The following is a 144,179-nucleotide window of genomic DNA, read 5'->3' as shown; positions in this document are numbered from 1 at the left end:
ATTCGATCCACTCAATCAAGTCCTACCTAAGGATGAATCTATTAGAGAGATCATGAGTTTAGAAGAGTGACCTTGGGAGGACTCGCACCATCATGTTTCGATATCTGATTTGACATGATGCCTCTTCAAATCTTGTCACCTGACGCACATGAAATCGTTTCCTCACCATATACAACTATCCACACTTTGGACTGAGAAGGAAACAGGGAAAATATTTCAAAAACATTGCTCGTCAATATTTTTGTCATGACAGGCTTCGTGGAAAACATACAGATTAGATCCAATTGCAATCTTGAGGAAATTGTGAGCTTCACCTGCCCTTTTAAGGACTTCAGCGATGTTTTCCCTTGGTCTTATGAGGAAATGCATGGCATAGACCCTTCTATTGTCAAGCATGAGATCAAAGAAGATCAAACACTCTTTTTAGGGTATTTTTGTTGCTCGTTAATCCGAAAAAGCCTCGAGTCTCCTTCTTCGGGCTCATTAAACTACCATGAAGAAGCTCGAGCATTCTTTTTATGGTATTTTTCTTGCTCGTTAATCCGAAAAATCCTCAAGTTTCCTTCTTCAGGCTTGTTAAACTACCATGAAGAAGATGAAGTGTTCTTTTTATGGTAGTTTTCTTACTCGTTAATTAGAAAAACCTCGAGTCTCCTTCTTTGGGCTCGTTAAACTACTACAACGAAGATATAAGCACTTTCTTTTATGGGATGTTTTCTTGCTCGTTAATTCGAAAATCCCCAAGTTTGTCATTGTTGGGCTTGTAAAACATATACAATGATGGTCTGAGCAACTCTTTTTCGCTCTTTTTCTAGCTCATTAAACTGAAAGAGACCGTTGGAGCATTCTTTTTAGGCACTTTTTTCTTGCTCATTAAACTGAAAAAATCCTGGGTTTTGTCTTTAAACTCATTAAACATTTATAAAGATGACCCGAGAATTCTTTTAGGTACTTTTCTCACTCGTTAAATTGAAAAGTCCCGAGTTTTTTTCACCGGGCTTGTTAAAAATCTATGGCAGCAACAAGAGCACTTTCATTTTTGGGACCACTTCTCACTCTTAAATTGAAAAAACCTCAAGTTTTTCCCCTCCTTCAGGCTCGTTAAATCTACGAAGGAGGTATGAGCAGTTCTTTTACCTCTTTTTCCTCGCTCACTAAACTAAAAAAATATACCTTGAGTTTTCTTCATTTGACTCATTAAAATTTGATGAAGGTATTGAGTTTGTCATTGCATAACTAATTAAAAATTCATGATGAAAAATGAGTTTAGTCCGTCTCCTCATACTCGTAACAAAGTGAGGTTGACATCCATTGAACATAGGTTTCTCTTTATCCGAATTCAATGGATTAACTCACGGAAAAGTAACCGATCCAGGTATACTATTAACCTTTTTTTGCACCCGGTTAACAACTATGACAAAGGGACCACCATGGAGTCATTCTTTACGATCTTTTCAGACTCTCTAAATATGAAAAGACCACTGAGTTGTCTAGTCTAGACTCTTTAAATTACACAAACAAGATATAGAGTCACTCTTTTTACGATACTTTTCAGACTAGATATCTTTTTTGGGATATCTTTACGATACTTTTCAGACTCTTAAAAACATGAAAAAATCAACAAGTTTCCCTGTCTAGACTCATTAAACTAATCAGATAGGGCAAGAGTCACTCTTTTGGCAGTCCTTTTCAGACTCTTTAAAAATATGAAAAGGTCTATGAGTTTACCCGTCTGGACTCATTAAACTAATCAGACGGGGAAAGTGGATAATACATTTGTATTCTGTATTAGAAAGTGTGGTTTGGCAGTAGTCGTTCCCTTGAACATGGCACTCCCTTAGATAAACCTTCCTTGTGATGGCCTCTCAATATGAATCCTACCATCCTATGAGTTTTAGCCTATATACCTCGATGTTCTTGCATCTTTGTATCCTAACACTCTTTGGTGTTCACGAGTCTAGTGTTGCATGGTTAAAACCGTTGTCATGCCTTCTATTGTTCAAGGGTTAACCTTTTGTTTCCTCTATCAACCCATCACTTTCATCATGCCCTCTGTTGTTTAGACCCAATTCTCAAAGATTCCTCAAAAAACAAAATCATTCTTGTCTCATTTCATGTCGATTGATGTAGGACACATTATTGCCTACCTTTCGACAGGTATCTTCCTATCGACTTCAACACTTTATCTAGGAAGACAACCCAGAAACACATTTAGTGCCTTGGTACTTGCAGACATTAATGGCAGGTTGCCTTGTGTTTGATCAAGGGTTCTCATTATTGGCTCCTGGTTAAGTGATTCTATGAGTGTTCGACAACAAAAACATCTTTCACATTCGTCATATTGTACTGTGCATCTTGGAGACCATCACCATTATTGGTGGCCTTCCTCACGTCTATTAATGGTCTCCATTATTGACTGGTAATCAGATGATTTTGTGCATGTTCGACATCAATGCATATATTCACATGTATCGATCTATGCTGTTCAGTGAAGTGGAAATCAAGACCTTGGAATGAGGCTTGCATCACTCAGCCTTGTTTCCCCTCCCAAGTTGCATATATTGTTTTTTGGAGACAACTTATCAGGATGATTCTATTATGACGTTGGATCCGCATTGTGCTTATCGGCGGCCATCATCATCATATCTCATTGGAGAAAATCACTCTGACATAGCTACTGAGCATGGGAATGCCCGATTCAGGACATGATTTTAGTAGTTATATATATATGTGTTGCATCAGGTTTCCCATACCACCCGAAGCTCTAATCCTCTCTCTCTTTTTGAAGGAAAATTACAGTTAAAGTAAAGTATTTCGACCATCGTCATAGCCTTTGATCTCATAATTTAGGTGGCATCTGTTATACAACAAATTGACCTCCTCATCAACTTAGAGGGGAAAGACATGATGGCTGAAGCAAAGACCACAATCACGGGCCTTGATTCCACACTAACACTAGCTGTGCACTAACAACCTGCTTTATAAAGCTTTTCTACAAGCCTAAGGGTGCATTAGTGACCCTACTAACTCAAGTTGCTAGTATGGGAACAATGCTAGTGAAACTTGGTGAAGTTTTAAGGGTCAAAGGAATGAATTGACTCATAAATATTTAAATACTTGTTCCTCAAATTACTCAAGAAAAGCAAGGAAACATCCAAAATTGACATATTTGTAGGATTTCTAATCCAAAAGAAGGAGGCAAATGGGAAAGAGCTAAAAAGCATGGCAACTTCATTGCTTTTTCCCTAGGGAACTCAAGGAGGAACTTGGCAACCCTAACTCAATTGCTACATAAGAAAATTTAGGGCTATGATGATAAGGGTCAGAGCATTTGAAAGGATAGCATACTTGACTGTTGAGCATTGTCTCAAATCATAAGAAGTTGGAAAGAAGGGAGAGAGAGAGAGAAGCTGGAGGGATAAGGGAAGGCTGATACAACAGATGGTTCTAATCACTCTTCCAACATTAATATAGAACTATAGTTGTATTGTCTACTCCATGGTGTTGGTACTATCATTCATCCAGTTGTTTGTCCAAAACCTTTTAGCATGATTAGCTTAGTTATGTGTAACTAGATGTTCTTTTATGTATTCATGTATTAGCTATCAGAGTTGTATGCTGTGATTATGATTGTCTCTTCTATGTGTGGGACTTGATCTAGAGCCGGCTCAGGGGATTTCCACCTAGCTGCATTGCACTCTCCAACAAATCTACACGGAGGCTTGAGGTAATCTACTTCTCCTACTTTGATAGTTAGTTAATGTTTATGAACATGCATGTAACTTTGTGACGGTTGCAGATAATCTTATAGTCTGCCGAAGGTCCCGGGAAGACCTTCAAGGGTATCTTCATTCTTCATACACTGTGCATTTTATCCTATAGCACCCAACACTTTGCAATTGATCTCTAAGATGAGATATCCTCATAATGTAGGATTGCACAAACTCTCCTTTGTTCAACTTTATGTGTTTGAGTTGATATTTCAAGGAGATGATTTCATTCAAATTGTTTACTTCATACACGATAGCTAGATAGTCATACATGTCCTTAGAATTCCTCAAATTTCCAACATATGCAAGAAAATTGTCTTGTAAGCCATCATCTATAATTTTTTTTCTTTTAACTCACCTTTCTTGTGCTTGTCCTTGACATCAGAGGAATAATTCTCTGGTGGCTCAAGTACTTTTACTTGAATTTAATCCAAAACATAATTGTTTTTAGCTATGATCTCCAACCTAACTTTCCATGCATCAAAGTTAGCTGAGTCACCCAACTTCTCATTTTGCTTCAAGAAGGAAGACATCTTAACCTAAATAGATTGGCTCCTTCAACTTTTACAAAGATGATTTCTTCAATGCTTGTTTCCTTTTTCGCTTGTCCTTCACCTTAGCTCTGATACCATGTTAAATTTTCAGATTGTTCTATGTTGAATCAATTACTTTAACCCAATTTAACACTTTAATTAGCAATCTTTCAAATAAAAAATAATATTTTCAATCATCAACAATAATTGAAGACGGAACAATAAATTCCTTAACAAAGGAGACATTCAACACATTAGAAAGAGACAGTAGGTTTGTCCAAAGACCAGGGAAAAACCATTTGAAATTCTTCTTCTATTATATTTTCATAAAATGTTCAACAGAGATTACAATGAGCCCAATACAATGTCATTATGAAAAATAACCCAATAACATTCAGAAATATGTTTCCATCATCAATATATGTCAAAGACAATTTTTCATGTTTTTGGTCAACTTCGATCAATCGTCAAATTTCAGTCAAAATTTCCAGCCACAGGGAGGAGGAGTTGTGTGAGAAGTTGAAGGCTTCCAATCACTCCATAGATCCTACAAGCCAATGATTGTAGTCAAACTTATCCTTTGATGATCGAGTTACTGTAACCCAAAACCCTAAAAATAGATGCAATCTTCGGACCCTATAATTTCAGACCTTTATGAACTTCTTTTGTCCACCCAGCCTCACACTTGTGTGAACAAATCAATGAAGAAGAGAATAAGAATATGCTTGGTGATTTCCAAATGAGCTTGAGGTCACTTGTATTTATATGCTTGCAAGGGTGACAAATTTTCCATTAGGTTCGACCTTTCCAAATGTGCATATGTGGGTTTTCCTTCATAAGTACACTTTCCCTTGTTTAAATTTGATGATATTTAGATAAATTTTGGTCCTCTCAAAAAGAGGAATTCAATAAAATCATCGTATCCATGAACTGATATTTCCAACTTTGATTTTTTCCCTAGTTTCCAATTTTAACATTTAGTTCTATAAAACATTAAGGATTTTCATATGATGAAGTATGTTAAATGAAGTAAGGACTTCGATCTTGGTACTCTACATAGATAGCAGAGTTCCAACCACTTTAGAATCCATGAAAAATTAGTGTTGTATCGAAGTTTGCAATGTATTGGTTTTATGGAAATATATAGGGAAGTGGCCATTAAGAGAGGTCATGGTTCTAGCAGTCAAAGCTCCACTAGGGTCTCATTTATAAGGATTGATCCCCTATCATTAAAAGAAAAATTTATGACGTTGTAAAAGGCACAAAGATAAATTTAAATGGAGAAACAAGCATGTGAAAAATTATAAATAGAAACAACCAATTAGGGGGTTGTGTAGTGATAAGAGCATATGACAAAGCATATATTCCATCAAGAAGTGGGAGTGAAGTGAGAATGCATGTGAAAATAGTATGAGAGTCTAGAGAGAATAAAGGTGAAGTGAATGTGCAAACTGTTGGAGAGGAAAAGAGATTAATAGAGATTTGGTTCTATAAGAAATGAAAATAAATCTCTGGGACAATGTGTTGGTAGATCTAAGTAAACATGTGTGTAGTTAAGAAGTGTAAGATAGGTCAGTAAGGAGCATGCAAAACATAATGTTTTATTGTGAAATGTGGGAGAATATTTCCAATGAACTAGAAAGAAAGCGTTAATTTTGAGAAATAAAAGAAGGAAAGGATTTCTAAATTAAAAAAGAATTAAATAAGGTGCCTCTAGAACTAGTCTTAAAATGTAATGAATCTAAGATATAGAAGGTAAAAGAAATTGGATTAACAAATCCAAACGGGATTGGTGTCTGCTACATGTTAGTGATTATAAGTCTAAGGGAGTTGATGCTGCCTACAAGTATCCTATTGGTTGGTGGATATAAACATTGTAACGATAGGTTGGTGGTTGCTTCAATCATATAAATAAAATATTTTTTGTGGTTTTCTCCTAAATGGGTTTTAATGTATATTTGTGTTCAATGTTCTATGTGAATGGTGTATTATTTTGTGATTGAATGTTTTAAGTGTAAAGTTTCATTATATTGATTCTCCGCCCCTCTCAACATAATTGTTAAATACAACAAGAGATGAAAGTTGATTTTAGACCAATCACCATATGAAATGTTATCTATAAATTTATATCCAAAATTATCATTAATCATCTTAAACCACTACTTCCCTAACTCATTTTTCCCTAGAAATATGGGGTTTTTGAAGGAAAGAAAATACCAGATAGTATTCTCCTTCCACATGAACAAATTCATTGTATGACTACCTTAAAATCCTTGGGGATGATCATCAAATTAGATTTTTCAAAAGCTTATGATCATGTAAGATGGAAATTCATATTTCATGTTTTGAAAGCATATGGTTTCAATGAGACTTGGATAATTTGGGTCATGGCACTAGTAGCAAAAGTATTTTCTCCATCTTAGTCAATGGTTTGCCTTCTTCTATCTTGCTTCCTTTCTTAGGCTTAAGACAAGGTAGACCCATATCACCTTATATTTTTCTCCCTCTAGCCAATGGTTTAGAAAGAGCTATCAAATTGGTAGTCTCACAAGGCCTTATAAAAGGCGTTCCTGAAGAAGGGGAAAAATCTCCCTTGACTCATCAATAATTTGTTGATGACACTCTTCTCATGGGACATCCTATAGTGAGAGAGGATTTTTTTTTTTAAGATTAATATTAACACTTTGAGCCCTTGTATTAATTTCTCTCCTTTCTTTCCAGATACCTCTGTTCCCATTTGGTTAAAAATCCTTTGAGACTTAACGTCTGGGAAGATCTCATGCTAAGTGTAGAGAATAAGATTTTGTGTTGGACCTTAAAATCACTCAATTTAGCTTGTAGGCTAAATATGCATAAAGAAGTGCTTCAAGCTATACCTATGTACTTGTTCTTAGCCTTAGCTACTCCTAAAGAAATCCCACAAAATATAAGAAACATATGATATCCTTACTATGGGGAGGTACTAATATGGAAAAGAAATGGGATTTTGTATCACGGGAAAAATTATATAATTTGAAAATGAAGGGGGGTTGTGATTGAGAGATCCTAAGATTATTAGCCAAGCCCTACGAGAAAAAGCTTGGTGTTGATGGCTCAAGAATATAGGATCTATATGTAGAAAAATAGCGGCTACAACAACCCTCCAAAATTTTCCCTATGTTTTGTTTTGGAGCCTCCCTCCTAAATTCATAGTAGCTCATCTTACACTAACGTAGCTACTTGTGTTTTCATTGAGCATTATCTTTTGCTTTATGGCATGTGTTTCTTACATTCTTTATTGTCTAACCCACATGTCAATCTCTTAACTTGGTTTCAACCCTCTTCCGAGATTGCCTTAGTGAACTGAACAATCCTTGAGGGCAATTAACCTTTCTCTCAAGAATCATGTATTCTAAGCCAGCACTGAGGCTTCAGCTCTAGAATTGTGCAGAGCCAATTGACAGCCAACCTTCAGTAGGGAAATTGCATAAAGAATGAGAGACAGTGTGGAGTCACTCAGCCAAAAAATTGTGTAGAAGTATTTTTGCTCAGAGGTTGCTCATTGCATAAGCTAGAGGGTTGCACATCCCTTCACAGAACTTCACAATCTCTTTAGGCAATGTATGGTATCTTTTCCTAGAAAAGGAAAAAGGATCCCTAGGAAGAAGGAATCTATTATTAGTTTTCCAAAGGTGGCACAATGCTATCTTTAGAAGTTTCCACCAGGTGTCGCTTTTGTCCTTGATCTCAGGCATGCACGTTATGAATTCTAGTTTTTCTCAATTTGATGTAATAGATGCCTATAGATCTCATTTGTATAGTTTATCATCAAGCTCTAGCATGCCTAAGGAGATCAAGGAACCTTTGGAGCATCGTTGTCACTTTTTCAGGTGAGTTTTGCTTCTATCATCTTTTGCCAACTTTTTTTGTCACTTTTTCCTGTTTAGCTTGCGAGAGTGTTGTTTTACTTGTTTTGTTGAGAAATTGATGTCATTTCAACTTGTTTTAACATGTAGAAGTGTTGTTTAAATTTTTTTTTAACCATACTTTTTCACTAATGGTTGTCATTGAGGTGACTCTCTCCTTCTATTTAATTGATCCCCGCACTTGTTTTACTTGCATGCATCATCACTCAATAATATCTGCACTCATCATCACACCATCCTTCAGATATGATTGATTTCACACTCCCTTTGGGAAGACCTGGGCTCCCCTTGCCGGGATCTCAAATTCACTTACATGCACTGTGCAATTTGGCAACTCAAGACATCTGCCTTGGCTTTTGGAATTGCATAGAGGTTCTTCTGGCCCAGCTCAAACTGTGCACTGCAAAGTTCTAGTAGCCAATATCCCAACTTAGTCACTGAGACTATGCAACGCGCAATCTCTCCCAAGATCTACTCCATATTGAACTGTACATTATGCAGTTCAGTCATCGAGCTTTCATACTGATTGCTAGGACTGTGCAGTGCATAGTTCCCATAGTCAGTCACTCACCTCCATTGGTCAAAATTGTGCAATCCCTCTTCTTATATGCCCTAATTGTTGCTTGATCATGCTATGAAGTTAGATTTGAAAGAGCTAATGTTTGCATGCCATGAGTGTCCTTTCTATCCCATAGATACCACACTCGTGAATCACTTCTCTCCAGCAGTAATTGTACCATGGAACCAGACATAGATGATTCCAGAAAGAACACTGGAAATAGTATTGAGGAAGAAGTTGAGGAAGTTCCATTTAACTTTCCAATATATGTAGATACTCAGTTTTCCATAGAAAAGGAGTCAACACTAACATTGTAGCAAGTCCAACAATAGTAGAGGAAGGCAAAAATCGAGTAAAATATCATGAAAAGAGGAATTTCCTTACAAAATAGAGGGAGGAAAAATTTGCACAGTAAAAGTGTATTCAATATTCATGTAGGCAACTTTGGAAACAGAAGGAAAAGGAAGTAGAGGACACCGACAATAGAGCGGAGGAAGAGAAACAACAAAGCTTGTAGGTAACATAATTGAAGTTGCACGAGTCAAAGAAGAAGTTGGAGGAACAAGAGCTAAGAAGAATAGAAAGAGAAGAAAAGTAGAAAAATGAGGAAGAAGAAAGGAAAGGAACAATGTCAGAGCAAACAATGCCCATATAGGTTGATGCATCAAAACAACCAATAGCTAAGGTAAACAATGAACAGATGCAAGATTGGGAAATAGCTCAACATATTGAGCAATTGAATTAGCAACGAACAAGGACTTGGGACAGGAGCCATAGGAACAAGATACCGACCTCGTGCTAAGAGAATCGGAGGCCACCTCTTAGTCTTTGCCACCTCCATTGTCAAAACCAGTCTTGAGAAAACAAGGAGATGTTTTCCTCCTTTGATGATGATCCAGTAATGGATGTGTACAATTTGTCATTTGACGAGTTGCAGAAGAAGAATGTACAAGCACAAAGGAAGAAATTTCCGAATGATCATGCATCACCTGCATTCATGAAGGAAAGGGTGATAGTGCTAGACAATAGGAAGCTTTCAACCACCCTTGCCGAAGCCACCTTTGCCTATGCTGAAGCAACAAGATCCAATGTCAAGTACTTGTTGGACAAGATTGAACAACTGCAAAAGAAATTACAGGAAGCCATGAAAGAGGCAGAATAACCTCAAGAGTAGAGCTTATTTTCCGCAATGGCAGAGATGAGGAAAGTGATAGTCATTGTAGTATCAATACTTGAGACCACCATGCGGAAACCCTATGATGAATTTGTCACCGTGCATAAATGAGTTGTCTATGTGCATGGATTGTAGTAGAGGAGAAATACATTTGTTTAAACTCTTAGGAACATATGTGTTTCCATCACCCATGTTCAAGAGTGGACAATGCAGTACAAAGGGGCCTTGCTCTACTTGCCTAAGATGCTGAAGCCACAGGTAGGTGTTGATATAGAACTATGAGTATCTCACCCCGTTCGTGAGCAACATACATGCTTCATATGCACGGTTGCACAAGAGTTTGGATTTCATGGTGAAAATGCACAGGATCCCATCAATCGGTTCCCTCACCAAAGCTAAACAAACAAATCAAGTCTAGCTAGAGATCAACACGTACATGGAGTAGCTAAGGCGAGAGGCCATGAAGGATGACTTGTAGTTGAACACACACAACATGCATAATTACATAGTGTTCCTGTCAAGGTCAACATCATGTTGCTCATGCTTCGTAATGAGTCGGATACAGGTTCCGAGACCATACACCCGGATGCCATGCAGGCAAGAGTCCGCTTTCAGGAAGACAAAATTAGGTAGTTTGGAGACACCATCATGCAATACCAAGCTTGGCATGTGACCGCAGAGAACCAAGAGGAGGTTGTAGAGTTGGTATTTCCCTAAACTTCAGAGTCATAGTGTTTTGTCTTGTTAGGTTGTCTCTAGCCTATTTTGTCTTACATGGGTACATGTGCAAAATGTATATTATTTGTAAATATGTTGTAAGTGGAATTCCAAGTGTCATTAGTGGAATGTGAATAGTCACTATGTAATGTAATGAGTTATTTGTGAAGGAAGTTGAAGAGTCAAGAAGGTAGTCGAAGAGTCATGAAGGGGAATGTCAAGGATCACCCCACCCTTTGTGATAAATATAACCTAATAACTCATAGAAAGGGATTTTGGGAGCCAAGGTTTTGGCTAGGCTTAGGCTTAGAGAAGGCTTGGGAGTATTGTGATGAACCTTGGCTTCTCTACAACATAGAGTGAGTATAATTCTTTGGAGGAGCAGGTGGTGTTGACTGTAATGTTCCACTATTGTGGCTACTGGTTGTCAATGGTGTATGTATGGATGGAACTTTCACTTAATAATAATATAACCGAGCCAACGTGTTTTCATGCATATGTTGTTATTGTAGTTCGACTATTCTAGTTACTTGAGAACTGTATGTTTTTTAACTTAAGAATTTTCTTATGAACTATTTTGTATGAAATTGCATGAATATTGTTGAAGGCGTGTTGTTGGATTAACCCGTCACTTTGGTTTGTGGACTATTCCGCTTCTAGCTTGTGATGTCATTCTGCTCGTGTGTTCCTTTTAGGCTACACACTATTACAACCTTCAAAGGGACACACTTTCTTTTCTCCTCCATGTGTTAGAACCCCATGCATCTCACTTAACTTGTTGCAAGGTCACACACTTTATTCCAAAAAAAGTCATCATACTTATCTTTGCGTGCTACCGCAGTCAAGGCACTACATTACCACCCACTATTGGGAATCCTACTCCAAATGGTTTGAGGTCTAGTTGGGACTTCTTACTGGGGAGATCCCCTTGAATGTTGGTGGGTCCAACACCGTCAACATTTCTGGAACTAGAAGGAGGGCCAAATGACAAGGTGAGCTCTCAATGTTTTTTTGGAATTTATGCACATCATTCATGACTTACATCACAATATTAACTCCGACATTCTTTTCTTACACTCATGATTTTGAAGTGTAAGAGGACGTCATTGATGACTTGCCACAAATTAAATATGACGGTGACGATGGAATAGCCTTGTTAAGACATGGAGTTTCCTTTCTAGGTTTTTGTGACAGGAATGAAGTCCCCTCGGTTGACATTTCTTATGGTTTGTTCGCTTACATGTTCAAAAGACACGTTAAACAATGGTGTCTCACATTGCCCGCAACCTCTATTCAATATTTTAATCACATGATTAGAGAGATAGGTTGTGCTTTCTTTCTTTTTGACTATAAAGGACTTAATTTCAAAATCTTAGAATTACACAAGGAACCTGATGAATCTATTGTGCAATTTTGGCAACGGTTCCATAATCTCGCTTTTCAATTCCTAGAAGATGAAGTTGATTGGGGTTTTTTCATGGAAAGGTTTAAGTATATTCTTCACATATCTAACAATCCACATGAATTAGAATCTTTCGAACCCCTCCCAACATACCTTGGTGTTAGAGTGTCCAAATATAAGATGGACAATTTCACTGTCACGAGTGACCCACCATCTTCTTCTCATCAAACAGCTCTAGCTCTAAAGGACAAGGTGGGAGAAGTTGTGAACCAACCTGTTGAATTGTCACCTCCTCCCACTCCACATGCTCTATATTTTTGCGTAGATTTGGACTAAAACCCTTATGGTTGTCACATGATCTAATTTTCTCAACCTTCATCCTCTGGTTCCTTTGATCCTATGGATTCTATTGTGTTGTGTCCATCGGTTCTGGATTCCACATAGGATGTTCATGAGGATCAAGTTGTCGATGGAGTTGGTGTTGAGAAGACAACTTACACTATCATTGTTTATGAGTATGTGTGGGAATATGAATAAGAATTCACGGTGAAGGATGACCTCCTTCTATCCACACCTCATCCACTCTATCCTGACATCTTTTGCGTTTTTGTTGTTTCTGATTTTTCTTATGAAAGTTTATCCCTCAATGTTTCTACTTCTAATCATCTACAGAACTTGTAGGATGTCAGTCCATTATTAGATTGCAAAGATGAAAAATCTTTCTTTATGAATCCACTTGACATCTCATCTTTGATTTCTGGAAATTTAGAGCACGAAAAATTATGTTTCTCATCAACGCCTCTATATGATTCATCAAATCATGAGGATGCTGATGTCCATATTGAATTTTCTAATTGTGTTTGTCGTGATCCTTTTTACTCATTCATTTGATCATGATTCTGATTCACTTATTTTTTTATCTTCTAAGCCACCGATCTTTGATGGTCTACATGCTGATGAAGTGGAAACCCCTCAAGTTGTCGAGGCACTTTAACCCAAGTTGATGGTTATGTCAGGTTCTTATAGCCTTGATGTTTGTTCCACTTTCGATCATAATTATGTTGAATTATCCAAGGCTCCTCATCGCTCTCTTTTTCACATTGAAAATAAATCTTATCTATAATTTTCACATCCTCCACCAGAATCGCATGATCCAATTGCTCATGCATTGGAGGAGTCATACATAGCAAGCTCCGTGTCGAAACGAAAATTTTCTTCTTTATGCATGTTTTCTTGTTTTTCAAGGCCGAAAGTGTGTACATGCTTGTCATATGTGCGTAGTGTGATACACCACTATGATACATCTGCAAAGTGAATTTCATGTGATTTTAATCTTTTCCTTTCTTTGGATGGATTCCAACTTCGAAAGTGTTGGTTTTAATTGCTTTATCTTTCTTGTTTGCTAGTTTGCTTGAATATATTTCTTGAGTTGGCCCATGTTCTGCTTAGCTTAGGAGTAGGAATAGTGTTTTATTTCCTATTTTTATTTTTATTTTTCTTTCCTGTTCTTATTTTTGCTTAGTTGTACTTTTTTCCTTTTCTTGTTTGTTTTTTTATGCACTCGAAGGACTTTCTTTCCCATGAAACTGTTATTGGCTTCTTGTGACAAGCAGGGTGAAATACAAGAGGACTTGTACAACTACCAACATTTGGTTATCTGTCTATTACCTCTCCTTATGAAGATATTTCATTTATTTTAGTCAATGATACCCTAATGGAAAATACGTTCCTTTCAGAGTGAGTCTTGGTGAAATCACAACACTTGCACTCTTAACTAGTATTGCCTACTCTAATCTATTTTTTTATTTTTATTTTTATTTTCAGTTAACCCTTGTCAACTGAGTCAAGTAGAGTAGGGTGAGCAGGAAAAACTTAGCAAGTATGTTAGAGGTATATATAAACATCCTTCTCTAAAGGGACAACCTCTTATGCTCTCAATAAGTTTGGATCCCTCTTCTACCTCATGAAATAAATAAGTTCCTATGCATAGTTTTTTGAAACATGAAAAAAAATAAAAAGTAAAGGTGAAAGAAGAGAAAGTCTTCCTATGTAGAGAGGTGAAGCAAGTAACTATGCCATACTATTGTCCAAGCTCGCTAGAAGCAGAGAAATGCTTGTGCTCCTAAGCCAACAAATGGTAAAAACCCTTTTTGACTCTTAACTAGCTACGCGCTCCGCGACCATAATTTGCAGAGACTTCACATATTTTTACATAAAAACCTAGTCTTTTGCCCCAAAACTTGGGATTTTCCTCCAAAATTGACCCAGGGGACCCCATCCCAACAATTGCACAGAAGTCTTTTTGCTCAGACGTTTCTTAGTGCACAAGCCGGAGGGTTGAACAACCCTTCCCAAAACTATGCAATATCTTCAGGCAATGCATGGAACCTTTTCCCGGAAAAGAAAAAAACATCCTTAGGAAGTAGGGACCTATTATTAGTTTTCCGAAGGTGGCACAATGTTATATTTAGAAGTTTCTACTAGGTGTCAATTTTGTCCTTGATCTAAAGCATGAGCATCATGAATTCTAATTTTGATCAATTCGATGTAATAGATGCCTCCAGAGGTCATTTTTATAATCGATCATCAAGTTGTAGCATGCTTGAGGAGATCAAGGAACCTTTGTAAAATTGTTGTCACTTTTTCAGGTGAGTTTTTATTTTATCGTCTTTTGCCTCCATTTCTGTCACTTTTGCTTGTTTAGCTTGTGAGAGTGTTGTTTCACTTGTTTTGTTGAGAAACTATTGGTTTTTTAACTTGTTTTAGCTTGTATAAGTGTTGTTTTTTTAGGTAAAATTGACTCGAGGTTAGAGTCAAGGTTGACCAGGTTAAACAGGGGTAGTTTTGGGGCACATGGTATTGTGTACCGATAGTTTTCTGCCCATGGTATTACATGTAATGGAGCCTATAAAACGCTGAGAGGACTTCATTGTAATGTAGGCTATGGAAGTGAGCATGAAGGCTCACTTGGTCGGGTTGGCCAGGGTTGTGTTCAAGGCTAATGAAATTTCATTAGGGTGGGTTTTTCCCCGGAGTTGGGGTTTTCCTAGAGCAAAGGTCTTGTGCATTAGGAGAAAGGAAACAATGAGGATAACTTTTTTTTCTTCATAAGTTGAAAGAAGAAAGGGTATGAAGTTATGTTCATTGTGAATGTGATCGATGAGTACACCATAGAGTAGCTTGATCTAGGAAGGAAGCTATAAGATAGGCATGGAAGAAAAATGAAGGTATCGAAGCATGGACTGAGAGCCTTGGATTTGAAGGCATGGATGTTGATAAGATCATACAGAATGGAGACCTTGGAAGCATTGCAGCAGCAAGGGAAATGAGTCGTGAAGTTAGGCAAGGGTTCTCTCTAACAAAACTAGGTGATGGAGAACTACAAGTTTGAGAAGCCAAAGTGGATATTGAAATCTCCAGTCACATGAAAGCGAATCTCAAGAGGAAGACCAAGCAGGTCTTGACTAGGATGGTAGATGTTCCTAGCAAAGGTGGAATCCTACTCAACGAAAATGCATTGGAGGTTATGAGAAAATTGGGTCGATGGTTGTGAATCTTCACAAGGTGGATGAAAAGTTTTAGCAGCCATATAGCAGCTGGTATCATAGATCAAACAACACTGAAAATATCTAGACATAGTGAGATCGTAGGTGGAATTGCAGGGGTATAAACTGGTCAAGAAGTAATGTAAGGGTGTTTAGGGTTGCGATGGTGGGTCCAGGTACGAATTGAGTGATTTCTTCGTCCACACAGTTAATGAAAAGAAAAAATCAAGGTTATCTTACTCCGGTGTTGATCACAAGGTCTACATTTTTCAGTGCATGTAGCGAGGGGGTCATTGAATTTTTGCAATATGTTGGAGCATCATGTCAATGTGAGAGAAAGTAATCTAGGATAGTAATAATATATTACAATGGAGAAAAATTTTATTGAATGTAAATGGGCGTAATGTTGTAAAACATAGTAAGGCATGCATACCCCTGGGTAATCACTAGTAAAGTTTGGGTTATACCTAGTTGATAGGGGGATTACACGTGAACAAATGCCCCAGGTATTAAAATTTGAGGGGGTTACGGGCCAGAGTGAGCAGGGTTGGGCTGACTTACCTGGCATGGTTAGCTAGATTTAGTTAAGGAACCATAGGTCAATTTTAAAGGGGGAATGTTAGGTAAAATTGACTCGGGGTTAGAGTCAAGTTTGACCGAGTTAAATAATGGTGGTTTTGGGGCACGTGGTATTGTGTACCCATGGTTTTCTTCCCATGGTATTACATGTAATGGAGCCTATAAAAGGCCGAGAGCACTTCATTGTAATGTAGGCCAGGGAAGTGAGCGATCAAGGCTCACTTGGCTGGGTTGGCGAGGGTTTTGGCAAAGGCTAATGAAATTTCATTAGGGTGGGTTTTTTCCTAGAGTTTGGATTTTCCCACAAAAAATATATTGTGCATTATGTGTATGTTTATTATTGTTTTTGTATTGATGTATTTCCTCTCAGTAAATTTAATATCTCTTGTAGTAAATATGTTTCTCTCTCCGGTAAAATTTCTTCCATTTCAAGTTTTTCATTGCCTTTCCTAAGTGTCACATTCATTACCTTATTTTTGCACTAAGGACCATCGTTTCGACAACTCTCTCCACATGCTTTGTTCTCCTTCTATTTGATTGATCACTACACTTGTTTTACTTTCATGCATCATTCATCCAATCAGATCTGCACTCAACATCACACCATTGTTCAGATTTGCTTGATTACACACTCGCCTTGGGTAGATCTGGGCTCCCCTTGCCTAGATCTCACATTCACTAGCATGCACTGTGCAATCTAGTAGCTTAAGGTCTCTGCCTTGGCTTCTAGAATCATGCAAAGGTTCTCCTAGCCTGGCTACAACTACGCACTATTCCAGGAGCCAGTCTACCATCTTGGTCACTGAAATTGTACAATGTGTCGTCTCTCCGAGGCTTTTCCCTAGATTGAACTACGCATTGTGCAGTTCCTGTCATCAAGCTTTCACATTGACTATTGGGACTGCGCAGTTCCCACAATTAGTCAGTCATTTATGTTCGTAAAAATTGTGCAATCCACCTCATTAGATGCCCTGATTGTTGCTTGATCATGCTGTGAAGTTAGATTTGTAAGAGCTAATGTTTTCTTCCATGAGTTTTTTTTCTATCCCACAGGTACCACACACATGAACCACTTCTCTCCAGTAGTAATTGTACCATGTAACCAAAGGGAGATGCTTCAAGAAAGAACACGATAAGAAATACTAAGGAAGTAGTTGAGCAAGTTCCATTTAACTTGCTAATATATGCAAAAACTTAGTTGTCCATAGAAAATGAGTAAACACTAACATGGTAACAAGTCCAACAGTAGTAGCAAAAGGAAGCAATCCAGTACAAGAGAATGGAAAGAAGAAGTTGCTGACATAATAGAGGGAGAACAAAGCTGTAGAGTAAAAGTGTATTCAATATTCATGCATGCAGCTTTCGAAGTGGAAGTAAAAGGAAGCAGAGGACACCGAAAATAAAGTGAAGGAAGATAAAAAGCGGAGCTTGCAGGTAGCAGAATTGAAGTTGCAAGAGATGGAGAAGAAGGTGAAGGAGGAACAAGAGCTGAGAACAAGAGAGAGAGAAGAAAAGAAGAAACAAGAGGAAGAAGAAAGGAAAGGCGTAATGTTAGAGAAAATTGATCACCCATATAGGTTGGGGAGTCAGAACAGTGAGCAACTAAGGCACAAAGTGAATAGATGCAAGATCGGGAAATGGCTCAATAGATTGAGCAGTTGACTGAGCAAAGAACATGGAGTTGGGATAGAAGCTACAATACCAAGATACCAATGTCATGCCGAGAGCATTTGAGGCCACCTCTCAGTGTCCACCAGCTCCAATGTCAGAACTAATCCCACTAGAGCAAGGAAACGGTGTCCTCCTTGATGATGATCTAGTCATGGATGTGTACAACCTATCATTTGATGAGTTACAAAATAAGATTGTACAGACACAAAGGAAGCACTTTTCGAATGATCATGCATCACCTGCATTCATGAAGGAAATGGTGACAGTTCCAGACACCAGGAAGCATCCAACTGCTCTTGTTGGAGCCACCTTGGCATATGCCAAAGAAACAAGCTCCAAAGTCAAGTACTTGTTGGCCAAGAATGAAAAACTAAAAAATAGCTTACAGGAAGCTAGGAAAGAGGTGGAATCATCTCAAGAGCAGAGATTAGTTTTCACAATGGCAAAAATGAGGAAATTGATAATCACTATAGTATCAAAAGTTGAGACCACCATGCACAAGCCCTATTATAATTTTGTCACCATGCATAAATTATTTGTTCATGTGCATGGCTTGTAGTAGTGGAGCAAGGAGTTTTTTCAAACTCTTAGAAACATACATGTTGTCATCACCCATTTGCAAGAGTGGAAAATATGATACAAAGGGGCCCAACTCTACTTGCCTAAGATAATGAAGCCACAGGTAGAGCTACATGAAGTAAAGGTTTGAATGTTGATCTAGAACCATGATTAGCTCACGTCGTTTGTTAGCAGCATGCGGGCTTCATATGCATGGTTGCAAAAGAGTTTGGATGTCATGGTGAAAACACACAGGATCCCTTCAATCAGTTCCCTCGCTGAAGCTAAGCATAAGAACCAAATTCGACTAGATATCAATAGGTACATGGAGCATCTAAGGTGAGAGACCACCAAGGATGACTTCGAGATGAACACACACAACATGCATAAGTACATTAGTGATCATATCAAGGTCAACATCATGCTGTTCATGCTTCAGAATGAGTCGAATACAGGTTCTAAGACCATACACCCGGATGCCATGGAGGCAAGAGTCTTCCTTCAGGAGCACAACATCATGCATTTTAGGGACACCTTCATGCAATACCAAGCTTGGCATGTAACCAAAAAGCACCAAATGGAGGTTGTTGAGTCGGTCTTCCCCAAACTTCAGAGTCATAGTGTTTTGTCTTGTTAGGTTGTCTCTAGCCTATTTTTTCTTACATGGTACATGCGGGAAATTTATATTATTTGCAAATATGTTGTAAGTGAAATTCCAATTGTCATGAGTGGCATGTGAACAATCACTATGTGATGTAATGAGTTATTTGTAAAGGAAGTTGAAGAATCATGAGGATAGTAGAAGAGTCACAAAGGGGAATGTCAATGGTCACCGCACCCTTCATTATAAATAGAACCTCATAACTAATAGAAAGGTATTTTGGGAGCCAATATTTTGGCTAAGCTTAGGCTTAGAGAAGGCTTGGGAGTATTGTGATGAACATGGGCTTCTCCGCAATGTAGAGTGAGTATACTTCTTTGGAGGAGCAGGCGGTGTTGACTGTGATGTTCGACTATTGGGGCTAGTGGTTGTCAGTGGTGTATGTATGGATGGAACCTTCACTTAATAGTAATATAATGGAGCAAATACATTTTCATGCATATGTTATTTTAGTTTCATTGTTCTGGTTACTTTAGCAATGTATGTTGTTTAACTTACACATTTTCCTATGAACTATTTTGTATGAAATTGTATGAATCTTGTTGAAGGTGTGTTGTTGGATTATCGCATCACTTTGGTTTGTGGACTATTCTACTTCCATATTGTGATGTCATTCCACTCGTGTGTTCCTTTTAGGTTGCATACTATTACAGGCTTCTAAGAGACACACTTCCTTTACTCCTCCGTGTGTTATAACTCCTATTCATCTCACTTGACTCACTACAAGGTCACACACTTGCTTTTGACCAAAGTCATTATACTTATCTCTGCATGCTACTACGGTCAAGGAACTACATTACCACCCACTACTAGGACTCCTACTCCAAACAATCTAAGGTCTAGTTGGGACTTCTTACTAGGAAGATCCCCTTCAATATTGGTGGGTCCAGCACTATCAACACTATGTAAGGAAACATATGTTCTAGGCACAATGAGGATCAGTTGACCATGTGGGGGGGTGACTTCTAATGGTGACATCTATGGAATTTATCTTGGGAAAACAAAACCATCATCTAGAAACAAAACTTTTGGGAAGTTAGGGATGGTAATATTTCCATCTTTTGAGGAAATTCTTGGTTGCATTGACCTAAATTGGAAAAATAAAGGGAACTACGTGAGGTCAAAAACTTTTTATTGGCATAGGGTAAAGAGATAGTCAAGGATTATTGGGAGTGACCTACATCACAACACTAATGGAGATAGTGGGAGTGTTGCACACTCTAGCCAACTAATATAAGTATGAAACACAAGTTCTCACAAAAGAAATAGAAAAAAGAATATCAAAATTTAATTAGGGAAGGATATTGTCTAGTGGTGACACTATCCGAAAGGATCTTTCACGTTAAAAGAAGCATACATGTTAAACTCACACATGGGGAAGCCAAGAGATAAGGTAAAACATTGAAATTTTGATTTTATATTCACATTGGTGTAAATTTATACATTTTACATGACCGTTGGATCATATTCCAATGTCTCTTAGACTCCAATGACTGTTCAACTTTCACACCATAACCCTTAGTACATTAGGTTTCCAACAATCCCCCCCTTAATATAAAGAGGCATATACGAGTCTATGAAGATATATCTAATAAAAAAATACAACAATGCGATGATGTTATAAGGTGGAATAATTCAAGGTATCAATCGGTGATGGTTTAAGGATGACCACCAACACTGGAACACTTAATGCAATTCTTGCAACTCTTCCAAATCTGGGAAGAAGTTGAAGACTTCTGGTAGAGGAAGTTCTCCCTATTGTTTTGAAAATGGATACCATTAGGGTCTTGACCTCGAATTCTTAGTGATATTCTTGGAACTCTTCCAAATATGGCAAGAAGCTTAAGTATTTTGCTAGAGGAAAAGTCCCTAATGATTTGAAGAGGGTGCCCATAAACTTGGAAAATGGAGGTCATCAACCTGTGAAAGAAGGGGAGAACCTCAACCTAAAAAGGGAGATCTTGACCTACAGTGGTTTAAGGAAGGCCACCAAACAAAGGTATGCTCTAGGGCTTCTATGTCTCTAGCTACAACTCTAAATATGGTTATGGTTATCTCTAGTTGTAGGCTTAGGCAACAGGTTTAGGTTGTTGCTTAGGCTCACTTGATCTATCTTGAAGCTTGAAGATGATAATTAATTCCCCCTCTGCTAGATACAAGGTGAGAAGAATAAACCTTAACTACAAGAATTTTCAGAACTTGAGAAGAAATTATGTGATATGTGTGAAATATATTCTTGGTTGTTGAAGCCAATTTCCAAGAAGCATTCCATCCAAGGTGAATCTTTGTTCTTATAGGAGGATTGTTTTTCAATTTTTTTTTTGAATAATGATTGTGTTGATGATGATTCTCACACAAATTAATATCAAAACAATGATCTTTCACATGTCCAACTCTGTCACAATATTTTCATTTGATAATTTGTTGTGAAAGAGGATAAGGAAAAAGATCTGAAAGAGGTGAAGATGATCCATTATGTAGAAAACCAACACTATGAAACTAAATGGGCTTGGAATATTCTGGAGTATGAATGTGTACCTCCTTGTGATATCCAAGACTGGTTCTGTTCATGTTGTTGAAAATGTCTTCCCAAGGTCTGATGATAGGCTTGGGAAGCACAGACTAAATGTCTTCATCTACATGAAAATTTTATTTTTAGATGGGCTCATTGATCTGATTAGTTTCTTGTAGTTGATTGGAGTTAAATTCAGACTCTAATAGGGCATTCCTCTAAACAAAAACAAGTTTAGAATGATTCTTACATTGTTGTAACTCATCTTGCTATAGTTGTGATTCAAGCTGCAAAAAATCAATTTTGTCTTGTGCATTTTGAATAGAGGTTTGAAGATCTATGAGAGTCTCTTTGCTAACTTAAACTATGCTTTTAGTGGTAGAGTCTAGACACAATTACAGCTTTCAATAACTATACTAAATTTTTAGTTTTATCCATTCAAAAACTTCAAAAACTTTTTTGCAACTTCACCTTATGTTTCGAGACAATACTAGTTAATCCACTCTTCTTTGACCACAATTATTCAAGAAAAAACAAAGCGTAGAAGTTAATGAAAACAAGTTTATTTACACCATCAAATGAGACATTAATATTTTAAGCAACGACTTTAGAATTATTAACATTCGGTAACTTACTATTATCAAGCATGCATGACTCTTGAGGTCTCGAGGATGCAGCTAAAGGAATGGAATGTGCTAAAATGACATTATCAATATCTTTTTATAATTACTTGGACTCGATGCTATAATTACCTCTTTCCCTCACATATTATTCAAAAATTAATCAACCATAGTAATTTTTAAGTTTATGGTATAATAATCATCAACCTTGACTTCAGATCTTTCAAACCTTACCCTTCGTGATTTTCAATATAGAGAGATACTTCTATTATATAAATTAATAGGAATATATATAAACAACACTTAAATGGGCTAAAAAATTACGACCTGTAGAAAACACGAGAAAAAAATGGCACTTCTCTCTTAAAGAATGACAAATTTAGGTTCTCAATGCATCGCATCACATTCAATACAACATAGCTCACATATATGATTCAAATGAATACCTTAATTAACGCACTATGATGAGCCAATGACACCACCTAGGTTAAAGAGATAATGAACCATATTGTACGGTCTTCAAAACTTATGATACTGTGTTACCTTACACTACTTCAACATAGAGAAGGAACATTATGAGGTATAACCAGTGCACATATTAGGAACAACCATTTTAAACAATGCAAAAATGCATTGTCAAACATGGAGAATGACCCATGTATCATATAATATGAAAAAATGTCTTAACATCTTTAAAAAGAGATTCAAATCAATTCCCAAAACTATGATAAATAAATTCAATACACATTCAATGTAGGTTCAGGTTCAACACAAATGCAGCTAAATTGTTCTGGATGGTGGGACAAATTCAGTGTAATGTTGAGAAGCACAAGTTGAACAAAGAATGGACGAGGATTACAATTCAATTGTAGCAAGGAAATTGTCTTATAGTTGTAAAATATGAGACCTATGAATTCAAAAGTAAGTCCCAATGAAGAAATGTAAATAAATTATGGGGTATTCTTTCCATACATTTGAATCCACCAGCTTAATTAAGTTTTATCATCCAAGATAAAAGGGATGCAATAATGAAGCAATGGTTAATGACATTCCCTCAAGGGAGGCTATTGAAAAAAATGGACAAGAGTCACCGCAAGTTGTACCAACCACATAAAATCCACCCCTATGTTAACTTCGCTAATGGAGGAATGCATGTGCCATGGGAATATGGTTGTGCATATGATTGCTGACAAAGGCGTAAGTATTCTACAATTTGATTGGTGGAACACTAAATCAAACCCTTATAATTTCAAACCCAGGAATAATGTTGTTGGTAGAATTCGAGAGACATGGTATTGATGAGCCTAGGTATTGCAGCAAGAATGATGCAACGCCCAGGGCTACCAGCTTTACTTATCAACCCAGGGGTCATACAAACTTGGAGGTGACTTTGCTATATACACAAGTAGGAGTGAAGGTACTGCCTGTTGTCACTGCTCATCTGGCAAGAGACCCCAGGGGTTTCAAGCCAGACTTCTATAGGGTTAGAAGAAGCTTGATTTTAATGGAAGGAGAGCAAGCCTAGTCTAAGGGAGAGCTAATATACTATAGAAATGAAGAAAACAACATGCAAACCTAAATCACCATAACCTAATTAATCATGAAAATAGCTAGACTAAGCAGAATTTCTAAACAACACTAATCTAATGTTAACTATCTAAGTTACAGAAGTAAAAGGGGCATAAAACTATCTTAAGGTGCAGGAAAAGTCAACTAGGCTAAGTCTAGGTTGAAGCAGAAGAAGTAGTTAGAGGTCAAAATTGTGAAAAGAGGACGTAATGGGTAACAACGCATGAGAACTTTTGGATCAGGCAGATGAAATGAAAATGAACGGACGAGATCGGATTACAGAAGGGTACATATGCAAATGGGCCGACATCGAGGACTGATAAGACAGACAACTAGGATTATATCGTGGAGGCAATCGGAAGATGAACGATGGAGATCAACCAAGCCAAGTGGCGATCAGGTGAAGCAACAGTCGTCGGATCAAAATATGGATCGATGGTGGAGAGTTCAAGGCATTACATTGATCGGGTGATGCGACAGTCATCAAATTTGGTAGCGCAAATCGACGGTGGAGGTTGGAGTGTGAAAAGAAACATGCGGAAAGGATGAGCAAGTTTGGAGGGTGGTAAGCTGTATCTTATGTGCCCTCAAAACCATAAATGGTGTTTTGAGAATTCACGTGACTAAGCTCCCAGGCCAACATGTTGCACGGGGAAACTGCCCATATCGCACACTCTCAGCCTGATAATGGTCAGAAGGAAATCCACGCGATATGGCGCGAGCGCCATAGGATCTAGAAAGATAGATCTATGACAGAGATGTGATTGAGCAAGTTGGTGAGCGGGTGCATGACAACCGTCGGCTCTGACAAGGCAGATTGACGGTGGGGATTTAAAGGGTGAAAAGTCAAATGTGAAGAGTGGATTTGAGTGGTGATTGGAAGATTTGGCTTGTGAAAGGCGTTTGATGGTTGAAAACCATTTGAACATGGATGATCAACTTCTGCTGAGATTTTCGTGCTATAGGGGAATGAAAGTAGGGGTGAGGTATTAGGCAAAGGGTGAAAGAACTGATGACCAAGAAATGTGTGAGTGACCATGAAATGAACCAAGTAACGATATGATGAACTATGTGACTACATTAAACAACAAACCCTTTGTGAAAATCAGAACCCTATGTTTTTGGGGTTGCTGCAGGGTTTCTTCCTCACACCATAGTCCCATAGGAGGGGGTGAGACCAAGACACCTGTGAGAAACCTTGTGGATCTTTTTATTTGATACCAAGCTAATTGAAAGCATAAATGAAGCAAACTAAATCACAACTAATATGTTCTGTACTACTATAATGAGACTGCAACTATTCAACCAAATCAACAGAAAACAGGAAGTTGCTTAAGTACATGAAGATGAAAGCCATAAATCTATGCTGAACCACTGTAATGAAAATGCATCTATTTAACCAAATGAACAATCAAACCATACGTCTATGCTAGTGCTGAAATGGAAATGAACTGCTTAAGCAAATGAGCAGAAAGCAGGATTCCATGCTAGAATATAATACAAGAAAGAGGATCTTTGGCTGGTAGGGTTGGGCCCTAGCCCAAGAGCTTCAGCCCTTTGAGTTAACTCAGTGTTAGCTCGAATCAAAACTCATCTTCATTATTAAAGAACTGCATTACATCAAAACTGTTACAAAGTACAAGTTTGAATCCTTGCTACTGACTGACTGACTATCTAGTTAACTGGTAACTAATTGACTGCCTAAAAAAACTGAGGTACTAAGCCTCTCTATTTATACATCTGAAGTATCAACAACTTCCCTCAAAATTAGGGAGGTACATCTTCCAACTTAATGGTAATCTGTCCTTTCACTTTCACTAGCTCGGCTGCCTTCTAGTAGGGAGGGTTCTTGTACTTCCACTTGCTTGGCTGTCCTTCAGTACTTCAGATTTGGTTGTTTGTACTTCCAGCTAATGGAGGGATCTTTGAATGGATGGGTAGTAAATGAGGAGGATTTACCTCCTATAATTCCTCTCCCTTTTCCCATTTGAGTTTTTACCAAGGTCTTTTACCATAGTTTCTTGCTTTTATCTTTTATCCCTGCATTTCCCTTGCTTTTATCCTTTATTCCTGCATTACAGGCACATTAGACCACAAAAAAATATCCAACTCTAACTCATCTCATAACCAAAATATAATAAAATGTATGCAATAGGTTGTGAGAATAGTTGGTTTGACTAAGCTAGGAGGTGAATTAAGGCCAACTAAGGCCCATATAGTTACTTAATGATGAGACTCATCACCACCCCCTACTGAAAGTGTTGCTCATCCTCTGAGAAACTTAGTGGCTCTGGTAGCCTCTCTGACATCTCATTCTTTTGCCATGGTCTTTTCTTCTTGTTTATAGATGCCTACTTTCCTTGCTCCTTCTCCCCGCTAATATTCTTTGATCTTCAAGCTATGTGGCAGTGTTTTATCTGTTTTAGCAGGCATGTATATTCATTTCTTTAGCAACCTAAACAGATCCTCATAATGTGTACTTGCTTTCCCTTGGACAACAAGATATCTAAGTGTTAGCTAAGGATTACTTGAAATTAGATGCTGATTAGGGCCATGGGGTTTGATTGTCCAGCTACTTCTCTACCCCTAAGGCCCCTTAGCTCTTTTGTTTCTTGCTTCTCTTTTATTTTTTCTTCAATGCCTTCTTTCTCTTCTATTTCAACATCATGTTTCTTTGTGTTCTCCTTCATCATGTTCCTTCGTATTAGTTTCTTTTGTATCCATCTTCTCCCCATCTAGCTTTGTATCTACTTTCTCATGTCTTGTCTCCTCCTTACTAAAAGAAGAACTAACATCATAGATGAAGGTTTTGATGTCATCCTCTGCTTGGTAAGTCATTGAAGATTGTCCATTTTATAGGGATCCTAAGATTTTGGAGGGCATAGCCTTTTTTAGAGGAGACTAGCCACCTTTTTACTCACAAATCAACTACCTCTTAACCTTTACATCTTTTGATCAAATGATACAGATGAGTGAGAAAGTAGGATACTTACTTGTGGCCTTAATGCCAAGCTACAAATGTCAAAGATTAGAGGTGTTGTTGATGGTCATTCTTCTTCCTCCTTTGCTATTTGCTAATGGTTTCCTGACTGCAGATCTAATGCTATTGCTTCTGTATGGTCATATTTCTCCATCTTCTATTTTCTGTTGTATAGAGGGAGTAGGAGTGTGTGTGAAGGTAGGGATGATGGTAATGGATGAGGTGATGTTGTGGAAAACATAATCTTCTCCTGGATTGAAGTAGTGAAATTAAAAAAAACAATGGAATTTATGGAGGATGCCTGGTAAGGAGTGGGGGAGATGATGTCAGGCGGAAAGAGTCGATTGTGCGGACACAACCAACCTCCCTAGGAGCCTAAGACTCTCTAGTGACAAACAAGACAAACAAGAGCAATCCTTCTCTAAACATGCATTTACCATACAAGAAATCAAGTGTTTAGATCCTACCTATAGTCCAACGCTGTTGTAGTAGTCCAGCCTCGCCGATCCGGATGAGCTCCTCCTTCACTTTGAAACCTGCATCCACTAACAATCAAACGATTAAATAGCACTTGATAATCTCATAAAATAAAACATATTTAACATATAGACCAAGGAGTACATGAAACAACTCATAAATAACAAGTTATTGAGAAGAATGGACTCATTTGCATTAATAGGAAAAAAAAGGAACAATTACAACCTGAGCCTTGGTGTTGTGCAAGTCCCTCCCAGGGTCCATCAAGAGTTCTCCTTTACTTTGACAAAGCTCACCCACTTCCAAATGAAACAAGAAAGGATGGGAATCTCTCCTCACAAGCTTCTAAATGGGAGTCCTAATTCCAGCAGCATCTACCCTTAGAAATGTTTAGCTTTCAACCTCTCCTCCTTCTGGCCCAATGCCTGTATTTATAGTGCTCAAGAGGAAGTTAATTAGGTCCACCATCAATGGGATAATCCCCTCTTTGGATGGGATAGCTCCTCTCTTGATGTGATAAGTTCCTCTTTCATAGGGGTACATGAACCATCTGGAGGCACTCAATACACGTCGAACAACCTTCTAGAATGCTCTAGAAATGACCACAATTAACTTTTTAAAGATGAAACTCGCGCCTTTTGACCTTTACAAGGGTATGCACCTGCCCCTTTACATACAGAGCGTACAAGTACGCAGCTTTTGTGAACATTAGGTGCGTACACGCAGGTAAGGCCGAGAGAATCTACGTACCCAGAGATAAACACATTTACAAAGACTTTCTCTCTTTTTGGAGTTTGACATGGAGAGCAGAGGCATAAGACTTGCCCAGGAGGATAGCATGACTGTTGATAGAGCCATACTGACTGTAAATAGCCATGGTGACATTTTTTAGTGTAACAGATTGCCCCCTAAAGTGCGAAGCCTGTAGTAGATTAGGGTTTTGTATTATCTAGGAAGGGTGAAGCGCTTTATCATTTCAAGGATTATCTCGTGAGAGCCTGGTCAGAACCTGCAATTTTCAACGCAAAATACATGTATAAGATTATATCATCGCCGAGGTAGGCATTCCCATACTCAGATCAAAACTTTAACTAACAGACTAACTACTCTGATATAGGAATGATCTTGCAGTACATCATAATCATAGACTTGCGTAGACACAGTATGGACGTAGCCATCTGTTTATAATTGGTCTACTATATAATGAATAAAAAACTCCTCGCAGCCTGGATGGTGGGAACTAGATCCAGGGTCTTCATTTCTACTTCCCGAATTGGTACGATTCTAGCCATGCGAATAAATGAGTTGATGTCGAACATGGTAGAAACCACTTGAGTACCAGTTGATGATGTAAACTGTTAACAAGTGTGAGAGAGACCACCAGTAATGTCAATGGTTCTCAAAGTACCCAGTACAATCCATGAGATGTGAATGAATGAGTTGATGTCGAACATTTCACGGAATCCTTCGATCGAAAGTCAATGATGTAAACTGTCGTCAAAGGCGAGAAACCTGCCATTGATGCATGCAGACTTCAAGGTACTGACGATTTCTACGTCATCTCTCTAGATAATGTGCTGATGTCGATAGAAAGCGACCCGTTGCAGGCAAGCCCACAACACGAAATCATAGTTCAAGTTGGAGAAAATGTTGCTGTAAGGACTGACTCAGGGATGGTCAAAATGGATGACAAGTATTTTGCAGATGAAAGTTTTGTTTGTAGACCTCTTGCACACATAACGACACAACAGATGGCTTGGTAACGAATGACTCAAAGCTAATCCCCGGAACCCGGCTGAAGACTTTCAATGTGGTTTGATCAACTGTGAGGCAAAGGATTTCCCAACCCAGGTGAATAATAAGTGTCGTGTTAAAGAGTGGTAATAAGGTTTCTTCTGAGACAAAGGATAACAAATAGGCTCATTCTTCTCTCTTTTCCCCCACCATTTCTGGCAAGTACCTCTTTATTTTTTACAAGCTTGAGGAGGATAACATATGCTTGATTATAAGCTCATCCTTCGGATGAGTCCAACCTAGTTTTGATTCGAACCCTAGGAAGGAGTGGTTCGTTCCTGTTTGTAATTGAACAGGCCCTTTACTGTGAAATTTTAATGAGCCCAGTATAGGAGAAACTCGGCATTTTTCAATTTTAGAGAGACTGAAAAACTTAAGAAGACTCCAGGTTGAACTTTTTCGTAAATTTGTGTCCCCCAAGCCCGAAAAAGTATAAAATAATACCTGGGAGAACCGCTTGATCTTGCGACCAAGGAGTACTTTCATGATTAGTGCCACTGACCTAAAAAGTAAAAAGCGATCAAGGACACGTCGTTTTATTTCCAGTATCGAGTTTGAAACGACAAAAACCCGGCAATCTTTTCTTGTTTTTACGGTCAGAAAAGGGCTATAAGGGGACCGTCTTCTAATTCCGTTTTAACGAGTGTAAAAGAAACGCTCGGCAATCTTTTCATATTTTTAGGAGTCAGAAAAGGGCTTAAAAGATGACTCTGATGTTTTGGTTCGTGAAAAATGACAATTTTCCCTCTAAATCCTTTTGTCCTGCACAAAAACAACACATTACTCATACCTGTTTAAGATAGGCAAAAATACATTGAAAAACATCTTTCCATGGTGAAAAATAAACAAACTTAGCATTCATTCATCCAAAAAACCTATAAAAAGACTTTTTACCATGTCATTTTTACCATTTTACTGTTGAGGTTGAGAAAAGGGCTTTTGGCAAGAAACTTCCCGTGGACATTGCGGAGAATCCGACTGTCAGAATCGAGCGCCGTCTCTTTCAGGTATTCCACAACATTCTCCTCTTCAATTTCATCCGTTTAGAATTTCATTCCAAGTTCTAGTTTGATTTTTTAGGGGGTTTTAGGTTTTAGGGTCCGCTTTTCGGGGTACGCAGGTGCCCCATGGGTGACCTGCGTACCCCGACCTTTTCCTATATAGGAAAATGGTCGGAGTACGCAGCCCACCTTCAGAACAGCTGCGTACCGCCGCTCTGTATTCTGAACGCGGGGTGCGTACCCCGCGAAAGGCGGATTTTCAAACCCCAAACCCCAAATTTAACCATTCAAATTTGTTCCATGAATTCTAATCATTGCTTTTTGGTGTGTAGGGCACTCACCATGCTAGATTGGAGAGAAAGAGAACACGAAGACGTTGATTTGGCCGCAATTGGTCATCAACCTTCTATTGATGCATTAAAAGCATGCGGTCTGTACAAATACTGGGCCATACATGGCATGTGTTGGGCCATGAATACGACCACTTTGTAACACTTATTTCATCCATTTTTACTCTTCTCTATTATATCATCTATTATAATTTATCATTTAAATCCATTTTATAAATAATTTATGCTCTCATGGATGAATATTATTTATTCTCCTTTATTTCTAATAAATTGATGATTATGCATTATTTTATCAATGATAGTTCTAATAAGTTGGTTATAACATTATTCACCATTTTTAGCCTCCAAAGTAACTTCCAGATTGAAGATTTGATTTTTAAATCTGCCAACTCAGAAATTCGCTGGTTTAAGGAGTGATAGTTTTGCGGTTGAGATTCTGAGCAAATGAAGACGAATTTGAGAAATCTGGAACATGGGTTTTGTCCAGAACGGGCCCAATTAACTTTGAAAAAGAACGGTTTGCCCAAATTCGGCTTGTACAGAGAGAAACGTGGGGTTCTTTGAGCACGACCAACTCAAAAATTCGCTGGTTTAAGGAGTGACAGTTTTGTGGTTGAGATTCTGAGCAAATGAAGACGAATTTGAGAAATCTGAAACATGGGTTTTGTCCAGAACGGGCCCAATTAACTTTAATGAAGAATGGTTTGCCCAAATTCGGCTTGTACAGAGAGAAACGTAGGGTTCTTTGAGCACGATTTTCTCAGATTTGCAGTTGTGGCCGTCCTCCAAATCTCAGCTGCAAAGCCAAATTCGCCTTGTTCTTGTTGATCAAATGGTTAGAAGCAAACCAATTTTGTAATAGGAATCATGTTGTACTTATTCTTATTGTAAATTCTCTCTGATCTCTCTCTATCTAAATGAAAACAGAGATCAGAGATGGGGATGATTTGGGAGAGACTTCAGGATGACTTTGGGGATTCGAATGATGGCGAATTGATGATTTGAATTAGAGATTCAGAAGCAAGGATTCATGATAGGATAGGAGGAAGGAAGGATTGTTTTATGTTGTAAGTCTCAAAGCTTCAATTATTGTAATGATTTCACTATTTAATGATTAATACATAATTTGGGCATTGTTGTTCACTCTTTCCTTCTGAAGTAACCCAGCAGCATCCGCTGGCGGCTAAGGGCCCAGCCTTTGGTGGAGTACGCTGCTGCTGTGTATCATATCTTTACAATTGCTGATGTGTGACGGTTTGTTTTCCCTTTCATTTCTTTAAATTGTTTTGTTCAACGATCTTTTGTTTATGAACATTTCGCGGAATTACTTTGTTATATTGAAATCATAATTGGATTGCGTGAGTGATAGAATTATTAATTATAACTTGAAATGTATTGCTGATAATTTTGATCTAATACTGCGCTGTCTAATTAAGAACCGTGGTCCATTTAATTGCTGCTCATTTATAATTGCCGTGGTTGTTCAATTAAGTTACTACTCAAATATAACTGCGATTGTAATTGCTTCAATAACTGCGATTAATGTTCATGCTGCTGGATTAAGGTTGTTGATTCAATTGCATTTATAGTTTGTTTCCAATTACTTAGTTTTGCTGTTCGGTTCCTTTAATTCCAGTTTGCTGTTCCATTTACGGCCGTTCCATTTTAGACTTGCTATTCCATTTCCTATTTGCTGTTCTATTTTACTTTCTGCCGTTCCATTTACTTGCATTTGCTGCTTTGGTGTGAGAGAAGGTCTAAGGCTGTAGTGAGCCTCAGCAAGTCGCTGCTTAGCTCCCAGACCTATGGTCCATGCTCTAATTTCCTTTCCATCAGTTTCTAGAGGGATGGGTTATCATTTCCGCACCCTTGACTGATAAGCTGTCTTGTGTGATTTTATTCTTTTGAAGTAATTTAGTCATAGTTTAGCACCCGTCTACTCTTGTGTTCTCTGAACGCTATACTACTAAACATTACTCTTGAGTAAATAGCCGCCTCAGACAGAGTACACTCTTGAAATAAAAAGTTGTCCCTGGGTTGATAATTAATGTGAAGGTAATTAGGAGTTCGAAAGGCACCTTTTTATCGCTCCACAGCATGAGGGGCCAGGTGCCATTCCTTGAGTGGCTGGTTGAAAGGTGGAACATTCAGGATCAATGCTTCTACATCGGAGAGAACCAGCTCGAGATAGAGTCCTCCGACATATATTTTCTCTCTGGCTTGCCTAATAGGGGCAAGCAACTGACTCTGTCCGGAACTAGGCCGGGTGGCCAATCCCTTGCTAGCCTCCGGCTAGAGTGGTGCAACAATCAAAACCAGGAGAAGGGGATAGAAATCAAATACATATCTCGACCTGAACTTATGGTAATAGCCTTTACTGTTACCAGACTTTGCGGCGCGGCCGCTTTGCACCATGCCACTGGGTCCCAAATGCGGATGGCTATAGATTGCTACCGAGGCACCATTTTCAACTGGTGTGATGCTGTGTTGGCCAATATGAAGGGCCAACTAACCAGGGTACAGAACGGACAACTGAAGACCTTTGGATATGGGCCTTTAGTTGTGAGCTTTGCCCTAGAGAGAGTTCCAATGCTGATCCCCCAGCATCTTACTGTTCTAGTTGGGGCTCCTCGGGAGCCTAAGTTGACGAGATGGGTTGCGGTAATGGCCTGGCATCCTGATGAGGGCGCGACAGTTGTTCGATTTCCTGATGGTTACTTTCACTGGTTGGAGAACCAGGTCTTTGCTATTCAGGATTTTCCCTACGCCGGAATGGATTTTCGGAATGATCCGGACATGGTTCTTCCACAGGGAGAACAGTGGGATGACAGAGGTACTTCATTTTTCACAAGTTTTTAAATTATCTATTTTTTGTTTTTTTGTTTTTTTATATATATCGTCTCAAAACTGACAGTGGCAAATTTCCAAAATGCAGATGTAGGTCCACGGCGTTCGGCCAATCTCTGAGCTTTTGAGAGAAGAGTACCAGCTGTACCAGCACCAGCCCCACAGGATGCGGCCGCAGAGACCTTAGCCGAGTTGGAACAGGATCTGGAGCGTCTGACGGTGGATATACCAGAGACCACCATAGATGACATTCCTATTCGACTTCAGCGCTATGTGGTCGCAGTCCCAGGACCTTTTAAGAGGTTCCTGTGTAGGGTAGTGCGGGCAGTGGTCTCGTATAGAGAGCACCATCAGTGATTGGCTACTCACTCTTGTAGACACATATGACATTTTTGGTTTTTGTACTTATCATTTTTGCCGATCATAAGGTGTTTTTCAACCTATGATCGAAGACGATGTATATTTTTGACACACTCCTATCTATATATATATATCATTATTACCGGCTTATCTTGTTTAACATATGTGATGAAATGTTTTTAAATTTACTTGCATGATTATCGCAAATGTCTGTCCAACATTCGAGAAGCAATTGCATCTGCTAATGTATTTAAAGACCTTGGAATATGCTGATATTCAATGTAATCAAATTCACGTTCTAAGAGACGCACTCTCAAAAGCAACCTTAATAACACAGGATTTCTAATGGCATATACTCTATTAAGTTGTAATACAACGAGTTTAGAATCTAACCTCACTATCAAACGTCGAATTCCAAATGAAATAGATTCAGACAATAATTCAACCACTGCACTGTATTCTGCAATGTTGTTCGTTGTTTGACCGAGGCTCACCCCATGCATAGAAACTAACTCGTCAGAGGGCGAATAGATAACCCAAGCTGCGGAAGAGATATTCCGTGTACTACGACAAGCACCATCGGCAAATCCAATGTACGTTCAGAGAGGCGTCGACATCTGCAATATCAAGAGTAAAACCAATATAAGCCAGAATAACGATGAAAAACACACTTTCTAAGCTAAGCACACTATCTAAACTAACAAACATACTAGCTAGAAAGAAAACCTAACCTAACTAAAAATTCTCCATACCCATCATTTAAGCATAATACCTCTTAAGGTAAAGTCCATTTCTGGGTTTACCCAAAGAGTCCCCATCAAAATCTACCAGCTCATAGGCCCCTTTTGTTAGCTTTCGCTTTACAATGTAGGGTCCATGCCACATAGGAACGAATTTTCTAGCACCTAGCTTATCGTTAGCTTGATCATATAATAGCACTAGGTCCCCCTCTGAAAAACTTCGAGGGGTCACATTTCTATCATACTGAGCTTTCATTCGCTTCGCGTGAGTCTCGATTGCCAATGCAGCGTCATGTCGAGTCTCATCTAATTGAGCTAAGTATAATAAACGTTTCTCCTCTTCGGAAGTAGCTGGGAGTAATTCGACAGCCATTTGAAGTGATGGGATTTCACATTCAATGGGTAACACAGATTCCAAGCCATAAACTAGCTGGAAAGGAGTGAACCCTGTTGAAGTTTTCACTGAAGTTCGGTATGCCCATAGCGCTGAAAATAACATGTTGTGCCAATTCGACCGATGAATACCAATGATTCGTCGGATCATGATAACCAGAACTTTGTTGATAGACTCAACCAAACCGTTGGCTTGCGGATAATAAGGAGTAGAGCTATCGTGGCGCAAACCAAGCTAGCTTGTAAGCTCAGTCATCATGATGTTTCGAAAATGGCTCCCATGGTCAGTGATGATCGCTTGCGGGACACCAAACCTAGTTATAATGTGATTGAATACGAAAACTGCAGCTGTTTTGCCGCTTGCATCGAATGTAGGCATCGCCTCGGCCCATTTAGTAAAATAATCAACCGCGAGGATGATATACGCATGTCCCCCGGCCGAGTGAGGGTTACAAGTAATAAAATCGATACCCCATTTGGCGAAAGGACCAACGACAATTATAGGATGGAGAGGAGCAGGTGGTGCGCGCATCTTGCGATCGAACACTTGACAGTTGTGGCATTTTCGGACCGCGATGATACAATCTTTAAACATGGACGGCCAGAAATAGCCAGCACGCAACACTTTCTGAGCTGTGGCATACCCAGACATATGACCGCCACACGCTCCAGAGTGACAATCATTCAAAACCCTCTCAGCCTCTTCGTGAGTTAAACAACGTCGAAAAACCAAGTCTGCCCCCCGGCGATAAAGTGTATCTCCAATAATTTTGTATTGCTGGGATTGAAACCGAATTTTTCGACGCTCCGACTTTGAAGCTTCAGGCCGAAAGGTTTGGGTTTGGAGATAGATGATTATATCCCCATACCACGGATCTAAAGTACTGATAAGAAACAAAGATTCGTCCGCAATGGACTCCTCTGCCACAGTTTCTGTGTCAGCACGCGGGAAATCACACATCAATTCCGCAAAAACTAAGGATTTCTTAGACTTGGACTTCTCGAACTCCAAGTCGAACTCTTGCAGGATAACGATCCATTTAGAGTACTTAGCCCCTAGCAGTTGTTTAGTCAAAATATAAATCATAGGGTTGCAATCCGAAATAACTGTAGTTTTACGGAGAAGAATGTAGTGACGAAAACGCTGGACAGCTTGAACGGCTGCCAGGGCCAATTTCTCCACATGCGAATATTTTAGCTCAGTGGGGTTTAACGTCCTACTAAGATAATATATCACATGTTCCGTTCCGACTTCATCTTCTTGGACTAACACCATTCCAATAGTGGAATGCGAAGCTGCGAGGTATAAGAAGTAGTCCTGGTTGTAGTTGGGAGGATGCAACAACGGTGCATGGGTCAACGCGTGCTTAAGTGCATCAAAAGATTGTTGGGCAATCTCATCCCAAAAGAATTGAGCGTGCTGTTTCAACAACCGTGTAAAACACTTAGTGACCTCGGCGTAGTTTGGAATGAATCAGCGTAAAAAGTTTGCTTTCCCTTGCAAACTTTGGAGTTGGCGCAAACTCGAAGGAGGAAGCAATTTGATGATAGCTTCGACTTTCGAGGGATCGATGCGAATGCCGGCTTTTGAAACAACAAATCCCAGCAATCGACCCGCTTCTATACAGAATACACACTTGTGCGGATTCAACCGAATACGATAATGCCTACACCTCATAAAGATTGCTCGTAAGTGGACAAGGTGATCAGCTCGATGTAAAGAATGAGCAGGCAAATCATCGAGGTATGGTTTCACAATGTGCTTGATGTCATGAAATGCATAAGACATCGCCCGTTGAAAAGTGGCTCCGGCATTCTTAAGCCCAAAAGGTAATTTGCAGTAAGCAAATGTCCCCCATGGACAAATGAATGCCGTTTTTGGTTGATCGGCAGGTAGAATATTGATTTGATTATACCCCGAAAAACCATCCATAAAGGAAAACATTTCACTTCCGGCACAATCATCAATTATTTGATCGACATAGGGCGTAGGATAGTTTTCTTTTGGACAAGCTCTATTTATATCCCTATAGTCGATACAGATTCTTATTGTTCCTTGCTTCTTGTTAACCGGAACAATATTCGATACCCAATCCGTTAACGGGATCGGATAAATGAAACCTACTTTCAACAGCTTTTTGACTTCTGCTTTAATTGCAGCTGCTTTTTGAGGGTGAATCTGACGCAACCGTTGCCGGACGGGTTTAGCGTCCGGGTAGGTCTTTATTTCATGAACAACAATGGCAGGATCGATTCCTGGCATTTCCTCGTAAGACCAGGCAAACACATCGCGGAATTCTTGGAATAGGGCCTTGTAAGTTTGAATTTCATCTTCTGTACATGAGGCACCTATATGAATTTTTCCTCAATTCCGGGCTTCACTGAAATGTCAATGGGAATAGTGCGAGAAATATTCCCTAAATTCAACTCTGAATCAGGATGTTTCGTTGAATTCTGAGCGTCTTTGACATATTCAGCGGTAAAAATAGATGAAAAATCGTTTTCAAAAGCATCACCCTCAGGTAAAAACGAAGATCTATGATGGAGATCTTCCCATGGTAGATCGTCTACACTTAGGATTTCGCGAAGTCGCTCGTCAGATGACACGACTTCAGGAAACGCTATCCGTTCTGAGGTTGACGTGAAAAGTGATTCCTCACTGACCACATTCATTTGGTCGATTTGGGTTGAACGCGAGTCGGTAAAAGACACGACGGCTTCATAAGCAATTTCATATGGACTCAAAGGCATAGCATCACCGAATGAGTCTATCTCAGATTCAGATGGGACAATCCAAGGATCGTCGTAAATAATGGTGTCTGATGTAATCATATGAATTGATGCAAATGAAGGGTCTGCGTTGATTGGAGGGAAAGGAAAAGTTCCCAGTAAACTGGAATCTTTAACTAAACCTACGCCAACGTCCCTATAAGGGATTGTCATCTTACCGACATGCTGGATACTCTCTGAAGAGGCTGGGTCGGATGAAAAGTATGTCAGCTGATCAATTGTCACGATCTTGCCGTTATGTGGAAACTTTATTACTCTGAAGACCGATGAAACAACCGCTGTCATAGCATATGACCAACTTCGACCCAAAAGAAGGTTGTAGTCTAGAGGGGCATCAACCACCTCCACATCCAGACTAACGGTTTTACCTTCTACCCCTATAGGCAATTCCTGTAGAATACCAAATGGACGGAACCCACGGCCATGAAAGGCCTTAAGGATGGTCGGGGATTGGTTCAGTGAAGGAGAACCAAGCGATCTCCAACACTGAATCGAAATAATACACGTGGAAGCTCCCTCATCAATTACAGTCCGATGAATAGGTCTGTTTTTTACTATCACTGGAATCTGGAAAGCCATTTGATGGGGTAGGCGCGGTGTACTATTTTCTAGATCGAAGATTATCAGATTCGGGTCCTGAACATCAACAGCTCCGATAGCCGACAAAAGTAATTTCCGTTGTGCTGGGCATGATTGCAGCACTTCTAAAGCCGACATTGCTGAGGGTGAAACAGCTAAGTCCTCAACAATGTTGTAATTCTGGGCCGCTCTCGCATGTGGATTGAAAGCAGACCTTCGAAGTACACCCTTGGCGGGCGGTTTGATTACTAAGTCCAGGTTAGGTTTTTCGATCTGTAGTGGATCGGAACCAGGAGCTGAGGTTGATGGATTAGAATGAGAAGATTCTTCTTCCTTACCATCAACAGGATTCTTACTACCATAATCTTGCGACTGAGTCGCAATCCTCACATGAGACATCATCAAAATGGGTTCTTCACTGGCAGTCAAGGAAGAACCTATCATCTTACTCTCCTGCTTTGGAAATGGATCTTTCAACACAGCAGGAGTGGGAGAACCTTTGACTATTTTCACAACCTCGGCCCGATGAGGGCAATCTCTTGTAAAATGATCCTCTTCACAAATAAGACAAGGATATCGAGGTTTGCGCTTTTCGTCATTGGTTTTCGACTTTTCTGTTTTCTCCTTCGGAGCCTTGTCTGCTTTAGCCTTCTTCTTTCCTTTCTTCTTTCCACCGTTTTTTTATTTGGCCGTAGATGACTCTACAGCGTGAATATCGGTGGAAAGTTTAGGAGAAGACTCTCCTGTCGGGGAATTAGGCAAGGTGATTATAGGAGTAGTAGAATTCTTGGAAGACTTCTTCTTGCTCTTTGTGTTCACCGTACCAATCATACCATCAGCGGCATGAGATCCCGAAGGAGCAGCAGCGATTTGATTCGATTTTGGAAGATCTGGGATCTTCTCGTGTAACGTACCCGACTGAGTATAAACTAAGTCAAGGTATTGCGCCTGAGCAATAACTTGCTCCTCAGTAACTACTCCGGCCTTAGCTACATCTTCAGTAATCTTCGGTAATAATGATTTAACAAACCATTCAGCTAAGATTTGATCCGGAATAAAAACTTTCACTAACCTTCTTCGACGTCTCCACTCATGAATGTGATCGGAAATATACGTGGACGTCGATTGTTTTAGTGAAGTTAATAACTCCGTGTCGTTATCGTATCTGACCGGCAACTGAAAGTGAGTTAAGAACGAGGTAGCTAACTGGCTAAAATTGTAAAAAGAGGCCCGTGGTAACTCAATGTACCACTTGGCTGTGAGACCAATGAGTGTACGTTGGAAAAGACGTAAGCGGATCGAATCATCCGAGATAGAATTTGAAGCACACCAAAGGTGGTAAGTCATCACATGATTCGACGGGTCCTCTCCAGACTTACCTTCAAACTTGGGTATATCACTAGGCAACTTATTTGGCATTGCCGGCCAAAACGGAAGATACTTGATTGGATCGTTCGTTAGGCGCGACAAGTCTGGTAAATCCAAAGTTGCGATAAACGACAATTGCTGGTTCGGATCCCTAAAACTCTGAGTCATGACACCAGCCCCAGGAGGAGGATATCCAGGATAACTTGGAATAGGTATTGCATTCGGGATATTGTATCCTCCTGGAAAACCAGGATTAACCGGACCGTACTGGGGTTGTTGAGGTTGTTGATAAGTGTACCCAGGATACGGTTGATACTGGTAAACCGGCTGCTGGACAGCTTGCCCATATTGGTACTGTCCCTGGTACGGTTGATGAACAAATTGTGGTTGAGTAGTGACAACCGTACTTATACCAGGCTGACCTACAGGCATCTGAACCATAGTTTGAATCGTAGATCCAGATAAGGGTAAAGATGTATGAGGAGTAGTTACAGAGACAGTAGAAACAGGAGCTGTCGATACTCCAGAAGTAAGTGCGGCAGATGTTGCGGTAGTTGCAGTAGCCGTTTGAGATGGAGTACTAGGTGCAATTGGCGGCTGAGTAACTACCGAAGTTACAGAAGTTTGAACATTTGACTGGATAGGTTGCGGTTGCTGGGGTGAACCAAAAACTACGGGTTGTCTGGTTTGAGGTAACAACTGTATACTTGGCTGCAACACCTGTTGACCTTGTGATGGATCCCACACTATCATTTCGGGGTACTGACCCGTAACAGGTTGAGGACACTGGGATCCATAACCGGATTGAGGATAGGATTGATAACTAAAAGGTACAGTTCCCATACCTTGAACATATGACTGACCTTGAGGTGGTTGATAACCTTGACTCGAGTATTGACCTTGAGGTTGATAACCTTGGGGTAAATACTGATACTGGGGTTGACCTTGACCTTGAGGTTGATACCCTTGAGGTAAATATTGATACTGAGGTTGACCCTAGGGTACATATTGACGCTGGGGTTGACCTTGAGGCATGTATTGTACCATAGGTACATACTGGCCTTAAGGTTGCCCCCCAGACACAATTTGTGTACCTTGAGGTTGCCCCCCAGGCGTTAATTGAGGCTGCCCCCCAGGCGGTAATTGGCCACCTTGAGGTTGAGAAACGGGAACTGACCCTGACATCGTGTAAATGTCCCCTACACCCAACGGTCTATTACCATTGTTTCCAGCTAATAACCCATGATCAATGGGTTGAGGAGATGCCCCCACAAAGGTACCAGAAAGTGACTGATACCTGGTGGGAACAGAAGGACCGCCGTGTAAGAAAGATTTAGAAGATTGAGTGAACACGGACGACTGACCAGACATATTTACAGGAGTATAAATACCTCCAGGTGGAAAAGGAGTACGAGGTGGAGAAAAATTTAACCCTGAGTTGTCTAAATAGTTAGTTAACGAAAGGTACCAAGTAGTACTTCTAGGAGGACTGTAAAAGATAGATTCACGCTCCCTTAGATCAATAGTAAGTTGATCTTCAAGGTTAGAGATGCCTATTTCTTCCTCTGGAGCAAGTTCTTCAATAGCAATCAAACCAGTAGGAAGATTTTTGGTGATAACTCGTTCTACTCTTGGTGAATCTGGAACACTAGAAGTTGGAGTAACAGGCTCAGATATTTTAGGTTCCTCACCTAAATCACTAGTAGATGAAAAACTACCAGCAAGCTCGGAAACCGTAACAGCGTCGGGATTATAACCTGTCTCTAGACTTTGGTAATCTGGATGGACTACCAAGGAAGACTTTCCTTCTTCAGGTGATCCTACTCTACTGCCACTAGGAGGAGTTACAAGGACCTTCAATCCTTCGTACTGACCCGGGACGTCTTTAGGAGGTCCACCCCGCGATCTACGGAGTTTCCTCAACAAATCAGTTCCGGTAACAATCTCAGGTGACTTGCCCCGAAGTCTACGGGACTGTCTCGGTAATTCCGCCACAGCTAAAAACTTTTAACTACTACACACGAAAACAAAGTAAAATCTCAAATCAAACCACCTAAAGTCGCTAAAGAACCAAACAAATTTGAATCACACGCCTAAAGAATCTAGGGCATCAAACCATGCACAAACAGTAGCCTTCCGGACCGAAAACACTAGTTGGAGATGAAACCCAACATCGCCGAATTCAGTACAGAAGTGGAGGGTGGAACAGTTACCCCGGCAACCTACTTAATGAATAGACCGGCACAAGTTCCTCCACTTTAACCGTCTCGAGTGAAGTGAACCCCCCGGAAAATCCAAGTGAGTCTAGCCGACGTCTGCTCTAGGTACAGTGGGATCTTCCCTCCACCGTCACCTTGGGTAGAATCCTAAGATTATGGCCACTAAGGTTACCAACAGCGGCAAATACACCTGGGGGAACAGTCTAAACTCCGACAGCACGCAAGGGCAGAGTATCAAGCTCAATCCCCTTACCGGCTCCTTGACAACAATCCAAGGTTTACCGATAAGTGACCCCTGGCTCCTCGACAATGGTTAATCCGAGGTTTACCGTTTGTAATACGTGCGTGTCTGGCGTCGTTCCCAACGAGGGAGGATTGATCCCCTCACTGGTTCGGACACGAGCTCGTGCTTCTCCTTTAAGAGGAGCTTTCCCAGAGTGTAAATGCAACAGTTGGATTTATTCTACCACAAGATAAGCTACTTGTTTGGTTTTTGCTGTCTTGGAGAGTTAATTACTCTCCTACTCCAAGACACTAGCCTGATCTATATTGGTGCTTCAGAGCCCTAGTAAAAGAAAAAGTTACTATGTTGATTTTACTTTAAGCGTTAATTTTTATGGTTTTCTTTAAAGACAAAAGGTAGCGGAAATGAAACCAATGGTGTGTAGACTCGACTCAAACCACTACAAAGATGCACTTAGGATGATTTACACTACTTTTCTTTTTCAATGAAATTCTTAGCTAAGAAAGTTTAGAGAATGCAAATTTATATAAAAGCAACTCTCTTGGCAACGAAAATCAAAGAAATAAAACTCTTTATCTTTCCAAGCATACAAACATGACCACTCATTACGTGCACGAAAAATTCTTTCTCTTTCAAAATACTCCAAAAGCTACTTGAAGCAAAACTTTTCAAAGGAGATGTTTTTGTATTTTTTTTTTTAATAAAGCATATAAATCTATTTTAACGAAAATCAATCTCTAAATCTATAAAATCTATGAAAAATTGACTCACAAGCAAATCAAAAAGAAATTTACTCTAAAGCAAACCTAACGAGGCAAAAGCCTACAAGGATGATTCTAGGTTGTTTTACTTGACCACAATCAAGCCAAGGACCAGCTAATGCAGAATCAAAAAACCAGTCAAAACAAAACTCAAATCCTTTTGTTCTTTTTGTAAAATGGAATTCAATACTCAATCAACAAGCACTTCGAAATTCGCCAAAGAGACAACTCAAAGGTAAGTTTCTCTCACAGGTAGACTTTTATGACAGGTCCAACTCCTAAGAAGGCTGACAAAACCAGAGAGATCTAAGGCTTGACAACTTCTACCGCCAAAGTCACTACAGGACCTACTCAAAAATCAAACCCTAGGGCTTAAACTTCTATGAAATCCACTAAAACACTCAATGCTATCGAAACAAGTTCAGGTGAAGATCTTTGACAGGAGACTAATGGATCTGGGCAGTAAAAACTAAGAAAAAGCAAAATCAAAGAGGAAAAATGTAAAAAATGGAAATTTCTTAATTTTTAGCAGGGTACGCAGGCAACCTGTTAAGCCAGGTGCGGGCCCGCTCTGTGCACACAGCAATAGTGCGTACAGGTACGCACTGTGCAATACTCAGAGGGTGCGTACTACTGGAAAAACCAAGAAAAACTAAATCTAATTTAACCCTAAGCTAGCCCACCCAAATACAAAGTCACACAGCCAAAAACCAGAAAATAAATGACTTTTCTCAGATCAAAGTTGCATACAAAGGAAAAAACTTTCACATCAATGGAATCCCCAGCGGAGTCGCCATTTTGTCAGGCGGAAAGAGTCTATTGTGCGGACACAACGAACCTCCCTAGGAGCCTAAGACTCTCTAGTGACAAACAAGACAAACAAGAGCAATCCTTCTCTAAACATGCATTTACCATACAAGAAATCAAGTGTTTAGATCCTACCTGTAGTCCAACGCTGTTGTAGTAGTCCAGCCTCGCCGATCCGGATGAGCTCCTCCTTCACTTCGAAACCTGCATCCACTAACAATCAAACGATTAAATAGCACTTGATAATCTCATAAAATAAAACATATTTAACATATAGACCAAGGAGTACATGAAACAACTCATAAATAACAAGTTATTGAGAAGAATGGACTCATTTGCATTAATAGGAAACAAAAGGAACAATTACAACCTGAGCCTTGGTGTTGTGCAAGTCCCTCCCAGGGTCCATCAAGAGTTCTCCTTTACTTTGACAAAGCTCACCCACTTCCAAATGAAACAAGAAAGGATGGGAATCTCTCCTCACAAGCTTCTAAATGGGAGTCCTAATTCCAGCAGCATCTACCCTTACAAATGTTTAGCTTTCAACCTCTCCTCCTTCTGGCCCAATGCCTGTATTTATAGTGCTCAAGAGGAAGTTAATTAGGTCCACCATCAATGGGATAATCCCCTCTTTGGATGGGATAGCTCCTCTCTTGATGGGATAAGTTCCTCTTTCATAGGGGTACATGAACCATCTGGAGGCGCTCAATACACGTCGAACAACCTTCTAGAATGCTCTAGAAATGACCACAAGTAACTTTTTAAAGATGAAACTCGTGCCTTTTGACCTTTACAGGGGTACGCACCTGCCCCTTTACATACAGAGCGTACAAGTACGCAGCTTTTGTGAACATTAGGTGCGTACACGCAGGAAAGGCTGAGAGAATCTGCGTACCCAGAGATAAACACATTTACAAAGACTTTCTCTCTTTTTGGAGTTTGACATGGAGGGCAGAGGCATAAGACTTGCCCTGGAGGATAGCATGACTGTTGATAGAGCCATACTGACTGTAAATAGCCATGGTGACATTTTTTAGTGTAACAGATGAACATATGTGAGGCAGGGCCCCCTTTGGATCTTCTCTTGGCTCCTTGTTTGTCTTTCTCATCCTCTTACAAACAAAAATTTTGTTTTATTATTATAATTTTTTGAAAAACACCTAGGCTGCCTCAAAGAGGTTTTCACCCTAGGTATCTGCCCTGGGTGCCTCAAGGAAGGTTTTCACCCAGGGATATTCTTTTTCTTTCCTTTTTCTCATCCTTGGGCCACCTCATGGAGGTTTTCAACCCAAATATGGGACTCAGGTTCCTCACGGAGGTTTCCACTTGAATCCTTATTCTATTTTTTCTTTCTTTTTTAGTGACCTGATGATGGAGGAGTTGAAACTTGCTCCACCATCATCACTGTCTTATTGATGTTGTCAATGAACTCTTGTTTAGATGAAGGCCTCTTGTATAATTTCAGTCTGTATCCATTAACTAGCAATGGAATGAATTCTTCATCTATAGTCCTGATTTGCACTGAACCATTGTCATGGAATCTTTCCACCACATATGGTCCAAGCCATCTTGTCCTTAGCTTTCCCTTGAAGTATTTGTACCTTGAATCATATAATAAGGCCCAGAATCCTTCTTGAAATAACTTCTCCTTAATGTGCTTATCATGCCAGATCTTCCTCTGAAGATGAACTATCTCTGTATGAAGGAGGGCCTACCTTCTAAATTCATCTAGGCCATTCAAATGGAAAAACCTTTCTTTTTGTGCATGACTGAGATCTAGATCTAGTTGGGCTACCATCCTCAATGTTTTATATTAAAATTCAATGGACAACAAAGCCATTTTCCCATAGACCATCCCATAGGGTGTAAACCCAGTGGTGGTCTTCAATGTTGTATTATAGGCCCAGGTGGCTTCAACTAGTCTCTGTTGCGTTGTGTTATATTCTTTCCACGACTAGCCCATGTAGTTAACTGGGGGGTTAGACGGGGGGTGGAGCCCCCCTTCATTGCGCCGATTGCATAGTGGGGGGGTCACATGGGGTTTGAGGGGTATAGGTAACCCCACTTTATGGGGTCCGAGATAGCGCCCGAGAAAAATTTGGTTTTGGAACCTATGTTAGGTTGGGTGGACCCACCTATGGTTTTGTGCATGATTTTCACACATGTTTTTAGACGCGACAATTTTCGGTCCATGGTATTGGATGCTTCAACATGTATAAATATGTATTATAACATTGAAAGGAATATAATGAAAAATCAAGCTGGTAGTCCCGGTTTTGGGATCCAAGGGAAAATCTCTGTGTATATGTGTTTTATGTGTTATGCTCTTGCATTTTATTTTATGTGTTTTAGAATTTATATATAGGTAATTTCTTAATGGGGTTAAAACCTACATTTGGTATCAAAGCTATTTTGGCTTCAAGGGGATGCTTTTGTTGCTTAGGGGTTTCGCTTGGGCCTGTGGTAGACCTTGTTAAGTGGGAGATATGCGAGTTCGATTCTGGTGGTGAAAGAAGATGGCGAGCAGTGGAAATATAGAGATCGAGAAATTTAATGGTCAGAGTTTTGAGTTGTGGAAACTCAAGATGGAGGATCTATTGGTGGATAAAGATCAGTGGATTGTGGTAGATCCAGGAACTAAACCAACGAGAGTGTCCGATGAAGAATGGAAGAAGTTGGATCGAAAGGAAAAGAGCACAATACAATTATGTGTCTCAAATTTAGTATTGCTGAATGTATCAGGGGAAGCTACGGCAAAGGCTTTGTGGGACAAGTTAGGGACTTTGTACCAATCAAAGTCTCTGGTGAATAAACTGTTCCTATGGAAAAAGCTGTATAACCTGAGGATGAAAGATGGAGGCTCAGTGATAGAGCATTTGAATGCATTTAATACTGTGGTAAGTCAGTTAGCATCTATTGATATTAAAATTTCAAATGAAGATAAGTGCATTAGTTTGTTGTGTTCTCTACCAGATTCGTGGGATAGTCTAGTTATTGCAATAGGTAGCAATGCAACTACCTTGCAGTTTGATGAAATAGTCTCATCCTTGCTGACGGAGGAGATGAGACAGAAAAATATGGAGAGCCAAAATGGTGATGCCTTGTCTGTACAAGGATGGTCCTAGAACAGAAACAAAAATAAGTCATCGAGTGGGAGATCTAAATCTAGAGGGAGATATAAATCTCCAAGAAAACCTGTAAAGGTGGTGTGCTAGAAATGAGGAAAGGAAGGGCACTACAAAAGGGACTGTAAATCTAAATCTCCTAATAAAGGAAAGGGATCTGATGATGCTCCTTCTACAGAGGCGAAAACCACCTCAGATGAAGGTGGGGATGTGTACTTGGCTTTTTCAAGTACACATGTAGATCATGAGGCATGGTTGATTGACTCAGGTTCATCCTTTCACTTCACTCACCATAGAGAGTGGTTTTGCGAGTATGAGAAATACAATGGTAGTGATGTCTTCTTAGGGGATGATAGGGAGGCTAGAATCGTTGTTCGTGGAAAAGTAAAGCTGAAGTTGCAAGGTGGAAGGGTTAGAACACTTCTGGGTGTTCTGCATATTCTTGCATTGGCCAGAAATCTGAGCTCTATAAGCAAGTCGGATGATGCAGGTGTAAGAACATTGTTCGAGAAGGATACCTGCAAGATGGTTTGGGGAGCATTGGTATTGATGCTGGGAGTTCGGATTGGAACTCTGTACAAGCTGCAAGGTAGCATGGTTGTTGATGGGTGCAATAGTTCTGTGGTTCCTGAAAGTGGAGTAGAAAATCTAGTGGTCTCTGGAGGGAAGACCATGCTGTGGCATCAAAGGCTTGGACATATTGGAGAGAAGGGCCTTCAAATACTTCATGGTAAAGGTATGGTAGAAGGTATGAGTAATATCTCTTTGGATTTTTATTTCTGTGAAAATTGTGTATATGGGAAGCAAAATCGGGTGAGTTTCCCCTCTAGTGGTAAGAGGGCGAAACATATATTAGAGCTTGTGCATAGTGATGTGTTTAGACTTGTGACGGTTCCATCACTAGGTAAGTCTGTGTACTATGTATCATTTATAGATGACTTCTCAAGGAATACATGGATATATTTCCTTAAGAAGAAATCTGAAATCTTTGACAGGTTTAAAGAATTCAAGGCTCTGGTGGAAAACCAGACAGAGAAGAAGATAAAGGTGTTGAAGACAGATAACACTGGAGAGTTTTGCAATAAGGAATTTGAAGAATTCTGTAAGAAGTGTGGTATAGCACGGCAGAAGACTACTCCATATACACCTCAGCAAAATGGAGTTACAAAAAGAATGAACAAGACATTGATGGAAATGGCAAGAATCATGCTCAGTGGTGCCGGGTTAGGACAAGAATTATGGGCAGAGGCAGTGGAGACAACATGTTACCTGGTCAACAGATCACCTTCATCAGCGTTGGAGGATAAAACTCCACAAGAGGTATGGACTGGTAAGAAACCCTCTCTTTCACATCTGAGGGTATTTGGATGTGATGCATATGTACATGTTCCAAAGGAGAAACGAACCAAGTTGGATAGTAAATTTGAAAAGTGCATCTTTATTGGGTATAAAGATGGTTTAAAGGGTTATTAGATTTGGAACCCAGTAACAAGGAAGGTTGTGTACAGCTGATATGTGGTGTTTAGAGAGGTGAAAGATGTTATTAAACATTAAGTTCAACCAAAGGAACCTGAGAAGATAGAGTTTGAGCTAAAGGAGGAAGAATCAAACTCTACAGTGGAGGAAGAATTAGAAGATGAAGAGCCACAAACTCCGGGTTTGAGAAGATCAGTTCGAGAAAGAAGGTAGCCAAAAAGGTATAGTCCATCTGCTTTCTGTTCAAATTTTTCTTTATCTATTACTGATGATGATCCCAGAGTTGTGAAGGAAGCAGTGGATTCAGAGGATGGAAAACTCTGGAAAGAGGCCATGGTTGATGAAATGGCATCTTTGCACAAAAATGAGGCTTGGGATCTAGTGGAGTTGTCGGCTGGAAGGAAACCCATTGGCAGCAAATGGGTGTTCAAGAAGAAGACAAATGCAGAAGGAAAGGTGGAGAAATATAAAGCCTAGTTGGTAGCAAAAGGTTATTCCCAGGTGCTGGGAATTGATTTTGGTGATATTTTTTCTCATCTTGCGAAGGTAACCTTTATTAGATTACTTTTATCTGTTGTTGTTGTGTTTGATTTTGAGGTAAAACAGATGGATGTGAAGACAATGTTTCTTCATGGGGATCTGGAAGAGGAAATCTACATGAAGCAACTTGAAGGCTTTGCAGTGAAGTGTAAGAAAGAACTGGTATGCAAGTTAAAGAATTCTTTGTATGGGTTAAAACAATCACCAAGGATGTGGTATCAGAAATTTGATACATTTATATGGGGACTTGGCTTCACTAGAAGCAAAGCAAATCACTGTGTGTATTTTAAATTAATTGGTGACCATGCTATTTATTTGGTCTTGTATGTGGATGATATGTTGCTGGTTGGAAATGACAAAGAAATTATCCGAGATTTGAAGACCCAATTGTCCTCCAAATTTGACATGAAAGATCCTTGTGCTGCAAACTATATTTTGGGCTTGGAAATTGAAAGAGATCGGGCAAAGAGGAAGCTCTGGTTAAACCAGAGGAAGTATGCTGAGAAAATATTGCAGAGATTTAATATGCAGGATAGTAAACTGGTGAAGGTTCCTATTCTTGTACGTGTAAAGTTATCTGCTGAATAGTGTCCCAAGACACAAGAAGAGGAAGAGGACATGTCTCGTGTTCCATATGCAAGTGCAGTCGGTAGCTTGATGTATGCAATGGTATATACTAGACCAAACATTGCACATGCAGTGGGAGTATTGAGAAGGTTTATGTCAAAACCTGGAAAGGATCATTGGACAACAGTGAAGCGGGTTTTCAGGTATTTATGTGGTACTAGTGATTATGGTTTGTGCTACCAAGGAAGACTAGGATTGGACAGAGTGTTGGATATTCATGGCTTTGTTGATGCAGACTGGCCAAGAGACCTGGATCAGAGAAGATCTACAAGTGGGTATGTGTTTAACCTATTTGGAGGTGCATTTAGTTGGATGAGTAAGAAGCAATCTCTAGTGGCACTATCAACTATAGAAGCAGAATACATGGCAACCACTCATGCAAGCAAGGAAGTAGTTTGGTTGCAGAGATTGTGATCAAGTATGGGGTTAGTACAGGGAGCTATAAGGATAGACTATGACAGCCAAAGTGCAATTTTCTTGGCAAAGAACCCTGCATATCATTCAAGGACAAAGCACATTGATGTTCAGTATCACTTTGTGAGGGATTTGATAGAAGAAAAAAAGGTGTTGCTGGTAAAGGTGGACATTTTGAAGAATATTGTAGATGCATTGAAAAAATCTATGAGCTCTGAGAAGTTCTCTTGGTGTAGAGAAACAATGGGCATTGCAGGGCTGGATAAATGACTAAGCTCTCTTGTGGCCCCCCATGGAAGGAAAACAACAAGTGGGAGAATGTTGGGTTGTGTTATATGATTCCACGACTAGCCCATGTAGTTAACCAAGGGGTTAGAGGGGGGGTAGAGCCCCCCTTCGTTTCACCGATTGCGTAGCGAGGGGGTCACAGGGGGTTTGACGGGTGCAGGTAACCCCACTTTATGGGGCCGAGGCAACACCCCAAAAAATTTTGGTTTTGGAACCTATGTTAGGTTGGGCGGACCCACCTATAGCTTTGTACATGATTTTCACACATGTTTTTGGGCACGATGGTTTTCGGTCCATGGTATTGGATGCTTCGGCATGTATAAATATGTATTATAACATTGAAAGGAATATAATGAAAAATCAAACTGGTAGTCTCGGTTTTGGGATCAAAGGGAAAATCTCTGTGTATATGTGTTTTATGTGCTATGCTCTCGCATTTTATTTTATGTGTTTTAGAATTCGTATGCAGGTAATTTTTGTATGGGGTTAAAACCTACAGTCTCTCAGCCCAATCCTTTTTGCTGCTATTCACTACCTTGGTCAGGATGTTTTCCAATGCTTTGTTGGTCACCTCCACTTGCCCATTATCTCGTTGATGATAAGGAGTGGAGGTCCTATGTTTGATCTTGTGATGCTTGAGAAGTTCTTTGATCATGCTGGAGGTGAACTAGATGCCTTGGTATGTGACTAAGTTCTCTAGGGTACCCAAATTTGTAGAATATGTTCTCCCTTAGGAACTCAGCCACCTTTTGTTCTGTTGCTGCCTTGATTGCTTTGGTTTCTGCCCACTTATTCAGATATTCAATGCACACAATGATGTGTTGTTTTTGCTTTTGAAGGAGGGTTGATAGGTCCAATGAAGTCAATACCCCACTTGTCAAATGGCTCGAAAGCCACTTGAGGCTACAAGGGAATTTCATCCCTTGGAGTAGGCTTTCCCATCCTCTGGCATCAATCACACTAACTAACATACTTCTTCACATCCTGATAAAGAGTAGGCCAATAATATCTTGCTTGCAACACCTTGAATGTTGTCCTTTTTGCTGCAAAGTGACCCCCACAAGGCCCATCATGATAGGTCCGAAGGATGTCAAATACATTATCTTCCCTCACACATCTTCTCAAAATTTGATCTAGGACAAGTTTGAATAGATTGTCCCCAACCCAAGTGAAGGGGGTACTTTTCCTGATTATCTTTTTTTTTCTCTGGAGGGCAGGTTTGGCGGGAACTGTGCTAACACCAAATAGTTTGCTATACTAGAAAACCATGGGGAGAGCACTGAAATAGCAAACAAATTCTCATCTGGGAACTGATCATCCACCATTCCTTCTTCACCTACAGGCAGATTCATTCTAGATAGAATGTCAACAATAACATTTTCTTTACCGAGCTTATCAACAATAGTTAAATCAAACTGCTGCAATAAAAGTAACCATCTGATGATTCTAGCATTTACATCTAGTTTTTTCATTAAATATTTAATTGTAGCATGATTAATATGCACAAATGTCTAATAGCGTGTAATGTAATGCCTAAACTTGTTCAATGAATGCATAACAACCAAGAGTTCTTTTTCTTTCACAATATATTTTAGTTTGGTGTTTGACATGTTTTTACTGATAAAATAGATGGCATAAGGCAATTTCTCTTCTACCTATCCTAAGGTTGCTCCTATGGATTTTTGTGAGGCATCAACATGAATGTGAAAAGGGAGGGCCTAGTTTGGGCCTCTAAGGATTGGTGTAGTGGTTACCTTATCCTTTAAAATGTCTAGGGCATCTTGACAACTCTTTGACCATATAAATTCAGAATCTTTGGCCAATAATCCAAACAAACAAGAGGCTATCTTGCTGAAGTCTTTTATGAATCTTCTGTAATATCTAGCTAGCCCTAAGAAACTCCTAACATATCTCTGCTTTTATGGAGGCGGGACCCTTTGAATGATTTCTACTTTGTTTGGGTTCACTTGCAGTCGTTGCTAAGATATTAAGTGACTAGCACAGTCCCTTCAGTCATTAAGAATTCACATTTTTCTGGACTGAGGGACAGGTTCATCTCAATGCATTTGCATAATACTTTTCCTAAGTTAGTTAGGGCGTCTTGGAAATCATAGCCATAAGGTGTAAAATCATCCATGTAGATCTCCACAACGTCATGAAATAATTTAGCAAAAATACTTAGGACTGCTCTCTAAAAAGTGGTAGGAGCATTGCACAGGCCGAAAGGAAGGACTCTATAGAAAAAAGTACCCCATGGACAGGTGAAAGTGGTCTTATCATGGTCTTCTGGGCAGATTTGGATTTGGTTGTACCCACTAAATCCATCTAGGAAAGAAAAGAACTTCTTCCCTACTAGGCCATCTAGCACTTGGTCAATGAAGGGTAAGGGAAAGTGATCCTTCTTTGTGGCCTTGTTCAATTCGCTATAATCGACACAAATCCTGTGCTTACCATTTTTATTAGGCACTAATACTAAAGCAGAGACCCACTCACTGTCAGAGATAGGGTAAATGAGCCCTGCAACTAACAGTTTCTACAGTTCTTCTTTGACTATGTCTTTGAGGGCTGGATTCATTCTGCTTTGTGGTTGCCTGACTAGCTTGCAACCTTCCTTGATGTATGTGTGGTGAGTACACACCGAGGGGTTTACTCCCTTCATTTCCTTGTAGTTCCAAGGAAAGACTTCTAGGTTCTCCCTCAACAAGTTGCATATTTTTTCCTCCTCTGAAGTAGAAAGAGATGGATTAATATTCAAGGTTCTTTTTGGGCCAAATTTTATGGTTTTGACTCAGATTGGGTTGGAAACGGCCAAGCATAAATAAATTGGATGACTGTTCAGTGTTTCTTTTACCTCTTATTCTAGGGGTAATGAACTAGGAGTTGGACTTTGGAGCAGGTGTTCAATTAAATCATCCTCATCTTGTTGTCCTCCTCCCATGATGGTTTCCAAAGTATACAGTTCAACAGAATTAATCTCATCTTCTTCCTCCTCGTCCAACCATAAATGTAAGTCATGTTCTAGGGAGGGTTGAGTAAGAGGGTATAGGAATAATTTTTTGGACATGTGCCCATTCTTGATGGTCATATTCATAGCTCTGTAGCTAATGTAGGCATCAGCTGTGGCCAACCATGGGCTCCCAAGGATTTGAGGGTAACCGGTAAGCTTAACCTTGGGCTGGAGAACTAGGAAATCTATTGGATGCTCCCAGGAATCAATGGAGACCATCACATCCTCCACAATTCCCTCAAGGGTGACTGTGGAATGGTCTGCAAGTTGCAGCACTATTGTGGTCTTCCTTAATGACCCTTGGAGGTTAAGCTTGAGCATGATATCCTTTGTCATCACATTAATGGTAGCCCTAAGATCAATCAGAGTGTGTGGGACAATGGTGCCATTGATGTGGACATCAGCTACAGGGCTTCCAGGTTTTAAGTATTTTGGACACATTACCTACCCCAACATTAAGTCAGATAACTGCCCAATGACATTAATGGTAGGGGCATCCCTTTTTCTTCTTCCTGGATGCTTAAAGCACTTCTCCTTAATCAATTTATTGTAAATAGGCACATCTTTGATTTCCTAGAGAAGGGTAATCTTTATACATAGGTTTCCAATTCTCCCAGAAGTTCAATTTCTTCTGGGGTAGGTTGGGCTAATCTTTCAGGAAAGGGTGGATTTTCTTTAAGGTTGTTTTCCTCTCTTTTTTCCTCGGCCTCCTTTTGTGGGGAGGGAGGTTGGTTATCTAGGAGAATTCTCTCAGATCTCAGGTTGATCTCCTGAATTTCAACAGCATAAGCAGGGTATGATGTCTCTCCACCATATGTTTGTTGGGCCTGCCTATTGTTTGGGTTTGGATTTGGCTGGGCAGGCATCTGGGGTTGCCTAGGTGTAGCAGAGTGCAGGAGTTGCATTTGGGTAGGTGATGGAGGCAATAATGCTAGAACATTGTTGAATTGGGGCCTCCACCCCTGGGTTGGGTATTCCACTGATGTTGTGGCTGATTATAAGGTTGAAATGACTGGTTAGGTGGCTAGGAATGATATTGAGATGCATAGGACCAAGGAGGGGGTGTAGACCAGGAAGTATTGGCAGGGGGTCCCCAAGAAGGTGTAGCTGTGTTTTGGTTGGGTCTATAATATGCATGGGATGATCCTTGCATACCCTGTTGGTATGGTCTAGGTCTAGGAGGTCTCCTTTGGTTAATGTATCAAAGCTTCTTAGTGACCCCTTCAACTCCTTGGTATATAGCTTTGAGTCCAGGCAAGGAAGGGCACTTATCTACATAGTGGTTTTCTTCACGGACTATGAAAATCGCAAACAGTTTAATGGGCATTCATTCCTAGGATGCCTTCTGGTGCACCTAGGGCCAAAAATGGCCAAGTCTCTCTCTGCTTCCTCTTGTTTTCTTCTGATATTCATGGTATCCAATTATAACGCAAGGGTTTACAACATCTCACTTTTGAAGTCCTCCAACACATTTCCAATTTCACCCTTGATGGATGAGTTGGAGGATGATGTACTGGCCATAGGTTGACTATTTCTACCCTTGTTTTTGGCTGCCCTAGAATGGTTTCTAAAGATAGTATTGATGTCCTCATAGCATAGTTGGTAGATATATCCTCCTAATAACATGTGTAAGGTGTCTAGGATATCCTCCCTCACTCCTCTAAGCAAGACCAACTTCAGTGATGCAGGGTCAAGTGTGCACCTGGCCCTTTTGTAGCTGAGCTGGAATCTTTCTTCATAGTCTTCTAGGGATTCATCATGGCCTATGGTCATCCTGAAATTTCATCTTTAGTGTCCTTTGACCTACAATAGTCCCTATATTTTTTGTTAAATGCCTGTTGCATCTGAGCCTAAGTTGTTATGCTCTCTCTAGGTAAATCCATGAACCAACACAATGTTGCATCCTTGAGAGTAGATGGAAATAGTTTCAACTTTTGCTCATCATCTGTATAGTCATAGGTTTGGTAGACAACATCAAACTCAAATAGGAAAGTGCGAGGGTCCTCTGTGTTCAGGCCATGGAAATGAGGTAGACCAGAGGGGCTTATATTCTTCATTTTAGTGTCTCCATTGGTTTCCCTAATGGGTAAGGAACTCACAATTCTCCTTCTATCCCCTTTGTTATTTAAGTGTTCAGCCATTGGTTCAGTAGGAATGGGTTCTTCCTCTTCTTCTTCCCCTATAGGTTCTTCAAATATGTCAGTTTTCTCAACTAAAGGGGCTTCCAATTCATCGTCAGTGAAGAAGAAAGGAGGTTGATTGTTGGATGAGGTGGGGGTGTTTGGAAAGAATTTTCCTGAAGTATCCCTAATCCTACGAGGCATGAAAGGAAATGTTTTTTGGTTTTTGTGAGATTTTTCTTGAAAGATGGGAAGTAATTGTTAGAAGGAAATTGCTGATTAAATGAAAAACAACTAACAGAATGGAAACTACTTGCAGAATGAAATTGTTGAATTGAATGAAAACCACTAACAAAAGGAAACTACTTGTAGAATTGAAACTACTGAATGAAAAACTACTGACAGATAGAGAACTACTTACTAAATTGAAATTCTATTTGCAGGAAAGGAAACTATATTAACTTGCAGAATGGAAAGGAAAGTAGATAACTGAAAAAATGAAAGAAAGAAACTAGATTACTTTTGCATAAATAAACTAACTTTAGAAAGTTTGAAATCTAGAAAATAGAAGAAAACAATTGTTCACATCCTACTTTGACACCTCCCTGGAAACGATGCCAAAAAGTGATGAGCCTAGGTATTGCATCAATAATGCTGCAACTCCCAGGGCTATCATCTTTACTTATCAACCGAGGGTTCGTACAAACTTGGCGGTGATTGTGCTATATACACAAGTAGGAGTGAAGGTATTGCCTATTGTCACTGCTCATCTGGCAGGAGACCTCAAGGGTTCCAAGCCAGACTTCTATAGGGTCAGAAAAGGCTTGATTTTGATGGAAGGAGAGAAAACCTAGTCTAGGGGAGAGCTAATCTACTACAGAAATGAAGAAAATAACATGAAAACCTAAATCACCATAACCTAATTAATCATGAAGATAGCTAGACTAAGTAGAATTGCAAAACAACAATAATCTAATGCTAACTATCTAGGTTTCAGAAGTAAAAGGGGCATAAAACTATCCTAAGGTGCAGTTAAAGGCAACTCAGCTAAGTCTGGGTTGAAGCGGAAGAAGTGGTCAGAGTTCGAAATGGTGAAAAGTGGACGTAATGGGTAATGACACATGAGGACCGTTGGATTAGGCAGGTGAAAGGCAAACGAATAGACGAGATCGTGTTGTAGAATGGTACGTAGACAAATGGGTAGACATGGAGGACTAACAAGATGGACGACTGGGATTATACTGTGGAATTGATGAAGGAACTAATTACTAGGAAATGTGTGAGTGACCATGAAATGAACCAAGTAACGATATGACGAACCATGTGACTACATTAAACGACAAACCCTCTGTTAAAATCAGAACCCTGTGTTTTTGGGGTTGTTCTGGTGTTTCTTCCTCACACCATAGTCCTAGAGGAGGGGGTGAGGCCGAGACACCTGTGAGCAACCTTGTGTATATTTTTCTTTGATACTAGGCTAATTGAAAGCATAAATGAAGCAAACTAAATCACAACTAATATGTTTTGCACTACTGTAATGAGACTGCTACTATTCAAGAAAATGAACAGAAATAGGAAGCTGCTTTAGTACATGAACAGGAAAGCCATAGATTTTTGCCGAACCACTGTAATGAAAATGCATCTATTTAACCAAATGAACAATCAAACCATGCATCTATGCTAGTGCTGAAATGGAAATGAATTGCTTAAGCAAATGAGCATAAAATAGGATTCTATGCTGGAATACAATACAAGAGAGAGGAGATTTGGCTGCTAGGGTTGGGCCCTAGCCCAAGAGCTTCAACCCTTTGAGCTAACTCAGTGTTGGCTCAAATCAAAACTCATATTCATTATTAAATAATTGCATTACATCAAAACTGTCACAAAGTAGAAGTTCGAATCCTTGCTACTGACTAACTAACTATCTAGCTAACTAGCAACTAACTGACTACCTAATAAAACTAAGGTCCTAAGCCTCTTTATTTATACCTCTAAAGTCTCAATGACTTCCCTCAAAATTAGGGAGGTACAGCTCCCAACTTAATGGTAACTTGTCCTTTCACTTTCACTAGCTCAGTTGCCTTCTAGTAGGGAGGCTGCTTGTACTTCCACTTGCTTGGTTGTCTTTTAGTACTTCAGATTTGGTTGTTTGTAATTTCAGCTAATGGAGGGATATTCGAATGGATGGGCAGTAAATGAGGAGGATTTACCTCTTGTAATTCCTCTCCCTTGTCTCATTTGAGTTTTTACCAAGGTATTTTACCATAGTTCCTTGCTTTTACCTTTTACCCCTACATTTCCCTTGCTTTTATCCTTTATTCCCACTTTACATGCACATTAGACCACAAAGAAAAACATCCAACTCTAACTCATGTCATAAGCAAAATATAATCAAAAGTATGCAATAGGTTGTCAGAATAGTTGGTTTGACTAAGCTAGGAGGTGAATTAAGGCCAATTAAGGCCCATATAATTACTCAATGATGATACTCATCAGGTATACCATAAAGTTTCAGATGGTGCAGAGGAAGAGTAATAAACACGTAATGTTGAGAGTGGATAAGTAGGAATGATCCACAGAGCCTGGTAGAGCTACAATAATAGAATAACAGAACCAAAGGAGTTACGACAAAGTAAAAAAACCCTTAGCAGATATGCAACTCAAATTTAGCTTCAAAGAGATCCAGTAGGGTAGGTTAGTGGAACAATGTGCAATCAGAAATATGCATGCATACAATAATGGAAGTTCTGACAAGCAGGAATATAGAACTAACATGCAAACATAGGGGCCACAAAAACAATGGCTGAAATTAGGGTAGGGTAGGAGTACACCTTCTCTGATACTGTAGATAGGAGATAAGATAGAGCATTGAAATTTCTTTTTCTATTCACATTGATGTACATTTATACATTTTACATGACCATTGGATTCACCTTCCAATGTCTCTTGGATTCCAATGAATGTTCCAATTCCACACCATAACCCTTAGCAGATTAGGTGTCCAACAATACATAATATTGTTAAGTAATAAAGGTCAACCCAACCTCCACAAATGGAAGAAATTATCGAATATTAAGTTTTTTTTCCTAAAGTGACCCTTTTTATTTGGTCTCTTATTCAAACTAAAATCTTAACTTGGGACAATCTCCAAAAAAAGGATTTCAAGGTCCCAATTGATGTTATTTATGTTGTGACAGAGTTGAAAATGTTGAGATGTGTTAAAAAATTGGAATTTTGTGGTAGATTTATGGGATTGAATAGTAATAAATTTCAGGAAATTTGACCAAAATAGGAGCAATATAACTCTAACTCTAGAGGACCAGAACCCTAGGCTATTCAAAAGTTCCATAGTCAATATATTCTAATAGTTATTCCCAGGTTTTATAGTCTTGGAAGTGCGGAAGGAGACAAACAAACAATATTTAAGGGTCAAGAAAAGAAGTTGGACATAATTTGGAACTCCATTGTGGGAAAGGTGAGTCATTCCGTAAAACCCCTTTGTCAAGCCAAGACTAGGAATACAAATATAAAGATTCATAAATATTTTCGATGAGGGGAATCAACAAATCCTTATCAAAATTAATCCCCCACCCCTAGTAAAACACTCAATTCTTAATCAATGGAAACCGCAACAAGAAGGTTTCATTAGATTAAACTTCGATGGGGCATTTATAAATCCTTTATAGGCATATTTGGAGAGGTATTCAGAGATGAAAAAGAGAAAATCATCCATATTTTTGTGGGATATATAGAGAAACAAACCAACAATGTGGAAAAACTCTTAGCCCTTGATCAAGGTTTGATAATAGCCAACGATTTAAAATTTTCATAAATTAGTAATTGAATGGGATTGCAAAATCATTATATTGATGATAAAAAAGCTTAAAAATGGTTCGATTCTAGAAAATATTACTAATAGATGGAGATTAATAGTAGGATTAGCAAGAATAAAAAGTCTTCTAGCATTAATCTCAACCCCTATTTTGTCACATCAATTAAGGAAAGGCAATGTGCTAGCTAACATACTAGCCAAAGAGGGACTACATTATAAATCATAAATGTTGGAGAAGTATTGATCACAAATGAGACGAGGAACCTTCAAATATATTTTTTAGAAAATTGCAAGAAAATACAAGCCTCCTCAATGATTTGGATTTAAACAGTAATGCAAAAAATTATAGATATAACCATAAATACAAAGATGCAGTAGAAATAACACTTCATTTCATTAATATCAAATACTAAAATATGCTTACGAATAGAATGGACATAAGACTAGCTCAGGCAATGGTAGCTTATCTCTGAAGAGATGTGGCGGATACATGCCTTTGAACTGTGTTACAATGAGGCTCAAGGGCCTTTTTATTATTGAAAAATAAGAGTAAACCCTAAACAACCAAAAACCTAACTCGAGGAGATGTAACGCCAAGAGTTTATGGGCCCCGTTGGCGTTAGTTGGACAACCAACTTGCCGAGGTCGTGACTTGGTCATATTGTCTCTGTTTGACGTGCACGATACCTAGTTAAAAAGATATCTATGAGGAATACAATGGAAATGATGATTTTATTAGAAAATCGTTGGTAGTAGATTCCCAAAGAAATGTCATTTAGGGCCTCAAAGCTGTTCTAGAAGTTTAGGACCCAAAAAACTGCTAAAAATAGTAAACTGTGCTACAATTAAGGAAACCGAAAAATTGAAAGAAACAATGGTGGGGGTCCAAGTTGAATTGGCGGATGGCCACCAATAGCCTCTTGGATCATTCCTCCCCCCTTAGGAAGCAATTTTCCCCATTCCATTCAGTTCCTCCATGAGATGAGGAAACTTTTGCTGAACTTGGTCCCTGGTGAGCCACTTGCCCTGGTGAAGGAGTTGACCTGCTTTGACAACTCAATATAGTTGGATCTTATACTAGCAAGTGTGCTTGATCTACGTGTCCATGATTCGATTAGTTGTGGCTCGTTCCATGCAATCTAGATTTAACTCTGTAGGTGTGAACTCTTCTACAATGTCTGATGTGTCTAGCAATGATGGGAAGTATGGTCAAAGGTGGTCCACGTTGAACACTGGGTGTAGGCCAAGGAATGGGGGAATGATGAGCTCAAATGCATTGTCTCCTAGAGGCTTTTTAATGGTGTAAGGAACATATCAGAGTGGTCTGAGTTTCTAATAGGCTTTGGTAAGGCATTCCTTTTGCAAATGCAACCAGACTTTATTGCCCACCTGAAACTTGTGTGGCACCTGATGTTGATTATGTCGTTGCTTATGCTTGGCATTTTATTGCTCCAGAATGTCACAGACCTACTGGTGGATATGTTGGATGTGCTCAATGAAGTTCTTTTCCTCATCAGTTTCGGACTGGACATGAGCCAAATATGCTTGAGTAGCTGCAAATGGCATGGCCACATTAATGGGACATAGTGGTTGGAATCCCAAGCCCACCTGAAAAGGGCTGTGGCCAGTCGAACTGCGGAGAGCCTGGCTATAGCTATGTTGGACAAAGGGGGGGCTCTCATCCCATGTGCATGGATGCTTTGACTTGTACATGCACAGAATGTGTACAATCATCTTGTTGACGACCTTTGTCTGGACATCATTTTGGGGATGGAAAGATGTGGACTTAGTTAGCTTGGTGTCCAGCATCGACCACAGACTGGACCAAAATGTACTGACGAACCTGTTATCCCGATCTGAGATGATATACTGTGGGATCCCAAATTGTACCCACACTCGTTCAAAGAAGAGTTTAGCAGTGGATTCTGTTGTGATATTCTTCTTGCAGGCAACCATAATGGCCATCTTTGAGGATTTGTTGTTGACAAAAAAAACACAGTTGTTTCTATGCTTAGTAGAAGGAAGGATCGACATGTAATCCATGGAGATGTATTCCCAAGGTTGACTAGGGGTAGGTAGTAGAGTATAGAGGCCTTGGTTCTTAATGGTCAGTTTGGCAATGGCACAGGCAGTGCAGGATTTGATGTACTCCTTGACATCCTATCAAAGATTCAGCTAATAGAAATACTTCTGCAATACTACCACCATTTTCTCAACCCTGAAATGCCCAGTGGCCCGACTGTAGTGTGATTCCCAAATCATGTTGGCATGCTCACTTGAAGGAACAAAAAAGTGTCTCAAGTGCCATAATAGGGCATCCTAGAGGTGAAAATCCAGAACTTGCTGACTCTCCAAGAGCATCTGGTATGTGTGGCCGAATTCTGGGTTTCTTTTGTAGAGAAGTGGCCAATCAGAAATCTCATGCCCACAAGAGTTGAGCACGATGGTTAACGCCATGATCGGCAGTTGGCTAAGGCAATCTACAACATTATTAGTGTTGCCCTTCTTATACTTGATATTCAAATGGAATTGTTGCAGGTATGTGGACCATTTCTAATGGCGATCATTTTGCAACTTCCCTCGCGTCTGTATGAACTATAGGGGTTGGTGGTATGTGTGGATGACCGTTTCCTTCCCCAAAATGTCATACTTCCATTGTTAGCAGGCCTGCACAATGGAATACATCTCTTTATCATAAGTGGGATACTTTCAGACTGTATCTGAAAGTGTCTCACTGTGATATGCCACTGGATGCCCCTGTTGAGTAAGGACTGCCCCAATAGCACAGTCAGAGGCATCTGTATCGATCTCAAATGGTTGTTGCAAGTTTGGTAATGTGAGAACTTGTGTAGAGTAGAGGCAATGTTTCAACTCTGTGAATGCCTTCTGTTGAGATTCAGACCAAAAGAATTTTTCTTTCATTCCTCTGTTGGTGACTTGACTCAAGGGCCAAGTGATATGAGAGAATCCCAACACAAACCTGCAGTAGAAATTGGCAAGACCTAGAGAGTTGCGGAGCTCTGTCAGAGTGGTTAGAGCTGGATAATCTTGAATGACTTGGATCTTCAAAAGGCATAACAAACCATTTGAAAAGGCCCTCCTTGGATTTGAAGGCAATCTTCCACACATCAGAGGGTTTGATTGGTACCTGATGATATCTTGATTTCAAGTTGATCTTGCTAAAATATTTTCCCCCCTTCAGTTGGTCCAGAAGGTCATCAATCTGTGGGATCAGGTACCTATTTTGGACAGTGATATTTTTCAACACCTGATAGTCAATATAGAGTCTCCAAGTCGCATCCTTCTTTTGTACCAACATGATCGAGCTCCCATAGGGCAATGAACTCAGATGGATGTGACCTTTCTGTAGTAGCTCCTGAATCTACCTCTTGATTTCATCATTCTCTAGAGCAGAGCGTCGATAGATTGGTCCATTAGGTAGTGGCACACCTCAGGTCAGATTGATGGAGTGCTTGACCTGATGGAGCATAGGGACCCCTATAGGGAAGGTGAAGATGTCCTCGTACTCCTTCTATACCTTGTCCATCTGTTGTTGTCGTGTGGAGGGGCCCTTTCTAGAGGTCATGGCCATCGTCTTCTTCTTTCCCTGAGGGAGTATCATCAGGAAATTTTTTTTCCTGTTTTTGGAAATGATCTTACTGCATTATTTTGCAGTAACCAAAGAGATGGTGGTAGGCGGTGCTACCTCCGGTATCCTATACAACTTATTTCCCAAAGTAACAATAATAGCAAGAGGCCTTGACTCATACACAACATGTCGCTTCCATAAGTATGGTTGGCCTAATAATACATCGCAAACATCAAGGGGAGAAACATCACATAATACCTCATCTGTGAAGGGCTTGATGTTGTATGGAAGGTGGCACTGCTAGCTCACGCGAAGATGATGTCCTTGGTGAACCCACCCAATGGTGTACGGTTGTGGATGTGTTGTGGTCGGTAAGCCCAACTGCTTCATGACCTCTGTCGAAATGAGGTTCTTTTGGTTCCCACTGTCAACAATCAACTGTAGCAGGGAACCCTTTACACACATCTAGGAGTGGAAGAGGCACTTTTTCTCCTCTAGATCTTCGGGTTCCTCCTTCTAGATTTTCATTGTGGCAACGGTGGTGTTGGGCTCCGCATCGATAATCTGCTTCCCTATGTCATTCCCCTTTTCAGGTTATGACTCAGAGTCAAAACATGGTGAGCTTCAATATTGCAGTAATGATGCTACAACTCCTGGGACTCCCTACTTTACTTTTATCAACCCAGTAGTTCGTAACAAACTTGGAAGCGATGGTGCTATATGCACAAGTACTAGCTCTTACTGCAGGCTGTAACTTGATCAGCTAGCACAAGTTTTAAATGAGCTTAAGCCAACTTCTATGAGTTCTTAGAAGAATATTTTAACTGTGATCGATGAAGCTAACTCAAAAGAGGCTATTCTACTTGTAGAAAGAAGATGAAAGCTGAAAGGAAATGCAAACCTTAGCAAACCCTAGTTTTACCAACTAACCCTACTTGCGCAAGAAAAGAGATGTAAAACTACTGAAATGGATGCCATGGACTATTGTAGAACTAAAATACATGTTTTTAAGCTACTTCTTAAGGGAAATATGGAAAAATCATCTTTTTGTGTTTTTGAGCAATTTTATGCAGAATTACTATGCATGTGTTTTAACTATTTTTTACTGTGCATAGGTTTATTGGTGACAGGAAATGGAGTGGGTGTTTGCAAGGGGTGAGGAAGGTGTGGAGAGGACCTAGGGGGTCCATAGCACCCTTCTAGAGATTCCCACCGTGCTCAGAAGATCTCGAAAATCGCTCGCGTTATCTTCTACAGGAGGCTGCAGGGGATCTACAAGAAATTCTAGAGGAAGTTCTACAAGAACAGGCTAAAAGTGGTTTTTAGAGGATTGATGGTGGAAAAACGGTGGGGAAGTGGAAATGAAGGATGGATAAGGATGTTAAGAGGTGTAGGACCTGGTAAATGGAGCTTAGAAGTGATGAAGATGGTTGGATTTGTTCAAGGGCGAAGAAAGCAATGTTGCACAAAAATGTAGAAATTAGGGCAAGTTGGGAAAGTGTGGCGAATGAGGCAAAGAAATCTTGAGTGAGGGGTTGGAGTAGGTTGTATGATGGAGGAAGGGTAGGTAGGAATGTATTACATGTGCTCTGCACACTACTTTCCAAAACTGATCCAAACAAAGACTAAAAAACAAAGATCTATCTATTTTGACCTAATCTGTCCTTAAAAACCAGAAATACGATGAATAGAAGTTTATAGATAGAATATCATGCAAGAGAGCTATGGAAACTAAGCAAGATCAGATTTGAACATGAAAGCACAATTGGTATCAACTTTTCCAATTCAAAATCTAACACTAGCAATTGCATTGGAAGGCAAAAACAGTGTTTTTGTGGCAACAAGTGTACCTTGGTCTCAATTCATGATCCCAAGGAGGGAGAAATAAGATCAACGACTGATCGGTAGCCTTTTTGTGGATCTTTTATGTTACCAAACTATTAAATCAACCTAAGGCATGAACAACTATCTTAATCATAAAAAAACAACCTACGTGATAAAGCAAGATTTTAACCTAAATAACAGAAATTATTCTATGAATGCAAGAAAAACACATAAAAGTACACAAAGGAGGTGCTGGGCACCTGGGTTGGGCCCAACCCCAAGAGCTATAGCCTCCTAAGAAAGCTCAGAGCTGGTGCAAAGCTAGATTCATCTTTGTTGATAAAAAATAATAGTTACATCCCAAAAAACTGTCTGCAAGAAGAAGCTCAAAAATGTGCTGATACAGGGCAGCACTAAAGTGCGAAAATAGACTAAAAAATGACTAAAATCTAATTAAAAAATGACTAAAAAAACTGAGGCCCTAAGCCTTCTTATTTATACAAATGGGGACCTCCAACAGTCCTCCTAAAATCAAGGAACTCGAGTTCCTGGAACTGAAGATAACATCAATCCTACTTGACTTGGCTGCCCCTTGGCTTTGTGCTCTGAGTTTTTGATGGAGAATTTGGGGTAAGGGCTCATAAATGAAGGGGACACACTCCTACAAATCCTCTCCCTTGTTCTTCCACGAATTTGGCTGCCAAATGCTCATTAAACCTTTGATTTTGTCTCAAAATTGACCAAAAATCTGCATAAAGCACACATTAGACTTTTTGGCATAGTGACTAACCCAATTCACTCTATTAGCATAAATATGATAAATAACATGCAATAAACTAATGAGAATGGTGGATTAATTTGAATTAAGAGGTAAAATGAGCCCATATAATTACCCATTTCTGGGGCTCATCATCACCCCCTACTAAAGGTGTTGCTCATCCTCTGAGAAACTAATCTTTCTCTTCATCTTTGATGGCCCTGGTGGCCTCCCTATCATCCCAAGCTTTTGATGTGGTTTGCTCATGTGTGCCATAAAATTCTTCCTTCTTGTCCATGTCCTGCTGAGTCATCAATTGCTTAATCTTCTCCCCCTTTCTGCTCTTCTTCCTCACTATCAGAAGGACTGATATCATAGGTGAGGGCTTTTATGTCACCTCCTGCTATCATGTTTCTGAAGACTTCCCATGCTATAGGGAGTGTGAATGTATGGAGGGCTTCTTCCACTAAAATTTTAATTAACCCATGGTGAGCCAGCTGATCTGGACTCCCTGCCTTAAACTTAATGCTGGAGTCTATGAATCCTTCTGTCATTGTGCTTATACCCCTTCTGAACACCAAATGTAGGGATGGAGACAAGAATTTTGAAGAAACAGGAAAATAGGGGAAAACTGTGCTTTTTTTTAATTTTTAACGGAGATAATTTTTTTTTATGTAATTCCCCTTCTTATGTGGACTCAATTCCTCCTTAAAATGATATCATTCCTTCCACATATTGATAATCAAGGTGGGCATGCATGGAACCTACCTCCTTAAGCCAGAAATTTTGCAAAAAACTGTGTTTTCTTCTTAAAAAAAAAGCTCACTACCCCTCCTGTAGAACTGGCTGTAGGTGCTCCTGTAGAACCTGTTACTGCTCCTGTAGAATGCCAATAGCAGAAAACAACAAAGAATGATGGTTTCAAGGCTATGGAGGTGGTAGGTAGCTTGTTGCAGTCAAGAGCACAATGATACAAATACAAAGAAAGGTGGTGGTGGTAGTGACTGCTGGAAATGTTCAAGTGAGAAGGAAGGCAACAAACTTTCAAAATCGGAAACAGAGGAATAGCTGAGGTTTGTCTTTCTAGAATCAGGAATTTCTCATGTTCTTCTTTTTCACAACATCAATTTACAATCTTTCCCTTCAAACCCTGTTCTCAACTTGAATGTACTTCTCGACTTTTTTTCTTTTGCTGAGGAAATCAATATTTTGACAAAATAGAGAGTATATAAAACAGTGCTTTTCTTTTTTCTGCACAATAAACAGGCTTCCAAATGCAAATTCACACTTTTCACAGCCTTTATTTTTTTATGATTGCACCTCTTCTTTACAGGAGAATATGGAGAAGAAAAAGATAGACTTTTAATGCAAAGGAGAAAACTGAAAAACTGTGTAGAACTCAGAGAAAAAAACACAGGCAGAAATTTAAGTTTCACTTTCCTTTCTTTCAACCCAATGTTGTGTTTTTAATCCACCACCTTATACAAATAAAATCATATGCAGAGAGGTTTCTCGAGCCTACCTCATTTCAAGCTCGAATTTTGATAAAAATTCTGGGTTTTCCTTCTACAGAGTTGCTCTCTGCCCTTCCTGTAGACGGTGTTCCTGCTCTTGTAGAACTGTTACAGCTTTCTATAGAATGCTAATAAGAAGGAGGGTTTTGAAAAATGGCAGAGAACGACTGATTCACTGCTATGGAGGTGGTATAGAGCTTGTTGCAGCTGTGGGGACGATGATAAAATGGAAACAAAGGTGGTGAGAGTATTTCAAAGATGAGTTCTTACAACTGTTTATGGAGACTTCCATTGATGGAGGGTGAGCTAGCCAAGTGCACATTGGCCCCGTGTAGACTATTGGTCCCCAATGCAGTGTTATTATGAAACTATATGTTCTTTGCCTGTTAGTCACTTGACATCAGTTGTGCTGGAGTTCAAAACATTTGCAACTACCTGTTTTTTAAATTTCCCATGAGTTGACTATACACGTGTGCTGTGTGATCTCCGGATGAGTGCAATCTAACTAGCTGAGGGTGTCGAGTTAACTGGCCACCTTTCTTGCTTAATCAAGCCATCTCATTCATTCATGAAGTTTCGAATCATACAGATGCAAATAGAGGCACTGGTTTAGACACTTACCTGTAAGTCAAAATGTGCGTGCTGCTTGGTTCTTTTGCTGCTACATGCTCATATTCAATTGCTGCATGCCTGTATCCCTTCTACTATATGATTTTTTCTGCCTGATGTGTGGCTATTTTTCTTGTGCAGGTATCCTATGGCTAGATCTAAGCTGCAAGAGTTTGTTCCAACCTTCAGATTTGCACCCTCATGCTACTGATGCTGGATTTTTGCAAGATAGCGACTTGTTTTGTCCATAGCTCCCAAACGATAGACTAGATTGACCTGAAACTTTCTGAGCATGTTTCTATAATCATTATTCACCTCCCATAGCAAAATTGTGGTCAATGTATGTATGGATTTTGAGAAAAACTGAAAATAGCTGAAGGTGACAAATGTCAATTTCTTGGAAACCGTGCACTGGAATTGGCTGAAATTACTTGGGTAGGTTACTATCACCCATATGCATCTCCCCATGAAATAGTTTTTTAAATGGATGGACGGATATGGAGAAAATGCAAAAATGGCTGAAGGTGATAGAGGCTAATTTCTTGGAAACCGTGCACTGGAACTGGCTGAAATTGCTTGGGCATGTTGCCATCATCCCTATACAACTCCCCATGAAACAATTTTTTAAATGGATGCACGGTTTTCAAGTTAGGAAAGAAATAAATTTCTGCTCTATGTATTTTTGTATCAGAGCATTCTGCAGTTTTTGCACAATAAGAAAAAATGATCTTGGGCTATAATGCAAACTTGGAATTGATGGAAGAGGGGTTTGAATATTGTAGGAGGATTTATAAACCCTTTATGAAGCTTTCATGTTCCTCAAACTGATTTTGAAGTCCATTTCTAGCTCTCTGTAATTTCTACAGGATCCTCCTCTAAAAAACATAGTTTTCAGAAAAGAAGCACAGTGAGGTGGAAAGGATGTCAAGAATGATGGAGAAGGGTGAGGGAAGGTACAATAGGTGCTGTTATTGGTTTCAGAGCTTTCTTGGCACCCTCTTCTGCTTCCTGAAGTTATGCAAACCTGGAATACAACTGGAAATTCATTTTTTTTTTTGAAAACAACTAGGGCACCTCAAGGAGGTTTTCACCCTAATTGCCTGCCCTGGGCACCTCCAAGGGAGGTTTTAACCCAAGGATCTTATTCCCTTTTTATTTTCTCTTATTTCTAACCCATTGACCGCCTCATGGAGGTTTTCAATCAATGAGCCAATCTGAGGTGCCTCCGAGGAGGTTTTCACCTTAGATTTTTATTTTTCTCTTATTTTTAATTTTTTCCTTTTTTTTTTCTTTTTTTTCTACCCTACCCTACTTGAAAAAAAAAATCATTTTCAGGTATAAGAATACTTCCAATGGAGGCATGTGCACATCAATTTGATAGAAAAAATGATGTGGAGGCTTGAAATGCATGCGTTGACAGGTATCCAGATTTCAGAGACCAAGTGATTTGACTTTGAAGGGATCAAGCATAGTTGAGGAAGAGAGGGATGTTGCACCTTAGTGACCATCTGGAACCATATCTTAATATAGCTATGATGTCCTTGGCCTTTCTATTGATCTGTATCATTCTTCATGTCTTCTTCTACCATGACCTTCATATCTTCCTCTTTTTGCTAATTTTTCTCTTGAATACATGGAGGATTTGATGGTAACCATGAGGGAGCTCTCTCGATCTCTGATTCTATTGTCTTCTCTTTATCAAGTGCAGCCCATGGTTCTTTGATCTTATCTTTTGTATCTTCATCTGTTGGATGAGGTCATTCAATGATATCAATATAATATCTATTTTGCAATAATCTTCCTGAGATATGGTGAATATCATTGAGCTCAAGAGGAGTTGTTTGGACATGTTGTGCCTCAGCATTATAATTGGGTTGAGCTACTCCAATGTGTGGGTTTGGAAATGGTGGTACGGGTAGTTGAGTGGGGTTGTATATTTGAGATGGATGTGGATGGGATTGTGGTTGGGCAGGTGGTTTCCCACTATATACTTGCTAAGCCTGCCTGTTATTTGGGTTCGGGTTCGGTTGAGCAGGCATTTGGGGTTGCCTTGGTGGAGCAGGAGGTAATGGTTGCGGTTGAGCAGGTGGTGGAAGCAAAGGAGCGGGAGGAGAGTTGTACTTGGGCCTCCATCCCTGATGAGGTGCATTCCACTGAGGCTGTGCCTGAGCATAGGGGTGAAATGGATGAGTGGATGGTTGAGCATGATATTGAGGAGGATATGACCAGGAAGAATGAGCAGGGGGACCCCAAGAAGGCATGGAAGTGGCTTGATAGGGGTTGTAATAGGTCTCAGATGTCCCTTGCATTCCCTGCTAGTAAGGTCTGGGTCCATGTGGCCTCCTTTGGTTCATGAAATAGAGTGGTTTGGTGGCTCCTTTGGCCCTCTGATATGCATCTTTAATTCTGGGCAAGGAAGGGCATTGATTCGTAGGATGGTCTTCTTCACAGACAAAACACACTTCTATAGAGTGCAATGGACATTCATTCCTAGGATGCTTTCGAGTGCACCTGGGATAAAATATGGCCAAAGCCCTCTCGGCTTCCTCTTGTCTTCTTTTGATATGCATGGCAACCATCTGCCTCATCTCACTCTTGAAATCTTCCCACATGTTTCCAATTTCACCTTCAATGGATGAGTTGGAAGGAAAGGTACTGCTCCCAACATTTCTGTTTTCAGCCATTGGCTCCAAAGGAATGTTTTCTTCTTCTTCTCCCCTATAGGTTCTTCAAATATGTCTTGCTATCCACCTAAGGGTTCTTCTTGATCACAGCTATTGAAGAAGAGAGAAGGTTGGCTGTGTGAAGCAGTGGAGGTGTTGGGAATTTTTTTTTCTGAATTATCTCTACTCCTATGAGGCATGAAAGGAAATCTCTTTTTTGGTGATTTTTGTTTTTTTTTTTTATCTTCTTGTACCTACAAAACTGAAATTGATTGAACAACAAATTGCAACTAACTGAAATGAATCTTGCTAAAATAGAATTGCAAAACTGAAATGAAAGCAGGAAAGGACTAATTTATTTTGCTGAAATGAAATTGCAGAATTGAAACGAAAATAGGAAATGTTAATGTACGCTTGTTGAAATGAAATTGTGGAATTGAAATGAAAGCAGGAAATGATAATCTACGCTTGCTGAAATGAAATTGCAGAATTAAAATGAAAGCAGGAAATGCTAATCTATGCTTGCTGAAATGAAATTGCAGAATTGAAATGAAACAACTATTCTACTTTCGCTAAAATAAACTACTTTAGCAGAAGGTTGCAGTAGAAAATAGAAGAAAAGAAGTAATCACAAAATAATCTGACGTTTCCCCGGCAACAGCACCAGAAAGATGGTGAGCTCCAGTATTGCAACAATGAATGGACTCCCTACTTTACTTTTATCAACCCGGTAGTTCGTAACAAACTTGGAAGCGACAGTGCTATATTCACAAGTACTAGCTCTTACTACAGGCTGTCACTTGATCAGCTGGCACAAGTTCACTAGGAGCTTAAGCCAACTTCTTTGAGTTCTTAGAAGAAGCTTTTAACTGTGATGGATGAAGCTAACTCAAAAGAGGTTAGTCTACTTGCAGAAAGAAGATGAAAGCTGAAAGGAAATGCAAACCCTAGCAAACCCTGGTTTTACTGACTAACCCTACTTGTGCAGGAAAAGAGATGTAAAGCTACTTAAATGGATGCCATGGACTATTGCAAAGGTAAAATACATGTGTTTAAGCTACTTCTGAAGGGAAATATGGAAAAATCATCTTTTTGAATTTTTGAGCAATTTTATGCAGAATTATTATGCACATGTTTTAACTATTTTTTACTGTGCAGAGGTTTATTGGTGACAGGAAATGGACTGGGTGTTTGTAGGGGGTGAGGAAGGTGTGGAGAGGACCTAAGGGGTCCCTAGAACTCTTCTGAAGATTTCCACTCTGCTCAGAGCTCAAAAATCGCTTGCGTTATCTTGTACAAGAGGCTACAGGGGATATACAGGAAATTCTACCGGGGGTTCTACAGGAACAGATCGAAAGTGGTTTTTAGAGGATTTATGGTGGAAAAATGGCGGGGAAGTAGAAATGAAGGATGGATAAGGATGTTAAGAGGTATAGGACATGGTAAATGGAGCTCAAAAGTGATGAAGATGGTTGGATTTGTTCAAGGGTGAAGAAAGCAATGTTGCACAAAAATGTAGAAATTAAGGCAAGTTGGGAAAGTGTGGCGAATGAGGGGAAGAAATCTTGAGTGAGGGGTTGGAGCAGGTTGTATGATGGAGGAAGGGTAGGTAGGAATGTATTACAGGTGCTCTGCACACTACTTTCCAAAACTGATCCAAGCAATGACTAAAAAACAAAGATCTATCTATTTTGACCTAATCTGTCCTTAAAAACCAGAAATACAATGAACAAAAGTTTATAGACAGAAAATCATACAAGAGAGCTATGGAAACTAAGCAAGATCAGATCTGAACATGAAAACATAACTGGTATCAACTTTTCCAATTCAAGATCTAACACTAGCAATTGTATTGGAAGGCAAAAACAATGCTTTTATGGCAGCAAGTGTACCTTGGTCTAAATTCATGATCCCAAGGAGGGAGAAATGAGATCAAGGACTGCTCAGTAGCCTTTTTTTGGATATTTTCTATTACCAAACTATCAAATTAACCTGAAGCATGAAAAACTATCTTAATCATCAAAAACAACCTAAGTGATAAAGCAAGATTTAACCTAAATAACAGAAATTATTCTATGAATGCAAGAAAAACACATAAAAGTACACAAAGGAGGTATTAGGCACTTGGGTTGGGCCCAACCCCAAGAGCTACAAACTCCTAAGAAAGCTTAGAGCTAGTGCAAAGCTAGATTCATCTTCATTGATAAAAAATAATAGTTACATCCCAAAAAACTGTCTGCAAGAAGAAGCTCGAAAATGTGTTGATACAGGGTTGCACTAAAGTGTGAAAATAGAATAACAAATGACTAAAATCTAACTAAAAAATGACTAAAGGAACTGAGGCCCTAAGCCTTCGTATTTATACAAATGGGGACCTCCAACAGTCCTCCTAAAATCAAGGAACTCAGCTTCTTGGAACTGAAGATAACATCAGTCCTACTTGACTTGCTTGGCTGCCCCTTGGCTTTGTGCTTCTAGTTTTTGATGGAGAATTCAAGGTAAGGGCTCATAAATGAAGGGGACACCCTCCTACAAATCCTATCCCTTGTTCTTCCACAAATTTGGTTGCCAAATGCTCATTAAACCTTTGATTTTGTCTCAAAATTGACCAAAAATATGCATAAAGCACACATTAGACTTTTTGGCATAATGGCTAACCCAATTCACTCTATTAGCATAAATATGATAAAAAAACATACAATAAACTAATGAGAATGGTGGATTAAGTCGAATTAAGAGGTAAAATGAGCCCATATAATTACCCATTTCTGGGGCTCATCAGAACATGCATCTGATTTCAAAGCCTTTAGCTCCGCCACCAGTGAATGCATGGCCCGACACTCACTTGTGTTGTGACTAGAGCTCTTATGGAACTCACACCACTTTCCCATGTCCTTCTTTGGCTTCGCAGTGTTTTTCTTTGCTTGTAGCTTTGGTCGGTTGTCTTGGGCCACCCTGCTTTAGCTTTTTCCTTTGTTTTACGGTTTCGGGGCACCTTTCCCTTGCTTTAGATTCGCAAATCCAAAGTCTCGCTTCTTCTATTTAAACTTTTTCTCGATCTTGATGGCATATCGGTATGCCATGCTGAGTGAGGGGATGTCTAGGAATTCCATCTCATCCTGGATGTACTTGTGCAGGTAGCCGCGGTACTTGAGAACCAAATGCTTCTCAGAATCCTTGATACACAACTTCGTGCGAAGAGTATGAAAAACATTGGTAAACTTCGACACATCTTGGTCCCTTCCATGTAGCAGCATTGTCTAGTTTATGTATTTATCCTCATATCTCCCGACAGGGTAGTACTACTCCTTGATGGCATCCCGGAACGAGTTCCAAGTGGGTGCGGATGAAAATAGTGATTTCGTACTTTCATCCTTCTTCTCACAGTAGGTTTCCCACGAGTCCTTGACATGGGGGCCTGCTTTGAGAAGTGAAAAAGTGATCTTTTCCCGGCCAGGAAAATCATGAATAGAAAAATATCCTTCTAGCATATGTAACCATTTATCTACAGAGTCTACATCTATCTGACCCTCAAATATGGGAATGTCAAAGTTAACTTGTACCTTAAAGGGTGTGACGCTTCCAGAGTAGTTGCTAGAAATAGATGCGTCGCCCTTGGGTAGCCGCTGAAGGATTTGAGCAAAGTTGTCCATCATCACGTTCCTTTGTCACTCGAGGGCTTCTTCGAGCAAGATTTTGATAGGATCTCATGCTCCCTCATCTTTCTTTTCATCCACCATGGGAGGCCGTCGGGATTTGCGAGGCTGGTCTTGCAAAGGTTCGACTAGTTTGAGCTCTAACTCCTTATATCTCGACCTCGTTGGGGACATGCAAAGAAAAATAAAGAAAGACTAGACCACTCTGATACCACTGATCTGGATTTAAATAGGAACGCAACAAATTACCGATATAACCATAAATACAAATATGCAGTAGAAATAACACTTCATTTCATTAATATCAAATACTGAAATATGCTTACAAACATAATGGAAATAAGACTAGCTTGGGCAATGGTAGCTTATATCTGAGAAGAGATGTGGCAGCTACATGCCTCTAAATTGTGTTACAATGAGGCTCAAGGGCCTTTTTATTATTGAACAATAAGATCAAACCCTAAACAATCAAAACCATAACCCGAGGAGATGTAACGCCAAGAGCTTATGGGCCCCGTTGGGGTTAGTTGGACATCCATCTTCTCGAGGTTGTGAATCGGTCATATTATCTCCGTTTGACGTGCATGATACCCCATTAGAAATATCTCTCTGAGGAATATGACAAAAAACACAAATTTATCAAAAAATCGTTGGCAGTATATTGCCAAAAAAATGTCATTTAGGGTCTCAAAATGGCTTCGGATGTTTACGACCTGAGAAACTTCTAAAAATAGTAAACTGTGCTACAATTAAGGAAATTGAAAAACTGAAAGAAACAATGGTCAGGGTCCAAGTGGAATTTGTGGCTGGCCACCAATATCCTCCTGAATCACTCAAGGAGGGTTTGGATACAGAGGAGAAACCTCCACAAGTTGATTTGAGTGCTATTCATTTAAAGTAGGGAGGTACAGTAGCCACCAAATGACTTCTTTCATCTATGATGGTACACTTGTGATTAAAACTCCACCTTGTTTTTTCATGGAGGAGGTTAAAGGTGATGGCTCTAGGTTCAGTGGAGTCTGGTAAAGGACTGCTCATCCTACACATAAACATTTGAAGCCGCAGAGGGACATTCATGATAATATTTTGGTTGATGATGACATATTATGATATTATATTATCTAAGGATGTTAAGAGATGGAATATAGAAGTTTATATAGAAAGGAGTGGTAAATTTCCAACATGCATCCTGTGGGAAATTTCTATCTTTTGCAAAAATATTGTTTCTAGAAATAGAAAGCTTATCCATTGGGTAGATCAATTTCAATTGGGGGATGGTAATAGTGTTTCATGTAGGAGTAGCAGTCATTTTTGAATGGAAAATAGTAATTGTAGAACACACAAATTTTGGCTCACTACAATCATGGAGGAGAAGTATCAAGTTTGCAATGTTATTCATATTTTTCCTTAACGTTTCATCATTGGTGAATGTATTGGTATCAATGTTTTTCCAAAAATTTGGTTTCATTGTATTTTGGTTCTATGTTCCCTCACTTGGCCTTCCAATCTTAGGAGGATTTTTTTGTATGGTTCTCTAAATTAGACCTTAAGCCTTTGCGCAACTACCTTACCATCCTAACCTCTTTGTCTAGGTTTTTGACTTCTTGTTTTAATCTTGTCTTTCTTTCCAGGTTTCTCTTCCACTATCATGGTCACCCCTCTAGTTTCACTCCCTTTTCAACCTGAATCCTCACCCCTCTATTTTGGATTTTGTTTTTCCAACTTCCCCTATGTTTCCTTTATTAGGCTAGGATAATATTAACCACTCAACCTCATGGTTAGAGATTTCATTTTTGCAGCATGGATGGAGAAGAGGTCAATTGGGGCCCTTTCCTGCCTTGAATTCCCATCCTCATTTTACTAGTCAAACCTCAGCTCAAATAGTTACATATGCTTCCATGGATTGATATGGAAATATCATTCCTACTGTGGTTTAGAGAGAAATCTATGAGGTGGAATACCATGTCCAATAGATTAGAAGGTTTATCCTTGACAAAAAATTTGATATAGAAACTTGGGAATGGATTCCTAATGTAGGCATCTCTACCAAGGTATGCTTCTCATCCTATATGTCAATGATCAACCTATATTAGAATATCAAAACTCTCATGGGAAAAGTTCTTAATAAGAGCTGACACCCAATAGGGGTTGCTAATCTGCATGGCTAAAATCATGGACAACGTTAATAGGCTCAATAGGAAAGTCATAAGGCTAGAAAATGAATTGGTAGATTATGATATCTCTTCTTTAGAAATGGTAGTGAATAACAAACACCGATCTAGGTGGACTCTCCTACTGAAGTATGACCAAGAGAACTAGTTTTCTTATGAGAAACATATCCCATGAATCAATTATGTTCATGGTTACCAATTTATGTTTTATTTTATTTTTCTAGTTATAATTTCATTTTAAAAGGCAATATGGTTATCCATAATAGTTATAATAAGAAAATTTTGAACTTATGCTACTAGTATGGTTCCCCAAGTGGCAAACTAGTAGTTGACAATATTTGTTTAATCGTAATATAAAGGCCTAGATTTACAAAAAGAAAAAAGTGGTCAATGTCATGGGAGCCTATTTTGAAAGTGATTCGAAGGAGGTGTCTATTCTGAAAATTTGAAGAAAGTTCTATTCTAATAGCTTGAGTTTAGGGAAGCACCTATTTTAATAGTTTGATTTGAAGGGAGAACCAAATTAAAATGACATCAAGTAGGGTGTTTTTATAAATGTAGAGGATTGAGTAGATAAGAAAAGTTAATTATTACACAATAGAGACAGAGAAGGAGAGTAGACCATTAGAGAATAAATTTTAGAGAAAATGGGATTGGTGTCTCCTATAGGTTGGTGCCTAAAAACATTTACAGCAGAGGGGATTGATGTCTCTTGTAGATTGGTGCCTACAGATTCTTACAATTGAGGGTATTGGTGTCTCTTGTAGGTTAGTGACTATAGATTATTGTAATAGTAGGTTAATGCCTACGAAGAACTATCATATAAAGAATTTTATGGTTTTTTTCTCCCGAAATGGTTTCCATGTGTATATTGTCTTCATTGAACTGATTATGAGAATATTTTCATATGGTTTTTGAATGTCACAAATGAGTAAAAATTGTCTTATATTGATTCACTGATCTCTATTACAAACTTGAAGGTTTATGGAAAATTTGCAAGTATTTTTTTATGTCTTTTAGGCAATGGATCAATTTGGAAAGTAAATAAATTAATGGGTTTTAAACTCAGTTTGGAACATAAAAAATAGAGACAAATATACCATAACAGCTACACAAGACAAAAAAATGATAAACGAGGTCACCCCTCCTAGGCTACATCTCCTAATCGAGTTTCCATTGTCGGGCCTCTTTCATTAACTGCTAAAATCTATGATTTCATGGATTTACAATGCTCAAAATGTAAAAATAATGTCTACAATGGTACCAGAACACCCAAAAAAACCAATATGGGCTCTTCTTGGGTTCAATTTAGCCAAAAACAAGAAAGTTATGCTATAGAGAAGTTTTGCGGCTAATTTCTCTATGAATTGGCTCCTCCTTCAAACTTTTCTATGAATTTTGTAGTACTAGAGGCTGTTGAGCACAAAATTCACCTAGCACTGGTGAGGTTCCCGCTGTTTTGGGTGCACTCGTGATTGGGCCACATGACACCCAATAATTTTTCCAACCAACATCCAATCCAAATTTGACAACTATGAACCAGTTAGGTGTAGCCACTTCAAAGCCTGCCATTGGGCCAAGGTACAAAGTCAACCTACTTAGTCATCATATAGACTGCCTAGTCAGCAGTCCTGTAGTTCAACTTACAAAAGTTTTACCTCTTTAGGAAAATGAATAGAACGTGGTATCTAGAGCATACGATATTGGTTTTGAGTAATTCAACTTGTGTTGGATTAAAGATAGTGATATCTATGTTTTGGCACCATTTTTGAGCACTTTTAGGCACTTTCATTTTTTAGCACTTTACTGATCCATTGGATTGCTCCTCCCCACTAGAAAATTTTGTAACACCAAAATACTATTTTTAGTCAACGGATAGATGAGGGTACGATTCCCTCACCTTTCCAATATTAATCCATTCATCTTTTCTTATATTTTTTCCTTTGAATCCTACATGAAGGCACTCCACATTCCCTCTTCCTGAAGTTCGTGTTTTTTATCTTGCTACAATTCTTCAAGATATTCAGGGGAGAAATACTCTATTGAAGGAATCTGAACATTCTCTCCTTGATATTCAATCAAAGAATACTCGTATAATCTAAATTTATCTTCACCTTGAAGCTCTTATTTTCTGACGCAAAGCCTTACCTCATCTCCAACCTGAAAATTGTGGTTAACATGATGCTTATCATGTCTAGCCTTGTACTTGGCTTGAATCTTCACTAAATGTTCTTGTACCATCTGATTCACCAACTAAATCTGTAATGGTTGATTAAGATCTGACGCAAAAATTGATGTTGTACTAATTTTACCTTTCAATGCATTGAAGGCTTTCTTCTTCTTGCTTGCCCATTGAGAGACATGTTTCACTCTTTTCAAAGCATGGAATGAAGCTAGATTTGTCTTGAAATAAGTCTTACATGTATCACCTTCAACAAGTATTATTTTATGGTAACCACTTCACAAGTTCAACTTAGTGAAATAAAAAACATCCTTCAATTGATTTAAGGAAACATCAATGTGAGTGTTGGGAACCGATCACCTAGGGTCAATTTTGGGGTTAAAAGCCCAAGTTTTGTGTAAAGAATGGAAAGTATTTGCATTTTTCTATCGAGGGGTACGAAGATGTAAACAATCAAAAAGGGTTTCTACCCTTAGTTTAGATATTTTATGTCGGCTTGATGAGATCTGCCCTTGGTCCGCAGACCATGGGATTGTATAAGAAGGGAGTATTAGAAGAGTCTAAGGTAGTTCATAAGTTTTTTGGTTCTAAGTAATTTGATGGGTTTGTGAGAGCTAAGAGAGAAGAGTCTTAGCATAGGAAGAGGCTCTGTAACTGAGTGTGCAGAGGTCTAGGGTAGAATTCTGCAGTTGAGTGCACAGACCCCAGCCGCTATGTGCATAGGGTAGTCGGAGTCTGTACTAGAAATCTAGATTATCAATAAAGAGAAGTATTCTAGAATTACCTGTGTATTTTACTTCTATTAATTGCATGTGATTATGTTATGTTGAATACTAGATTTATGTTTTAATACTACTCTAATGCGCGAATATATATGTTTCTCTTTATTATATGAACGCACGTAATAATATCTGTTTACGCATGATAATTATAATTACTTGTTAAGACAGTACAAAATGAAGATAATTTTAGTAAATACAAAAGTAAGAGTAATTACAAAGGTGTGTAAGTGCCTGATCTATCTATTTAGGGTTCGCGGAGGCTTCAAGGACGAATAAGAGAAATACTTAGATAAGCCCTAAAGGGCTTATCGGCCGGTGCGAAGGAAGGGTTAGGGCATATAACTGACATCACAATCATCTTAGGGTGTAGAAACTTAGTTCCTGCATCCCCCCCATACTGATTCGATTGAGATTTCAGTCCGCACTCCACAGATTGATGCCGAAAGGGCCAGTAGTGTAGGGATTTGCTTCGCTGCTTAACATTGAACGTGGTTCAGGGCCCATCAAGCTAACAAATGGTTCCATTGCCAGGATCGACATCTACATAATGAGATGTGTGATGTAACATCATTGGAATCCAACTAAGAAAGAGATTGTAGACTGGTTGGATAGAAATATCTACGAATTCATGGTGCAGGAAAATAGGAATCCACGATTGACGAAAGAACAGTGGATGGAAAAATACCTTTACACAGAGATACATGAAATCTTCTTATGTTCCTTCCTAGTTGAATTATATGAGGGTTTTCCATAGGCCATAAACCAAGAATCATAAATACCAAGGGTGATAAATGGTGATATAACAAATGCCCCTTAATATATGAGGTCAAAAGGGGTACATGATGGCCAAAATGTATTAAGTGTGTTGGATTGTGTTATATTCTTTCCACGACTAGCCCACGTAGTTAACCGGGGGGTTAGAAGGGGGTCAGAGCCCCCCCTTCGTTGCGCCAATTGCGTAGCAAGGGGAGTTATAGGGGGTTTGAGGGGTGCAAGTAACCCCACTCTATGGGGTCTGGGGCAGCGCCGCGAAAAATTCTGGTTTTGGACCCTATGTTAGGTTGGGCGGACCTACCTATGGTTTTGTGCATGATTTTCGTACATGGTTTTGGATGCGATGGTTTTCAGTCCATGGTTTTGGATGTGATGGTTTTCGATCCATGGTTTTGGACGCGATGGTTTTTGGTCGATGGTATTGGATGCTTCGGCATGTATAAATATGTATTGTAACATTGAAAGGATAATAATGAAAAATCAAGCTTGTGGTCCCAATTTTGGGATCCAGGGGAAAATCTCTGTGTATATGTGTTTTATGTGTTATGCTCTCGCATTGTTTATTTTATGTGTTTAAGAATTCGTATGCAGGTAATTTCTGTACAGGGTTAAAACCTACATTTGGTATCAAAGCTATTTTGGCTTCAAGGGGAAGCCTTTGTTGCTAAGGGGTTTCACTCAAGCCTGTGGTACACCATGTTCAGTGGGAGATCTCTGAGATCGATTCTAGTGGTGAAAGAATATGGTGAGCATTGGAAAGATAGAGATCGAGAAATTTAATGGTCAGAGTTTTGAGTTGTGGAAACTCAAGATGGAGGATCTATTGGTGGATAAAGATCAGTGGATTGCGGTAGATCCGAGTACTAAACCAATGGGACTATCTTATGAAGAATGGAAGATGTTTGATCGGAAGGAAAAGAGCACAATACGTTTGTGTGTCTCTGATTTAGTATTTCTGAATGTATTAGGGGAAGCTATGACGAAGGCTTTGTGGGACAAGTTAGGGACTTTGTACCAATCTAGGTCTCTAGTGAATAAACTGTTCCTGTGGAAAAAGCTGTATAACCTGAGGATGAAAGATGGAGACTTGGTGACAGAGCATCTGAATGCATTTAATATTGTGGTAAGTCAGTTAGTGTCTGTTGATATTAAAATTTCAGATGAAGATAAGTGCATTAGTTTGTTGTGTTCTCTACCAGATTCATGGGATAGTCTAGTTATTGCAATAGGTAGCAATGCAAATGCCTTGCAGTTTGATGAAATAGTCTCATCCTTGTTGATGGAAGAGATGAGACGGAAAAATATGGAGAGCTAGAATGGTGATGCCTTGATTGTATGAGGATGGTCCTAGAACAGAAACAAAAATAAGTCATCGAGTGGGAGATCTAAATCTAGGGGGAGATCTAAATCTCTAGGAAAACCTGTAAAAATGGTGTGCTGGAATGTGGAAAGGAAGGGCTCTACCAAAGGGATTGTAAATCTAAAGCTCCTGATAAAGGAAAGGGATCTAATGATGCTCCTTCTACAGAGGTGAAAACCACCTCAGATGAAGGTGGGGATGTGTACTTGGCTTCTTCAAGTACACATGTAGATCACAAGGCATGGTTGATTGACTCACGTGCATCCTTTCACTTCACTCCCCATAGAGAGTGGTTCTGTGAGTATGAAAAATATGATGGTGGTGATGTATTCTTAGGGGAAGATAGGAAGGCTAGAATCATTGGTCACGGAAAAGTAAAGTTGAAGTTGCAAGGTGGAAGGGCTAGAACACTTCTAGTTGTTCTGCATATCCCTGCATTGGCTAGAAATCTGATTTCTGTAAGAAAGTTGGATGATGCAGGTGTAAAAATAGTGTTCGAGAAGGATACCTACAAGATGGTTTGGGGAGCACTGTTATTGATGCAGGGAGTTCGGATTGGAACTCTGTACAAGCTGCAAGGTAGCACGGTTGTTGATGGGTGCAACAGTTCTATGGTTCCTGAAAGTGGAGCAGAAAATCTAGTGGTCTTTGGAGAGAAGACCATGTTGTGGCATCAAAGGCTTGGACATATTGGAGAGAAGGGCCTTCGAATACTTCATGGTAAAGGTATGGTAGAAGGTATGAGTAATAGCTCTCTGGATTTTGATTTCTGGGAAAATTGTGTATATGGGAAGTAGAATCAGGTGAGTTTCCCCTCTAGTGGTAAGAGGGCAAAACATATATTAGAGCTTGTGCATAGTGATGTGTTTGGACCTATGAAGGTTCCATCACTAGGTAAGTCTATGTACTATGTATCATTTATAGATGAATTCTCAAGGAATACATGGATATATTTCCTTAAGTAGAAATCTGAAGTCTTTGACAGGTTTAAAGAATTCAAGGCTCTGGTGGAAAACCAGACAGAGAAGAAGATAAAGGTGCTGAGGACAGATAACAGTGGAGATTTTTACAGTAAGGAATTTGAAGAATTCTATAAGAAGTGTGGTATATCACGGTAGAAGACTACTCCATATACACCTCAGAAAAATGGAGTTGCAGAAAGAATGAAAAAGACATTGATGGAAAGGGCAAGAAGCATGCTTAGTGGTGTCAAGTTAAGACAGGAATTCTGGGTAGAGGTGGTGGAGACAACATGTTACCTGGTCAACAGATCACCTTCATCAGTGTTGGAGGATAAAAATCCACAAGAGGTATGGACTAGTAAGAAACCCTCTCCTTCACATCTAAGGGTATTTGGATGTGATGCATATGTACATATTCCAAAGCAAAAAAGAACCAAGTTGGATAGTAAATCTGAAAAGTGCATCTTTATTGGGTATAAGGATGGTTTAAAGGGTTATAAGCTTTGGAACCCAATAACAAGGAAGGTAGTGTACAACTAAGATGCGGTGTTCAAAGAGGTGAAATATGTTATTAAACATGAAGTCCAACCAGAGGAACTTGAGAAGATAGAGTTTGAGATAAAAGAGGAAGAATCAGACTCTACAGTAAAGGAGGAATCATAAGATGAATAGCCACAAACTCCGGGTGTGAGAAGATCAGTTCAAGAAAGAAGGCAACCAGAAAGGTATAGTCCATCTACTTTCTGTTCAAATTTTGCTTTATCTATTACTAATGATGATCCCAGAACTATGAAGGAAGCAATAGATTCAGAGGATGGAAAACTCTGGAAAGAGGCCATGGTTGATGAAATGGCATCTTTGCAAAAAAATTAGGCTTGGGATCTGGTGGAGTTGCCGATTGGAAGGAAATCCATTGGTGCAAATTGGTGTTCAAGAAGAAGACAAATGCAGAAGGAAAGGTGGAGAAATACAAAGCTCGGTTGGTAGCAAAAGGTTATTCCAAGGTGTTGGGAATTGATTTTGGTGATATTTTTTCTCTTGTTGCTAAGGTAACTTCTATTGGATTACTTTTATCTGTTGCAACTGCTTTTGATTTTGAGGTGGAATAGATGGATGTGAAGACAACATTTCTTCATGGGGATCTGGAAGAGGAAATCTACATGAAGCAACCTGAAGGCTTTGCGGTGAAGGGTAAGAAATAACTAGTATGCAGGTTAAAGAAGTCTCTGTATGGGTTAAAACAATCACCATGGATGTGGTATCAGAAATTTGATATATTTATACAGGGACTTGGCTTCACCAGAAGCAAAGCAGATCATTGTGTGTATTTTAAATTAATTAGTGACAGTGTTATTTATTTGGTCTTGTATGCAAATGATATGTTGCTGGTTGGAAATGAAAAAGAAATTATCCAGGATTTGAAGACCCAATTGTCCTCCAAATTCGACATGAAAGATCTTGGTACTGCAAACTATATTTTGGTTATGGAAACTAAAAGAGATTGGGCAAAGAGGAAGCTCTAGTTAAACCAGAGGAAGTTTATTGAGACAATATTGCAGAGATTTAATATCCAGGATAGTAAACCAGTGAAGGTTCCTATTCCTGTAGGTGTAAAGTTATCTACTGAATAGTGTCCCAAGACACAAGAAGAGGAAGAGGACATGTCCCGTGTTCCATATGCAAGTGCAATAGGTAGCCTGATGTATGCAATGGTCTATACTAGACTAGACATTACACATGTAGTGGGAGTATTGAGGAGGTTTATGTCAAAACCAGGAAAGGATCATTGGACAGTAGTGAAGCATGTTTTCAGGTATTTGTGTGGCACTAGTGATTATGGTTTGTGCTACCAAGGAATACCAAGATTGGACAAAGTGTTGGATATTCGTGGCTTTGTTGATGCAGACTGGGCTAGAGATATAGATCAAAGAAGATCTACAAGTGGGTATATGTTTAACCTATTTGGAGGTGCAATCAATTGGATGACTAAGAAACAATCTGTAGTGGCACTATCAACTATAGAGGAAAAATACATGGCAGCCACTCATGCAAGCAAGGAAGCAGTTTGGTTGTAGAGATTGTGTTCAAGTATGGGGTTAGTACAGGGAGCTATAAGGATAGACTGTGATAGCCAAAGTGCAATTTTCTTGGTAAGGAACCCTGCATATCATTCAAAGACAAAGCACATTGATGTTTGGTATAACTTTGTGAGGGATATGATAGAAGACAAAAAGGTGTTGCTGGTAAAGGTGGACACTTTGAAGAATACTGCAGATGCATTGACAAAATCTGTGAGCTCTGAGAAGTTCTCTTGGTGTAGAGAAATAATGGGCGTTAAAGGGCTAGATAAATGACTAAGCTCTCTTGTGGCCCCCTGTGGAAAGAAGAAAAAAACTGGGAGAATGTTGGGTTGTGTTATATTCTTTCCACGAGTAGCCCACACAGTTAACTAGGGGGTTAGAAGCGGGGTGCAGCCACCCATTCATTGTGCCGATTGTGTAGTGAGGGGAGTTATAGGGGGTTTGATGGGTGTAGGTAACTCCACTCTATGGGGTCCCGGGTAGTGCCTAAAAAATTATTGGTTTTGGACGCTATGTTAGGTTGGGCGGACCTACCTATGGTTTTGTGCATGATTTTCACACATGGTTTTGGACGCGATGGTTTTTGGTCCATGTTTTTGTACGCGATGGTTTTCAGTCCATGGTATTGGATGCTTCGGCATGTATAAATATGTATTGTAACACTGAAAGGATAATAATGAAAAATCAAGCTGGTAGTCCCGGTTTTGGGATCCAGTGGAAAATCTCTGTGTATATGTGTTTTATGTGTTATGCTCTTGCATTGTTTATTTTATGTGTTTTAGAATTTGTATGCAGGTAATTTCTATACGAGGTTAAAACCTACAAAGTGTATGGAAAGAATCTTATCGAAACTGAGAAGGACTTCACTAGAATTTAGCCTTCCAATCCATCAAAAAGAGATAAGAAAGAAAATGCTATCTAAGGTGAGCATACCCATGCTCAGAGAAAGTAAAGCTTGTTTGCATATCAAGTACAAGTGGATCCAATATGTATACAAGTACAAAGAATTGAAAGTACATAATGGATCATCTGGTCGTGATCGAAAAAGTACATGTCTGAATATCACATATAAAAGACGATCAATGAAGCTGAAGGATGAAGTTGATCACTGATGTCAAAAACTGATCCCAATAGTACTAACGAACATGATCGAATAAAATGATACTATATCGCAACTCGGATTCCAACATATAATACGTCGTTGTGAAGAACTGCAACATATATGGTGGATGGTGTCAACTAGTAGCAACAGGAGCAACTGACAAGTGAACCAAGACATGCTGAAACAACCCGATGTCTTCACCGACTACCGTGGTACATTTCTACACAATGTGAATAAATGATCTGAGGTCGACCATGTGAGAAATCGTTTTATTACCGAACATTGATGTATACCATTAAAAAATGTGAGACTACATACCGATAATGAAAATGAGAGTCAAGGTACCCAGTATAATCTAATAAGTGTGAATAAATGAGCTGAAGTCAAACACTTGGAAGAATCTATCAATTAGGGGACAATGATGGTTTCCCACCGTCGATAGTGAAGGAATCTACCACTGATGACTACAAACCCCAAGGTACTGCCAAATTGACTCTAGATCTTTGTCCCAGAGCAAATGAGCTGTAGTCGATAGGAAAAGATCTACCAGAAGGAAGGCATTAAGGCATCCTTCATCAATCTAGCATGAGTGGAACTCGTAGGCCAATAATGTGGAAGGAATCAGATGAAAAAGATGTAGTAACCCAACTGAAGCATGTTTCCAGCATACATAAGATGTAGCTAGCGCACAATAGAAACTGTCTAAACCAACCAATAATGAAAGTTGACACAGAGGTGAGGAATCCACCAATAGGGTCAAATGGAAACCAAGGCACTACACGAATCCCAATGTGTGATAATGAAAGCTGATGTTGAACACAAGGGAAACCACTCAGTCAAAGACCCATGATACTGATCGATGTTGAGCACAAGGTGACCTATCAATAATGAAAATAGGGCCAAGGTGTGGCTCTACGCCTGCCCTCAAAGAAATATGTTGTCGTCAATAAGGGCAAGACCCACCAGCAATAAGTCAATGGAGACCTTCTCAAACTGGCATGAGCAAAGGACCAATATAACTGATGTGATGAAAAACATGAATTGACAACAAGGGATGGCTGACTGAAAAATAGGTCAAGAGACGCCACAGAGTGGTCGACTCAGGCTTACTTCCCTTGAAGAAAATCATGACTCAATGATGACTATATGGCAGCATATGATAACTCTGTATAATTTCGTCATGCAGGAGGCACAAGAAAATTCTCCATATGATTGGACAAGGTAACCAATCGGAGGAGTACTGACTCAATAACAAGGTTAAAGTATATCTAAGTCAAACTAAATCCTGCCCAAAAATGGAGGAGAGACTTTCTTTTGAGTTCTTTGTTCAAGGGCAACACGACTGACTCTAGCTACCAACAAAATATTGAAATGTTGTCTCGTTTCGTCTTTTTTTGGAATATATAATTTTTTTGTCTTTTTCTTTAAGCTGGAAAAAGAATAAAAGAATGCTATAGTATAGTGGAAAGAATGAGTATCAGAGAAACAAATGATCTAGTTCCTGGGATGGGAATAGTCCTATGCTCAATGCAGGGAGGTGAAACTGGTCAAGGACACTCAAAAGGATGTTCTTTTCATGGGTCAAAGGATGCATCAAGTTGTAGAAGGTAAGTGATTGCATGGTTGATTTTGTAGAAGACATGGTCAAATAAGTGGCTTAAACACGAGTCCATGTGAAGCCGACTCAATGCTAAAAGGTGCAAATAGTCAAAATGCAATGCAGTAGCACAACTCAACACAAAGGAGCCTCTATGGTATAAGGCCATAAATCAACACAGAAGAAAAGAGAATGTGTCTTCAACGCACAAGTCATGGCGGGACTAAAGAGGACTCCCGAGCCTACTCGGTATAGCAGCATGGGCAACCAATGTCAGTGAGGTTCTAACTAAGATGCCCATGTAAAGGATGGCTCTACCATCGCATCATGATTTAAAAATTAGTGAGTGAACATGGTTTGCTAACCAAGATGCGATGGGGTCGACCCTATGGCTAATCTATCGCTGAACGGAGGCTAGTATGCAAGATGCAATGGAAAAAATGGTTTTCCCTAACCTATATGCCAGTGAGTGAACAACCTGCCATGATGGGTCAGTGGTCATGGGACCAAAATAATGTCTCGAAGAAGTCTCCAAAATATCCTGAAAAATAACCCATTCTCGAAAATCCAAGCCCACAGGTCAAAAAATCCATGAGACAAAAATCAATTTTTGAAAAATTATTTTGCAATTTCAAAGTTATATAATGACTTTTGGAGTCACAGTTTTTTTATTTCTATTTGGAGAAAAGAGTTGTGGATCAAAAAGGAGAAAAATTGCCTCCAAACAATTGGACCGTTCAAATCGCACCAAACTTATCAGTTAACCCTCAAATCATGCTTGCAATGTTTTGTGATAGTTTTTAGAAGTTTTCATTAAGTTTTGATTGTGGGAATTTATGCCCAAACATCCAACTCTATGTACACATGGGTTGGATGTGATCAACCAGCGTATACAATGGTCCTACACATGACTGTGTGTAAAGGGAACCTGCATGTATGTGAGTTAAAGTTTAAACACAAAAACTAATGGTTGAAACTCAAATTTTTTCAGGATGACCATCACATGGAGAGAAAAAGAGCATACCACAATTGACAATGAGGTAATTAATGACCAAAATGCATTAGATGCATCGAGAGGTTGTGGCTTATTGAAATTCTTCAAAATTCCAAACATGAAAGCTAACACACGCCTGCTTGAACTACTGATCCACTAATGGAGTGTAGAGGATGATGCTTTCATGATAGATTAGATGCCTCTACGGATTGAGGTTGAAGACATCTACTTTATTACAGGTCTCTCCCAAAGAGGGGAGGTTGTGCATTCGACTGGCAGGACAAGAAGTAGTCTTTCAATAGAAGACTATGTACATATATACTTTCCTGGATACCCAGAGAAGATTGGAAGTCAGATTCCAATCAAACACATGGAAAGTTTATCTCTAAGGATTTTTCTATTTACCATTGCAAGGGTAAATGGATCAGCTTCACTGCACCAGGCTTCATGAGTGTCCATGGGCTTGGCAGTGGAATTCCTTACCACAGTTTTCAATAGGTGCATACCTCTTCTAACCAACATGAAGAGCAAAATGACCTCTATTCATAAGGGTCAGACAAAGAACTTTGGATATGGGACTATCTTATGCTCATTCTTCTTTGAGAAGGTACCTGGGCTATGTCCCAAAGTGTCTGTCTCCATCAGCAGCCCTCGAGATCCTCAAATGGGTAGATTGGATGACATGATGAAATGCCTTGGAGGTAGGGACATGCCTAGGATGACTTTCGATGATGATTTTTTCGCCTGGTGGGACCAATAGATCATCACAGTTGACGACTACCTGTATGCTGGTATGGATTTCCAAGAGATCCAGACTTGGTGTTGCCACCAAACACAGCATGGGGAGACATAGGTAACAATTTTTTAAGTTTTTGTAAATTTTTAAGAGTTTTTTATTTTTTAAATATGAAATGAATTTAGAAATATTTTTGATGGGACAAAATACTAACAAAATGACCATGTTCCAGATGTCGGTCCAATGAGACGAGATGGATTTAAGAGGCACAAGAGTTGCGGAAGAGGTGCCAAAGAGGCAACAACTGAGACAAAGAGAGTCTTATATGCAGTTCAGAGAAACTTGGTGAGATTGATTCACCATGTACCTATGATAACCATAGAGGATCTACCTGAGGAGATGTAGCACCATGTGGTAGGGGTACCACGGGACTGGGTTCGCATACTTCGGCATGTAGCCAATGCAGTGGTTAACGTTTTAGCCGCTCATCCTATGTCGGGTCGATAGACAGAATGGACATGATTATGGGCATTTCGTACCAATTTTGTATATTATTTTTTGAACACTTTATCTATACACAGGCGATTTTATGATATATATACAGATTCAAATTTTTTGATGTTTGTTTAATTTGATGAATGATTAATATGCCAATCTAATGCTTGATTAGCAATAGAATCTGCTAATGAATTCTTAGATCGTGGAATGTGAACATATGTAATATAAATAAATGATCGTTGCAACATTCTCACTCTAAAAAATTGGCGATATAAATAATAATCATGAACCTGATAAATGTTATTTAATTGTGATACCACCAGTTGTGAGTCTAAATAAACTACCAACGAATCAATCCCATAAGAAATTGCTTCGGATAGTAAATTAATAACGACAGTATATTTGGTAATGTTATTTGAAGCAGGACCAATACATACTCCCCTCGACACCATCAACTCGCTAGATGGATAATAAATCACCCAAGTTGTGGAAGCAAGATTCTGAGTGTGCCGACTAGCACCATCAGTGAATCTGAAATATATCAAATCATTCATCAACACCTGCCAAAGAAGATAAAAAAATGTCGATATCACAAAATGCTAGACAAATATCTACAAAAATACAATATATACAAACAAGCAATTGCTCAGCCGGAACCTAACCAAAATACTTTTTAAGGTAGAGCCCATTTCAGGGCTCGGTCAGCTTGTTCCCTTTAAAATCAATCAACTCATAGGCCCCTTTCCCCAAAACTCGCTTGACTAAAAAGGGACCGTACTGCATAGACTTGAATTTTCCTACCCCCAAGGCGTCTTTGTCTTGGTCATAGACTAATACAAGATCGCCTTCAGAAAAAACCTAAGGATGGACAACTTTATCATACTAAGCTTTAACCCTCTTCTTATGGGCCTCATTTATTATGGCAACATCTCGACACTACTCATCAATATGTTCCAAATGAACGAGGTATTACTCGAGACTAAACGTCTCTCGAAGAAGTTCTACAGCTAGCTTAAGGGATGAAATTTCACATTCAATAGGGAAAATAGTTTCCAACACGTAAACTAATTGAAAAGGAGTAAAATCGGTGGCAGTCTTCACCGAGGTTCGGTATGCCCAGAGTGCCGCGTACAACATGATGTGCCAATTGGAGCGATTTTTGTCAATTTTCATTTGTAGGATAGTCTTAAGGTACTTATTCACGGCTTTGACTTTCCCATTGGCCTGAGGATAATACGGAGACGAATGCTCCTACTGGAAGCCCAACTTCAGAGCCAATTCAGTCATCAGTTGATTTTGGAAGTGACTGCCATGGTCAGTGACAATCTCTCTTGGGATACCAAATTGGGAAATAATCTGATTGAAGAGAAACAAGGTTGTTGTTTCACTATCATTTTTGTAAGTAGGCATGGCCTCATCCCACTTCGTAAAGTAGTCTACGGCCACAATTATGTACTTGTTATTCGCCACCAAAGGTGGATTACAAGTAGTAAAATCAATGCCCCATTTCGTAAATGGACCGACATGTGATAATAGGAAAAAGTGGAGCTGGATGCATGTGCATTTTTTGAGTATAAATTTGACAAGGGTGGAACGTTTGACCGCTTCAATACAATCTTTGAAAATTGAAGGCCAAAAGTAGCTGAGACACAAATTTTTTTGGGCTGTTGCAAGCCCTGATAGATGACTGCTACAAGCTCCATTGTGACAATCATTAAGTATAGACTCTGCTTCTTCCAAGGTTAAGCAACGCCTAAGGATTGAATCAACCCCTATGCGATATAATATATCACCAATGATAACATAGTTTCTGGCAAGGTGATGTAACTTTCGACGCTCATCCTTGGAGGAAGAAAGTGAAAACTTTGAATTCTAGAGATATATAATGATATCTTCATACCAGGGATCTTGTGAAGAAATGAGGAATAAATGTTCATCCGGGAAATTTTCCTCATAAACAATGGCTTCCTCACAAGGCAGCTCGGAAATTAATTTGCAAAAACAAATGACTTCTTAGATTTGGCTGACAAGAAATTAAGATTAAATTCTTGCAAAATAAAAATCCATCGATTATATTTGTCCCAAATCACTTGCCTACTGAGGACAAACTAAAAAGGATTAACAACCGCTAAGACGAAATTTTTGTGTAGCAGAATATAATGACGAAGCCGCTGGACAACATGGACAGCTGCCAAGGCCAATTTCTCGATAGGAGAATAGCATATCTCAAGTCCTACTAAGCTTTGACTCAAGTAGTAGATTACATGCTTACTAAGAGCATCATCCTCCTAAACCAAAACCATACCTATGATTGATTATGCCGTAGCGAGATACAAAAGGAAATCTCTGCCATAATCTAGTGGACTCAACAATGGAGAAGAGATTAATGCCTATTTCAAAGCATCAAAATATGGTTGCGCAAAGTCATCCCATAAAAATGAAACTCCTGTCGTGGCGGAAAAGGTCGTTTGCGCGGACACAACTGACCTCCCTAGGAGTCTAAACTCTCTAGCGACAAACAAGACAAAATGGAGCGATCTTTCTCTAAATACATCTTTTAAAACATGAAAACTACAAGTGTTTAGGCTTACCTTATTCCAAAACGCTGTTGTTGTAGTCCGTCCTTGCCGATCCGGATGAGCTCCTCCTTCACATCAATTCCTGCAACCACAAACAATCAAACAATTACCAAGCACTTGCATCTCATATAATAAAACATATATTCAACATGCAAACCAAGGAACACATGAAATAACTCATTAACACAAGCTATTGAGAAAAATGAACCAGTTTGTATTAATAACGAAACAAAGAAACTCTTACAACCTGGCCTTGGTGTTGTGCAAGTTCCTCCCAGGGTCCATCAAGGGTTTTCCTCTACTTTGACAAAGCTCACCCACTTCCAAGTAGAATCAAGCAAAGACAATCTCTCCTCACAAGGTTCTAAATGGGAGTCCTAATTCCTGCAGCATTTACCCAAAGAAAATGTATAGCTTCAACCTCTCCTCCCTCTGGCTCAATGCCTTTATTTATAGTGCTGTAAAGAGGTTATTCAGGTCCACCATCAATGGGATAATCCCCCTCTTTGGGTGGGATAGCTCCCTTATTGATGGGATAAGTTCCTCCTTAATAGGGATACATGAACCAACTGGAGGCGCATCCATTTCATCAAACCGACCTCTAGAAAGTTCTAGAAGTAACCACAAGTAACTTTTTTAAGATGAAACTTGCGCATTCTAACCTTTACAGGGGGACGCACCTGTCCCTTTACATACATAGCGTCTTTGGACGCAGCTTTTGTGAACATTGGGAGCATCCCCGCAGGTAAGGTTGAGAAAACCTGCGTCCCCAGAGATAAACACATTTTTTACAAGACTTTCTCTCTTCTTTGAGTTTGAGATGGATAGCAGAGGCATAAGACTTGCCTAAGAGGGTAGCATGACTGTTGATTGAGCCATACTAACTGTAAATAGTCATGGTGACATTTTTTAGTGTAACAGATTGCCCCCTAAAGTGCGAAGCCTGGAATAGATTAGGGTTTTGTAATTCTAGGAAGGGTGAAGCGCTTTATCATTTCAAGGATTGTCTTGTGGATGACCTGGTTGGAACCTGCAATTTTCAACACAAAATACATGTATAAGATTATATCATCACTGAGGTAGGCATTCCCATACTCAGATTCAAAACTTTAACTAATGGACTAACTACTCTGACACGAATGATCTTGCAGTACATCATTTTTATAGACTTTTGTAGACACAGTATGGACGCAGCCATCTGTTTATGATTAGTCTACATAGATAATGAATACAAAACTCCTCGCAGCCTGGATGGTAGAAACTAGATCCAGGGTCTTCACTTCTACTTCCCGAATTGGTATGATTCTAGCCATGTGATTAAATGATTTGATGTCGAACATGTTAGAAACCACTTGATTACCAGTCGATGATGTAAACTGTTAACAAGCGTGAGAGAGACCACCAGTAATGTCAATGGTTCTCAAAGTACCAAGCACAACCCGTGAAATGTGAATAGATGTTTTGATGTCGAACACTTCACGGAATCCTTTGATCGAAAGTCAATGATGTAAACTGACGTCAAAGGCGAGAAACCTGCCATTGATGCATGCAGACTTCAAGGTACTGTCGATTCCTAAGTCATCTTTCTAGATAATGTGTCGATGTCGATAGAAAGCGACCCGTTGCAGGCAAGCCCGCGACACGAAATCATTGTTCAAGTTGAAGAAATGTTACTGTAAGGACTGACTCAGGGATGGTCAAATGGATGACAAGTATTTTGCAGATGAAAGTTTTTCTTGCAGACCTCTTGAACACATAACGACACGACAGATGGCTTGGTGACGAATAACTCAAAGTTAATCCCCGGAACCCGGTTAAAGACTTTCAAAGTGGTTTGATCAACTGTGAGGTAAAAGATTTCCCAACCCAGGTGAATGAAAAAGTGTCATGTTCAAGAGTGGTAATAAAGTTTCTTTTTGAGACAAAAGGTAACAAACAGGTTCATTCTTCTCTCTTTTCTCCCACCATTTCTGGCAAGTACCTCTTTATTTTTAACAAGCTTGAGGAGGATAACATATGCTTGATTATAAGCTCATCCTTCGGACGAGTCCAACCTAGTTTAAATTTGAACCCTAGGAAGGAGTGGTTCGTTCCTATTTGTAATTGAACAGGTCCTCTACTGTAAAAGTTTAACGAGCCCAGTATAGGAGAAACTCGGCGTTTTTCAATTTTAGAAAGTCTGAAAAAACTAAAGGAGACTCCACGTTGAACTTTTTCGTACATTTGTGTCCCTCAAGCCCGAAAAAGTATAAAATAATACCTGGGGGAACCGCTTGATCTTGCGACCAAGGATTACTTTCATAATTAGTGCCACTGACCTGAAAAGTAAAAAGCGATCAAAGACACGTCGTTTTATTTCCGTATCGAGTTTGAAACGACAAAAACCCGGCAATATTTTCCTGATTTTACGGTCAGAAAAGGGCTATAAGGGGACCGTCTTTTAATTCCGTTTTAACGAGTGTAAAAGAAATGCTCGGCAATCTTTTCATGTTTTAGGAGTCTGAAAAGGGCTTAAAAGAGAACTCCAAGGTTTCACTTTTTCGTAAGTTTTAACGAGTTCGAAAAAATGATAAAAATGTACTCATGGTTTTCATTTTTTCATAAATTTTAATGAGTTTGAAAAAATGATAAAAATGTACTCATATGGCCGACTTTCAATTTAATTTACGAGCAGGAAAAGACGGAAAGAACTCGGCATTTTCATTTGTTTTACGAGAATGAAAGATAGCAAAATAATCTCGAGATTTTCATGAGTTTAACGAGTCTTGAAAATAACTGAAATTGACTCGAGATAGGTTTCATTTTTACAAAAGCTTGAAACAGATAAAAACTATGCTTCAAAGTAGTTTCATTTTTACACAAGCTTGAAACAAAGAAAAAACTGTGCTTGATGCCCCCTAAGCTTAACTGCTAGAGGGCATGCCCCCCAGCTTCATTTCATTCAACCAGTTGGATGAAATGAAGGTTCATGAACGAGATCATTTGAAAGACTCGACCTAAAACTATAAGAAAATTACGCAAAAACTGAAATAACTAACCTAAAAACTTAACATTTATGAGATCTAGTCAATCTCTCGACTCAAGTAGAGGAGGATTTGTTTCATTTTTTAATGAGCTTGACACAGGAAAAGAACTATGCTCGGATTCGGTTTCATGTTTACGCAAGCTTGAAACGAAAAACTATGCTTGTTATAAGTCACATGCCCCCAGCATAATGACGCAAAACGAGGTACATGCCCCCCAAGCTTCATTGCATTCAATGAGGTGGATGGAATGAAGCTTTACTTTCAAGATCTTGGAAAAACTCGTGGGAGTTGTTTCATTTTTTCCTTGGTCTGCATGTTGAATATATGTTTTATTATATGAGATGCAAGTGCTTGGTAATTGTTTGATTGTTTGTGGTTGCAGGAATTGATGTGAAGGAGGAGCTCATCCGGATCGGCAAGGACGGACTACAACAACAGCGTTTTGGAATAAGGTAAGCCTAAACACTTGTAGTTTTCATTTTTTAAAAGATGTATTTAGAGAAAGATCGCTCCATTTTGTCTTGTTTGTCGCTAGAGAGTTTAGACTCCTAGGGAGGTCAGTTGTGTCCGCGCAAACGACTTTTTTCGCCACGACAAATTGGCGACTCCACAGTGGAGTCGCCAATTTGTCGTGGCGGAAAAAGTCGTTTGCGCGGACACAACTGACCTCCCTAGGAGTCTAAACTCTCTAGCGACAAACAAGACAAAATGGAGCGATCTTTCTCTAAATACATCTTTTAAAACATGAAAACTACAAGTGTTTAGGCTTACCTTATTCCAAAACGCTGTTGTTGTAGTCCGTCCTTGCCGATCCGGATGAGCTCCTCCTTCACATCAATTCCTGCAACCACAAACAATCAAACAATTACCAAGCACTTGCATCTCATATAATAAAACATATATTCAACATGCAGACCAAGGAACACATGAAATAACTCATTAACACAAGCTATTGAGAAAAATGAACCAGTTTGTATTAATAACGAAACAAAGAAACTCTTACAACCTGGCCTTGGTGTTGTGCAAGTTCCTCCCAGGGTCCATCAAGGGTTTTCCTCTACTTTGACAAAGCTCACCCACTTCCAAGTAGAATCAAGCAAAGACAATCTCTCCTCACAAGGTTCTAAATGGGAGTCCTAATTCCTGCAGCATTTACCCAAAGAAAATGTATAGCTTCAACCTCTCCTCCCTCTGGCTCAATGCCTTTATTTATAGTGCTGTAAAGAGGTTATTCAGGTCCACCATCAATGGGATAATCCCCCTCTTTGGGTGGGATAGCTCCCTTATTGATGGGATAAGTTCCTCCTTAATAGGGATACATGAACCAACTGGAGGCGCATCCATTTCATCAAACCGACCTCTAGAAAGTTCTAGAAGTAACCACAAGTAACTTTTTTAAGATGAAACTTGCGCATTCTAACCTTTACAGGGGGACGCACCTGTCCCTTTACATACAGAGCGTCTTTGGACGCAGCTTTTGTGAACATTGGGAGCGTCCCCGCAGGTAAGGTTGAGAGAACCTGCGTCCCCAGAGATAAACACATTTTTTACAAGATTTTCTCTCTTCTTTGAGTTTGAGATGGATAGCAGAGGCATAAGACTTGCCTAAGAGGGTAGCATGACTGTTGATTGAGCCATACTAACTGTAAATAGTCATGGTGACATTTTTTAGTGTAACAACTCCTTTCTTAACCAAACGCATAAATCCTTTGGTAATCTCGACATAATTTGCTATAAATCTTCTTAAGAAATTTTCCTTTCCTTGGAGACATTGAAGTTGATGAATTGAAGATGGGGGAGGCAACTTAATTATTTCCTCAACCTTGAAAGGATCAACACGAATCCCTTTAGTCAATGTGATGAACCCTAACAACCAACCAAATGTGACTGCAAAAGCACACTTATTCGGATTCAACTAGATTTTATAAAAATGACATCTCTCAAAAACTAACCGAAGGTGGTTGGGATGATCAATTCTCTTTTGACAGTGAGCATCTAAGTCATCCATATATGCTTCGATAACATGTTTGATGTTGTGGAAAGCATAAGACATGGCCCGCTGAAAAGTAGCTCCAGCATTTTTAAGACCAAAAGGCATTTTCTTGTATGCAAACATGCCCCAGGGACATATAAAGGTTGTCTTGTGCTGGTCTTCTAGACGGATATTAATTTGATTGTAACCAAAAAATCCATCCATGAACGAAAATATTTCATTACCCGAACATTCATCCACAATTTGATCAATAAAAGGCGCGGGGTAATTGTCTTTTGGACAAGCTTTATTCAAATCCCTAAAGTCGATACATGCTCGGATCGTTCCTTTCTTTTTATCTACCAGGACTGGATTGGAAACCCACTCCGTTAGAGGAAAGGGGTGTATGAAACCCACCTTAAGCAGCTTTTCAACTTCAGCTTTAATAGTTGCTGCTTTCCGAGGATTGACTGGTCGAAGCTTCTGATGAATAGGTTTGGTGTTTTCATACGTCTTGATCTCATGCTAGACTATAGATGGATCAATCCAAGCATTTCCTCATAAGACCAAGTGAACACATCTCGAAACTCTTTCAAGAGGTTGATGTAAATTTGAATTTCTTCAGGGGAACAATCGGCTTCGATGAAGACATTTTCTATAATGTTAGGATTCCTAGAGATGTTTATAGGTACATTTCTTGAGATAAACGACATATTACCTTGGGCAGATAATTGTGCCAGAGATAAAGGGTCTGAAACTGTATAAACATCTCTAGTAAGCAAATTGGAGAACCTGGATTCAACTTCATGCAATGGATGAAGAAAATATGAACGATGATGTAAATCTTCCCATGGTGATCTACACCCATCATTGCCTCCAAAATTGCTTCTTCAGATGGTAAAACTGTATCTAAGCAAATCCAGAGCAGAAGTAGAGTCAAGGGTCCAAGCTGGAGCCAAATCACCATCTAACTCCTCCTATGAAAAAGGAGTGGGATGGTTGTCTGTAGAGTTAACGATAGATTGATAGCTAAGTTCTGCTGCAGACATGGGAAATGTCATTCCACCAACCTGCCCTCCATCTAATATGGTGGTAGACGAAGGTAAGGTCCAAGGGTTTGAAAAATAATGAGGTCAAAAGAAATATTTCCATGAAGGGCCCCTAGAGGATGAAATTGACTTGATTTTAGTTGTAGGAGGAGGAAGATCAAATATACCCATTAACGAAAAGTACATTCCAACTCCTAAATTCTCAATTGGTTGACAGGGGTTATCCACCAATGGAACGATAGAATCTGAAGTTGCATGGAAGTCACCTGGAGAATAATCTAACTGATCAATTTTAACAATTCTCCCTCATGAGGAAAACAGAGGATGCAGAATAAAGATGAAACTATGGCACCCATCTCATAAATCCAATTCCTTCCTAAGAGGAGGTTATAATCTAGGTTGGCATCAACGATTTCCACCTCAATATTTACAACCTTTCCCCAACACATATAGGAAAAGCTGGGATAATTCTGTGTGGCCTATGAGAATGTCCATCAAATGCTATCAAGAGAGCACTAAAGAATTCTTTGGATCTATTGCCCCAATTGCGAAAGCAAAGCACTTCTCTAAGCAGGACATGACTGGAGTACCTCCAAAACAGACATAACACAAGGACTTTGAGCCAGATCTTATAAAATCGAGTAGTTCTAGGCTGCCCTAGCATTAGGGTTAATAGTTGAGTTCTTTGTGGAACCTTTTGGTATATGAGGTATAGACTCAGTAGAGGGTCGCTCAATATGAAGTGGGTCTATGGTTTTGGGAACAAATTTAGCCTTAGATGTTTCCATTTCACTATAATTGCATGCTTGTGTAGCAACATCGACATGAGAGTTCATCATATAAACATTTGAGGAATTTTCCCCTTCCTAGTTGTCCGCTATAGAGGTACCAACGTTCAAATTCACGCCAGCAAGTAATTGCTACCCTTAGGGAAAAGGGTTAGTCAGAACAACTTGGGAGCTAGAGGACCCTTGCTGCACTAACAAGTGCTGAGCATCTTGTATCTTAGGGTAGAGGTGAGTCAAATGATCTCCATTGCATAACTTGCATGGAAACTTAAACTTTTTTCTTAGACTCTTTTCTACCCTCACCGGCACCATTGCCGGGTTTGTTCACATTGCCCTTCCCCTCCTGGTTCTTCTTCTTACCTTGTCCCTTCCTCTTCCCATTGAATTGTTGATTTCCTTTGGGGTTAGATGCTTGGATGGCATTTATAGAGGTAGGTTGGACGGTGAAGGTGTAGACGGTGCTGCCTGATTAGAAGAAGCAGTTTGTAGAGACAACTGCTGCAATTGGTTCAAAATGTTCACCGTATTTGCATCAATTGATCAAACTATACCATCGGTGTGAGGGCTTGGCTTCAGTTTGGCTAAATCAAGCTTAGATCTAGGAGCATCAGGTAAGATTTTTTGAAGAGTCCCAGACTGAGAATATATCAGTTCTAATTGCTGGGCTCAAAAAATAGCCTGCTCTTCCGAATAAACAACAGAAAGAGAAACATCCTTTGAGATTTTAGGTTGTAATGATTTGAGAAACCATTCAAGAAGGAACTCTGGTGGAATTTCTGCTTTGATAAGAATTTTTCTCCTCCTCCATTCCTGGATGTGATCTGAAATGTGAGTTGTTGTGTCTTGTTGAAAGTTGGCCAGAAGTTCAGTTCCGGCTTCATAGCGGACAGGAAACTGAAAATGGTTCAAGAAAATATTAGCCAAATCAGCGAAAGAAGTATAGGTGCCCCCTGGCAACTCTATATACCATTTGGCCGCATTTCTAGTTAGGGTGCACTAAAATAACCTCAACCTGATCGAATCATCTATCGGGGAGTTAGATGAGCACCATAAGTGAAATGTGGTCACATGGTCACCCGGGTCTTCACCATTATTCCCTTCGAACTTTGGAATATCCAAGGGAATCTTAGTTGGGATCGGAGACCAAGCCAGATTGTACCTAATTGGATCATTCGTCAATTTAGTTAAGTCTAGAAAATTAAGCATGGCCACAATAGGAAGTTGTGGGCGACCTTGGGAATTCCATCCAGAGTGGGCTAGGTTCCCAAAGGTCTAAAAAGAATGACCTGGATTTTGAAAGGCACCAAGTTTCCTGAACTAACTCGTAGAGCCTACTAAACCAAAAGGTGATCCTTGTGGTCTAGCAAAATTTAGAGTTTGACCAACTCCTACCGAAAATCATTCGTAACCAGTGAAGTTACCCCTAACGAAGTATTGAAAGGAGATGACATCCCCTGATAAGGGTTCCATGCATTAGCAAAGGGTGGAAAACTTTGAAATGAATTAACTAAAGAATATGACACATTCCCTTTTTGGCCGAAAATTTGATTCAAAACTCCTATCCCACTAACCGCAGGGTTTGTCCAACTCTGGATGGGGTTACTACCTTGACTTGTAAAGGGAAAAGGCATTGACCCCATTGTCAGATTGGAATGTGGTATATGACCACTTCCAAATGGGAAACCCTGAAAAAAAACTGATCCACTCATCATGGATGTAGAGGCGATTGATGGTATGTTCAAAGGAATTGAAGGAATACCTTGAAACAACATTCCAAAAGGGAAGAATCCAAAACTGGATGCAATAGCTTGAGAACTTCCACTCGTTGATGGAATGAAGTGAACCCAAATATAGTTGTGCTGGGAGGATTAGAAGGGATGGAAATAGTTCCTTCCCCTTGTACATATATGGGAGTCCGCATGCTCGCAACACTTGTCGTAGATGCCATGCTTCCAGCAGTGGTCATCGAAGGGATAAATGTATGTAAACATGGGCTCGAAGGCCTATGAGTCGGAGTTCCAATGAATAACAAAACATCTAGAAGGTTAGCTAGGAGAGGAGAATTCAGAGTTGCAACTGACTCTGAAAGCTCTTCTACTTCAATACTATCTTTTGACTAGAAGAGTACTCAAGAAAGAACTGGTGTGTTCCTCTCTAACTCTATACTGGTACCAGATCTATCTTGTGAACTAATGCCCCCAAGAGTAGGATCAATCTCCGATGCACCTGTTGCCATTGGTTGGAAACCACTGGTAGAATCACTCCTATGCCTTCTAGGAGAAGGCTCCAAACTCATAGGTGAAAGCCCACGAAGTCTCCTAGACCGTCGAGATGGTCGATCAACCACTTTGAATTATTTAAAAGATCTACTTAAAGACTCAAAAAATTGTAAAGCTAGGCCGACTAGGGGCACCTAAAACTCACTAAAATGTCCCTAAAGATATCAGAAATCAAACAACTCTCAAGTATTTCTACTCTGGGTGATTAGGACGAGACACCAAAATACAAGAAAGTTAATAATAAGGGCCTTCCAAAAATAGACTGGGGTAATTACAGCCCAGGCCTACTAGAGAAGGTATTAGAGGTAGTTACAATGACCTCTAGACAACAGCCTTTGCCGGTGCAAGCCCCTAAGATTCGCAAGGGTGCCCTCGAGAAGTACTGTTGAACGTGATACAACGTCAACCTCAGGTGCCATGGGATTCCCCTCTACAACCACTTGTGTGGTTCCTAGGATAGGCAACTATGGTCACCCACTCGTATTAAAAGCCAGGTGTCGAGCGGTATAAATGCAAGATTTACACCAACATTTAATTTGTCAATCTGGGTAAGTAAACTTAGATGCATAGCACAATATATGCCAGAAAACGACCTCAAGGATCTGTTAAATAAAAACCAAACTCTTGCAAGAAATTCAAAAGGAGCATCATTTAGGAAAAATAAACGAGACTCTTTAAAGCAAAGTAATCACACTCTGAGAATCTACTTATGGCTCCTCTTCTGGGTTGAGTTGACTCTTGCAGTAAGTCTTCGGCTCAATTGTCCAGGGGACAAGGGAATGTAGGCCCCATTCAAAAGAAATTGATTCAAGAAATAAAGAATGCGAAACCTCTTAAAACATTATTGCTATGTTGCAAACATGAATTTAAACTAGAAATCACACAACAAATTCATTCCAACTAATTTAAGGGAATAATTGAATGATTTAAGAAGAATCAAAATAATAATGCACTTCTTCTCTTAAAGAAAATTTAGTACTTTAGTTGTAAGAGAAATATGAAATAAGAACCAATATATAATTCATGTTGTTTACCATGATCTTACTAAATACTTCCTTATAATATATGCAACATTTACTTATAATGAAGAATTATGTGAGCGTTTTGTCAACAAGATTCACAATCTTTCGATATGTTGATCTGAGCATCTGCTTGCAAAAGTGCAAGAATAAATGTTTTCCTGCAACGGTGCAGGAATAAATGTTTTCCTACAACAGTGCAGGAATAAATGTTTTTCTGCAAAAGTGCAGGAATAAATGTTTTTCAGCAAAAGTGCAGGAATCTGTCTCATAGAATATTCAAAGGAAATTATGAGTATATGTTAAGTTAAGTTAACTAGAATTCTTGCTCACCAATTATTTCACCATTGCGTTATGGAAAAAAACTTTGTTATGCGGCAATGAGATCAGGGTAGATCTTTGTAAGAATAAATAAGAGACGCAATTAAAACATTCACCGTTTACTTTAGTTCAGCCTTTACGAAAATACATCCAAAAGAATTGATATTAAACTTAAATAAGCACAACAGTAAAATAAAGATTTTGGAATGAAATTGAAAATGAAATGACTGAAAGAAGAGCTATGAAATGAAATTGCGAAATTATCTAAGATCACACTCACACCAAGCAAACTAAAATGCAACAAATGAAAGTTAAGAGGTTTGGGGCAACAGACTGGCTGGTGGGCACAACCATCCAGCTCATTTCCCTTGCAACAATTTAAATCACAATCTTAGAACATTATAGAGAAACAAAATTACTTAGAAGTGATTTCCAAATAAACTCATTTCAGAGTAGAAACCAGAATTCAGATTTTAATGCCAAGGAAATTCATTTCAAAAGTCTTGTTACAGATTCATTAAATAATGCAGCGCTGGCTCCAATGGTCCCCTCTAGGGATCATCCCACTGGTTTGTAGATCCTCCTTCCCTACACAACAAGATCTAATTCCCTGTTTTGCAAATGAAATACAATTTACAAACTACAAACTTCCATCCTCCCCACACCTACATTACTCCTCTCTTTTATATTGGTTTTCACATGATAGTTTCTTTAGAAAATAGCATGGGGATTGAATCCCAACTGATATTCATAAATAGAATATCAGTATAACCATTTACCCATTGAAGGAATGAAGATCTGGCATGAATTTCTGAAGTCTGGTCATTTTCTACACTTATGGAAAAGTCGGTTTTTTTAACAAAATTCCTCCAAAGAATTTTGTGTATCTCCTTAACCATTACGAATTTCAGAAAACTATTTGGAGGAAATCTATCTTGTTATATTTTCAACAATAGCCTCTCTCATAATTTTCTGGTTCAGATCCATTGCCTCGAAAATCATGCCTAAAAATGACTGTTTGAAATTTGAGATGCTAAAATTCTAGAAAAACAGTTTATTTTTAGAAAACTGCCTCAAAGACCGTTATGTAACTTTTAGATTATTACGAATTTTAGAAATTTGTTTAAGGCTTTGTCAATTTGCTATACTGGACCAAAAGCCATGTTCTAGAATTTATTCATTTGCCTTCACATGCATGGAAAACAAGGTAGAAGTTGGCAGTTTGGAAACTGCTACGAATTTGGTGCTGAGGCATTAATTATTGCCTAAACATAAATCCGTATGACCTGGGTGTATCTTAGCTTATGTGGAATTGTTCAAACACCATTTTGAACAAAAACCTCTTTCATATTTACCTATAGATGTGTTAATGTATGAAAGCCCCAAATTAGTGCAGGCATGTTGGTGCAGGCAGAGCTGGTGCAGGAATGTTGGTGCAGGCACAGCTGGTATAGGAACTACTACTACAGGAATGTTAACACCTGCCATAAAAGAGCCTAACATTAATGATATTTTCACATTAAATTAACAAAACAAGAAGAGTTCAATGATCAACAACTGTCAGCTCTAAATGCCTCTAAATGATAACTTAATAATGTGAAAAACAAAAAATAATGATTGTAGACACTTAGTATAAGCATACAATTATTCAATTAAATCATGAAAATTTGGAAAAAATGGAGGTTCAACACTTCCCCATGCTAACCTTCTTGCATGTCCTCATGCAAGCCAAACCATAGGACCAAAAAACATGGAAGAAGGCAGGGGAAATGTTTTAGAGATCAAATTATGATTTCCAACAAAAGTGTCCGCAAAAAAATCTTAGCAAGGAAATATGAAGTTACCATGGTATGTCATCATTTAAAGTATTCATCAAGTTTGCAACATCACTATTACAGTTCCAACTAAAACCATGTTACATCCCTTATGAAAGTATCGAGTGTAGGAATGATAAAATTACAACAAGATCAAGTATAGGAAAGCAATGCTTTGTACCATAAATTATGGAAAAAGAATATTGCACCTTTATGATAGACATCACATACCTGTTGTCCTGTTTCAATTGAATTCCCTACTTGTCATAGATTTCAAAGCTCTTATTTTTGTCCAGAGTCTTATTAACAATCATGATAAAAATCAAATCTTTGTTGAAAAGGCGCAATTTCAAGAAAATTACCATAAGATTCCTTCACCTAATACAACAATCTTGTACCTACATCACATAGTGCTTATTTAGAGGCAACCACAAACAATAGACATTGTTTTCCATCAACACCTTGTGAGTAATCATCACTGAGTAATTCATCACTCTAAATACCATAAAAGAAATTAAGTGAGTTATGATACCAGAAAAGGGAGACAAAAATAGAACAAAATGATACCTTCCTGGACCAATCAACAAATTGAACACTCTAAATTTATTGTCACGCAGATGCAAAAGTAAATTTCTCCTTAATGCAGTACAAAGAATTACCTTCACTAAGCGTACCACATCATTAAATATTCCTAATTTTTGAAAGATAGAACTTAAAGCATCACGCTCAAAGAATCTTAAAACCATTATCCAAGAAATAAAATGATGAGTTTTAGGTAAAGATAGAGATAACCAAGTAAATCATAGTATGCAATTAACTTTAATACCACAGACATGGCCTTACTACCCGTAGGTGTTTATAACCTCGACAGGGATGTCTTTTAACCTAGTGAAATGCCTATGTCCCACTTACTAGATATAGATTCAGGGTTATCTTATTTAATTTTAAAAATTAGATGAAGGCCATTATCTTGGCTTGGTAACCAACTGATGGAAGTGCCACTCACAAGAAATAACATGGATGAATAGGTCGGCTCGTGATGAGACCTCCTGTCTTCTAGCTTTTCAGCTGAAAGCCATTACTCTGGCTTGGTGACCAACAACAGTAATGTCATGCATGTTAGGTCTCATGATCATGGTAGGTCAGCTCATCACGAGACCTCCTATCCTCCCCTAAATATTTTATAAATTCTCATTGTGATTAACCTTAAAGGTTACTTAATAAGTTGGGGGACAGATCTACTCCTTAAGAGTACAGGATGGCGTGAAAAGTTTTTAATGACTAATGATTACTGGCTAGTTCCTCTACCTTAAAGACTTATTAAAAATATCCCAGATGATGACTGAAATATTATTTAAATTAATAATGCTAGCGTTCTCATGAATAGCTTATTATGATCTTTATAAGAGTGGTCCACCATAGGGGGCTCTCCAATAGTACCTTCTCAAGGAAACTGAAAATATATATCTCACATGAAAACTTCTTTAGAGTGGTTAATTATGGTTACTTTTGAAAAATCATGAGGTATTAGAGTAAATCATACTCAACAAGATTTGTCACAGATGTGTGTGTTAAAAACTGATGTGGATTAAAAGCAGTTTCAGTGGCTATGCTTTGAAAGTCAAAACCCCAATTGCATTGTTGTAACAACTTTATTCATGGAATTTATTTATTCTTCTACCATACTCTACCCTAAGAAGCGGAAGACTCCCTTTTAAGTATAGGAGGACTTCCAATGCAACCAAGTGTGCAACAAAATGCTGATTATACTCACACTTAGTTTTAAAGAATAAACTTCAAGACATACCAAAGCATGAGAAATCAATTGCTTCAATTGATATGGTACCAAGAGTTTCCAAATGATGAGGAAATAAGGTTGTTGGATGACTGCTTGAAACCAGGATTCAATGAAATCCACATATGTATGATTCTCCAATTGATGCAAGTCTTCCACAGTTTGATAGTCACTCTCCTGGAGGCACAAAGAATCTGGTGAAAGAAAAAAGATAAATCTCTCAAATTCAGGCTCGAATATTTGATTTCCAAATTGACAAGAATGGTTGAGAGAGATTCTAAGGTTTTGATCTTCAACAACATTTTGAGAACAAATTCCAATGAAATATTTCTCCTCTGGTGGTCTTTGAATGATAACTTCCCAGGGTAAATGTTCAGTAGTAATGGGGGAAGTTTCCAAATTCATTCCCTTTCCAAACGTGGAAAATGTAGTATTTCATTCAACATGGGAATCAACCAGAAGAATAGGTGGTTCCAACTGCTGTGCAACCTCATCGTTTAGATTAGGGTTTATGATATGGTTTGGGCTAGGGTTCTGGTTAATTCTTGGAATAAGGCTTGGGTTTGGATTGCGATTAGGCTTTGGACTAGGGTTAGGTCTAGGGTATGGACTAGGGTTAGGGTACATATTAGGGTTTGAATGAGAGCTAGGGTATGGGTAAGGATAAGGAGTAGGGTAAGGATTAGGATAAGGGGTAGGGTATGGATTGAGGCTAGGGTAAGGTTGCACATGCGGCTGAGACCATGGGGGAGGATAACTTAATGGTGCATTGGAAAGAAATTGTGGTTGTTGTTGGTGCTCATATGATTGAATTTGCATGGGAGATTTCCCTAGAGATAAGGATCCAAACGATTCTTGAGGCCATGGAGATATCTAGCTTGAGGATGAGGGCCATTGTGACCATGCAATAGGATATTCAATTGGAGGAGGATTAAAAGTTTTCCATGAAATTGCAGGATTATAAACATGTTGAGAAACATGCTCAAGAAAATAAGCATTATTCCCAATATCAAATAATAAGGGGTTTTGAGTTATGCCTGGTAGTCGATTTGACTCCTTACTTGATTTCCTGAGTACCTTTAGTAATCTTGGTAGTAATGGGCAACGCTCCATTAGATGATCCTCTTCACAAATTTTGCAAATTTTCAGCTTACTAAGTGGACACTTTCCAAGTAGGTGTTTCTTTCTACAGTTGGTGCAAAATATAAGCGATGGGTTTTCATCCTGCTCCCACTCTTCCTACAAATCATCCAATTTCGAAATTAAAGATTTAATGATATCATTTTTATGTTCAAAATATTAAAAATTTCAATTGTTAATTCTTCATTGGATGAATTGTATGTCTCTGTAGCAACATAAAGATTCCTCATTAGATGATTCCTCCAAATACCATTTTATTATTTTTAGCAAGCCAACTAGTACATTTGTTAGCACATGAATGGTGTATGTAGGGTGGGGGGTTCTTTCAACACTTGAAAAACTCAAAAGATCAATTACAATAAAAAGAACAAACCAAGATTATAAACTAAGGAAAGCACACTTGCAGAAATTAAAAAACCTCTATTGCAAAAAAATGTAACATGCTTTGCAGTAAAAGAAATTGCTCATAAAAACTCAATTGCAGTAAATCAAGCATCACACTTTGCAGAAAGAAAAAATACGCATAAAAACCAAATTGCAGTAAAAGAAACAAATCAGGCCTCACAATTTGCAGTAAAGGAAATCACTCAATTGCAGAAAGGAAAACCTTGCTTGTGAGCTCTTTGGGAATTTCATCCAGTATGCTTCAGTAAACAAGGGGAATCCCGTTAATCTAGAAATTCAATTGCGAAGGAAAGGGAAAAGCATGACAAATCATTGAGGCCTTATCCTACAACGCCTCCCCAGCAACAGCACCAAAATGTCAGGTGATATAAATGCAAGATTTACATTAACATTTAATTTATCAATCTGGGTAAGTAAACTTAGAGGCATAGCACAATATATGCCAGAATACGACCTCAGGGATCTGTTAAATAAAAACCAAACTCTTGCAAGAAATTCAAAAGGAGCATCATTCAGGAAAAATAAACAAGACTCTTTAAAGCAAAGTAAACACACTCCGGGAATCTACTTATGGCTCCTCTTCTGGGTTGAGTTGACTCTTGCAGTAAGTCTTCCTTAATTTTCCAGTGGACAAGGGAATGTAGGACCCATTCAAAAGAAAGCGATTCAAGAAATAAAGAATGTGAAACCTCTTAAAACATTATTTCTATGTTGCAAACATGAATTTAAACTAGAAATCACACAACAACTTCATTCCAACTAATCTAAGGAAATAATTGAATGCTTTAAGAAGAATCAAAATAATAATGCACTGCTTCTCTTAAAGAAAATTTAGTACTTTAGTTGTAAGAGAAATATGCAATAAGAACCAATATATAATTCATGTTGTTTACCCTAATCTTATTAAATACTTCCTTATAATATATGCAACATTTAATTATAATGAAGAATTATGTGAGCATTTTGTCAACAAGATTCACAATCTTTCGATATGTTGATCTGAGCATCTGCTTGCAAAAGTGCAGGAATAAATGTTTTCCTGCAATAGTGCAGGAATAATTTTTTTTCTGCAAATGTGCAGGAATAAATGTTTTTCAGCAAAAGTGCAAGAATCTGTCTCATAGAATATTCAAAGGAAATTATGAGTATATGTTAAGTTAAGTTAACTAGAATTCTTGCTCGCCAATTATTTCACCATTGCGTTATGGAAAAAAAATTTGTTATGCAGCAATGAGATCAGGGTAGATCTTTGTAAGAATAAATAAGGGACGCAGTTAAAACATTCATCGTTTACTTTAGTTCAGCCTTTATGAAAAGACATCCAAAAGAATTAATATTAAACTTAAATAACCACAACAGTAAAATAAAGCTTTTGGAATGAAATTGAAAATGAAATGACTGAAAGAAGAGCTATGAAATGAAATTGCGAAATTATCTAAGATCACAATCACACCAAGCAAACTAAAATGCAACAAATGAAAGTTAAGAGGTTTGGGGCAATGGACTGGCTAGTGGGCCCAACCATCCAGCTCGTTGCTGTTGCAGCAATTTAAATCACAATCTTAGAACATTATAGAGAAACAAAATTACTCAGAAGTTATTTCCAAATAAACTCATTTCAGAGTAGAAACTAGAATTAAGAATTTAATGCCAAGGAAATTCATTTCAAAAGTCTTGTTACAGATTCATTAAATAATGCAGCATTGGCTCCAATGGTCCCCTCTAGGGATCATCCCATTGGTGCACAACTCCTCCTTCCCTACACAGCAAGATCTAATTACATGTTCTGCAAATGAAATACAATTTACAAACTACAAACTGCCATCCTCGCCACACCTATGTATCTCCTCTCTTTTATATTGGTTTTTACATGATAGTTTCTTTAGAAAATAACATGGGGATTGAATCCCAACTAATATTCATCAATAGAATATCAGTACAACCATTTACCCATTGAAGAAATGAAGATATGACACGAATTTCCCAAGTCTAGTCGTTTTCTACACTTCTGGAAAAATTGATTTTTTTAACAAAATTCCTCCAAAGAATTCTGTGTATCTCCTTAACCATTACGAATTTCGGAAAATTGTTCGGAATAAATATATATTGTTATATTTTCAACAATAACCTCTCTCATAAATTTCTGGTTTAGATCCATTTCCTTGGAAATCGTGCCTGAAAATGACTGTTTGAAATCTGAGATGCTAAAATTATGGAAAAACAGTTTATTTTTAGAAAATTGCCTCAAAGACCATTATGTAACTTTTAGACCATTACGAATTTTTGAAATTGGTTTGAGGCTTTGTTAATTTTCTATACTGGGACCAAAACCCATATTCTAGAATTTCTTCATTCGCCTTCACGTGCATGGAAAACGAGGTAGAAGTTGGCAGTTTGGAAACTGATGCTAATTTGGGGCTGAGGCATTAATTATTTCCTAAACATAAATCTATATGACCTGGGTGTATCTTAGCTTATGTGGAAGTGTTCAAACACCATTTTGAACAAAAACCACTTTCATATTTCCCTATAGACGTGTCAATGTATGAAAGCCCCAAATTAGCACAAGCATGTTGGTGCAGGCAGAGCTGGTGCAAGTAGAGCTGGTGCAGGAATGTTGGTGCAGGCACAGCTGGTATAGGAATTGATACGACAAGAATGTTAACAACTGCCACAAAAGAGCTTGAAATTAATGATATTTTCACATTAAATTAACAAAACAAGAATAGTTCATAGATCAACAACTGTCAGCTCTAAATGCCTCTAAATGATAACTTAATAATGTGAAAAAAAATAATAATGATTGTAGACACTTAGTATAAGCATACAATTATTCAATTAAATCATGAAAATTTGGACAAAATGGAGGCTCAACACTCGACGGAACAGTTGTGAGGTAGGATCCGACAAGTAAGAGAGGGGGTATCTCTCATCCTTATCTTCATTAACCTTCGTGATTTACTCCAAGTCACAGAGCTTTCCTGGTCTCCCTAACGCTATTGGATTTCGTTCTTCTATGTTTTACAATTTAGAGCGGCCTTGGAGAGTTAACTCGCCTTTCGCCTAATCCAAGGCCCTAATAAACCTAAACTTGTCGGTGTATCCTAATGACAATACAAAAGTTCTAGTTTATTTTAATTAAGCGCTTGATTTCTAATGGTTTTTCTTTTAAGTCAAGGGCATAGATGGAAGTGAAGCCAATGGTGTTTGTATGACGCAAAAGAAATCAATGAAAAACTAACTACATGAATTCAATCATTTGTTATTTGATGAAAAGAGATATCTAGATGGGTTCTACGAAACTTCTATAAAGCAAAATACCTTTTCTTTTCTTTTCTTGAAACACACTTCACACATGCAAAAACTAAAAATACTATTGATTCTTTAATAATGCAAACTACCCTAATGCAAGGTATAATGAAGATGCAAGATCCTAAATCACTCTAAAAAGACGAGAGTAATTGTTTATAACCATTAATAAGTGAACTTAAGTATTTTGATTACAAAATTCTCTCCAAACAAGAAGGACAGATCGCAAAAGATCACAACTCACTTTCAAAAATCAAAAGAAACCAAAATCAAACTTGGCAAAAGAAAACAAAAACAATGTTTTTTGAGATCTTTTCTTTTTCAAGAAACAACCAAAACAACTTTTTGAAATTACTCTGAATGCCACTAAAATTCGAAGATCGAAAGAAAAGCACAAGGAATCTTTGTAAGTTACAAACTTGAAAATGAACGAAAACGTGAACAAAAAGGCTTCAACTTGTACTAAACAACCCAAATAGCAGTGAAGAGCTTGACAAACTGACCAAGAAGTCACAAAAGAAATACTTTCAAATTCGTCAAAAGGACTTTCAAAAAGCAAGAAAAGCTATAAGGCCACAAAATGATGGAAAGCAAAGCAAGTAGATCAAAAACTGAGCTTGACACTGAGATTGAAAACAATCTCCCATTCTGGAGGAGTAGAACAATCAAGAACTTCTAAACGAAGTCTTGTGTGCCAAAACACCAATTACAATCTCGCTAAAAAAAGCAAACCTAGGCCAAAATATTTTCAATGAGGAAGATACGTCAAAACAATAAGCTTGTAGAATAATGAAATTATTTAGATAGAAATTGACCACTCAGAGACTAAGCAAACCAAGCAACAAATATTTCTAGATAGAGAAATTTGAAAAAACAATGCAAAAAATGGTATATGTGTCTGTGTTCAAGTACAGAGGCGTGTACGCGAGATTCTGATAAAGGAAACTCGTGTATATGCAGGTTCACTTCACAGAAACTTGCGTGTGTATGCTACTATAAACAGAATAAAGTGCATATACAAAGCTTTGCAAGAAAAATAAAAAACAAACCCAGATCAAAAGGATCAGACATAAGGCCTGAGACTCTACTAGACCAAGTAAGACTGCAACAGCAAGCAAGCCAAAGACCAAGGCCTGATTGACACTGAACAACCCAAACTAGGAATAACAAGATTGTTATCCCCAGTGGAGTCGCCAATTATATTATGAGAATAAGTACCCTAGGGCTTTGGGTTAGAACCCGAACAGAGCAAAAGCAAACTACAACAAGAAATACTCATACAACTCAAGAAAAATGCTTATATAAACAAATTATGTAAGAGCAACCATACCCGGATTTCCTTCGTTCGAGTAGGTCCTGCAGGGTTCAGACCCTCTGCAACTCCCGATGTTCTTTAGACCTAAAAATCATTCAATTTGAACATACATAGCAGCATAGAGGTAAAGCATATTCACGAAATTTAACTTTATATCGTATAAACTAATGATCAATTATACATCAAAATAACATTCATACATGAATTATAACATGATTTGATGCATAAACAAAGTTATTTTTGGAAACAAGGCACCATTTCTTTTATTGTAGTAAGCTATAAATAACATGGACAAAATTCACCTAAGTCTTCTTGTTCTAACTCCAAGAGGAACCGTCCTCTGGATTTATCCTATCCCAACATTCAACAATCTTCTTCCATAACCAATACCATGATATCTCAAGCAAGAAGGAGAACATCTATAACCAGGGAAACAAGGGTTTCCTGAAGCCTGGGGAAGTGCATGAGGCATAAGGATACATCAGACTCAGTCAGGGATAATCTCAGTATAATAACTCTATCTCTTCTCCTCCTTAAATCCTTCCCATAGAAGTCTATTTATACTTCTCCCAATTAGTGTTTTAGTTGGGAAATAGTTGGGAAACAGTTGGGGCATGGGAAATAAGAGGTAATCAATACATAAAAAATGTGAACTCCGCCCATAATTAAGGAAATTTAATTTTTTTTAAGTGTTTTAACACATATACACGGGTTGGGTATTGACTAACCCGTGTGTACATGCTTTTATCTCAGGGAAAAGTAGCGTACAAGGAATAAAACACTGTTTTTAAAATATTTGGAGCAAGTCTAGAAGGAGGGGTTGCCCTAGGTCATAAACCAAGCATCACAAATACCAAGGGTGATAAATGGTGCTATAACAATGAGTGGATAGTGAAGTTGGTAGATGGCCAAGGAAGGTGGAGGGTTGACAGTTCGATTTTTTGGACCCCAGAGTTAGTGTCGAGATTGGAAGCCTCTAAAGATAAGATCACGCGCAATGTTGATCATTGGCTCGATCGTATCATAGGAGGATTTGTGACAAATTTTGCGGTCAATACTTCGGTCAGTTACAGTGAATCAGAGCGTCGCTTCTTCAAAGGGTCGTGAGGTAAGTATTTAAAATCGCTAAATACATGGATTAAGATGTTATTGTGTGAAAATCGGGTTATGTAGTTACCTTGATGTTTGGGGCTACGTGAAGTGGAAGGAATTTTAGGGACAGAGGAAGAAAAGGCCCTAAATATAGCCCGTTGATTGAACCTCCTCTAAGTGACGACGAAGGAGCAGCACAGGCTTCTCCACAGAGAACTATTCAGTCAATAAAGCAAGGGTTCCCGCGAATACCTCATCCACCCACACCACCTTCATCTTCACCTCCACTGCTTACACCCTCACCCACACCACTGCCACCTCCACCACCGTTCAATATGGTGAAATCCCTGTATTCAAGCTTCTGTGATCCATAATGAATTAAACAAAGTCTTTCGGTAGAAATCACATGAGAGAATTTTTTGGCCAAAAAATTCTCTCATGTGATTTCTACTGAAAGACTTTATTTAATGGTGAAATCCGTAAAGCTACCTGGGTTCAAGGGCATGGGAAATGAAGATCCAAACCAGTTTTGGTTCGTCGAGAAGGATATATGGGAAGCTCAGGGTATCATGGATGATCAAATGAAGAAAGCAACATTGGTTAGTGCTTTTCAAGACCGCACACTAACCTGGTACAGTAAGTACTGCACGTATAACCTGAAGTCCCCATTGGAAGATATCCAAACTGCACTGAATAAGGAGTTCAATAGACCTAAGTCTAAAGCACGATCAATTGTGGGATTCAAAGAGATCATGATGAAGCCTTTTGAGACACCCTGGGACTTGGATCAGAGATTGAAGTGTATGATCCACGAGGCTAACATGAATCTGACTAATGGGCAGCACTGCAAATTGTTTGTGGCCTCACTCCTGCCTCATCTAAGGGTTGCGCTATCAGAATAGAAGATTGGGACCCAGGGATAAGATCTGGAAATTGCGATGAGATTTCAAGAGACACTAATGTAGGATGCTAATTTGGGAGTTCAGTAGATTCATGCATAGTTGCAGAAACTTTGCCTCTAAATGTAGAGTCTAAAAAAAGATATAACATCTCGGCCAGAGGCATGTGAAGAAGTGTGGTGCCTAAAGTGAAAAAGCCAAGGGCATGATAGAGATCACTGTCCAGTTTTCACAAATTATGTTGCGGCAGGGGGGCCAATGCCTCTGAGGCTAGAAACTAGGGCAGGGCGAAGTACAAGGCACGTGCTATGGTGTGCTATCTATCAGCTAGCTGGGAAACATGCAACATATAATTTTCATTTGCTGCAAAAATTCATATAGACACTGCAACATATCTTCTGCAACTTCTGTCAATCAATGGGTCATGATGAGCACAATTGCTAGAGTTACAAATTAATGATTGATAGGACACTTGCATATATGGTGCAGGAAGAACATAGCCTTCAGACCAAGGCGCTGGAGGAGCGTGAGGTGAGTATCAGGGGCACAGACGACCCTGAAGTGGAGGAGGACCTAGTAGAGGTCGAGGGTAGGTTATTTGTTACAATTGTGGAGGACCGGGACACTACGCATGGGACTTCCCGAATCCGATAGGGTTGTCATGCCACTATTGTACTCAGTTTGACCATGCAACAGAGGATTTCCCTATATTTTTAGCTAAGATGGGTGAAAAGGGAGCTTAGCCTCAGCAACTGACTCAAAACCGGCAGATGATGAGGGATGAGCCTTGCAAGGAAGACCCTAAGGTAAATATTGTGTTACGGAGTGGAGCGGCAACTGGTGAGGATAAGGGGAAGCAGCCTGAAGAAGGTGAGTGGGTCCACAAAGTGCCATAAAGGGAGACTAGGTTTCATCTAGAATGTGTAGAAGAAACATTTATGGAAGTGAAGAAAAGTTTCACTGAGGCCTATACCTCAAGGAGTCAAGAGAAGTTGATTGAAGAAATGGACCCGTCCATGATTACCACATTCTTGGAGACCTACATGAAATTACTACGTGATATCAAGGTTGTGAAGAGACTAGGTGCATTAGCAAGGAAAACACTACTAACGAACTGTGCATAGTTAGAAATCTTCATAAGCATAAGGCAAGAATTGGACGTGAGATGAGACTCACAGCACAGATAGGAGAATATGAGATGGACGAGGTTATTCTAGATTTGGGGTCAAACGTGAATGTTTTTTAGAAACATACATGGGAGAGAATGGGGAGACCTATGCTACAGTGGTCTTCGATTTAGTTAAGGATGGTGAATCAACAAAAAATCATCCCAATTGGGAGGTTGTAGGGGGTAACATTTGATATCGAAGGCACGAACGCACTAGCTGATTTTGAAGTGATAGAGATTCTGGACGACAACAATCCCTACCCCACACTCCTTGGGATTGATTGGGCCACTGACATGAATGGGGTAATAAATTTGAAGAAGAGGAAGATTTGAGAAGAAATTTCTTCGCGTAGTGGTGCCATTAGATCCTGCAGAAGGATCGCGCTATAATGAACCGGTCCGTGATTATGAAAGTGATGATGATTTGGACATGATTTACAAGATAAAAACGCGAGATCATGATTGGGTGAATCCGATAGTAGATGGATGTATTGCATGGGACCGTGAAAGTTCTTGCACACTAGATTCAGAAGAATAACTGGATCACTAGAAGAATCGACTCCATGAAGTATCTACGTTGTGCTGTAATAAGAAATTTGCCTTAATATGATGGTTAACTGATGTTGATCACTTTTTGGATGCATTTGAGAGAGAAGTTCCAGAGAAACATAGCTTCCAATCCCTGGACTAGGCACTGCATGCTACACCTGCGATATATTTGGGCACTCATAAGGACAGTTTTGGTGATTGGTGCATATACAGAAAAATGATGAGAGTGCAGTTTGGTCACCCACAAGTACAACTAACCAAAAAATATGATGGGAGAAAAAATCCATGCAACCATTTGTCCAAATGGACTGAAATGTATGGAGCAAAGCCTAAGTCGAAGTGGGTACATCTGTTTTGTCATACCTTGGATGTTATATCGATGAATTGGTACTTGGAGACAAAACTTCGCCACGGCACTGAAGAATGGGATGTTTTGAAACAAGGATTTTTTATGACATTCAACTTTGAGGATGGGTTTGAAAGTATCGATGAAGCATTGCAAGAGGTTAAGGTAGCGATTTTCAAGATACTGTAGGATCCTCTAAATTTGATTCAACCTGATTGGACTACCTAGCTGAGCCATGCGTTGGAGTGCTACAATGTAACAACAGAAGAAGAAGACAAAGACACGAGGACGATTAATATTCCAAAGATTGAAGGTCACTGCGAAGTTGAAGGACCGCAACTAGAGATCCCCGATATAACTGAGTTGCTCAAAACTAGACAGGTGAACATTGGCATGAAGGCAGAGCCGAAGTTTGCAAAGATTGCCGACTACTGGGATGACATGACAGTAGATAAGGTTGGCGAATTACTCCACGAATATTAGGATCTGTTCCCCACGAATTTTTCATATCTAAAAGGGATAATAGAAGACTTGGGTGTCATGAAGATCTTCCTAAAACCTAACGCGAAACCTATGAAACAAAGACCTTATCGCTTCAATCTGAAGTATAACAAAAGGGTCCGCTTAGAGTTAGATAAGATGCTTGTGGAAGGTATCATTGAATCGATGGAAGAATTGGATTGGGTGGGCCCAATAGTAGTTTAGGAAAAGAAATAGTAGGAAGAAAGAAGGATATGCATAGATCTCAGGAAGTTGAATGACGTTTGCGTGCATGATCCCTTCCCAACTTCGTTCACCGATGAGGTCCTGGATAATTTTGGTGGCCAAGAAGCATATTTGTTCACTGATGGGTTCTTTGGGTACCATTAGATCAAGATCGTGATGGAAGATAAAAGTAATATGACCTTCACGACTGAATGGGGATGCTTCTAGTATACGGTGATGAATTTTGGGCTGAATAACATGCTGGCGATCTTTTCGTGCATAGTCTTCATGGCATTCAAGGATTTCATTCACAGCTTTTTGGAGGTATACTTTGATGATTGGACAGTGTTTGGATTAGTAAAGCGCCATGTGGCAAGTCTGCGCTTGATGCTAGATACATGTCAGAGGTACCAGATCGCACTCAATCTAAAGAAATGCTTGGTTTGTATCTCTTTTGGGATCTTGCTGGGTCATGTGGTTTTGTTGTGGGCTTAGCCTTTGACTCCACCAAAAGTTAAACAACTACGCGCAACCACTGTCAAAGATGCAGTAGTAGCTATAGATGTCACTGTGAAGGAGTGCACTGTGCTCTTTGAGCAGTCGCTCGAAGTAGTCACCAACCTATAGGAGGATCCCACTGTGCAGAGGCTAGAAGCAGAGGTGTAGGATCTGCAACAGAGATATGATGAGGTTAAAGCAATGACATGCACTGTTGCCATTACATAAAGGTTAGCGAAGTTAGAGGAAGCAAAGGCGCTAAAAGAACATGTGGATGTAGCTCAACATAAGGAGACAGTACTCAAGGCCAGATTGGGGCCTTGGCTAGAGGAGGCCTATGTACTCACTACCTCCATTGAAGGGAAATTGGCCAGTCTATAGGTGACACAACAGAAAATACAGGAAGATAGCGTAGAGCCAGTGATGGAGTAGTTGGTCGAGCAGGTGAAGCAGGCGGAAACACAGTGCATCACCAAAGTCGCAGTGGTATAGGTGGAGCTGGGAGGTCTTCACGACAAGATATCCTTGCCAGCAGAGTGACTCGGGGGCAAGTCACCAGATTTGTGTTGGGGGCTTGTTGGGAACGGTTCCCCTGGGGTCAATTTTGGGGTTACAAGCCCAAGTTTTGGGGCTAAAAGCCCAAGTTTTGGGGCTAAAAGCCCAAGTTTTGGGTAAAGAATGTAAATTCTCCACATTTTGTGGTCGTGGAGTGCGAAGATGTAAATAGTCAAAAAGGGTTTCCACCCTTAGTTTATATAGTTTGTGTCAGCTTGATGAGATTTGGCCTTGGTCCGTGGACCATGGGATTGTATAAAAAGGGAGTCTTAGAAGAGTCTAAGGTAGTTCATAAGTTTTTGGTAGAGTTCTGAGTAAGTTGATGGGTCTGTGAGAGCTAAGAGCAAACATTCTTAGCATAGGAAGAGGCTCTGCAACTAAGTGTGTAGAGGCCTGGGGTAGAAGTTCGTAGCTGAGTGCACAGACCCCTGCAGCTGTGTGCGTAGGGTAGTGAGATTTTGTATTGGAAATCTAGATTATCAATAAAGAGAAGTATTATGGAATTAGTTGTGTATTTTACCTTTGTTAATTGCATGTGATTATGTTATGTTGAACACTAGGTTTATGTTTTAATACTACTCTAATGCACAAATCTATATGTTTCTCTTTGTTATATGAACGCAAGTAAGAATATCTGTTTACGCACGATAATTATAATTACTTTTTAAGACAATACGAAAGTAAGAGAATTTGAGTAAATACAGAATTAAGAGTAATTACAGAGGTGCATAAGTTTTTGATCTATCTATTTAGGGTCCGTGAAGGATGATCAAAGGCTTTCATGGAGGCTTCATGGACGAATAAGAGAAATAATTTGATAAGCCCTAAAGGGCTTATTGGTTTGCACGAAGGAATGGTTAGGGCATATAACTGACATCAAAACCATCTCAGGGTGTGGAAACTTGGTTCTTGCATCCCCCCATACTGCTTCAGGTGAGTCTTTAGTCAATGCTCCGCAGATTGATGCCTAAAGGGCTAGTGGTGTAGGGATTTGCTTGGGTGCTTAACGCTTAACCTGGGTCACGACCCATCAAGCCAACAACGAGGAAGAGGATAGTGACTCTTCACCATGATTTTTTTCAAAGCTCCAAAATTCACACAATGCTATCACCATTGCCATGTACCATCCTTCTTCAGAGCCAAAATATTATGAGGCCCACAAGCATATGTACTAGACCTAATGACCCTTTTTTCAAGTAGCTTTTTCATCTTCTTATTGATCCCTACATTCTCTAACATTGGAATCTTGTTCATACCAATGTTCAAAAGTGATGAATCATGCTGCCATTAAACTTCATGTTGTTTTCCTCTTTTATGAGGCAGCACGTTAGAATCTTGAAGCATATTATCACATGTGTTAACAACCTCAACTAAATCATGTTTGATTTTTACTTCACAGGCTTGGAATGCTTCAGATTCCTCAACATCTTTGTGTTTGAGCATTAACAATGCAAAACTATAACTAGCATTTACAAGCCTCTTCAATTTTCCAACATTCACAAGAGACCAATTCAACTTCTTGTGATGTTATCTAACAATATACTCAATCTCATCTTTAAAAAAATGATACTTTTTCTCATGGCGATGAAATATGGTTTCCCTATCATATAAGTATGGGCTTCCCAAAACAATCCTACATATGTCAAGTGGTCCTACATCAAGTTCTACCTTATCAATAACGTTTGCAATGATGGCGAATTTAAGTATGTATTTTCTTGTCACTTGCAATTTGGAATTATCACATACCCAACCTAAAGGATAAGGTTTACAATGAGGACCATTTCCAAATTTAGTTTCTTGACAATGGTCTCTGAAATAAGATTTCCTTGGGATCCACTATCAAATAGAGTATCTACTTTGTTATGTCCCTAATATGGAAAACCTCAATTATTTCTTTTTCATTTCGAGTTTCAATGGGCTTTCTAGAAGAACTAGTACTTGCAATATAATATTTACCTTTCAATCCCATGGCTGTGATTTTGGTCTCATGTCCAAAATGAGATCCTAGATCTTGTTGAGTTGTTGCAACAATATTTCATTTCTCCTTGTTAAACTTTTTGGGACTCAACACAGAATGAAGTTTCCAACAATGGTCTTCATCATGGCCTTCATTTGAACAATGTTTACATGTGAGTTTCACTCCCTCTTTCTTTATTGAAGCATTATTTTTCTATTTTCCTTTAAATATCCCCTTTCCTTTGTCACTAGAATTAAATGGCTTATCGTTAATCTCTTCAGAAACATTATTTCATCTTGCTTCTAAACGAGTATCTTGTACACATACTTCATCTAGCTTTGTATGGTTAAACATAAGAATTGTATGCCTCAAGTAACTATGTAAACCACCTATGTATTTAAGGATAGTGTCTTGAGAGGATAAATATACACCCTAAATGAGAGCTCTTCTTCTAAAATCTTAGTTATAAACTTGAACACTCATACCTTTTTCTTGCCTAAAATTTTTCCAATCCATTATTGCTTTCTGCATGTATGCTAATGGATGAAATTGTATTCTTAATTCAACTACAAAATCATTCCAAAAGGAAATAATACTACCACTTTTCTTTAGATCCTCTTTAGTTTTGGCCTCCCACCAAATGAGTGCTAAACTTCCCAACCTTAGAGAAGCAAGCTAAATTTTAGTAGAATCGTCATCAATTTGTTGATCCCTCCAATAGACTTCAAGTTGATGAACCAAATTATCCAATTTATCAACATCTACTTCCCCATTGTACATAGGCAACTCAAAGTTTACATCAAGATTTAACAAAGGAGTTTTACCATGTCCCTTTCAATTTCTTGGAGGACTATATGAAGGGGGAGAAGTAGAAAAAGGTGAGGGTGAAGAAAAAAGTGGAGGTGGAGGTTTGTCACCTTTCCTCCATTACCTTTTGGAGGATTTCATCTCTCTCCTTACAACCTTGTGTTTCTCTCTTCAAATAGAACTTTCACCATTTCATACATTTCAAAGAAATATTTTCTAAAATTTCTCTTATCCTCAGACATCCCCTCATGACCTTCTTCATTTTCCATGACTGGTGAAGCTTGAGGTATGTGTGGCTTCCTTGAAAACACATGATGATTTGGATCTATATGAACTCCTTCTCCTCTTTTCATCTTCAACCTTGTAAGCATCATAAAACACTTGCAAACATAATAAAACCTTCAAAAGAAATTTGAGCTCTGATACCAAACTTATCTATATTTCAAACTTGAAGACTTATGGAAAATTTGCAAGTAAATGTTATGTATTTTAGGAAATGGATCAATTTGCAAAAGTAAATAAATTAATGGTTTTTAAACTCGGTCTGTAGCATAAAAAATAGAGACAAATATATCATACACAGTAACACAAGACAACAAAATGATAAAGGAGTTCAACCCTCATGGGCTACATCTCCTGGTCAAGCTTCGAATGTTGGGCCTCTTTCATTAAGTTCTCAAATATGTGATTTCATGGATTTACAATGCTCAAAATGAAAAAATAATGTCTCAAGTGTCTCCCGAACACCCAAAAACCCCAAGTTGGGCTCTTGTTGGGCTCAATTTGGCCGAAAGCTGAGAAACTTATGCCCTAGAGAATTTTTGCTGCTAATTGCTCTACAAACTAGCTCCTCTATATAATGGTTCTATAAATTCTATAGTTATGGAGATCATCGAGTGCCAAATTCGCATTGCACCAATGATATTCCCATCATTTCAAGTGAAAATTGTCGATTTTTTTAAATGCACAATGACTCCTTATGGCGTAAAAATAGGGCCACATGGGGCCATGCACCCAGGGGCTATGGCTAATCGCTCACCTCTATCGGCATAGGCCCCAAATCTTTTGGCCACGGTTCCATGTCACACAAAACCTGGGGCTAACACCTAAATTTTTGTGCCTAATTTTCTGGTATCTTTTCATTCCGCTCCAGGGTTTCGATGATCACATATGTCCTAGGCTAGGGATATTTCCAAGCCCCCTCACCTGTCAACACTCATAGTCTCTGCCCTTGGTCTTGCACAGTACATGTGCTATAGGGTAGGGTGTTACCGAAGCCCCCTCCACATTAGTGTTAGATCTATTGTGGCTTGGTCCTGTGGCAAGGTATAAGACCTCGACCAGCAACCTATCCAAAGCTCCCTTCACATAAACGCCAATCTCCATTGATGTTGGTCATATGCCGTATAGTGCAACCTTGGGATGAGGATAATCCCCAAGCCCTGTAGGTTTTAACCTCGGACAGAATTACCTATAGATGAATTCTAAAAACCGAAAATAAACAATGGTGAGAGCATAAAACATAAAATAGATATACACAGATATTTTCCCTTGATCCCAAAACCGGGAGTACTAGATTGACTTTTCATGTGTTCCTTTCAATGTTACAACACACACACACACACACACATATATACACATGCTGAAGCATCCATAAACCCCAATCCATTAACCCTGGATTATAACATAATTGTAGTTCCCTAGATTGGATCTACAAAATAACATGGGCAGAAAACCATCATGCCTAAAACCATGTGTGAAATCCATGCACAAAACTATAGGTAGGTCCACCCACCTAATATAGGGTCCAAAAAAAAGTTCATGGGGCGCTACCCCAAACCCAGTGTAGGGGTGCTACTGCCCGCCCTACATACCCCCCTATAGGGGGGGTAGCCACCCCCCCTATGATCCCCTGGAAACTCCTGATGCAACGTACACGGAAGACATCCACCCCCACTATGACCACCTCCCCGCACGTGGGGTAGTCGTGGAAAGAATATAACACAACCCAACATTCTCCCACTTGTTGCTTTCTTTCCACAGGTGGACACATGAGAGCTTAGTCATTGATCCAACCCTACAACACCCATTGTTTCTCTAACCAAGAGAAATTCTCAGTGCACATTGAATTTGTCAATGCATTTGCAGTATTTTTCAAAGTGTCCACCTTCACCAGCAACACCATTTCTCCTCAGACATATCCCTCACAAAGTGATACTAAACATCAATGTGCTTTGTCTTTGAATGATAATCCAGGTTCTTTGCCAACAAAATTTCACTTTGGCTCTCACAGTCTATCTGTATAGCTCGTTGTACTAACCCCATACTTGAACACAATCTTTGCAACCAAACTGCTGCCTCTATAGTTGAAAGTGCCACTACAAATTATCTCTTACTCATCCAACTCACTGCACCTCCAAATAGGTTAAACACATACCCACTTGTAGATCTTCTTTGATCCAGATCTCCAGCCCAGTCTACATCAACAAAGCCACAAATGTCCAAAACTCTGTCCAATCCTAGTCTTCCTTGGTAGCACAAATCATAATCACTAGTGCCATGAAAATACCTGAAAACCTGCTTCACTGTTGTCCAATTCTCTTGTTGGAGAGGTAAATCCCCTCTACGGATAGAGGCGATCCCTACTAGCCCAGAACAGGTCTAGCAACAATCAGTCAATGCTACCATGCAAGTTCCTAATTGCAAATAAAAGGTAGGCAATGAAAACCTACTTGGATTCCAACGCTAATGTTTGATGAAGAGATGTCGCTCTCGCTCCTTCGCTTTGGCCGGTCACAATCCTCCATGATCCTCATGAATAGACACCTGCACACACAAAGAGAAACATAAACACAAGTGTGAAATCTAATAAATGCAATTATACATCAGTCAGAAAGGACATAACTCACATTAACCATTACAAAGACAAATGAGAGTGGAACCATAATAGTAGTCATCTATTATAAATCAAAAACAGAGAGGAGTACAACCAAAGTTCTGACGTTGAATCCTTCTCAAGAGGGTCCAGCCAGCAAGTCTCTTAAGCATTCACCCTTGGAGGAAGATCTCCCAAGACAAAAACTCTCTCTCACACAAGTTTACACAAGAAAGCAATAGTTCACAACCTTCCTTAAACTCTCTAGCAATCCCACACTTGTCACACCAACTACCTATCAAATTCACACACTAGTAGCAACACTCTAAGCACTATCAATTCCACACTGTCCAAACCAGCTACTCATGGCAATGGTAGAGGCTTAAATAGGAGAAGGAGTCTCCATGAATGGTGGGAGGATGAGCTTATCTCCAAGGAAGGTGGCTCAAAGGATGAAACAGACATGCCAGAGAAGGGAGGGCGACATTTACAAGGCCAACAACCAGGTCTGGAGTTATCTGGAAGGCCGGCTGTTAGAACAAACTCGCCCAAACAAGATCAGCACGGGTGTATAACTACACTGGAGCACTGACATCGCATCTGAATAACAGGGAAGGTTATGTCAGCGTGACACAATATGAATAGAAGATGCACTGGTTCATGAAATTCGACCAGCGCGGGAAACACGTGTGCTTCCACGCTTGCAGCGCATTCGTTGTATTATGAGGCGCGAGTCAGCGCGGTTATTTTAATAACAGTCGCGATGATGGGAAAAACTTTGGCAAAGTGGGTCATTTGGCAACATTAGAGAGCATGAGCATGATTAATTTGAACTCATGACATAGTAGGGAGACTGACAGGGAGACAGTGACAAATTACTGTGTAACAGATGCCCCCTAAAGCATGAAGCCCGAGAGAGTGAGAGGGGTGAAATGCTTTACAAAACTCGCTGAACTGGAACACCACCAAGAAGAATCTGCACGTATGTACAACTGATATCTCTAAGAATCTATTACATGTAGTCTAGGCATGGGCGCAGCCATCCAAAAGACATACGAAGAAGGTCTGTGGTATGGACGCAGCCACCCAGCTGAAGAAACCGTGATGATAATAAGGTATGGTCGCAGCCATCCCAAAAGACTCAGGTATGGGCGCAGCCATCCATCAACGAGTCATGTAATAATAATCCACAAAATCACAACCTGGATTGCAACAGACAAAAATCCAGGGTCTTGCGCTCCATCCCGACCCAAACAAAGTACAAGTCCAAGCATGTGAATACATGAGCTGAAGTCGAACATGCATGAACATCGTCCGATTACCAGTCAATAACGAAAACTGTTAACAGACGCGAGAGGTACCACCAATAATGACAATGGTCCTCAAGGTACTTATAGGTACAATCAGCGGCGTGTGAATCAATGAGTTGGTGTCGAACACCCGCAGAATCATTCGATCGGAGGCCAATGATGAAAACCTCACGTCGAACACGAAGAACCTGCCATTGAGGCATGCAGGATCTAAGGCACCTGAAGGGAGTCTCTAAGTCACCTTCCTGGATAATGAGCTGAAGTCGACAGGAATTAACCTTGATCAAAGGTGGGCCATAATGCTTCCCACATCATCGACACGAGACAGAGAAGGATAAGATATTTTGTGTGAGGTATCAGAGGGAGGTTGTAATTTTGCAGAGGTCAACTTCTCTTGAACATATCGGCGGCACGACAGTGGATTTGGCAGTATCTGACATCAAATGAGCAGAGGTCATGGTGACAAGGCAATGAGCAGATGAGAGGCCAAATAGGATAACCCAAACCCATGGAGGCTAGTGTAAAACAAGATGAGAAATCCCCACCCAGACACGAATGCAGACTAGTGCCATGTTCAAGAGCGACATACTGCCGACACAACAATTATTACAGTTCCATTTTCCCCACCATTTCTGGCAGGTACCCCGATTATTTTTGGACGACAAGCTTGACGGGGATAGCATATGCTTGGAAAGCGTCATTTCGACGGTGTCCGATGTCATTAAGTTTTAACGAGTCTGACAAAGGAAGAACTCGGCGTCTTTTCCTGTTTAGAGAGTCTGAAAAGACAGCGGAAAAGAAAACTCCAGGGGGGTCCTTTTTCATAAAGTTGTGTCTCCCGAGCCCAAAAAAGTATAAAACAATGCTCGAAAGAACCGCTCGACCAGTATGACCAAGGATTACTTTTCGTAAGTAGTGACATCGACCCGAAAAAGTAGAAAAGCGGTCAGAAGTACGTCGTTTTGGAGCCAATAACGAGTTCGAAACGACAAACACCCGGCAATCTTTTTAGTTTAAACGGTCGAAAAAAGAGCTTTAAAGGCGACCGCCTCTCGTTCTTTTTAACGAGCCGAGAGGGGGCTCGGCCATATTTTCTTGCTTTACGTCGAAAAAGAGCTTAAAGACGACGTTGCAGGACCAAGTGTGTATAGGACCGTCGTGACCCCACCGGTATGAGAATCTGCACAAGAAACACCGCACGCGTAAACCTGTTCGAGATAATATGTACCACATGCATAAAAACATAGTAAAACGACATTGGCACCAAGCACATGGTAAAAAAACATCACAAAAGCCCACATTTATGAAAAATGATAGTTAATTATAAAATTTTTACCATAAATAGGGGGGTAAAAGGAGGTTTTTACCATTGTTACCATTTTGAGCCGTGGAGGACGTTGTGGAGCTGCGAGGTTGACGAACCAAATTCCATCGCGTGTGGACATCAACCACCCTGCAATTTGTTCCAAGTAGGTTCTCCTTCTCTTGCGCTCCATTTTGAAGCATTTTAGCCGCATTTTCACGGTGGGAAGTGCTAGTTTGGGCGAATTTTTTGAACTTCAATTCGCTCTCGGTCAGCGCGGATTTCCCCATTGGGTCTGCGCTGATCGAATAATATTTACACATACCACCCCCGGATCAGTGCGGAAAACACGTGTGCTTCCGCGCTGACCCAAGAAAAATATCAAAGGGCGCCATTATCAGCGCGACTGTTTTAAAAACAGTCGCGCTGACGCCGCGAAACTAATTTTTTAACAATTTGAACGTGTAAATTTTAACGGTCAGGGCTCTACTGATTTTTTGTGGCCATGCAGGACAAAATGGCATTTGTTTGGCAAGAGCGAGCTCATGATAATGAGTATATAGCAGCATTCGCCGATGCTGGGTGCCGTAATGCAATGCGGGCATGCGGGTTGCTCAAATTCTTCCTAACTCCGCGCCTGCGAGCACAGCCTGATCTCCTCGAGTTCCTAATCAGAGCCTGGAATCCTGTTGATGGGAAGTTTGTGATTCGAGGCCGAGATATCGAGTTCGATTATACGGATATCTATTTTTTGACCGGGTTATCACGTCGAGGTGAGATGCCCATTCTGGAGGGGCAGTGACCCAGTGGTGAAACCCTAGATATGCTGATGGCTCGGGTGTGCCCACAGGCACAAACGTGGAGTGGGAAGGTAGCTATTCCTACGGTGGAGGACATCGTCCTTCGAACCATACTCTTCATGGTGACCCGGGCAGCGGACTCCTTGGCCAATCACGAGGCTTCGAAGACCCATCTCCTATTAGCTCTCGAGTGTTTGAATCCCACCATATTCAACTGGGCAGCAGCAGTAACAACTAGTATGAAGAGACAACTGAGCAACTGCCGACGTGGTGAGTCGAAGCAGTTCGGCTATGGGTCGATTTTACTCCCGCTCATGCTGGAGCGGGTACCGGCATTACAGCTACAGGACATGGTCGTAGATCCACCCAGAGGCCCCCAAGAGACGAGGGCTAGTCGATGGGGCCATGTCATGCTGCGAGGAGGTGGCGGCCGACCAGTGGCATAGGGAGTATATTTCCAAGAGTGGCTGGATCGGCAGGTTATTTTTGTGGAGGACTGGCTATATGCTGGCATAGACTTCCGTGGAGATCCAGACATGCCACTGCTTGCGGGAGAGCATTGGGACGATGGTGGTAAGCCACTTGATCTCTTTTTAATTTTTTATTTTTTGTAATGTTTTTAATTTTTCATGTACATGTCTTTACGATGAATGCTATGGTATGCAGATGTAGGACCGACGAGACCCCTTGGTCTGGCCCCAGAGGCACGGAGAGAGGCACAAGGCATTGGAGCCCTAGCCCTGGCTCCTCCAGGAGTCGATACGATGGAGACTGTGATACAGAACCGCGAGGTCTTACTGGCGGGGATTCCAGATTACCAGGGGATAGAGGAGGTCCCCATAGCATCTCAGATCCATATAGTGGGGGTAGAACCCAGGATGCACTGCCTTTTGAGGCGGGTGGCACGGGTGGCTGTAGTATACAGAGAGCATAACCCACCACAGTAGACATCTAGGTTTTATTTCCTACTGATGTTTTTTGAGAGACATGCGTCTCAGATGTACTGAGAACACAGGCCTTATCTAGACATATACACTTATTTTTGAGCGCCTTGGTGCGCCACATGATATATATATATACCGATTTTGGATGGATCTTTTACATGTGATGATGTTTTTATATGCTATGCAAATGTCTAACACAAATGTAATCTAATGTATCAGTTGCATAACATATGACCCATGTATTTAATTTTTACGCAAGCTTAAAAGCACACATGACAACACACATGCAAACTATGCTTGGAAAAGGATTTTATTTTTATGCAAGCTTAAAAACACACATGACCACACATATGCAAACTATGCTTGAAGACCAGGGAAAATGGGCATGCCCCCCAGCATGATGTCTCAATTCGAGGTACATGCCCCCCAAGCTTTAGTCCATTAAAAATGGAGTGAAGGTTGACAATATTATGATCGCAATCGAATTGTACGAGCTTATGTTTCATTATTTTTTGCGAGGTTGACACACTTAAAAGAACTATCCTCGTGACACCTAGTTTCATTTTTTAAGGAGCTTGACACAGGATAAGAACTATGCTCCGACCAGACCCAACTTCATTTTTTAGGGAGCTTGACATAGGAAAGTGAACTATGCTCTGACCAGACCCAATTTCATTTTTTAGGGAGCTTGACATAGGAAAGTGAACTATGCTCCGACCAGACCCAATTTCAGTTTTTAGGGAGCTTGACATAGGAAAGTGAACTATGCTCCGACCAGACCCAATTTCATTTTTTAGGGAGCTTGACATAGGAAAGTGAACTATGCTCCGACCAAACTGCATCATAATGAACAGGAAGTCGGTGCTTCCAAGAGTGTTACTCCCGATGAAAGGACCACATCTTGGAAGTCAGGACCTAATGTCCCCAGGACACTATGCACGACGGTGTCATTACTGGATACAGGCACGGGGTAGGTGGCCACGTAGTTGATCTGCGGTGGGGCAGATACAACTGGTGGATAAAAACTAGGAGGGGACGACAACTGCGTAGGAGGCATTGGGGGACTAACGAACGACAATTGATCGATAGTCACAATTCTTCCATCGTGTGGAAAGCAAACCACATGGAAAAGCGAAGAAACGAGGGCCCCCATGGCGTAAACATAGTCGCGACCAAGGAGAAGACTAAAGTCTAAAACACCTTGGGTAACCAAGACGTCTATATAGACGGTTTTGCCTCCCAAAGTAATAGGGAACTTTGGGAGAACTCCTAGAGATGGACAGGCTCCTCCGTCGAAGGCCAACAGATTCTGAGTGACTGGCCCAAGCTGCGGGGAACCTAAGGCTTGCCAAGTAGTGTACGACATAAGACTGACAGACGCCCCTTCATCCAAGACAGTGCCAGGTACTGCCTTAGCACAGGCATATACTGTGATCTGGAAAGGCATATGGGATGGAAGGCGACCGGCGATTAGGTGATTCCAATCAAAGGAAGCGACCAAACTACTTGGTGGGGGAATCGTATGATTTCCCCCATGTGCTAAAGGCACCGAAGGAGAATCTTCGGGAGTAGCTGGGTTAGGAGAGTCATTTCGGGACTCAGGAGAATCTGAAGAGACGAAAAGAACATGGGCGTGATTCTCCTCCGAAACAGAGTGAGCGAGCGGCGAACTCGAGTCGACACTCTTTCCGACCAATGGTTGGTCTGGAACAAGATGGTCACAGCCGGGTTCAGGAAGAGAAGAATGTGAACCAATCTCATTGTCAGGAGGCAGATGATCTGCAGCTGCAGAAAGACGTTGATATCCAACGGGGAGTTGGGGTGAGGGAGCTGGGAGACTTTCCAAGACACTGGAGGCTTTATCCATGAGTGGACAAAGGTGAAGGGGATGATTGCCTTCACAAAGTCTACAGGGGATTCAAATCTTCCCTTTTCCCTTACCATTCCCAACTGATAAGGTAGCATCGCCGTGAGCTTTAGAGGACGATGAGGGGTGGGCCGGATCACGAGACCATACTTCTAGTACCCTGGGAATGCCAGGACAATCGCGAAGAACATGGTCCTCCTTGCATAATCGACAAGGAAACTTAACCTTCCGTGGAGGAGCAGAAGGTGGCCCGACTTCAGGGGTACTCGAGGGAGTAACAGTTATACTTGTAGCCTCTCCCTTAGGAGACTTCTTCTTCTTGGTATTCTTCTTCTTCTTCTTAGCCACCTGGTTATTCGAATCGAGACTTTCACCAGGCGAAGTACAAGAGGAAGACGTAGAAGTAGGCGTCGAAGGGGAGAGATCCACCTTAGGATCAACATGATGTTGTTCAGGTGGAGGGACTGATGGACTAGCAGCCGATACGGCAGGGACCAAAGAGGTTGAAAACAACCAAACAGGCAACCCGACAGTTAACCCCGGAAGGGATAACGTTGCCATATAAGGAGCACCAACATTCCTGAGAGGAGGGAAATGACCAGGATTCCCGTCAGGAGGGGAACTTGGGTTGGTGAACCCTGGAAAAGTTGCCATGGCAAACAAAAAGAAGCCTACTCAAGCTAACGCACACAAGATCTAACCAGGTAACGTTAATCGTGGCCAAATAAATTTTAAGACGCAAAGACACAACTTGACTTTTTCATGTTTTAAGAGTCGAGAAAAGAACAAAAATATGACTCTAGTCTCCTTCGAATGTTTAATGAGCACGAAGTGACAAGACGCTCACTGGCACCTTTTCTTTTAAGGAGTCCGAAAAGGATCAAAAGTGACTACTCTGGAGACTCTAGGCAAAGGGTTTACCAGGCAATCCGTAAAACTGCTTATACACCTTGGCAATCGTATGAGAACCAAGGACTTTCCGTACTGCAGTCAATCTTCCCAAATGCTGTGTTCAGTGCGTTACGGCTCGCAAGGCGGCAGACTCGGCTTCCTATGGATCAAGGATAAAAGCCTAGTGGGGTCTCCCTATATACGCGACGGTACGTGGGAGCACAATCTGTGCTAGACCACTATCGAGTCACAGAAGGAGGAATCACCCAACCATAATGTGAAACAATAGTGACTATGTTTAAAGATGCCGGAACACGTCTCTAGCCTAGACCTCTAAATGTTTGCGTTAAGTTCCAATGCGTTTTTAGGTTTATTCAGTTTATTTTATGGTTGATATTGACTTAAGTTCCGGTTTCAGGTCCTACTGTGTGATCTCTCACAATTGCCTAGATGCAAACTACATGCCAAAGAATACCATTTCGTTCGATGAATTCTAACTATGAGAGGGTTAAGAATTTTCGATCAAACAAAATGAACACGATCAATCAAACCATCTTATGCAGCTAATGGCAAGGAAATGAAACTTTTTCTTTTGAGAACACAAATCAATGAAACGCTCTTTTTCCCATTAACTATTGAATGCAAAAGATATTAGTTCGATTTCTTTTCCAATGGCACAATGCACTTAAAATGAATTTTGAGAGACAGCAACATCGAGTAAAGAGAAATAATAACAAACAAATGTGAAAAGAATTGGTTGACCCCAAACAACTGTAATCCGTGTCCAGGTAGTGAGAAGTAATCGAAACAATACGAAGACTGGTTCAATAACAATCACCTAAACAACCAAGCAAAGCAAGCAAAGAGGAAGGTTTTCGCAAAAGCAAAAGGCAAGTAGTAAACGAATCTTTGTGAATGAGTAACAAAACAAAGCTAATCCAACGAAATCGGGATGATAACACCAGGTCACAAGACACAAAAACAAGATCCTCCCAACAAGACTTCCCAAGCAAGCGCTTCAATGTTCAGACAATAGAAATCAAGTCATAAACTAGGTGGAAAGAGCAGGGGATAGTCAAACCAACAGGCTTAGGAGGCAGAATTGAAAAAAATTCAATTCTACAGGTATCAGTGTGGGTGATACACAGCAACAAAGCGTTGATCAGAAACCACGCGTAGCAACAAAGCGCTGTCAGCGCGGAAGTATACGGCTTAACCGCACTGGTTCGATTTTCAGAACCGTCGCGACTGTTAAATGTATAAACGCGATGACCACGAAGTCAAAGAAACGGCTATGCGATGGCAGCGCGACTGTTTTATTATAAACCGCGCTAAAGCTAAAAAATAGGCAAAATCAAGCCAAAATCTCCCAAACCAAGGCAATGACTCTTTAAACAATCAAGGCACCTCCCAGACTGAACCAGGAAAGCCAAAAGCAGAGAACTAATCCCCAATCTTTGAAAAGAGAGCAACAATCAAACTCAAATCAAGAATGAACAAAAAGGGACAAAGGCCGGATCCCCAGTGGAGTCGCCAAATTGTTGGAGAGGTAAATCCCCTCTATGGATAGAGGCGATCCCTACTAGCCCAGAACGGGTCTAGCAACAATCAGTCAATGCTACCATGCAAGTTCCTAATTGCAAATAAAAGGTAGGCAATGAAAACCTACTTGGATTCCAACGCTAATGTTTGATGAAGAGATGTCGCTCTCGCTCCTTCGCTTTGGCCGGTCACAATCCTCCACGATCCTCGTGAATAGACACCTGCACACACAAAGAGAAACACAAACACAAGCGTGAAATCTAATAAATGCAATTATACATCAGTCAGAAAGGACACAACTCACATTAACCATTACAAAGACAAATGAGAGTGGAACCATAATAGTAGTCATTTATTATAAATCAAAAACAGAGAGGAGTACAACCAAAGTTCTGACGTCGAATCCTTCTCAAGAGGGTCCAGCCAGCAAGTCTCTTAAGCATTCACCCTTGGAGGAAGATCTCCCAAGACAAAAACTCTCTCTCACACAAGTTTACACAAGAAAGCAACACTTCACAACCTTCCTTAAACTCTCTAGCAATCCCACACTTGTCACACCAACTACCTATCAAATTCACACACTAGCAGCAGCACTCTAAGCACTATCAATTCCACACTGTCCAAACCAGCTGCTCATGGCAATGGTAGAGGCTTAAATAGGAGAAGGAGTCTCCATGAATGGTGGGAGGATGAGCTTATCTCCAAGGAAGGTGGCTCAAATGACGAAACAGACATGCCAAAGAAGGGAGGGCGACATTTACAAGGCCAACAACCAGGTCTGGAGTCATCTGGAAGGTCGGCTGTTAGAACAAAATCGCCCAAACAAGATCAGCGCGGGTGTATAACTGCACTGGAGCGCTAACATCGCATCTAAATAATAGGGAAGGTTATGTTAGCGCGACACAATATGAATAGAAGATGCGCTGGTTCATGAAATTCGACCAGCGCGGGAAACAGTGTGCTTCCACGCTTGCAGCGCATTCGTTGTATTATGAGGCGCGAGTCAGCGCGGTTATTTTAATAGCAGTCGCGATGATGGGAAAAACTTTGGCAAAGTGGGTCATTTGGCAACATTAGAGAGCATGAGCATGATTAATTTGAACTCATGACACAGTAGGGAAACTGACAGGGAGATAGTGACAAATTACTGTGTAACAGCTCCTTCCATGGTTTTGACATAAACTTGATCAATACTCCCACTGCATGTGAAATGTCTAGCTTAGTATATACCATTGCATACATCAGGCTACCGACTACACTTGCATATGGAAAACGAGACATGTCCTCTTCCTCTTCTTGTGTCTTGGGACACTATTCAACGGATAAATTTACACATAGAGGAATAGGAACCTTCACTGATTTACTATCTTGCATATTAAACCTCTCGAGTATTGTCTCGACATAATTCCTCTGGTTTAATGAGAGCTTCCTCTTTTCTCGATATCATTTAATTTCCATGCCCAAAATATAGCTTGCATCACCAATATCCTTCATGTCAAATTTGGACGACAATTGGGTCTTTAAATCTTGGATAATTTCTTTGTCATTTCCAACCAGAAACATATCATCCACATATAAGACTAGATAAATAACATGGTCACCAATTAATTTAAAACACACACAATGATCTTCTTTTCTTCCAGACAAGCCAAGTCCCCATATAAATGTATGAGATTTATGATAGCACATCCTTTGTGACTTTTTTAACCCATATGGAGATTTTTTTAACTTGCATACTAGTTCTTTCTTACCCTTCACCACAAAGCCTTCATGTTTCTTCACATAGATCTCTTCTTTTAGATCCACATGAAGAAATGTTCTCTTCACAACCATCTTCTCTACCTCAAAATCAAACGCAATAGAAACAGTGATAGATAAATGTAATCTAATAGAAGCTACCTTGGCAACAGGAAAAAAAATATCACCAAAATCAATTCTCAGCACCTGGGAATAACGTTTTTCTACCAACCGAGATTTGTATTTCTCCACCTTTCGTTCTACATTCATCTTCTTCTTAAACACTCATTTGCTTCCAATGGGTTTCCTTCCAGCTGAAAACTCACTAGATCCCAAGCCTCAATTTTGTACAAAGATGGCATTTCATCAACCATGGCCTCTTTCCCAAGTTTTCCATCCTCTAAATCTACTGCTTCCTTCACAGTTATGGGATCATCATCAGTAATGGATAAAGAAAAATTTGAACAGAAAGTAGATGGACTATACCTTTTTGGCTTCCTTCTTTCTCGAACTGATCTTCTCAGAGCGAGAGTTTTTGGCTCTTCATCTTCTGATTCCTCTTCTTTTGTAGAGTCGGGTTCTTCCTCGTTTAGCTCAAACTCTATCTTCTCAGGTTCCTTTGGTAGGAATTCATGTTTAATAAGATCTTTCACCACTCTAAACACCACATCTTGGATGTACATAACCTTCCTTGTTTCTGGTTTCCAAATCTTATAACCTTTCAAACCATCCTTATACCCAATAAATATGCACCTTTTATATTTACTATCCAACTTTGTTGTTTTCTCCTTTGGAACATGTACATATGCATCACATCCAAATACCCTCATATGTGAAAGAGAATGTTTTTTATCATTCCATACCTCTTGTGGAGTCTTATCCTCCAACGGTGATGAAGGTGATTTGTTGCCAGGCAACATGTAGTCTCCACTGCCTCTGCCCAGAATTCCTTTCCTAACCCAACACCATTGAGCATGCTTCTTTCCCTTTCCGTAAACGTCTTGTTCATTATTTATACAACTCCATTTTTCTCAGGTGTGTATGGAGTAGTCTTTTTCCATGCTATACCACACTTCTCATAGAACTCTTCAAATTCTCTTGCAAAAATCTCCACCATTATCTGTCCTCAACACCTTTATCTTCTTCTTTGTCTGGTTTTCCACCAGAGCCTTAAATTCTTTAAACTTGTGAAAGACTTCATATTTTGTCTTGAGGAAATATATCCATGTATTCTTTTAGAAGTCATCTATAAATGATACATAGTTACACAAAATTTCCCTTTTATGGAACTGCCACAGGTCCAAACACGTCACTGCGCACAAGCTCTAATATTTGTTTCGCCCTCTTACCACCAGCGGGAAAACTCACCCAATTCTGCTTCCCATATACAAAATTTTCACAGAAATCAAAATCCAGAGAGCTATTAGACATAACTTTTATCATACATTTACCATAAAATATTCAAAGGCCCTTCTCTCCAATATGTCAAAGCCTTTGATGCCAAAGCATGGTCTTTTCTCCAAAGACCACTAGATTTTTGCTCCACTTTTAGGAACCACAAAACTATTGCACCCATCAATAATCATCCTACGTTGAAGCTTGTACAAAGTTCGAATCCAAACTCCCAGCACCAATACCAGTTATCCCTAAACCATCTTATAGGTATCTTTATCAAACACTATTTTTACACCTACATCATTGAGCTTGCTTATAAAAATCAGATTTTTGGTGAATGTGGAAATATGCAGAATACCCAGAAGTGTTCTAATCCTTCCACCTTGAAACTTAAACTTGACTTTTCGTCAACCAACGATTATAGCCTTCCTGTCATCCCCTAAGAAGACATCTTTTGTTATCACAACAAAATGATCATCTAGCCGTAATTTACTAGATGCATTGAAGTACACCATGTAGAGCCAATTTTACCATAGTAAAATTTCTTTCACTGTGAGAAATTACTTAATAAACCACATTTGTTAAGTCATTTATAATTAAACCCATGAAGAATAATTAAATAAATCATTATTTATTTAATTACCTTCTAGGAATAATTAATTAAACAACTATTTAATTAATATTCCTTATTGCGTTGACCCAGTTATGAGAAATAAATAGATAAATCATTAATTATCTTATTTTTCTCTAGGAATAATTAATTAATCACTAATTAGTTATTATTCCTTGTCAAGTTTGACTAAATACCTTAGGAATAATTTTTCACACACCATCTTCTTTTTCATTTAAGTTCTCATTGAGCTCAAACATTTTGTTTGCTGGGTTTTACACATTATAGAGGAGAGAGAATCTACAAAAAGATGAATACATTGAGGATAGCGAAGAACCCATCTCGTAGAGGGGGACTAGTAACATTATTTGTTCCCATCACATTTGTTTTTAATAAAATATATTCTTTATATATCTGGTTTCCGTTGGATTGTTGGAGTTATCTGCGCTTATTTTACTATTCCATTTTGATGTTTAACTATGTTTGTTGCATAGATCAAGGCTTTTGCTAGGTTTTGTTTCTATAATTTACTGCAGATCTATACTGTTTAAGAACCATTTTTATTGTTAGGGTTGTTTTTCATCCATAACCTAAAGTAGTTTCTTGTCATACACATTCAAGAAGAATTCTACATAACAAATTGACAACTCCACAACATTTTTAATTTTGATTCAGAAACCTGGGTGACCTTCAGCTTTTAGCTTAGTGCTTTTATTTTTCCAATCTCCTAATCTTGTTTACTAGCATTCTAACCATATATTAGTCAAATTTCTAACTTTCATAAGTTTTCTAGTCATTTTTGCAGGTCAGAAGAACTAGCCGCGACAGAGATGACAATTTTTTTCCGAGACTTGCTGCCCGAGAAATGAGGAGTAGAAGTCACAATTTTCTACCCCAAAAGTGTAATATGGAGGTCTAGAACTCATTTTATGACCCAAAAGGTGTGTAATCCCCCTAAACAGGTCAGTACTTGTGATTTTATGGTTTCTGGGAGTTTTTCTAATATGTTTCTGGGTTTTGCTGAGAGCTCTCTACTGGGTTGGTTGACCATTGTCTTAGCCTGCTTAGGCCTTGATCTACTCTATTTCAATTTTCGAAGTGGAATTTATCCCCTTAGGGATTCTAGCACACTTCCACCTTTATAGGAGTTATTTAGCCGAGTAAGAAGCCTAAGGTTTTGCAGAGCTTTCAACCATATTTTCCAGACTTGTACCTTCCTTTTTCAAATCTTCACAGATATTTTGTTTCCATCGAAAGTTCCATATTGAACCTTGTTTGGTCATTTTCCTTAGGGTTCCACTGCTTGCCCTAGGTTTCACACCCATCACCCTATATTTTACAGTGATTTTCCTCACTGGCTATTGTTGTTGTTGCACCACTTTCCAACATCATAGTGTCATTTGATCCTAGTCACACTGACACTTAGATCTCTTGGCCCTTTTCATGTGTTTTCAGTTGATTTTTCACCAACTAGCATAGTGTTTGCAAACCTGGTTTGGGTGGGGTTTTAGAGAGTCAATTTGTTGTTCATTTTCTATTTTTAATTTCAGTTTATTTTAGCAATATTTTCTTTTTTCAAACACGATCTGGACTTAATTAATAAACACACTTGCACACACAATCACACCTTAAGTGAAGGGCACTTGGTTTACACCACCAAGACAAGACTTAACTTAATTAATTTATCTCCCCACGGAGAGACAAAAAACATATTATTGATCTCCCTTCACCATTTCTATGTCATTTTTGTCTTACAACCATTGTGCCACCAAGCCGTTTGTCATAGAGACTCTTAGGTCTTCATCCCCAGTTTTCTCTTGGGCATATTACTCCTCCCTATAGGGTTCGAGTTCATAGTCCCCTGAGTCCCCATACTGACTCTTCTTCTCATTCATCTGATTCCTCATCCGATTCTGAGCCTTCTTCACCTCATACCGTCATCATTTGAGGACCCACTGCAGGTGTAGGAAACCAACCTAGTGTTGGCTCCAGTTCTACCCTGATAGTCACATCTAGTGGAACTGTTATAGGAACTATTCTGGTAGATCCAATGCTACCTTTCATGGCTGGATTAAGCCCCCTAGATTTTAGCCAGTTGATTAATGACCCTATACACCACGATGCTAGTTGGCCAACTATGCTGACTAAGCTTGCCTCCAAAATTCCCATGTTTGAGGGTAATTTTGGAGAGGACCCCACCAATCACATCCACTCCTTCCATATGTGGTGTTCATCCAATTCCATCACCAATGATTCCATTCATCTTCAGTTGCTCCAACGCACGCTCACTGGAGATGCTACCAAGTGGTATGTTGAACAACCCTCCACCTCTCATTCCACTTTCTCGATACTTTCTAAAGCATTCCTTTCATATTTTCAGTTACCTCTTCGATATGACACTGGTATGGAGGTCTTGACTGCATTTCGTCAGTCCTCTACCACCTGCCTTTCCGATCATATCCAGGAATGGCGTAGAAGGAGGAGCATGTGTCGTGTTGTGCCCTTCGAAGACCATGTCTACATCGATTTCTTCCTTAGGACCCTTTTAGAACCTATTGCCAAAGATGTCCCGTCTCACTTTCCTCACATAGAGGAAGAGGCTCTCTCGACTACTCTAAGATATGACTTGATTTATGCTCAATCCAGTTATGTCTATACCATTATACCAGACATCCCTCGTCCTGGCGGTGCAAATGAACTGGGGTCATCTCATGCTACCGACGGTATCAATGGATCTATTTCACATCCTTCGCCATATACTCAGCAAGGTTATGGCCATCCACAGTGGGGGACTAGTTCCTCCAACACTTATCCCCCTCCTACTAGCAACGTGTATTCAGGAAAAAGCACATCTTATGCATTCACCCAACCACATCAACAGATGTCAGGGCCAGCTAGTACTCAACCTATCTACCAAACCATTTCCCCCTCACCATATTACACCTATGCACCACTTAGTGTTTCATCCCCTTAGGCATTAGCATCCTAGCCTCCCATATATCCTCAGCCCTAGTAGCCACCACCCCCCTTGGGTCAAGTGTATGCACAACAGAGTATGAACAATTCCCAAAATTTGAAGAAAAAGAATAAGGGGAAGGGTAACAAGGGTAACCAAGGTAATCAACCTAATGAACCCTAGGGGAACCACCCTAACACCAACAACCAACGACAGGGTGACCAACTCAAGCTACACAAGGTTATTCATAGAAACAAACCTTGTGCATGTTGTGGTGTACATGGCCATTATGCTCACGAGTGTCCCCTATTATGCCAGATGTTCCAAATGTGGGAAGCCCAAGAAGCTTCTAGAGGTCAACCTCCCATGTATCAATCGCCTTAGAATCTTGCACCATCTCAACCGGTCATGCTCACAAATCCTTTCACTTGGCAATGATTTGTTGTTGTTCAACCTCAAAAAGGTCAATCAGCCCACCCTCCCAAACCTTCTGTTCCTAGTGACTACTAGATGCTTATGATGAATTCTGATGAGGTCAATACCTCTAATATCAACTTGCAAACTCAGTCGTGTCAATATGACAAATCATCATATTCGTCCGCAGCTGAGACCAAAACCAAAGGATCTATTAAGCCTCGTATGACACTAAATGGTCTGTTATAGATCCCCCAACCTAAAGTTGAGTCAATTCCTAAGATCTCCAAGGGACCATTACACTGTAACGTGACTTCTAATTGAGTTGCCCATACATATAGTATAGTAGATGACTTGGCACAATCACATGCTGCCATGTTTACACTGGAGGTGCTCTAGTCATGCCCATATCAAAAGAAATCTCTACTAACTACTTTGGTTACCATAGATCCTTCAAACGATTGTTTGATTGTCTCTCCTGTTGATAGTCAGAACATCCTCCATTACTTCCATCTGTTTCTTTCTAGATACTAGTCTGATTCCATAATGCCATCATCTCCTGATGCATTATTGATGAAGGTGCATCCACTTGCATGATGTCCATTGCCATTTGGAAGCAACTAAAGTCACCTGAATTTTCCCCATCCACCATCACTTTGCGTGCTTAGGATGGTCACTCTTCCCAACCTCTCTGAACATATCAAATTGTCTAGTGACTCTTGTAGGTAAGACTGTTCACATAGACATCGAGATTATTGATGCCCCTCTAGATTAAAACATTATCTTGGGTCATAGTGACACTTATTCCATGTCAACCATCGCATCTGTGGTTTTCTACAAGATGTGCTTCCCCCATAAAGGGAAGATCATCACTATAGATCATTTGACATACTACAAACCATCATCCTTGGCCTCCCCTGAGTCCATTATCTCTTCGATGTATAACAATCACTATTCTACCCCTCTCTCTAGTGTTTCACCCAAAGTCTACAAAGATTCATCATTGTTGGGTGCTTTCCTTGGTCCTCCCCCTTCTATCTCCGAGCCTACCTCTTTGCGTGTTTTCATGTTACAAGTGTCACAGGCTGCTCAAAAGCAGTCTAGTACATATGATGAACAACTAGCTCCTTAACACCCTCCTATTACCATTTCAATTGAGCATCCAGATCCACCCCCCCACGACCTCCTCTGTTTATGGGTGCCTCTCCTTTGTTGCCACCCAGCACTATTCCTCCAGGTCTTGACCATCCAGGAGTTGTTCGCCGAGACATTTCCCTACAGGATAGACACCTTTCTTGTTTCCTCCTCCTGGAATATTTTCTCTTCCTAACATGACTTTGTTGACTCTCCCTAATATGAAATTGGGGATTCCAGTGTGTTATATTGACCCCCTAGAAAACACTCCACCTAGTCTGCTCAAACCATATCATGCTTTAACCTCAGTTCAACTGATCCCTATGACCCTTGTCACTACTCCAGTCCCACCACAACCTCAATAGGAACCTACTCCTATTGCGAAAGCATTTGGACAGGGGGATAAAGCCAAGAAGAAGGAATCTAAGGACAAGGCTCCCCAAACACCCTCTGCTCCCAAAGTTCCAAAACCAACACCTTCGTGTGTTTTGTGTGAGGTTGTTGGGCATGCCACTAATAATTGTCCTATGTTTCCTCATCTCAAACCTTTGGTTCATGAAAGTTTCCCTGAGTCAAATATCCCTAAGGTCCAAGTTACCTTACCGAGACCAACCAAGAAACTCAAAACATTGTGCAAAAACCACCCTTGTGCCTTGTGTGATCATTATGGTCACGATTCCCATTATTTCCCTCGTCTCAACAAATTTCGTGATTACCTTCAAGTGCTTTGCCAATATGAGGCCACTCGTAGTGGATCACCTACTCCTTTACCCATGGAATTTGGTACCATTAGTACACCAAAATAGGGAGACTCTGTTCCCACCATCGTGATCCCTCCCAGCGATGTTGAGATGATGGAATCCATGGTCCATATCCTTTACATGTCATCATCCTTGAGTTCCTCTCAGGGAAAAATATCTAAGGTTTCTGCATGTGCTTCTATCGAACCTCCTTCAATGGAAGCCTAGGTCTCAACATTGGTAGATTTTTCATTTACTAGCTTATCATCTACCATTCCAGATGATGTGTATGTGAACCTTCTTTCTCATGATGATGCACCAGGTACCACCACCGCATCATGCAATCAATCTTCATTTCATCTGCCCATATTCCATTCTGATCAAGAGATCGTGGAAGCTATGTCTACCCCTAATTACCCTTTCACTCTGGCAAGGGGGCATCTCTTCTAGATGATTTTGAAGGCCACCTCCTTCCTAATCCTTGCAATGCACTCTACCTCAAAGAATTTCACTCATAGCATATCCCATTGATTTTCGTGTCTTTATTTCTGTCATGCAATTAGGTAGGTTGTATCTCTCATATGTTGTATTTTGCACCTTTCAGATGGATCCATTATCCACACCATATATTGATTATGATGGCAGCGTGAGTCACTTCTCTAGAAATCTAGCCTCGACATCCTCGACCATTTTCACCCCCATGCATACGTTAGTCCATTCAAATGGTTTATGCATTAGATCTACCACCAATTAGATTTTCCACCAATAACCAGGCCGAATATGATGCAGTGATATGTTTGTTAGTCAATGCCCTTGATCATCACATCCTCCATCTTCATGCTCATTTAGATTCCTTACTGTTTGTCATGCAATTCAATGGTGTCTATCATGTGCATAACCAATTCCTATTTAGAATATATCTACGAGTTAAGCTATTGGTACATGAACTTGAAACCATTACTTTCAGTCATATTCCTAGAGCACAAAATAACTATGTAGATACCATTGCAAATAACATTCTAAATTTGCATTTATCACATGTATACTACATAAGATAACCATAAACAAAACACATGGTGAACCATTATCATCATATAAAGCATGCATAATCATATTATGTATCGCATAAAACATATAAGTGTTTGGAGCCTATAGCACTAAATACATCCGACATGCTCATAGAATGTTACAAAAATCAAAACAAAGGGGACACACATGTCCTCGTCCCTAGTCACTATTTGGAAGATCCCACGCCAAAGGCTCTTCTACACCTGCCCGTAGATCACGTACTGCCTGACTAGCCATCTCCATCTGCTACATGATCCCTCACCACTCTCAGGGAAGGCCTGTACACTCATACATGTACCGATCGTCTAAATCATGACACCAACGGTTAGAAACTTCGGTCAAGAGCACATCACACCTACGACATAGGTCAGCGAGTAGAACACTGTTGTCTAGACCCTAGCATGTCAACAATGTTACCTAATCTGTAGCCCCTAGTGTTGCAACTTGGCCTTCATATCCTGCTAGTTTTACCAGTGCTATATATGCATACCACATATTTTACACTTAATACCATATACATTTCATAAAAATATGAAATGCACCATAAAAATAGGAACTTAACACTTACCATCTAGTCCCCATGCTCGTCTGGGTGGAAGCGGTAGATCAGGATCACCCTGATAGTTCATCCTGCTATAAGAATAACCATCTATGTAAAGGGGAATCTGATCCCAGTGTGCGAACAATTTGAGTTGGAACACACGCTTGATCCCCTCCCCTCCCCCTCTCCATAGTAGTTGCCCCCAGCAGCGCATCCTGGGCTCCTCTGGGCCCCCATCCTGGATTTTTACATGAGGGCAAATGGTGGGTATCTTCTCAAAGAAGAAAGCACATAACACTATACCAAATGTACAATCATCATTCACCTATCTCTTACATTGACTCAACTAGCGTTTCACTGAGGACAACATCATTTGGGCCCAACCATAGTAGGTCCCTACCAATACACTCTCAACAAGCATCATCTGCTCACCAATGATGTGGTGGAATACCTGGCTTCCCAAGATCTGTAGCACTGCTGCAATGACATCACATGTATCTAGCCTATATAAATCACCTATTAGGATGGTCCTTCACTTCACACAAACACCCCGTAGACAATGGTGCTCCACAAACTTTATAATGCCTCCCAACACTGGATGTATATCCCCCACCACCCCTAGGGGAGGGAGTCCATTCAAAAAATAAATATCCTGTGAAGTGAACTCAATCATCTGCCCCTGCACCACAAATACCTCATAGTCTAGATCCCAATATCTCATGATCCTCAATAACAAGGGCTCACTTGCCCTCATCAATGGGTTCTCGACCAACTTGAGAACCCCGTAGCGAGATAACGCCCCTCAAACGACCTGATCGCTCTAAATCTCAGATCGAAGGGTATCCAAATCTTACTCGTGCCAGTTAATTTTTAACTCTTCCATACCTACAAAACACCACGTGTCTTGTCAATTCATAGAAGAAAAAACTAGCCTTGACTAATAAACCTACATCCCTCACTGGGCCAATAGACCACCCTACTTCTCAGCTCAAAATCACAATTTTCTACCCATAAATTGCGAGCTTGTAGGTTTCCCCCTCTTTCTTGTGAGCTAGATCATAGTTCTGGGCCCAAAAAGCATGATTTGGCTGAGAAGAGGAGCAGGGGTCTCCCACAGAGCGGTGGGGCACTAAAATCAGGAAATAAACCACTGAAACTGAAGAGATGAGTAAGGCCACCTACTTGAAAGTTGTTGATCCTAATTCCAATGGTTGGTTTTTCCACTAAGATCTGCATAGTATTTAGGGCCTTTTCCTCCTCTCCAAATTCACCCAAACTCACTTAGCAAATGAATTCAAATTGGAGGGAAAACGTCCTTTTAGAAAAAAACCCACAGTTTTTTTGCTACCCAATGCGACCAGACTATAGCTCAGTTTGACAAACTGTCAACACCGTTTGAAATCTTTCATTGATTATTATAATGGGTCTCTCTTAGTTTTTTATTATTTTACACTTCACCAGGAAGCCATTTTTCCAATAAGGGTCACTTCGTTGCCTCTCAAAATCAAAATTCTTCATAAGCGACACTTGTACTTTTGGGGCCACCTTCCCTTGGAACTTATTGTCTCACTTGTCAATTTTGTCATGAGAAACCATCATTTTCTCATGCTTTCATGGTCCCCACTGAGACTAGTCTGTGTGGCCGCATCATCGAGTCACCCTTGTTCAGAGCATCGACGATGAGTCACTCTTGCATCCATGGACTCTATTTCACATACCATTATATCATGTCACAATATTCTGTCCATCTTTTCATACCATTCATCCCAGGTTTCCCATTTGGCCTTTAGTCATATTGTCCTCCATCCCCTCCGGAGTCAAGTAAGTCACTGCTAGGTCAACCATGCACTTTATGTTCTAACAAGGGAAGTCGTCTATTTGTCCCTCAGTACCATTTCCC

Source organism: Pinus tabuliformis, chromosome 9, assembly GCF_031772625.1.
Source record: "Pinus tabuliformis cultivar Carrire ecotype Pingquan chromosome 9, CPIR1, whole genome shotgun sequence".
Taxonomy (NCBI): domain Eukaryota; kingdom Viridiplantae; phylum Streptophyta; class Pinopsida; order Pinales; family Pinaceae; genus Pinus; species Pinus tabuliformis.
This window is presented reverse-complemented; position numbering follows the sequence as displayed.